At 56.8% G+C, this 122,500-nt stretch overlaps 1 protein-coding gene across 1 annotated transcript; it reads left to right on the top strand.

Annotated features, from left to right (window-relative positions):
- Positions 1 to 33,963: 33,963 nt before the first annotated feature.
- On the top strand, positions 33,964 to 84,369 carry CCDC50 (coiled-coil domain containing 50). Its single transcript, XM_048506978.1, has 12 exons — positions 33,964 to 34,300; positions 50,493 to 50,569; positions 52,206 to 52,324; positions 53,597 to 53,687; positions 55,989 to 56,118; positions 61,219 to 62,025; positions 73,240 to 73,355; positions 74,661 to 74,705; positions 77,247 to 77,351; positions 79,467 to 79,546; positions 82,628 to 82,701; positions 83,580 to 84,369. The coding sequence occupies exons 1-12, from the start codon at positions 33,964 to 33,966 to the stop codon at positions 83,597 to 83,599; spliced, it is 2,001 nt and encodes a 666-aa protein (XP_048362935.1). The 3' UTR covers positions 83,600 to 84,369.
- Positions 84,370 to 122,500: the final 38,131 nt, after the last annotated feature.

Below are 122,500 nucleotides of genomic sequence, written 5' to 3'. Positions count from 1 at the left end.
GAGCCACATTTTGCTGGAATTAACCGGTAATCTCCTTTTTCGAGATAAACAAAGTGCCAGGTGCTTCAGAATCTTCCAAAACTTCCTGCCGCAGGAGACAATCCCACAAAGCACTTAAATGGAGCTACCTGGAATTGAGTGAAGTTGATTTAATTCTTCCCAGGAAATCCAAAGGGTCGAAGACCTCTTGGGCAAATATTTTAGTCATGTTGGCTGAACGGGATCAACTCAGGTTTGCCTGGGGCTCTCCAGACTGCAGAGCTCAGCTGCCCTGCAAGTAATATCTGCTTTGCACTTACCAAACTCTGTCACCCCCAAAACCTCCAGGGACTTTTCAAACGCTTCCCCAAGCACTACCAACTGGACAACTCGAAGCTGTGCAAACCTGCACCTCCCCAGCCGTAGCTGTTTCAAGGGGCACGGTCTCTGTCCTGTTCCCCAAGCAAACGAAAATCAGGTGCCTTGCGCTCTGCCAGAACAGAGTGTAAGACAGAGGTGGGATCCAGCAGGTTCTCACAGGTTCCCGAGAGCAGGTTACTCATTATTTATGTGTGCCGAGAGGGGGTTACTAATGGGTGATTTTGCCCATTGATTTTTTGCGCCAGATTTCGCTGCCCTCCCCTCTCAGCAGTAGCCTTGGGAACTTGGAGCAATGATCTAGCAGAGGGAGGTGCACCGGCGTTGCGCCCAGCAGCCTTACTCGCCTGCGTACGTGCGTTTCCCGCCCAAGGACCGGCGCAGCGGCTGCGTCCTTGCCACAATACCCAGGAATGCCCCTCCCCGGAGTGCCCGGCCACGCCCCCATTGTGCCCCGCCCCGCCCCATTGGCGTTACGCCACAGTATGAATCCCACCACCATGGGAACCTGTTACTAAAAATTTTGGATCCCACCACTGGTGTAAGACCCACAGACGACTGAGTAACAGTTCAAAAACAGTTTAATAATATTGAAAGCCTAGGACTCTGACTCCTCCCATGAAGTCTAACTAATCAAGAATACTTGCGATGCTGGAAACGATTGGAGATTATATTTTATTTATTTATTTATTATTTAAATTTATAGACCGCCCCATCCCCGAGGGGCTCTGGGCGGTGCACAACAATATCCGTGTGCATACAGAGTGTAACAAGGGTCACAATAGTGACCATATTTACTAAAATCCATTAAAATCCATTAAAAATCATTTAAAACAGTGGTCAAAACAATAATAACAAAAGTCGCATGGCCCAATTCATTAAAATTACTGCCAGAAGGAGGAAGCGGCCGGACTCCTCCCTAAAAGCATATAAAATATATATACATGAATGGAATTATAAAAATAAAGAGGAGCAAAGGAGCAAGAATGCAAAGGAGAGGGGCGCACCTCATGACTGGAGCCTCCAAAGGCCGAAGTGGAACAACTCCCGATCTTGCAGGCCCTGCAGGAATGCACCAAGGTCCGCCCAGGGTCTCCGGACAGCGCTGGAGGGAGAGTGTTCCACCAGGCCGGGGCCAGGGCCATAAGGGTCCTGGCCCGAGAGGAGGCCAGCTGCATCATTGAGGGGCCAGGAACCACCAGCAAATTGGCCTCTGCCGAGCGCAGAGGCCGAGTAGGGAAATGTAGAACATCACGGTCTCTAAGGTACGAAGGTCCCAATTGCCATAAAAGGCCTTGAGAGTCAAAACCCACACCTTGAAGATGATTAGGAATTGCACTGGGAGCCAATGCAGCTGATGCAACACAATACGAAGAGCTTGCAGGCACCAGTTCTTCCTTAACTGCTTCTAAGAAGTGTGTTCTGCTTGCTTCCTCTTCTGAGTTCTCCACGGTGTCCTCCAACTGGACTCCCCCCCCCCTTTCAATCCTGTTGAAACTTGACCACTCTGAGTTCTATGGATCTCTAACACCTAATACCAGGCAAAGCAACCCGTTCCACTACAAGGGGCACGACAGTCTCTGAACGTAGACTCCGGCTTCTTTGACTTCTCCTGGCCAGTAACGATTGCCCACTGGTGGCCCCAAATGCTACACTTTAATTTTTTGTCTGCACTGGTCCTGACGCCCTCCCTTAGGAGCTAATGCCAAGTTTGGAGGTTAAGCAAGAAGGAGAAAAATCTCTCCTCATTTATGTTCTCCAGGCCAATCGTGATTTTTAAAAAACCACGGCCAGTTCACCATTATTCTAACTGACAGGTCCCCGTGCCTTCGGATGATTCCAGGAAAAGGTTCTCTGTGGAAACATCTGGCGGTCGTCTTTCACGATTAAGATCAATCCACAGAAAGTTGGCTGTAAAACGAGGTGATAGAGAGAGAGACGGAGGGAGATGCGCAACTCTTGACGTCACCTTCTCCTTCCAAGCGAACTGGCCCAAATAATTTGCGGGCATCGGTGATTCATCCCCGCCAACTCCTTTTCCCGGTAACGAGAAATAAGATTATCTAGAGGAGGGAGCGGAGAAGCACGTGAAGCATTTAGCAGATTGGGAGGGATTCATCTGGAGATAACCGGCCTGCCCTTCGAATGTTCCCCGGGCGTTCACTGACTGGTCTGGCTCTTGTTGGAACAATCAGCCCTCCCCGCTGGGTTGTGATGGAGCAAATGAGAGGAAGCCGGCAGGCTTGAAGGTCACATCTTCCCAGAGCAGGGGTCTGCAACCATGCTGGCAGGGGCTGATGGGATTTGTAGTCCATGAACATCTGGAGAGCTGCCGGATGCAGACCCCTTCTCAGAACACGCAGCAGCCCGTGCGTTTGTGGAAAGGGGCCAGAGTGGGCCGGAGCAGCAGTGGCGTAGGAGATTAAGAGCTCGTGTATCTAATCTGGAGGAACCGGGTTTGATTCCCCGCTCTGCCGCCTGAGCTGGGGAGGCTTATCTGGGGAATTCAGATTAGCCCGTGCACTCCCACACACGCCAGCTGGGTGACCTTGGGCTAGTCACAGCTTCTTGGAGCTCTCTCAGGCCCCCCTACCTCACAGGGTGTTTGTTGTGAGGGGGGAAGGGCAAGGAGATTGTCAGCCCCTTTGAGTCTCCTGCAGGAGAGAAAGGGGGATATAAATCCAAACTCTTCCTCCTCCTCCTCCTCCTCTTCTTCTTCTTCTTCTTCTTATTCGACCACCTTATTGTTCTTAATGATAACTTAATTTTGGAAGCCACGGCTATCAGGATGCCAACCTCCAGGTGGGGCCTGCGGATCCCCTGGAATTGCAGTTCATTTCCAAGCTACAGAGATCCTGGAGAACATGGATGCTTTGGTCTGGTGGGTGGAGTCTACGGCATCGTGCCCCACTGTTCCCCCTGTTCCCCCTCATGCTCCCCCCTCCCCAAATTTCCAGGAGTTTTCCAACCTGGTTCTGACAACCCTCTCCCCCCACCCCATCCCCTGATGGCAACCACGGGGGGGGGAGGGGGGGGGACCTGGCCACCTTAATTTTTCTTCCCTGACAAGGGGGGCTGAGGCTAACCTGATCTCATCAGATCTTGGAAACTGAGTAAGGCTGGTCCTGTTAGTATTTGGACGGGGGTGGGGGTGGGGGTCACCCAAGGAAGTCCAGGCAGGGAATGACCACTCCCCAGTGTCCATCTCTTGCTTTCAAAACCTTATCGGGGTCTCTATAAGTCAGCTGTACAAATACACACAGACACAATTTGGAAAATGCACCAATTAAAAAAAAACAAAATGTCCATCAGTTGTCACTGGACGACTGTCCAAAGAAGAAATGGGGCTGCTGGTTCTAGAGCAGTGGTGGCGAACCTATGGCACGTGTGCCAGAGGTGACACTCAGAGCCCCCTCTGTGGGCACGCACAAACAGAGTCACCCCCACCCCCGTCCCTACACATCTAGGCTGGCCTGGGCCCCTGGGCTCGATTATTAGCATTAAACCTAAGACCTAGTTTTGGGGAAGCAGTGTAGGTAACCCTGTTAAGCGCTGTTAAACCCCACTGATTTTCATGCAAAGAACTACAGCGCGATCCTTTACCTGGGAGTAAGTTGCTGGCAGTGGGAGGGCTTGCTTCCGCAAAGGTAAACTCTCCTAGGTTCATGATTCACCCGTTGGAAGAGTTGCACGGTTGCTTCAAAGCAAAGCCACCGACTACCACCGAGCTTACTCCCGCGTAACACAGGTATGGAGCCAACTGTTTTTTTTTCTAAACTAAAACCTCAGTATTTGGGTTAAATTGCCATGTTGGCACTTGGCGATAAATAAGCGGGTTTTGGGTTGCAATTTGGGCACTCGGTCTCGAAAAGGTTCACCAACACTGTTCCAGAGGGTCGTCAGAGCCAGGCTTCGATGGACAGCTAAAGGGGGGGGGGATCCTTAACCTTAACCTCCCTCTCCAGCTCCAATGGGCAAGTGTCCTTCTCCTCCACAGGTGTCCTGGGCCATGACTTTCTCCTGCTCTGCCCCTCCCTGGTTTGCACACCTGGAACTGGGCATGCTGCACCCAAAGGTTGCTCCTCTGGCCCAGGACTTCCTCCGATGGTGGGCAGCCAGCGGTCTCGATCCGTGCCAAACACGAGCTGAGTAGAGACAGCACACCGTTTTGGAAGGGCCAGAGTGGCCTTCCCACCTCCCCAAACTTTGCCTACTTCACAAGCATAAGCATAAGCATTTTATTGTCATTGTGCACGCACAACGAAATTTACAGCAGCATTCCTCGATGCACACCATTTCAGACTCATACCCCTTCCTCCACCCATCCCTACACAGCCCCAAACACATCAACACGAAGCCGCAGAGTTCAGCATCGCCACAGCTCTAGAGTAGAAGCTGTCTCCAAGCCTCTTTGTCCTAGTTTTGATAGAGCCTGCATCGTCTGCCGGATGGTCACAGTTCAAAAAGAGAGTGTGCTGGATGAGACAGGTCTCGGGGCAGATTTGGGGCTTTCTTTGGAAGCTTCGGGCGGTGCCGAGTTCTTCCAAGGAGGGGAGAGGGCAGCCGATCATCCTCTGTGCAGGAGTGATCACCCTTTGGAGCGCCTTCCTATCTGCCACTGTTCAACTGGAGAACCATGCACAGATGCAGTAGGGGAAGACACTATCCTAGAGCCACAGCAGTAAAAGGACTTGCAGGGAGTTTTCCATTCAGTTATTTATTTCCTTAACAGTCTCAGATAGTACAGTCTTTGCTGGAGGCCTCCCCTTAGCCACATGGCGGCAGTCTATGCGCCCCAGGTCAAGTCCTCTTTAATCATAATGCCTTAGAATTTCAAAAGACTGACCACCCAGCTCTACTTACGTCTCCATTTATAGTCAAGGGCTGAATCTCCCTCCGTCTCTCAGGGTCCACCCGCCACCCCCCCCCAAATCTCCAGGAACTTCTTAACCCAGAGTTGGCAACCCCAGTCCCATGGCTGAGTTCCAGGGGCCTGATTTAGGACAGCTTCACCTTCATGTTCTTTAAATGCTGATAACGAAGCTAATGGGAAACGGCAGAGAGCATCTCGCCACGTGTGAATCGTTTAATGGGGATGTGCCGAGGATCGTGATTGTTTTGAGGGGAACGTAAATCCAGCTGCCCCGAACTTTGCTCCCCTCGCTTCAAAGGACAACTTATCTGTGGGAGATTTTGCCCAGCCTCCTTCAAAGTTAAAAGTGGGTGCAAAATTCAGCTGGATCCATAATCCAAAACACACAACGGATCAAACCTGCAGAGACCCACCAGCTGTGGAAACTGAGAGCCAAAGGTTCAGGGGAGAACCTGCCACATGGGGGGCAGCAGGAGGGATGGGTCAGAGCCCTGGGGCCACTGCAGAAAAAGCTCTGCCCCGGTGGAGGCAGCTGACCCCACCCGCTGGTCTGATCCATGGAAAACTGCAGGCCAGCAGGCTCCTCCCCCTGGCAGAGGGCTCCTCCCCTGGCAGAGGGCTCCTCCCCCTGGCAGAGGGCTCCTCCCCCAGCGGGCTCCTCCCCCAGCGGGCTCCTCCCCTGGCAGAGGGCTCCTCCCCCCGCAGGAGGAGGAGGAGGAGGAAAAAGAAGAAGAAGGAGGAGGAGGAGGAGGAGGAGGAGGAGGAGGAGGAGGAGGAGAAGAAGAAGAAGAAGGAGGAGGAGGAGGAGGAGGAGGAGGAGGAGGAAAAAGAAGAAGAAGGAGGAGGAGGAGGAGGAGGAGGAGGAGGAGTTTGGATTTATATCCCCCCTTTCTCTCCTGCAGGAGACTCAAAGGGGCTGACAATCTCCTTGCCCTTCCCCCTCACAACAAACACCCTGTGAGGTGGGTGGGGCTGAGAGAGCTCCGAGAAGCTGTGACTAGCCCAAGGTCACCCAGCTGGCGTGCGTGGGAGTGCACAGGCCAATCTGAATTCCCCAGAGAAGCCTCCACAGCTCAGGCGGCAGAGCTGGGAATCAAACCCGGTTCCTCCAGATCAGAGTGCACCTGCTCTTAACCTCCTACGCCACTGCTGCAAATTCTGTCAGGGCCCCTCCCATGAGGCTGGCATCTAGGGGTTGCCACCTCTGGGCTGGGAAATGCCTGGAGATTTGGAGGTTGGGACCCCAAGAGGGCAGGGTTTGGGGAAGGGTTTAATTCTTCTCATGGTTTAGTTCTTCATGGAGGAAACTGATCTCTGTTGCCTGGAGATTCGTTTTAATTGCAGGAGATCTCCAGGCCCCGCCTGGAGGCTGGCGACCAAAGTTGAAGCCTTGGGCACAGAAGCATAGAACCACAGAGTTGGAAGGAACCCTAAAGGTCATCTAGTCCAACCTCCTGCTCAGTACAGGATCAGCCTCCATGGTCGTAGCTAAGATTTGTGAGGGCCGGCTAAGCCCCAAAGGGGCTCTGGAGGTCACACATAATTGTACAAATTGCAAAAATTGCCAGGCTTCCTAGATAAAGGCTGTGTAAGTATATACCCTACACTGTGTGTGTGTGTGTGTGTGTGCGTGCGTGCGTGCGCGCGCGCTGCCCTGCCCACCCCAGCAGGGACTCTCAAATTCTGGAGAGCGAAGCCAGGCTCATGCCCTGCAAACTGGCCCCTGCTTCTAATTTTGCCCGCGTCAAAACGACTTTTCTATCCCAGGTCCCATCCTGTTTATTTCCATTAGCATACCGGTATTATTTTTAGCTCCCTGGGATAAATGAACAGCGGCGCAGATGTTTCGCCCTGAAACCCGTGTGTGTTTAACCTGGCCGTTTATTTTCGCCTCCCACCCCCGTCCACTTCCACATCCGGATAGTCAGGATGTGGTTTGTTGTGTGGGAGAGGCGGCTGCGACTTCTCGCTCTGGCGAAAATCCCCGGACAGAAAGAGAGCCTTGGAGAAAAACAACCGGGGTTGGGGGTCAAGCCCTCCTCACGCTGCGCAAAGCAGCAGTTCAAAAATCCTGAGCACTGAAAACATTCAGCACACGCCTGGAGGGTTCTGCCCTGCAGGGGTGGCCTTCATAGCTGGCACAGGCAAAGAACCTTTCTCCTGTTGCCTCGAATGCTGAATCCCCGGGCATACCCAAGGGGGTGCCCCCTTCCCAACAGTTCCTGTGGGGCACTGGATATTAGAATACTGGGGGCCAGATCTTTGGGTGTTTCTTTGGGGTGGAGAAAGGAACTCTGTGGTCAAAACATGCGGCGGCTCGTCTGCTCACAAGGGGCGCCTTTCGAGAACACATTCAACCTGTGTGGCGCCGCTTGCATTGGTTACCGGTTGAATTCCGAATCATCTTCAAGGTGTGGGTATTGACCTTTAAGGCCTTACGCGGCCTGGGACCCTCGTACCTTCGGGACCGCATTACCCCATATGTCCCAGCTCGACCTCTGCATTCAGCAGAGGCCAATCTACTGGAGATCCCTGGCCCCTCAATGATGCGGCTGGCCTCCACTCGGGCCAGGGCCTTTATGGCTCTGGCGCCGGCCTGGTGGAACACTCTACCACCAGCTGTCCGGGCCCTGCGGGACCTTGGAGAGTTCTTCAGGGCCTGCAAAACCGAGTTGTTCCACCGGACCTTTGGAGAGACCAGCCGCTGATGGTGCCTCTGCCCCCCGCCTCTGCCCCCCCTCTGCTTATAGGGGTCCCTAACATCATCGGGACCCATTATTCCCTTCTGGGGAGGGTTGTATATGGGTTTGTGGGACATCGTTTTAAAACGTAATTGTTTTAACTTGTATATACGTTTTTTATATATCATATTTTATGTTGTTCACCACCCTGAGCCCTTCAGGGATAGGGCGGTATATCAAATCCAATAAATAAATAAAATAAATAAATAAATAAAACCTCTTGTAAGTATACGAAGTCTTGTTTTGCTTTTTAATTCTTCTCCCCACAGAAGGATTAATTTTTAATTATCCTGCCCCCACTACAACTCTACTGGGCAATCAGGCCAAAGGGAGGGGGTTTGGAAGGCCCGAGCCCTTGTGTCGCCCGAGCCCTTGCACAACGGGAAGCTGCAATTCCACCCCTGGCCTCGCACGGTGGTGGTGCTGCAGCCCAGCTGTGAACAAGTCAGCCTCTCCTTCCTCCAGTACTTGCCGCTAAAGTGCCTCGGCCCACCCACGGTGCTTTGCAGTATGATGGAGCTGAGGCCGACCAGCGGTTGTGGATTCTGCTTCTGGTGCAGGAAAGCAGGAGAGGAGTTCTGGTTCAGGCCACTCACTGAAAACTAGACTTGACCAGCCCAACTGAAGAAGAGTTTGGATTTATATCCCCCCTTTCTCTCCTGCAGGAGACTCAAAGGGGCTGACAATCTCCTTGCCCTTCCCCCCTCACAACAAACACCCTGTGAGGTAGGTGGGGCTGAGAGAGCCCCGAGAAGCTGTGACTAGCCCAAGGTCACCCAGCTGGCGTGTGTGGGAGTATACAGGCTAATCTGAATTCCCCAGATAAGCCTCCACAGCTCAGGCGGCAGAGCTGGGAATCAAACCCGGTTCCTCCAGATTAGATACACGAGCTCTTAACCTCCTATGCCACTGCTGAGTGAAACATGACTTGTTTGCTTTGCAGATGCTGCGAGTGGCTGCGTTCTTCATCCTGGCTTCAACCCTGCTCCAGCGGCAATCGGGCCCCTCTTTCCATGCCGACGCATTGCAACAAGTAAGTGCTCAGCTGGGAATGCAGTGTTGGCATTTCTCACCAGCAAAACTCGCTGTGTGAGACCTTTTCCCTATCATTCTCCCAGGACAAACTCCTTTCTAGGCTTGGAGATTCGGGTGCACCGAATCCTGGATTCAGCTCGAATCTCGGTGCATTCGGACATATTCGGCAAAAGTCGGCCCGAATATGTCCTGCCCGAATATGAATGAATCCGAATGCAAGGCACTTAGGCTTTTGGGGGTATTTTTGGTGTTTTTCATGTTTCGTCCTGCAGGGGGTGCATTTTATAACCTAGTAACACTGAAATTTCAGGGTATCATCCAGAGACTGTCCTGATTATGTCACCCAAGTTTTGTGAAGTTTGGTTTAGGGGTCCAAAGTTATGGACCCCCAAAGTGGGTGCCCCATCCTCCATTGTTTCCAATGGGAGCTAACAGGAGATGGGGCTTCCCCTTTGAGGGTCCATAACTTTGGACCCCCCTAGCCAAACTTCACCAAACTCAGGTGCTATTATCAGAACAGCCTCTGAATGAGACCCTGAAATTCTGGTGCTGCTAGCTTTAAAAATGCATCCCTGAAAGGCACCTCAAAAAATTTGCCCAGATTCTCTGCTCTGCAGGGCCTTGGCTTTATTGTAGCCAATGGGGAATTTCTGAGTGTGTAAGCAGACTGCACATTTTTGAAGACAGAGGCACCAGACTTTCAAGATGGCTCCAGGAGGCCCTCCTGGTAATAGCTTCCAGGCTTGGTGAACTTTGCTTCTGGGGGTTCAATTTTATGGTCCCCCAAAAGGCTTATTTTGTTTCCCTGCTCCTACACATGAAGCCTGCTGGCTGAGTTCTCTGAGAACTCTCTCAACCCGCCCCCACCCCATTTTCTCCTGATGTTTCACCTGCATCTGTGGCTGGCATCTTCACAGCCTTTGACAATACATTAAACAGAGTTAACTTCTGGCTACATGCTTATCAGTAGGTCAGCAAAGGTGGTCTCACTGGCCAATGTATTGTCAAATGGCTAATCAACAGAGCAGGTCATAAAACAGTGACCTCAGCAGCTTATTTACATACAGACAGTTAACCCTTTAGTAACTGAACTGTGATAGACACTTGCAAATACCAACAGAGGGGCTTGGCTCGGCCCCACCTACCAGCACCATCTGCCCGGAAGGGGGTGCCACTTATCTCCTGTGGCCACTGATGAGCGGGAACAAGCCCAGACCCTGCAGAGCACGGGTGCCTATCTTGCTGTGCTGCCCCCATCCCCAAGAAATCAGGGGGCTGATTTGGGCCAAAGATTGGCCAATAGTCTACTGACCACCACCTTTCCCCTAAAAAATCCCTGGACAGACTTCTACTTCCTGTTCTTATTGATTATTTGCGGCTCACTCAGAGGTGGGATCCAGCAGGTTCTCACCAGTTCCCGAGAGTGGGTTACTAATTATTTGTGTGTGCCGAGAGGGGGTTACTCATTGGGTCTGCTTTTCCGTTAGAAATCCCATTAGGTCCAAAAATCATCAAGTCCCGTTGTTTCCTATGTGGCTGGTTAGCGAAGGTAGAAAACGGGATCATTCTCCCTGTTGGGCTGTTTTAAAAACATGTTTTAGAAATAGGGTAAAGTTCCTTGTTTGAGGAAAGTCTCCTTCTTTTGATTTCTAGAAACAAAATTAAGTATTTGAAAGTATTAAGTATTTGACAGGCAGTCAATTAGAGGAGAAGTAGTTGTTTCTGTTGGCAGTGGTGGGGGGGGGGGGGGGTGGGGGGGGGGGGGGGTGGGGGGGGGGGGGGGTGGGGGGGGGGGGGGGTGGGGGGGGGGGGGGGTGGGGGGGGGGGGGGGTGGGGGGGGGGGGGGGTGGGGGGGGGGGGGGGTGGGGGGGGGGGGGGGTGGGGGGGGGGGGGGGTGGGGGGGGGGGGGGGTGGGGGGGGGGGGGGGTGGGGGGGGGGGGGGGTGGGGGGGGGGGGGGGTGGGGGGGGGGGGGGGTGGGGGGGGGGGGGGGTGGGGGGGGGGGGGGGTGGGGGGGGGGGGGGGTGGGGGGGGGGGGGGGTGGGGGGGGGGGGGGGTGGGGGGGGGGGGGGGTGGGGGGGGGGGGGGGTGGGGGGGGGGGGGGGTGGGGGGGGGGGGGGGTGGGGGGGGGGGGGGGTGGGGGGGGGGGGGGGTGGGGGGGGGGGGGGGTGGGGGGGGGGGGGGGTGGGGGGGGGGGGGGGTGGGGGGGGGGGGGGGTGGGGGGGGGGGGGGGTGGGGGGGGGGGGGGGTGGGGGGGGGGGGGGGTGGGGGGGGGGGGGGGTGGGGGGGGGGGGGGGTGGGGGGGGGGGGGGGTGGGGGGGGGGGGGGGTGGGGGGGGGGGGGGGTGGGGGGGGGGGGGGGTGGGGGGGGGGGGGGGTGGGGGGGGGGGGGGGTGGGGGGGGGGGGGGGTGGGGGGGGGGGGGGGTGGGGGGGGGGGGGGGTGGGGGGGGGGGGGGGTGGGGGGGGGGGGGGGTGGGGGGGGGGGGGGGTGGGGGGGGGGGGGGGTGGGGGGGGGGGGGGGTGGGGGGGGGGGGGGGTGGGGGGGGGGGGGGGTGGGGGGGGGGGGGGGTGGGGGGGGGGGGGGGTGGGGGGGGGGGGGGGTGGGGGGGGGGGGGGGTGGGGGGGGGGGGGGGTGGGGGGGGGGGGGGGTGGGGGGGGGGGGGGGTGGGGGGGGGGGGGGGTGGGGGGGGGGGGGGGTGGGGGGGGGGGGGGGTGGGGGGGGGGGGGGGTGGGGGGGGGGGGGGGTGGGGGGGGGGGGGGGTGGGGGGGGGGGGGGGTGGGGGGGGGGGGGGGTGGGGGGGGGGGGGGGTGGGGGGGGGGGGGGGTGGGGGGGGGGGGGGGTGGGGGGGGGGGGGGGTGGGGGGGGGGGGGGGTGGGGGGGGGGGGGGGTGGGGGGGGGGGGGGGTGGGGGGGGGGGGGGGTGGGGGGGGGGGGGGGTGGGGGGGGGGGGGGGTGGGGGGGGGGGGGGGTGGGGGGGGGGGGGGGTGGGGGGGGGGGGGGGTGGGGGGGGGGGGGGGTGGGGGGGGGGGGGGGTGGGGGGGGGGGGGGGTGGGGGGGGGGGGGGGTGGGGGGGGGGGGGGGTGGGGGGGGGGGGGGGTGGGGGGGGGGGGGGGTGGGGGGGGGGGGGGGTGGGGGGGGGGGGGGGTGGGGGGGGGGGGGGGTGGGGGGGGGGGGGGGTGGGGGGGGGGGGGGGTGGGGGGGGGGGGGGGTGGGGGGGGGGGGGGGTGGGGGGGGGGGGGGGTGGGGGGGGGGGGGGGTGGGGGGGGGGGGGGGTGGGGGGGGGGGGGGGTGGGGGGGGGGGGGGGTGGGGGGGGGGGGGGGTGGGGGGGGGGGGGGGTGGGGGGGGGGGGGGGTGGGGGGGGGGGGGGGTGGGGGGGGGGGGGGGTGGGGGGGGGGGGGGGTGGGGGGGGGGGGGGGTGGGGGGGGGGGGGGGTGGGGGGGGGGGGGGGTGGGGGGGGGGGGGGGTGGGGGGGGGGGGGGGTGGGGGGGGGGGGGGGTGGGGGGGGGGGGGGGTGGGGGGGGGGGGGGGTGGGGGGGGGGGGGGGTGGGGGGGGGGGGGGGTGGGGGGGGGGGGGGGTGGGGGGGGGGGGGGGTGGGGGGGGGGGGGGGTGGGGGGGGGGGGGGGTGGGGGGGGGGGGGGGTGGGGGGGGGGGGGGGTGGGGGGGGGGGGGGGTGGGGGGGGGGGGGGGTGGGGGGGGGGGGGGGTGGGGGGGGGGGGGGGTGGGGGGGGGGGGGGGTGGGGGGGGGGGGGGGTGGGGGGGGGGGGGGGTGGGGGGGGGGGGGGGTGGGGGGGGGGGGGGGTGGGGGGGGGGGGGGGTGGGGGGGGGGGGGGGTGGGGGGGGGGGGGGGTGGGGGGGGGGGGGGGTGGGGGGGGGGGGGGGTGGGGGGGGGGGGGGGTGGGGGGGGGGGGGGGTGGGGGGGGGGGGGGGTGGGGGGGGGGGGGGGTGGGGGGGGGGGGGGGTGGGGGGGGGGGGGGGTGGGGGGGGGGGGGGGTGGGGGGGGGGGGGGGTGGGGGGGGGGGGGGGTGGGGGGGGGGGGGGGTGGGGGGGGGGGGGGGTGGGGGGGGGGGGGGGTGGGGGGGGGGGGGGGTGGGGGGGGGGGGGGGTGGGGGGGGGGGGGGGTGGGGGGGGGGGGGGGTGGGGGGGGGGGGGGGTGGGGGGGGGGGGGGGTGGGGGGGGGGGGGGGTGGGGGGGGGGGGGGGTGGGGGGGGGGGGGGGTGGGGGGGGGGGGGGGTGGGGGGGGGGGGGGGTGGGGGGGGGGGGGGGTGGGGGGGGGGGGGGGTGGGGGGGGGGGGGGGTGGGGGGGGGGGGGGGTGGGGGGGGGGGGGGGTGGGGGGGGGGGGGGGTGGGGGGGGGGGGGGGTGGGGGGGGGGGGGGGTGGGGGGGGGGGGGGGTGGGGGGGGGGGGGGGTGGGGGGGGGGGGGGGTGGGGGGGGGGGGGGGTGGGGGGGGGGGGGGGTGGGGGGGGGGGGGGGTGGGGGGGGGGGGGGGTGGGGGGGGGGGGGGGTGGGGGGGGGGGGGGGTGGGGGGGGGGGGGGGTGGGGGGGGGGGGGGGTGGGGGGGGGGGGGGGTGGGGGGGGGGGGGGGTGGGGGGGGGGGGGGGTGGGGGGGGGGGGGGGTGGGGGGGGGGGGGGGTGGGGGGGGGGGGGGGTGGGGGGGGGGGGGGGTGGGGGGGGGGGGGGGTGGGGGGGGGGGGGGGTGGGGGGGGGGGGGGGTGGGGGGGGGGGGGGGTGGGGGGGGGGGGGGGTGGGGGGGGGGGGGGGTGGGGGGGGGGGGGGGTGGGGGGGGGGGGGGGTGGGGGGGGGGGGGGGTGGGGGGGGGGGGGGGTGGGGGGGGGGGGGGGTGGGGGGGGGGGGGGGTGGGGGGGGGGGGGGGTGGGGGGGGGGGGGGGTGGGGGGGGGGGGGGGTGGGGGGGGGGGGGGGTGGGGGGGGGGGGGGGTGGGGGGGGGGGGGGGTGGGGGGGGGGGGGGGTGGGGGGGGGGGGGGGTGGGGGGGGGGGGGGGTGGGGGGGGGGGGGGGTGGGGGGGGGGGGGGGTGGGGGGGGGGGGGGGTGGGGGGGGGGGGGGGTGGGGGGGGGGGGGGGTGGGGGGGGGGGGGGGTGGGGGGGGGGGGGGGTGGGGGGGGGGGGGGGTGGGGGGGGGGGGGGGTGGGGGGGGGGGGGGGTGGGGGGGGGGGGGGGTGGGGGGGGGGGGGGGTGGGGGGGGGGGGGGGTGGGGGGGGGGGGGGGTGGGGGGGGGGGGGGGTGGGGGGGGGGGGGGGTGGGGGGGGGGGGGGGTGGGGGGGGGGGGGGGTGGGGGGGGGGGGGGGTGGGGGGGGGGGGGGGTGGGGGGGGGGGGGGGTGGGGGGGGGGGGGGGTGGGGGGGGGGGGGGGTGGGGGGGGGGGGGGGTGGGGGGGGGGGGGGGTGGGGGGGGGGGGGGGTGGGGGGGGGGGGGGGTGGGGGGGGGGGGGGGTGGGGGGGGGGGGGGGTGGGGGGGGGGGGGGGTGGGGGGGGGGGGGGGTGGGGGGGGGGGGGGGTGGGGGGGGGGGGGGGTGGGGGGGGGGGGGGGTGGGGGGGGGGGGGGGTGGGGGGGGGGGGGGGTGGGGGGGGGGGGGGGTGGGGGGGGGGGGGGGTGGGGGGGGGGGGGGGTGGGGGGGGGGGGGGGTGGGGGGGGGGGGGGGTGGGGGGGGGGGGGGGTGGGGGGGGGGGGGGGTGGGGGGGGGGGGGGGTGGGGGGGGGGGGGGGTGGGGGGGGGGGGGGGTGGGGGGGGGGGGGGGTGGGGGGGGGGGGGGGTGGGGGGGGGGGGGGGTGGGGGGGGGGGGGGGTGGGGGGGGGGGGGGGTGGGGGGGGGGGGGGGTGGGGGGGGGGGGGGGTGGGGGGGGGGGGGGGTGGGGGGGGGGGGGGGTGGGGGGGGGGGGGGGTGGGGGGGGGGGGGGGTGGGGGGGGGGGGGGGTGGGGGGGGGGGGGGGTGGGGGGGGGGGGGGGTGGGGGGGGGGGGGGGTGGGGGGGGGGGGGGGTGGGGGGGGGGGGGGGTGGGGGGGGGGGGGGGTGGGGGGGGGGGGGGGTGGGGGGGGGGGGGGGTGGGGGGGGGGGGGGGTGGGGGGGGGGGGGGGTGGGGGGGGGGGGGGGTGGGGGGGGGGGGGGGTGGGGGGGGGGGGGGGTGGGGGGGGGGGGGGGTGGGGGGGGGGGGGGGTGGGGGGGGGGGGGGGTGGGGGGGGGGGGGGGTGGGGGGGGGGGGGGGTGGGGGGGGGGGGGGGTGGGGGGGGGGGGGGGTGGGGGGGGGGGGGGGTGGGGGGGGGGGGGGGTGGGGGGGGGGGGGGGTGGGGGGGGGGGGGGGTGGGGGGGGGGGGGGGTGGGGGGGGGGGGGGGTGGGGGGGGGGGGGGGTGGGGGGGGGGGGGGGTGGGGGGGGGGGGGGGTGGGGGGGGGGGGGGGTGGGGGGGGGGGGGGGTGGGGGGGGGGGGGGGTGGGGGGGGGGGGGGGTGGGGGGGGGGGGGGGTGGGGGGGGGGGGGGGTGGGGGGGGGGGGGGGTGGGGGGGGGGGGGGGTGGGGGGGGGGGGGGGTGGGGGGGGGGGGGGGTGGGGGGGGGGGGGGGTGGGGGGGGGGGGGGGTGGGGGGGGGGGGGGGTGGGGGGGTGGGGGGGTGGGGGGGGGGGGGGGGGGGGGGGGGGGTGGGGGGGGGGGGGGTGGGGGGGGGGGGGGGTGGGGGGGGTGGTGGGGTGGGGGGGGTGGGGGGGGGGGGGGGGGGGGGGTGGGGGCCGCCCCTTTGCAGCCTTCTTCAGGTCTGCCATTTCCTTGTGCTTCAATTCATGGTCCGCAGTCCTTCCGTAAAGAAGAAGAAGAAGAAGAGTTTGGATTTATATCCCCCCTTTCTCTCCTGCAGGAGACTCAAAGGGGCTGACAATCTCCTTGCCCTTCCCCCCTCCCAACAAACACCCTGTGAGGTGGGTGGGGCTGAGAGAGCTCCGAGAAGCTGTGACTAGCCCAAGGTCACCCAGCTGGCGTGTGTGGGAGTGCCCAGGCTAATCTGAATTCCCCAGAGAAGCCTCCACAGTTCAGGCGGCAGAGCTGGGAATCAAACCCGGTTCCTCCAGATCAGAGTGCACCTGCTCTTAGCCACTGCTCTTAGCCACTACGCCACTGCTGCTCCCAGGTTTTCGGTCAGAAGGCTGCTTGGACAACACTTCCCTTCAGCAGTGGGAGCTGCGCAGGAGGGCAGGGGCGAGGGGGGCTGCCAGGGTCTCAAGCCACTCATGCCAGGCGCGAGGGCAGAGCCTGCAAACGGGGCCAGCAAGTGGAATCAGAGGAGCGCGTCCCACAGATCACGCCTTGCCGGCAGTAGCATGGATCCTGCAGTGCGAGGAACGTCCTGCCACCAGATCCACAGGATCCAGGCCAGAGGGATCGGTCTTTCTGTGCTGGTGGTTTGGGGCCATTCCCACCTGCTCCTGCTCCTAATTCCATTCCGCCCCACTCCCTCAACTCTGCCGCCGGTTCTCTTTCCCCATCTCCGCCCACAAGCCCCTGCTCTCCTCCCGGAAACGCCTGAGCTGATTATTTGCACATTTAACCCTTCACTCGTTGCCATCTTTAAAAGTATGGAACTGCTCTGAGGATTTGGAGGCCAGGAGGAATAAATACACTGTCATGGGGGGGCGGGATGCACCCAGTGGTGGGATCCAAAAAATTTAGTGTAAGGTTCCCACTGTGGTGGGATTCAAACTGTGTCGTAGTGCCAATGGGGCTGGGTGGGGCACAACAGGGGCGTGGCCGGGCATTCCTGGGCGGGGCATTCCTGGGCGGGGCTGTGGCAAGGACGCAGCCACTGCGCTGGTCCTTGGGCGGGGAACGAATGCATGCAGGCGCGGGCTGCCACGCACGCCGGCACACCTCCTGCTAGACTGCTTCAAGTTCTGCGCACTACTGCTGAGAGGAGGGGCTGAGAGGAGGTTACCAATTAGTCACCCCCTCTCGGCACACACAAATAATCAGTAACCTATTCTCGGGAACCTGTGAGAACCTGCTGGATCCCACCTCTGGGTGCACCCATAGGGTGTGTGTAAAACTCAGGTTTTGCCCCGGGCTCCATTTTTCCTAGCTACGCCTCTGCTGAGTGGCCCCACCCTTTGCACCATGGGAATTCAAACACTCCTCTGCTGGCAAAACGCCATCGTCTTCCTCGCCTGGTCAAGTGTCCTCCAACATTCCCAATAATGGATAATACCGAATCAGTGGTTTCTTGAGGACGGCCAGAAACATGGATTGTCTTTTGATTGGTTGTGCTTACGTAACATCGTGTGCTGTTTTAAAATGTCACCAGCAGCAGCGCAGACATGGATGGCTGCTTTTGCCGGGGGGGGGGGGGTTTACATGTCCTTCACCATTAAAGATCAAGACACAAGTTGACGGTTGTGTGTGCAAGTCTTAATTTCTCCTGTGTAGAATGTGTGTCCCTCCAGCGCCAGCAGACACCGCAGCAGCAGCAGCAGAAGAAGAGTTTGGATTTATATCCCCCTTTTCTCTCCTGCAGGAGACTCAAAGGGGCTGACAATCTCCTTGCCCTTCCCCCTCACAACAAACACCCTGTGAGGTGGGTGGGGCTGAGAGAGCTCCGAGAAGCTGTGACTAGCCCAAGGTCGCCCAGCTGGCGTGTGTGGGAGTGCGCAGGCTAATCTGAATTCCCCAGAGAAGCCTCCACAGCTCAGGCGGCAGAGCTGTGGAATCAAACCCGGTTCCTCCAGATTGGATACTTGAGAAAGCTCTTAACCTCCTATGCCACTGCTGCTCCAAGAAGAAGAAGAAAAGAGAAGAAAGAAAGAAGAAAGAGAAAGAAGAAGAGGAGGAGGAGGAGGAGGAGGAGGAGGAGGAGGAGTTTGGATTTATATCCCCCCTTTCTCTCCTGCAGGAGACTCAAAGGGGCTGACAATCTCCTTGCCCTCCCCCCCCACAACAAACACCCTGTGAGGTAGGTGGGGCTGAGAGAGCTCAGAGAAGCTGTGACTAGCCCAAGGTCACCCAGCTGGCGTGTGTGGGAGTGTACGGGCTAATCTGAATTCCCCAGATAAGCCTCCACAGCTCAGGTGGCAGAGCGGGGAATCAAACCCGGTTCCTCCAGATTAGAATGCACCTGCTCTTAGCCACTACGCCACTGCTGCAGAGACAGGAGAAGACGAAGTCTTTGTATGGCCATTAACTGGATGCAGTTTTATAAGGAGAGCCAATCCTTGAAGGAGCTGGACTTCTTCATGCTGCTCCCTTCAGTTCTCCTGAAGGTTTGGAGGAAAGTCCTGCAGATAAATAATTCTACTCCAGTGGCTGGGATTTCTGTGACAGTCATGGAAGACTGGTATCAACGTTTGGAAGGTTGCAGGAGGGGGAATCCAGAGTGTGAATGGCTGTAGCTGCTGGGGTGCTGTGGGTTTTCCGGGTTGTATGTCCGTGTTCCAGTAGCATTTTCTCCCGACGTTTCACCTGCATCTGGATGGCATCTTCAGAGGATCTGATGGTAGTAAAGCAAGGGGAGTATGGGTGATTTCCCATGGTCAAAAAAATCCCGTGATACTCATGATAAAAATCCCGGTTTGGGCAAGGAATTTGGGAGCTGAGTGCCTAACTTCGGCTGGTCAGGTGTATGTAGCTTGCAGAGCAGTGGCTGAGAGCAGGGTGCACTCCTGATCTGGAGGAACCCGAGGGTTTGATTCCCAGCTCACCACTTGAGTTGTGGGAGGCTTATCTGGGGGAATTCCAGGTTTGGCCTGTGCACTCCCCACACATGTCAGCTGGGTGACAGGCTAAATCTGGTGCTTCAGAGCTCTCTCCAGCCCCACCTGGGGTGTTTGTTGTGAAGAACCAAGAAGATAGTCCCTTGCCCCGGAGTCTCCTATAGGAGAGAAAGGGGGGATATAAATCCAAACTCCTCCTCCTCCTCCTCCTCTTCTTCTTCTTCTTCCTCTCCTCCTTCTCCTCCTCGTCCTCCTCCATCCTGGCCCTGGTGTGCGTGGTCTCCCCCTCATCCCGCGTTTTTCACAAATCACCAGGAAGGTGCAACTTTTTGAAAAAGACGGGCCAAGGTCAGATCGGTGGGGAGACATGGGGAAAACAATCGTTTTATTTTTCCAGCCCAAGGGAGTGACATGAAACGTTCCAGCCAATCAGAGCACAGTGGGCTGGGCAGAAAGTGCACAAAGCCATTTGTGTGTGTGTGATTATTAATGACCTGTTATTATTACATGCGCGCGTGCGCTCACTAATTGGAAAATTGACTACGAAGACGAGCTCCTGCAAAGAGAGGGGGAGCAAGTGTGCATACGTGCGTAGCAACGATGGGGGTCGCCATGGCTGGCACGAGGTTAAAAAAGGCTACCTGTGCTTCTACGAAGCTGTGTGAAATTTAAATAAAGCGGAGGGGAGGGGTATTGTTCCTGCCCCAACACAACACAACAGCCAATCAGAACGAAGAACAAAAGAGCCGCAGAGCAGACCGTGGGTTCGTGGGATATAGTTGCATTGTTTGATACCAGGATTAACTTCGAGCTCCTCAATAGACACACGCTGCGGTGGGGAGGGAGAAACCGTGATAAAAATGTGCTGTATCTTATTGAACGGGGGGGGGGGGCAGGTTTATTTTTTCAGTGGGGATTCGCCCCCTGTATACCTGTGGAATGTCCAGGGTGGGAGGGTACTCTTTACACTTGTTAACAGGCAAATGATTCTTTCTCCCACCCTGGACATTCCACAGGTATATATACTCCACTTGCTTTATTACCATCAGATCCTCTTGCTTTACTACCATCAGGCCACTGCTTTCACCTCCTGCCTGTGAGCTCCCAAAGGCACCTGGTGGGCCACTGCGAGTAGCAGAGAGCTGGACTAGATGGACTCTGGTCTGATCCAGCAGGCTTGTTCTTGTGTTCTTGTGTTCTTGAAGATGCCAGCCACAGATGCAGGCGAAGCGTCAGGAGAAAATGCTACCGGAACACGGCCATACAGCCTGGAAACCCCACAACACCCCAGTGATCCTGGCCGTGAAAGCCTTCGACAATACATTGGAAACCCCTGCTGGCAAAATCATACTGGATATTATACATACAAAATCATATTAAATTAAACAAATAACAATAACAATAACGATGACAATGGTGATGGTGATGATGATGATGATGATGATGATGATGATGATGATACTAATACTAATACTAATACTAATACTAATACTAATACTAATACTAATACTAATACTACTACTACTACTACTACTACTACTACTACTACTACTACTACTACTAATAATAATAATAATAATAATAATAATAATAATAATAATAATAATAATAATAATAATAATACTGGAAGGAAAGAGCCAGGTGTTTCCATTCCTCAACACGGGAAGCTCAATATGAAAAGCAGAGGCCACTGAGGATTTCCTCAAAGAGGAACCGGGTGTCAGTGAGGGAGGGGCTCATGGTGGTGGGGGGACCGTCTCTCAGAGGCTGGCTCTGGATTCCACACCACGATTGAAAAGTGGAGGGCAGACCACTTGTCCCTGGGAGGCTTTTTGAAAGGACCACTCTGTAGAACACAAGACCACAGCGATCCCTCCCCACGCACACTCAGGAGAAGGGCCGTGGGAACGTGGTAGTTGGGTGGGAGTAGGAAGCGTAGAGTGGTCTGCTAATGGGATCGAGACAGCAACAAACCAGGAGAGAGATCAAAAATGGAGGAGAGCTCTACCAAGAGCCAGCGTAGTGTAGTGGTTAAGATTAGGAGCAGCAGTGGCGTAGGAGGTTAAGAGCTCGCGTATCTAATCTGGAGGGACCGGGTTTGATTCCCAGCTCTGCCGCCTGAGCTGTGGAGGCTTATCTGGGGAATTCAGATGAACTTGTGCACTCCCACACACGCCAGCTGGGTGACCTTGGGCTAGTCACAGCTTCTCGGAGCTCTCTCAGCCCCACCCACCTCACAGGGTGTTTGTTGGGAGGGGGGAAGGGCAAGGAGATTGTCAGCCCCTTTGAGTCTCCTGCAGGAGAGAAAAGGGGGATATAAATCCATTTTTTTTAAAAAAAAAAGAGCAGCAAACTTTAGAGAACTGGGTCAAATTCCCACATGAGTGGTGGACTCTAATCTAGATGACCAGGTTTATTCTCCCACTCCTACACATGAAGCCTGCTAGGTGAGCTTGAGCCAGTCACAGTTCTCTCAGAATTCTCTCAGCCCCATCTGCCTCCCAAGGAAGGAAAAAGGAGTTCGTAGGCCTACTTGAGACTCCTCACGATAGAGGAAAGTAGGGTACAAAAACCAACTCTTCTTCTTCTTGACTCTGGGGGCAAAAACAGAGAATGAGGCCAGTTCTAGGCAGGGGAAGGGGCAGGATTTGTTTGTTTGTTTGTTTGTTTGTTTGTTTGTTTGTTTGTTTGTTTGTTTGTTTGTTTGTTTGTTTGTTTGTTTGTTTGTGTGTGTGTGTGTGTGTGTGTGTGTGTGTGTGTGTATGTATGTATGTATGTATGTATGTATGTATGTATGTATGTATGTATGTATGTATGTATGTATTTATTTATCGAATTTCTTAATCGCCCCTCCCAGAACTGGCTTGGGGCAATTTACAAAGCGAACAATGATACAATAAAACTGTCTCGGCATGCATAGACCCGTAAAATTAAAAGCCGAGTAGCAGTCTAAAATTTATAACATAATTAGTTCAATTATAATTAAAACAGTCTAATTAAAAATAATTATTATTATTTAATAAATTTAATAATTACTACTAACTGAACCAACCTGCTATGGCTGGATCGGAAGGTAGACCAATAAATGATGGCAGCAATTATTATAGCTAGTGACAGCAGAAATTAATTCTGTAAAGTTCTGGTCACCCCATTCCAAAAGGGGTACTGTAGACCTATGGATAAGGGCAGTGGTGGGATCCAAAAATTTCAGTAACAGGTTCCCATGGTGGTGGGATTCAAACTGTGGCGTAGCGCCAATGGTGCTGGGCGGGGCACGACGGGGGCGTGGCCGGGCATTCCAGGGGCGGGGCATTCCTGGGCGGGGCTGTGGCAAGGACTTGCGGCTTCAGTCCTTGGAGTGGGAAGCCTTGCACGTAGGCGCCAGGTTGCCACGCTTGCCGGTGCACCTCCTGCTAGACTGCTTCCAGTTCTGCCCGCTGCTGCTGAGAGAAGGGGCATCACTAAGGCAAAAATCACGGGGCAAAATCACCCATTGGTAACCCCCTCTCGGCACACACAAACAATTAGTACCCTACTCTCGGGAACCTGTGAGAACCTGCTGGATCCCACCTCTGGATAAGGGCAACCAACAACAGTCTGCGCAGGTTGGGGACCCTTCTGTGCAAAGAAAGGCTATGGAGGGTGAGACTTTCTGGTCTGGAAGAAAGAAAATGAAGGGAGGACATGATGGAGTTTTATGAAATGATGCCGAAGCTGCAGAAAGTGAACAGGGAGAACTTTTTATCCCTTTCACAGAATACCAGAGCTTGGGCAGCAACCAGAGGAGTTGGCCAGCATCAGGGACTCAACAGGCAAAAGGAAACCTTTCGTTACAGAGTTCACTGCCTGTCAGGTCTCGAACCTTGAATCAATAAATGGACTCTGTATTGTTGAGCAGCAGTGTTTATTTATTGGAAGGCAACGAGGCACTTCTGGCGAACCTGGCTTTGCTATTCCTTTTATTCAGAAATAATCCCCCCTTCTGTTTTCCCAAAAAAACGTGAGAAAGAGTTGCTTCGGAGCTGAGGCACCCCAAGGCCTCCCGCCCCCTCAGGACAACGGACACATCCCATTTCCCATGGGAGTAGAAGGTCAGGGGTATGCCTAGTTATTTACTTAGCATGTGAAGCCATAAAGAAGAGATCAAGGAAAGAAAGTCCCATTAGAGCAGTGGGATATATACAGAGGTGGGATCCAGCAGGTTCTCACCAGTTCCCGAGAGTGGGTTACTAATTGTTTGTGTGTGCCGAGAGGTGGTTACTAATTGGGTCCGCTTTTCCATTAGAAATTCCATTAGGTCCAAAAATCATAAAGTCCTGTTGTTTCCTATGTGGCTGGTTAGCGAAGGTAGAAAACGGGATCATTCTCCCTGTTGGGCTATTTTAAAAACATGTTTTAGAAATAGGGTTAAGTTCCTTGTTTAAGGAAAGTCTCCTTCTTTTGATTTCTAGAAACAAAATTAAGTATTTGAAAGTATGAAGTATTTGACAGGCAGTCAATGAGAGGAGAAGTAGTTGTTTCTGTTGGCAGCAGATGATAGGACTTGCTATGATGAGTTTAAATTATGGACAGAAAGACACCAGCTGGAAATTAGGAACTTTTTTTTACAGTAAGAGTTTTTTACAGTAACAGAGAAATTATTAATGCCCCACCCCCGGAATGCCCGGCCACGCCCCCGCCGTGCCACGCCCAGCCCCATTGGCGCTACGCCACTGTTTGAATCCCACCACCATGGGAACCTGTTACTAAAATTTTTGGATCCCACCACTGGTCAGGGGTATGCCTAATTATTTACTTAGCATGTGAAGCCATAAAGAAGAGATCAAGGAAAGAAAGTCCCACTAGAGCAGTGGGATATATATCTTGTAGCAATTCCACTGAGTTAGGAATACATCTCAATCGACTACATACAATCACTGGCCGTCTATTCTGTAACAATCACATTGCTAGGAATGCATCTCAATCAATTGGGTGCAATCCCAGATACTGCCAAAGGACGGTGAGACATCCACAAGCCACAAGCTTGAGGGATCCAGTCGAAAGAGGCAGGGCCCATTCCCAAACAGCTGGTGATGCACATAGGGGCAAAAAATCCAAACTTCACATACACGCTACAGAGGTCAGTGCTATCAGTCACAGACCAGGAAAGGGATTTGGGCGTCTTAGTTGATAGTTCCATGGGAATGTCAACTCAATGCATGGCAGCTGTGAAAAAGGCAAACTCTATGCTGGGGATAATTAGGAAAGGAGTTAATAATAAACTGCAAGGATTGTCATGCCCTTATATAAAGCCGTGGTGCGACTGCACTTGGAGTACTGTGCTCAGTTCTGGTCGCCACATCTCAAAAAGGATATTGAAGAGATAGAACAAGTGCAGAGAAGGGCAACCTTGAGGATGATTGAGGGACTGGAGACACCTTCCTGATGAGGAGAGCCTGCAGCGTTTGGGACTCTTGTAGTTTGGAGAGGAGATGTCACAAGGGGGATATGATTGAAGTCTATAAAGTTATGCTACAGGAGGTAGAAAGAATGTTGACAAGGGAGGAATTTTTCTCTCTTTCTCTATAAAATACCTACCAGAACTCAGAGGGCATTCAGTAGAAATGCTAGAGGGAAGAATTAGGACTAATAAAAGGAAACACTTCTTCACGCAAGGTGTGATTGGTGTTTGGAATATGCTGCCACAGGAGGTGGTGATGGCCACTCACCTGGATAACTTTAAAAGGGGCTTGGACAGATTTATGGAGGAGAAGTCAATTTATGGCTACCTATCTTGATCCTCTTTGATCTCAGAATGCAAATGCCTTAACAGACCAGGTGATCGGGAGCAGCAGCAACAGCAGGCCATTGCTTTCACCTCCTGCCTGTGAGCTCCCAAAGGCACCTGGTGGGCCACTGCGAGTAGCAGAGAGCTGGACTAGATGGACTCTGGTCTGATCCAGCAGGCTAGTTCTTATGTTCTTATGGTGATGAACTGAGGCAGCGAGGGGGAAAGGGCACCTGCTTTCTGGTGAACCGGCTCCTCCCTGTGTTCAGGGAGTCCAGGTTCCACAATATGAAACTCCAAGGTGATTCAACAGCTGCAGCCGAAGTCTCCCTCTGTGTAATGGGGATCCACGTTTTAGACCAGATGGCATTTCCGAGGGTTCTTTCCAAATCCAGCTCCATGCTGAACGCATTATAATAGCACAGCCTAGAAAGCCGCCAAATCCCACACAACCAAATGGCAGCCAAGTCTGACTTCAGTAGGAGGGTTTGGAGACGGTGAAGGACACTGTTCGCAAGAGATGCTGTTTGGGCACCCGGGGTCAGAGCGACACAAGGGAGACACGGCAAACCGGGGTTTTAAGGGGCCAATAGCCCCATCGTGCTTTTTTCCAGGATTTTTTGGACTGGTTCCAGACTGCACTCGTGTTTCATTTTATTTTCCTTCACAAAGGAATATCTTGTAGGATGAGAAACAGATTATTCTAATCAGATCCATCCCTCCGGATGAAGGGAACCATCATCTGAACAGCATGTGTGAGAATGTAGGTCACCAATATCTCACTCAGCCTTTGGGCCAATTTAGCACCATTTCTAGGATACAACCAGTGTGTGTGGGGGGGTGTGTGTGTATGTGTGATAAGCCAGCCACTGAGCGAAATAGGAAATTAAACATTTATCCGCCCATGTATTCCTGCCCAGGCCCTGAGGTCAGAGGGGCAGGCCTGCCTGGCCGTCTTGCCCCCTGTGGAGGTGGGGGGGGGGCAGCCTGCAGGGCTTTCTCAACAGTAGCCCCTGCACTGTGGAATGCCCTTCCACCAGAGGCCTGCCAGAGGCCTGTTCCCTTGGGGCCCCTTCCACACATGCATTATAATGCACATCCAATCCACTTTCACAATTGTTTGACAGGGGATTTTGCAATTCCACACAGTTAAGTCATAAGAACATAAGAACAAGCCAGCTGGATCAGACCAGAGTCCATCCAGTCCAGCACTCTGCTACTTGCAGTGGTACATCAGAATTGCCTTTACAGGAGCTCTCCTGCAGGATGCTTAAGCAAGGAGCCTTCTCACGGCTGCACTGCACCCTTGCTGCCTGCTCCTGAGGCACCTGAGGTCCTGCTAAGGCATTTGCAATCTGAGATCAAGGAGGATCAAGATTGGGAGCCACAGATCGACTCCTCCTCCATAAATATGTCCAAGCCCCCTTTAAAGCTATCCAGGTGAGTGGCCATCACCACCTCCTGGGGCAGCATATTCCAAACACCAATCACACGTTGCGTGAAGAAGTGTTTCCTTTTATTAGTCCGGAAACCACACAGCACCCAAGTGTTTCCTTTTATTAGTCCTAATTCTTCCCCCCAGCATTTTTAATGAATGCCCCCTGGTTCTAGTATTGCGAGAAAAAGAGAAAAATGTGTGGAAGGGGCTTGGAGTTTTGGCGCCTGGCAAAGACCAAAGACTCTTCATCTGGGCATTTGGCTTATCCCCCCCCCCCCAATGGGATGGGGGGAACCTCAAGGTGTCCTGTACACTCCACCCACCTTTCTGGGAGGTTGGGTTCTGGGACTTTTAGAACTTGGAATGTTCTATGGTTTAAGGATTGGTTTTACAGCGGTATTTTTACTGCCATATTCTATACAATTTTATTATGGCTTTTATTGTTACTGCTGTAACGGACGAGGAATAAATCTAAACAATAAACAGATAAATAGCACCTGGGTGAGGCCTGCTGGGTGACCTTGGGCTAGTCATAGTTCATTCAGGAACTCTCTCAGCCCCACCTGCCCAACAGGGTGTCTGTTGTGGGGAGAGGAAGGGAAAGGAGCTTATAAGTTGCCTTGAGTCTCCTTACATGACTGCCTGCTCCAAACATAGACAGGAGTTCAAAACTATTTTGGAGAGGGGTTGGGGGGGTGGGTTTCCTGTTTTATTTCAGCATCATACAAGAGTCTGAGCCATGCTCTCTCACCATATGAATTGCATATAGTAGTGGTGGCGAACCTATGGCACGGGTGCCAGAGGTGGCACTCAGAGCCCTCTCTGTGGGCACATGCAAACAGAGTGCCCCCCCCCCCATCTAGGCTGGCCTGGGCTGCTGGGCTTGATTATTAGCATTAAACCTAAGACCTAGTTTTGGGGAAGCAGTATAGGTAACCCTGTTAAGCACTGTTAAACCCCACTGATTTTCACGCGAAGAACTAAAGTATGATCCTTTACCTGGGAGTAAGCTCAGTTGCTGGCAATGGGGCTTGCTTCTGAGTAAACCCTCCTACGGTCGTGATTCACCCGTTGGAAGAGTTGCATGGTTGCTTCAAAGCAAAGCCACCGACTACCACCAAGTTTACTCCCGAGTAACGCATGCCTTGGAGCCAGCCGTTTTTTCTAAACTAAAACCTCAGTATTCAGTTTAAATTGCCGTGTTGGCACTTTGCGATAAATAAGTGTGTTTTGGGTTGCAATTTGGGCACTCGGTCTCGATTCGCCACCACTGGCATATAGGGTCAATATATTTATAATACAAGGCTGCAAACAGCAAGAAAACAGAGAGGGGGGAGAGATCTTACAAAGAGAAGCCATTTCAAAGAGTAATTTACCTACTCACATGTATCAACAGATTGGCGAAGGAGGATTAATGTAATGTCTGGCCTAGGAAAGGGCAGGATCCAGTCAGAAAATTTAGAGCGGATTTAATCAACATCTATAACAGGAACAGCTCATCCACTAGGAAAACTCTCCTTCAATGGGGGGAGGAAGGTAGACCAGCCCTGGAACTTCTCAACAGGGGGGCCGCTTCCTTTGAGGACCACTGGCAGCCGGAAGCAGCAACTTCCAAATGAGCCCTGAGCGGCAGGTCTGAAGTGCAGCTCCCCTAAGAGGAGAGACTTCGGGAGCTGGGGAGGTTTAGTTTGGTGAGGAGAAGGTTAAGAGGTGACATGATATCCTTGTTCAGATATTTGAAGGGATGAGGGAGCAAGCTTGTTCTCTGCGGCTCCAGAGACCAGGACCAGGAGTGATGGGTTCGAGGTGAAGGAAAAGAGATTCCACCTAAATACCAGGGAAAACTTCTCGACAGTAAAGGTTGTTCGACAGTGGAATGCGCTGCCTCGGAGTGTGGTGGAGTCTCCTTCTTTGGAGGTTTTTAAAGAGAGGCTGGATGGCCATCTGTCAGGAGTGCTTTGATTGTGTGTTCCTGAATGGCTGCAGGGGGTTGGACTAGATGGCCCTGGTGTAGGCTGACCAGACGTCCCGCTTTTGGCGGGACAGTCCCACCTTCACACAATTTGTCCCAAGCGCCCCGCGAAGTTATTTCCCCATTAACCCGAGCTTTGGGAGGCCGCCTGGATTGCCTTCTCTAGCTAAGGCAGGTGCTGCAGATCTCACGCGCCCTGCCGCAAGAGGGAGCCGCACGGCCTTCTGGGCACTGCCAGCCTCGCCCTGTGACAGGGTGGAAACGGCAGTGCCCCAGAAGGCCGTGCGCTCCTGCGGCTGCGCGCACACAGCCGCCTACCCCTGTCCCGGTTCACAAAGGTGACCATCTGGTCACCTTACCCTGGTGGTCTCTTCCAACTCTATGATTCTATGATTCCTCAATGCACAGCAGTGTGTCTGTCACTTGGAACACATCTTGCTAAGTAAACAAGTCCCCGGAAGGAAGGAAGGAAGGAAGGAAGGAAGGAAGGAAGGAAGGAAGGAAGGAAGGAAGGAAGGAAGGAAGGAAGGAAGGAAGGAAGGAAGGAAGGAAGGAAGGAAGGAAGGAAGGAAGGAAGGAAGGAAGGAAGGAAAAGACTGGGGAGGTCTTATTGTAACAGAATTTTAATGCAAACTGCAGTAGAATAAGTGCATTTTGATAGAGCATTAAATTCCTTCCTCTGGAAATCCCAGGATATCCCTTTGCAAATGTAAGGATTTTCCTCTCCCTCAAATACTTCAGTCCTGCACAAAGCATGGAGCAAGGATCGGTGAAAATGGTGCCCCCCTAAGCTGGGAGAGCGGAGGACCTCAATCTGGGAGAAAGGCCTCAGCCGATTACTCACACCCCTTAAGCCATTAAACCCCAGTAGCTTTCTGAGCTTCCGCCAAGCCTCTTTCAAGCCACACTTCCCTTCTGGACTTTTTAATCCCTTCGCTTTCTAAAATGAAATTCCAGGGAGCAGCAGGGAAATGAGCAGCTGTTCCAGTGGGAAAATGCAGGATGGGCTCGGGCAGAGAGCGCTGCGCCCAGGTGGACAGAACGATCCAGCCTGCCTGAGCCCCACCCGAAGCAGAGGCAGCCCCAACCCCAAAATGGGGAGAAGCTGCACTCCTCAGATAGACACCTCCTGGAAATGGGAGAGGGTGGAGTCTTGGAAAGGCAGGTTTGGTGAGAAGTGGGAACTCAGTGGGACGTTGTCGAAAGCTTTCACGGCCGGATTCAACTGGTTCTGGAAGGTTTTCCGGACTGTGTGGTCGTGGTCTGGTGGATCTTGTTCCTAACGTTTCGCCTGCATCTGTGGCTGGCATCTTCAGAGGTGTGTCACAGAGAAAAGTCTGTTTCACTACCTTGGAGTGTGGTGGAGGTTTTTAAAGAGAGGCTGGATGGCCATGTGTCAGGAGTGCTTTGATTGCGTGTTCCTGCATGGCAGGGGTTGGACTGGATGGCCCTTGGGGTCCCTTCCAACTCTATGATTCTATGACTAACTTCTTTTGTCTGATAAGCTTTGGAAACCAGGCACTCAAGCAGTATCCCTCAATTTCACCTCACTGTGTGAAAAGGGTCAGGAAATTCCCAGAGATTTTTGGGGTGGGGGTGGGGTAGAGCCCTGCGGAAGGCAGTGTTTTAGAAGGGGGGACTTCTAAGAACATAGGAACGAGCCAGCTGGATCAGACCAGAGTCCATCTAGTCCAGCTCTCTGCTACTCGCAGTGGCCCACCAGGTGCCTTTGGGAGCTCACCTGCAGGAGGTGAAAGCAATGGCCTTCTGCTGCTGCTGCTCCTGAGCACCTGGTCTGCTAAGGTATTTGCATTCTGAGATCAAGGAGGATCAAGATTGGGAGCCAGAGATCGACTTCTCCTCCATAAATCTGTCCAAACCCTTTTTAAAGCTATCCAGGTGAGTGGCCATCACCACCTCCTGTGGCAGCCTATTCCAAACACCAATCGCACGTTGCGTGAAGAAGTGTTTCCTTTTGTTAGTCCTAATTCTTCCCCCCAGCATTTCCAACGGAGGCCCCCCCTGGTTCTAGCGTTGTGAGCTTCCCTGAGGAACGCCCTTGAAGACACAGGATGTTCAGCCAACAGTTTTTAACAGCTGGTGGCTACAAATATTTATTTCGATTGCAGCATCTGTGTGTCATCGCTGGTTTTGTCAGAGATGTGGTGGCCAAGAGCCACTGTGACTGGAGTCACGTCCTGCCTGCTTGGTTGGGGGCTGCAGAGAGGCTGGGGGGGGGGGCATCAGCATGACTTTTTGCAGCCATTTTATGGGCAACAATATGGCAGGTGTCTCCCCATACACCCCCACACCGCCTGCATCACTAGAAAGATTCTGCAGAAACAGCCCGAGGCTCCATCACGCCCTCCTCGCCAGGGAAGGGGAGAAGCCGTGAAAAACCTCTCCTCAATTCACGGTGGTTGCCAACTCCAGTTCAGGAAACTTCTGGAGATTTGGGAGGTGAAGCGTGAGGAACCTCAGCAGGCGATAATGCCCTCAATCGTGCCTTCCAAAGTAGGAATTTTTTCCAGAGGAACTGGCCTCTGCAATCTGGGGGTCGGTCGTAATTCCGGGAGACCTCCCGGCCCCATCTGGAGACGGTCAATCCTACAACCCACCTCTCCTTTGGGGCAAATGGGAAATATGAAAGAACACAACACCCCTTCAGGGGAGTACTGCCCAGGGAGACATATGGGATCAAACGTCCCTGGGCTGCGGCCATTTAGTCACGTGGGGGGTGGAAAATTGCCCCCATACCTCTCCTTCTCCCCAGGCCCACGCACTGACTTCAAGACTTGGTGCATAAAAAATTTGTTTAGCTGTGGTGGGGAAGGTGGTTGCCCAATTGGGTGTGTGTGTGTGTGTGTGTGTGTGGAAAACTCAGATTTTGCACTGGGCTACATTTTCCCTAGATATGCCTCTGCCCCCCTTTTCCCTCCTAAGAGAGGGAATGGGCCTTTGAAGAGCCCTCCCTCTAGCCCAGTGGTGGTGAACCTATGGGTGCCAGAGGTGGCACTCAGAGCCCTCTCTGTGGGCACGCGCGAACAGAGTCGCCCCCCCACCCCCACATATCTAGGCTGGCTTGGGACGCTGGGCTCGATTATTAGCTTTAAACCTAAGACCAAGTTTTGGGGAAGCAGTGTAGGTAACCCTGTTAAGCGCTGTTAAACCCCACTGATTTTCATGGGAAGAACTAAAGTGCGATCCTTTACCTGGGAGTAAGCTCGGTTGCTGGCAATGGGGCTTGTTTCTGAGTAAACCCTCCTAGGGTTGTGATTCACCCATTGGAAGAGTTGCACGGTTGCTTCAAAGCAAAACCACTGACTACCTCCAAGCTTACTCCTGATTAACGCGCGCCTCGGAGCCAACTGTTTTTTCTAAACTAAAACCTCAGTATTCAGGTTAAATTGCCATGTTGGCACTTTGCAATAAATAAGTGGGTTTTGGGTTGCAGTTTGGGCACTCCGTCTAGAAAAGGTTCGCCATCACTGCTCTAGCCAGAGGCAGGTGATGTATCTTCTTGGTGTGTTCCGGAGGCGCCTCTGGCTGGGTAGGGGCCAATTCCTGCCAACCCCCCACCCACCCCCTTTGGCTTTTGCTCCATCCCGTCCTAGTCCCGGCTGAGGGATTCAACTGCCAGCCGTGCCAGTCCCAGCGAAACCCCCAGAGAGCTAATCTGCCACCCCCAGATTGCTAAGTGCAGCCTGGTCCCCTGTCATTTTGCAAACCACATAATCGCCCCCTGCGCTTCGCTTATGGCGGGTGCGGAGGACAGCCGAGCCTCAGAGGGCACTCCTGGGCAGAGGGAGACCCGTCGGGGCTTGGAAGCGTAGCTCGCGCTCAGCTCAGTCAGACTGGAGCGCTCGTGCCAGGGATCCCCCCCCCACGGGCAAGTGTTTTGTGCCCCTGGGTGACCCCCACGACACCCCCTTGGAGAGAGCCAGAGTTTAAGGGTCTCTTTCTCCTGCCAGCTGACAAAAGAAGAAGAAGAAGAGTTTGGATTTTTATCCCCCGTTTCTCTCCTGCAGGAGACTCCAAGGGGCTGACAATCTCCTTGCCCTTCCCCCCTCACAACAAACACCCTGTGAGGTAGGTGGGGCTGATAGAGCTCAGAAGAGCTGTGACTAGCCCAAGGTCACCCAGCTGGCGTGTGTGGGAGTGCCCAGGCTAATCTGAATCCCCCAGAGAAGCCTCCACAGCTCAGGCGGCAGAGCTGGGAATCAAACCCGGTTCCTCCAGATTAAATACACGAGCTCTTAACCTCCTACGCCACTGCTCTTCAGGAATACAGAAGTCTTCCCGGAGGGGGGGGGTCAGTGTTGGGGGCTGATGACTTTGGGGGCCTATTTTAACTGTTTCGCTTTAAACAGTTTAATGTATTGCTGAAGGCTTTAATGGCTGGAATCAGCTGGTTGCTGTGGGCTTTCCAGGCCGCATGGCCCTGGCCTGGTAGTTTTTGCTCCGTGGCGTAGTGGTTAAGAGCAGGTGCACTCTAATCTGGAGGAACCGGGTTTGATTCCCTGCTCTGCCACTTTTGCTGTGGAGGCTTCTCTGGGGAACCAGATTAGCTTGTGCACTCCAACACATGCCAGCTGGGTGACCTTGGGCTAGTCACAGTTCTTCGGAGCTCTCTCAGCCCCACCCATCTCGCAGGGTGTTTGTTGTGGGGGGGAAGGGAAAGGAGATTGAGTCTCCTTACAGGAGAGAAAGGGGGGATATCAATCCACACGCCTCCTCCTCCTTCTAAAACTACCAGGCTACGGCCACACAGCCTGCAAAGCCCACAACAACCATTTGATCAGTTGCTTCTTCTTCCAAACAAGAAAGAAAGCACCTGCATGCCCCTCTGGTACACCCAGGAAAGGGGAAACAGGTGCGCAGTCGTGGGGCTGACCCCCAAGCTGGTGTGTGTGGATTGGATGATTTCAGGTTAGCATGAGCCATGTAGAGCTAGGCAAGAAGAGACCTACAAAGGTGGTTTTCCAGGCTTCCCTGGTGCCCCCCCCCCCCCAATTCAAATACTAGCCAGGGATCTAGCTCGGCTCCCTGTGGTAGGAGATCCCCTTCCCCATTTTCACCTGCGGGATGGGTCAGCCTCTGCTTCCCCAGGCCGGCATCGTGGCCAGAGGCCAGGTGAAGACGACCCTTGGCAAGAGAGTCAGACTTCAAATGAAGGCGGTGAATAAGTAAAGGAAAGGGGGACTCTGTTATGGATTATTACTTATTTTATGCCACTTACGCCCAGCCGACTTCCCCACTGCGGTCAGGCAAGAGGGGGCTTGCAAGCACTGAAAACAACGCACAGAAAAGTAACACTGCTGTAAAAACATAATGCTAATATTATTAATCTATTGATTGATTGTTTAGATTTGTAGACCACCCCATCCCCAAGGGGCTCTGGGCTGTGCACAACAACGTCAACGTATATACAGTTTATAACAAAAGATCACAGTAGTGACCACATAAACTATTACATTTACTAAAACCCATTAAAACAGCGGTCGATACAATAACAACAGGTGTCCCATATAAATAAAAATATTAATTAATAAAGTCAGTAAATTAATGAAACAGAAAAAGTTGAGCTTCACTGTTTCTTGAATTGCAGGGGAGACCCCCCCCCCCTTTCAGACCCCTTTTAAATGGACAGCACATCCCACCCCCTCCCCCTGTCCAGGGGGTGAGAACTGTGATTGACATGCAGCAAACAGGCAGGGCTAATTTCTGATGTCTTCGCTCCTTTAAAGTGTCGGACGAGCATCTGGGAGATCCAGGTTCGAATCCCCACTCTGCGATGGAAGCTCCCTGGGTGACTTCGAGCGAGCCCCGCTCTCGGCCTGGCCTACCTCCCAGGGTTGTTGTGGGGATGAAAGGGCGGAGAGGAAAATGCTCGCAGGCGCCTTCCTTGTGCCCCCACTAGGGAAGAAAGGCAGGAGGATGCAAATAAGTTAAGTGAGCGGAAGGAAAAACTTGCCCCCCCCCCCCCCCCGAGCGACGCGACGCGACCTGGTTCGCTGCAGGCACGACGGGGCGGGCGGGGGAGCTACTCCGGAGCAAGGAGGCGACGCCCAGACTACACTTCCCAGAATGCCGCGGAGAAGCGTGCGGGAGGCCCCTCCCCCGCTCACCTTGGTTGGGAGCGAAAGGGGCGGGGGGCGACGAGGGGGGGCGGCCCCGCCCCCGCGAGGGGAGGGGAGGGGAGGGGAGCGCCGGGCGGGGTCTGGCGGAGGAAGGGGGCCGGGGCGGGGCGCGCCCGGGGGCTTACTCGCGAGTAGACCAGCGGCGGGGCTCACTCCGGAGTCGCGCCCGCCCTCCCTCCCTCCCTCCCTCGCGTCCAGTTCCGGGCTGGAGCGCAGTTCGAGCCCCGGGGCCGCCATGGCCGAGCTGGGCATCGACCAGTCCAAGCTGCCGGGCGTCAAGGAGGGTAAGCCGGGGGGGCAGGGAGGGAGGGAGGGAGGGGGCCCGCGGGCGCTGCTGGTGGGGGGTGGGGGGCGCCGCCCCGGCCGTCGGGGGGTGGGCAGGTGGGCAGGTGCGTCTTGCACCCCTAACCCCGCTGCGGTCTCGCCCTCCCCCTCCCAAATCTCCAGGCATTCCCTCCCCCCCCCACCAGAGTTGGCAACTGGACCCCTGCTGCCCCCCCCCCCCCACTCCTCGGGGCGGGCGTCCTCCGTGGTTTGGGCGCGGGGCCTCTCCATGGCGGCCTCCGCCCCTGTGGCCCTTTGGGGGCTGCGAAGTCGCCTTTGTGTGTTCGACGCGTGAGTGCCGGGAGCAAAGGGCACGTGTGAGCGTGGCCCTGCGGGTCGAGAGGGTTGCGGACTGGAGTTTGGGGGGCGTGGGGGGGGGGGGGTTGTTCACCTGCAAAAGGGGCGATGCCTCCCCCCCTGCATTGCGAGGCCGGGAACTTGCCTCCCCCTTCGCAAAGCGTAACGTGTGAAGCGGCCCAGTGGACCTGCCCAGAGCTGCCCATCTCCTCTGTCCTTCTCGCCATCCCTGGAATCGAACAGGCCGCCGTGGAAGTTGGGACCTCTGCGGAGGGGGGGGAGGCTGCTCCTGCTGCCTTTTGTTGTGAAAAATGTCTATGTTGAAAATGTTTACAGGAGGAAATTCAGGCAGGAAGAGAGAGGGGGGCGCTGGGGGGTGGGTGCAGATGCCCAGGAGTGCCCAGTCTGTGATGCCCACAAGGAGGGGCCAAATCAGATCATTCCGGGAAAATATTGTTTTGGGGCAGTTGGCCGGCTTGGCTTCTGTGTCCTTTGGGTGGGCTTCCTTCCCTCTCACAGGGGACAGGGCTAGGGGAGGGGTCTCTGGGTTTGCCAACGGAGACCCCTTTGGAGTTACAACAGGACCCCCAGCACAACAAAGGGGTGGCCTCTTTCTCTTGGCAGGTGTGGTGGCCGGCACCTGACTTTTGACCCGCCCACCCTCAATCCAGAAGAGCGTCTCCTCCGGCAGAATTCGATCTCTGTCCGCGGCAGAACCTGGTTTTGTGCCGCTCAAGTCCAGACAGGCCTGGGTTGAGATGGAGAATGCAGCCTCCGGGGTTGGCGCCAGGTTTTGGGCACCTTTGGCTCCATGCCCTCTGCCGGGGCCTTCCCCTGGGCGTGCCGTGTCCTGCGTAGCCTTCTCTGCCTGCTCCTCCTTCTCCCAGGTGTGACAGGTGGGCTGCTGCTGTCCAGTTGGCAGTGGGCGAGAGCGGCTGGCCGTGCCTGTTACCACATCGGTGCCCAGTCCCGTCTGTGGGGTCCAGTTCTGCCATTCCAAGCTGGAGAGGCCTCGGTGGGGGTTGCTGGGCTAGAGGGGCCATGGGCTGGGAGCCACCAGTGGTGGCGAACCTTTGGCACTCCAGATGTTATGGACTACAATTCCCATCAGCCCCAATTGGCCATGCTGGCAGGGGCTGGTGGGAATTGTAGTCCATAACATCTGGAGTGCCAAAGGTTCGCCAATTGGCCATGCTGGCAGGGGCTGGTGGGAATTGTAGTCCATAACATCTGGAGTGCCAAAGGTTCGCCAATTGGCCATGCTGGCAGGGGCTGGTGGGAATTGTAGTCCATAACATCTGGAGTGCCAAAGGTTCGCTAATTGGCCATGCTGGCAGGGGCTGATGGGAATTGTAGTCCATAACATCTGGAGTGCCAAAGGTTCGCCAATTGGCCATGCTGGCAGGGGCTGGTGGGAATTGTAGTCCATAACATCTGGAGTGCCAAAGGTTCGCCACCACGGCACGCTGAAGGCTGAAAGCGGGGGGCCGGCAGAAGCTTTTGTGAGCGGGAGGCCGCTGGGAAGCCCCGGGGTTGGTCTGGGCTGTCTGCCCCTCGGCTTCCTTTTGATTCTGTCTGTTGGGCAAGAGGCACTGGGTGCGTTTTTAAAAAAGCAACAGCCTCGTTCTTCCGACCTCTCGATGCCCTGCATTTAGGGAGAGGGTCTGCACTGAAATCCAGTATTTTAGCTTGGGTGGGAATGGGGCTGCTTGGTTTGGCCCACGTGGGGGGCTGAGGAAAAACGTCCGCTGCAAGGGTGATGAGCTGAGGAAATGCGCCCGTCCCTGTGGACTTCCTGCCTGCTGCCCCCCCTGCGCCAGGCGAGGAAGAGGCCGCTTTCCTGAGAAGCGTGAAAGGCCTCCGTTTTGGATGAAGGCGTGGGGCTGCCCACAGTGACAGCGAGCACATGCCAGTCAACGGGGTTTGGGGGAGGGTGCCCGTGGGCAGGTGGGGGCTGGGCCCTGGTGGTGCTGCTCTCTCCGGGGTCCTGTGGAGGGGAGGGGGCTGCAAATCCCCTGGAAACGGGGCCACAAGGCTCGCAGGGGCTGCTCCTTGGTTTTGCCCTCACCTGCCCTTGCTCGGCTGCCTGTAAACGGACCCAGCGCTCGCCTGATCTCATCATCTCAGGCTGTTGCTGAGCTGGAGGGAAAGTCCTAATCTGGGGGGGCAGGGGGGGGGCAACCGGGAAACAGAAGAGATTTGCCCGAGGCATTCACCTTTCCTTTCCCAGATGGCCCCATGGTGGGGCAGCTCTGAATGCACAGTCCGTGCAAGGTGCTCCCACAGGACTTGAGAAGTTATGGGAGGTCCGGGGCAGATCTTGTGCTCAAGAGCTCCTAGAGTTCACCCTCCTGAGAGCAAAATCTGTGAGAGCAAAATCTGCAGGTTGGCTTGACCCCCCCACATGTTGGTCTGGGTCAGGTCAGTCATAGCCCCCTCCCACCCCCAAAGGGCTGCAGCGCTGGAACTCAGAAGGAGTTGACCCCGAGGGCCGATCTCCCGACTCGCCACTCCTGGGACGGCCCCAATCCCAGAGTAAAGTCGGGTGAAGCCCGTTCCTGCCAGCAGCTGATGGATCAGCACAAGAGTTGCTGCTAAATGCACGGCCGATCTCAGAGTGTGGTGGAGTCTCCTTCTTTGGAGGTTGTTAAAGAGAGGCTGGGTGGCCACCTGTCTGTCAGGAGTGCTTTGATGGTGTGTTCCTGCATTGCAGGGGGGTGGACTGGATGGCCCTTGGGAGTGCCCTGTTTTCCCAAATATAAGACATCCCCTGAAAATAAGACGTAGTAGAGGTTTTGCTGAAGTGCGAAATATAAGGCCCCCCCCCCCCCCCGAAAGTAAGACGTAGCAAAGTTTTTGTTTGGAAGCATGCCCCTTGAACAGAACACAGGAAAAATAAGACATCCCCTGAAAATAAGACATAGCGCATCTTTGGGAGCAAAAATTAATATAAGACACTGTCTTATATTTGGGGAAACACGGTATCTTCCAACTCTAGGGCTCATTCCGCACATGCAGAATAATGCACTTTCAAACTGCTTTCAGTGCTCTTTGAAGCTGTGCGGAATGGCAAAATCCACTTGCAAACAGTTGTGAAAGTGGTTTGAAAACGCATTATTTTGTGTGTGCGGAAGGGGCCTAGGATTCTAAAATTTTGAGGGAAGCCAAAAAGCTTTCGCTAAAACCGACAGGAAGTCTGAGGGGAGGCTTCACGTGAATTTTTAACTCAAAGTCAAACTAGGAAATCCCCCCCTCCCCCCGCCCCAGCCTCACGGGCCAGTGACTTTGGAGCCTGCGGAAGTGGAGGAAAGTGTCTTTAGCTCTTCCTGTCGATCTGCACGGCTCACCCTCTGAACGGGCTTTCTCTTGCAAAAGAGAGAGAGAGGAGAGCACGGTTTTTGTGGCTTTGAAGCCAGAAGCTGCATGAAAGCCGCAAGCCGCGCACATCTGCAGGCGGGGAGGCCGGCCCCACGGCTCAGCTGCCTCTCCGCTTGGCTAAGGTTGAGGCGCCTTCGCCAAACAAAGGGCCAAGGAGCAAACCGGTGTGGAGTGGTGTCCGTCACTAGGGCAACCCTCTGGCGCCAGCTGCTGCCGCCTCCCTCCCTCTTTCCCTCCTCCCTGTGGGGCAAAGGGCGCTTGAGTCATCCCCAGCAGCCGGGCAGGGAGGCCGTCCGGTCGGTTGGCGGCTGCTTCTGCCCATTCAGAGCCGGCCTATTCACTTGTCTGCCTGGGAGGAGGGGCGGGCTCCCTTTGTGCCGGCCTGGGGAGCTCTTTCTCAGTCAACCTGTCAGCGCTGCATTATTATTGTTGGGGCTCCGTCGCAGCTGTGCATGAACCTGCAGACGGTTGTGGGTTGCACTTCCAGCGTGTTGCAAAGCGCATAACGGATGACTGCTTGAGAGCCAATAGGAGGGCGCAGACAGGTGGATGGTGCAACGAGAGGGGGACCGGGGCGGAGCTTCAGAGCTCTCTCAGCCCCACCTACCTCGCAGGGTGTTTGTTGTGGGGTGGGGGGAAAGGGAAAGGAGATTGAAAGCCTCTTTGAGTCTCCTTGCAGGAGAGAAAGGGGGGGGGGTATGAATCCAAACTCTTCTTCTTCTTTTCTTTTAGACTGAAAATTTTTTGACTATTACCCCGTGAACAACAGGGAAAGGTGGGGCATAAATGGGAATCTGATAATGCAGTAGGATAATGCAGTAGGATGGGAATCTTATAATGCATGGAACAAACACGGCAAGTAAACCAAAGGAAACGGTCAGTGAACCGGGATAGCCTAATCCCGAACAAGAAACTTGCCGCAACTCAAGGAAGCGTATTCAATGATGACACTATATTAACTATAACAATTATATTAGTCAATTCAATGGACATAAATCAGTGCAATAATAACAGAAAAAGGTATAGTATAAAGTTCATTCATATTCATTTAAAGTTCATTGAGTGAAAGAAACTGCGGTGTGATCTCAGTCCACACACCGCAAAACCAATATATGAAAGTCAATAAAGCTGATACTTATACTTATAATGCAGTAGGACTTGGCCTGCAGAAATGGAATAGGACAGAATCCCAGATTTGGAAGGGGACAAAAAGGGCCATCTAGTCCAACCCCCTGCTCAAAGCGGGATCCAACCAAGAGCATCCCTGACCAACGTTTGTCCAGCTGCTGCTGAAAGACTCCAAAGTGAGGGGAGCTCCCGGGCAAGGTTTCCATTCCTAACTGTGGCATGTAAATCTGGAACCCAGTGAGCTGAAACGTGAAGTATATACATGTCAATCAAAGCAGACATTACATAGAGCCATGGTGGCGAACCTTTGGCCAATTGGCCATGCTGGCAGGGGCTGATGGGAATTGTAGTCCATAACATCTGAAGTGTCAAAGGTTCGCCACCACGGCGCTATGCAATGTCTGCTTTGATTGGCCATGCTGGCAGGGGCTGATGGGAATTGTAGTCCATAACATCTGGAGTGCCAAAGGTCCGCCACCACGGCGCTATGTAATGTCTGCTTTGATTGGCCATGCTGGCAGGGGCTGATGGGAATTGTAGTCCATAACATCTGGAGTGCCAAAGGTTCGCCACCACGGTGCTATGTAATGTCTGCTTTGATTGGCCATGCTGGCAGGGGCTGATGGGAATTGTAGTCCATAACATCTGGAGTGCCAAAGGTCCGCCACCACGGCGCTATGTAATGTCTGCTTTGATTAATATGCTGGTAGGGCTGTATGGACGAAATTCAGTCCATAACATCTGAGTGCTAAAGGTCCGCCACCACGGGCGCTTTGCTATGTAAAATGCCCTGCTGTTTGACGAAGTTGCCGGTAGGGGCTGGATGGGAACCAGTCCATAACATCTGAGTGTTAAAGGTCCGCCACCACGGCGCTGATGTAATGTTCTGCTTTGATTGGCCAGTGCTGGCCGGGCTGGATGGGGAATTGTAGTCCATAACATCTGGAGTGCCAAAGGTCTGCCACCACGGTGCTATGTAATGTCTGCTTTGATTGGCCATGCTGGCAGGGGCTGATGGGAATTGTAGTCCATAACATCTGGAGTGCCAAAGGTCTGCCACCACGGCGCTATGTAATGTCTGCTTTGATTGGCCATGCTGGCAGGGGCTGATGGGAGTCTCCTGCAGGAGAGAAAGGGGGGATATAAATCCAAACTCCTCTTCCTCCTCCTCCTCCTCCTCCTCCTCTTCTTCTTCTTCTTCTTCTTCTTCTTCTTCTTCTTCTTCTTCTTCTTCTTCTTCTTCTTCTTCTTCTTCTTCTTCTTCTTCTTCTTCTTCTTCAAAGAGTTGTACATGCTGTCTATGAGTAGTTTTACATTCTAAGATCAAACTTCATTTTAAAAAATATAACATAGATTAAAAAGTTTTTGACCATTCCATTGTACACGGAATTGTGAACAGATATAGTACAACTACACTTAAAAGGCAGGATTAAGATATTTCTAGCCATTCGTTATTCACAGCCTATTTACTAAAAAGATATAACGTTCCCCAGGATCTATAAATGCAGATGCAGGCAAAACGTCAGGAGAAAATGCTACTAGTACACGGTCATATAGGAAACCACACAAGACTCCAGTGATTCCGGCCGTGAAAGACTTCGACATTACAAGGTCGAACGAAGTCTGTAAATACTCGTATCAGAATCTGACTTTGCAGAGTTGGTTGTGAAGCAAGAGCGTGCAGCGTTCCTGGAGGCCCGTATCCTTGAACGTCTTTGCAAAACCCCACTCCCAGAAACCCCGGGTCTTCTAATACTCCACGACATCATATAACTTCGCTAAACACACTGCAAATAGGACTGAAGCGTACTAAATAGCCGTGAACAAACAAACGTCGCCAGCCCTGCCGCTTAAGAACACAAATACACAAACTTCGATACTTACAACTAATTTACTAAGTGAATTGAAAATAAGTTCACTATAGTCTTCCTCAGTAGCTGCACCTGATCGTGTCCTGTGTTCAATGCTTTAGGAACTGCGGAAGTTGCTGTGTTGATGTGGCATTCTGTATCTAACGGTCACAGCCGTCTACTGAGGAAGAGCTCACGAAAAGTCTCAATATCGTGAATGGCAATTTAGATTGCCTCATTCTAGACAATTTTGCACTCCTAAAGAAGGTATTATAACCACTAACCAAGTCCTTCAAGTATGCTGACAGTAAAGGACTATAACTATCTATGGCTGATTTCGCATGGGCCAAAAACAGCAATGTGAAAACAGTGTGAAAATGGTGTAAAAGGGTGTAAAAGGGTTTATACTGTTTTCACACCGCTGTTTTTGGCCCATGCGAAATCAGCCTATGTTTTATTACACATCAAAACATAAAGAACTCATAGATTGTAATTGTCCCTACGCATGCGGTTGTATTTTCTGTATATGTGTGTTGTTAGTGGTTTGCATTTTTGTATTTATAGTTGTTTTAGACAATAAACTATAGTGCACTTATTTTTACTTTTCAATTAACTTAGTAAATTAGTAGTGTCGAAGTTGTGTATTTGTGTTCTCAAGCAGCAGGACTGGCAACGTTCTTTTGTTCATTGTTCATTGCTATCATATAATTTAGCCCCTGTAACAAGAGGAAATGTAAAAAAATAACTTTCATTTGCACCATGCTCAGTGTTAAGAGTAATTTACTCTGATGTTCTCAGACTTGATTTTAAGATGTTTTGCATCTTGATTGGTCCTGGGTGCAGGAGATTTGGGGGAGCCCCCCACCCCTGGTATGTACCCTTATGTGCTAACTAGCATTGCCCTGTATTGATAGTAGCCCCATATTTATGGAACTCCCTGCAACTTGATAGCTGGCAGTTCTGGGAGCCTGTACTGTGCAGACAAGCAGTTGAAAGGATTCAGTTAGGCCAGTATTTGTCATTTTTTAATTATCTTAAGATACTCCAGGCTGTTTCTTATGTCTACAACAGCACAGCTGAAATATTTAGTTTAGCATATGTTTAGCATATTGCGACTTTGATATCCTAACTTTGCCTGATGAAAAGTCCAAGATGGGTTTACAGCGAATCAGAACCATTCACAGAAAGAATTGGAACCAGACTCCAAAACTCTGAGAGGAGAAGTATCAAAAAAGCTTCAGAGTCATGGAGTTGGAAGGGACCATAGAGGCCATCTAGTCCCACCCCCTGCTTCGTGCAGGATCCACCTTGGGAATCCCCGGCAAGTCTTCATCCCGCCGCTGCTTAATGACTGCCAGTGAGGCGGAGCCGATTTTCACTGCTGAGCTACTCTTACTGAAAGGCATTTCTACTAATATCCAGCCAATACCCCTCTGTCCGGAATTCATAGAATCATAGAGTTGGAAGAGACCCTAAGGGCCATCAAGTCCAACCCCCTGCCATGCAGGAAAACACAACCCCGCTGGGCCTTTGGAGTGTCCAGTCGCTGAGTGGCGCGCCCCCCCCCTCATGCTTCATGCATTCTTTTACCATCTGAATTTTGGTTATCTATGTTACCCTCCTAGAGAGGAGTCTGGCCTCTCCTTCTTCTTTTTGGGGAGATTTTAATGAATCGGGCTATAGGACGCCTGTCATTGTTATGTTAACCACTGTTTTAACAGATTTTAATGGATTTTAGTTATTATATTGATTGTTGTGTGGTCACTATTGTGAACCTCTATTTAATTGTGTATATATCGATGTTGTGCACCGCCCAGAGCCCCTTGGGGATGGGGCGGTTTATAAATCGATAAATAAATAAATAAATAAATAAATAAATAAATAAATAAATAAATAAATAAATAACCATTATTGTGCATCCTGCCCTTTGAGGCCAACAGGAACACACACACACACACACACCGCAGGGTGCACAACCAGTAGTGGGATCCAAAAATTTTAGCAACAGGTTCCCATGGTGGTGGGATTCAAACTGTGGCATAGCGCCAGCGGGGCTGGGCGGGGCACAATGGGGGCATGACCAGGCATTCTGGGGGCGGGGCATTCCTGGGCGGGGCTGTGGCAAGGACGCAGCCGCTGCGCCGGTCCTTGGGCGGGCAACGAATGCACGCAGGCGCAGGCTGCCACGCACGCCGGTGCACCTCCTGCTAGACTGCTCCACATTCTGCGCGCTACTGCTGAAAGGAGGGGCGTAACTAAGGCAAAAATCACGTGGCAAAATCACCAGTTAGTACCCCCCTCTCGGCACTCACCCTACTCTCGGGAATCTGTGAGAACCTGCTGGATCCCACCTTTGTGCACAACCCAAGGGAATGGTTTTGACTTGGAACCAGAGAGGTACAAGTGTTGTTCCTAGTAACAGCTGTTTTAGAGGAGGGTTTTCTTCCTTTTGAGGTGTTCGGAGGGATGGAACTCCTGGAGCAGGTCTTGGGCAGAGGACTTTGCAAAACAGGTGGTTTTAGGAAGGAGCAGGTGGTTTTCGGAGGCAGTCCTGAGGGTCACGTGGCAGGAACGTTGCACGGGCTCTATCGGATCCAGAGCTTTTATTGGCTTCTGGGTATTTTGTTTTGAGAACTAATTGTTTAAAAAGTGGATTGTGAGCTTTGGAATGAATCCATACGTAAGGCAAGGAAGTGCAGGCGTGGCGGGTGGCTTGCTCGTGATTCAAGACAGATGGATTCTGTTTCTAAATGAATGCCTTTCCCTGAATTGCTCATGTCTGCTGCTTGCTATAGGAACGTTGTTTTTGCTGGACCCTCTTTTGAGCTGACCGTGGTTTGCTTCCAATCTGAGAATTATCACATATCATCGTCCAGTTAGTATTTCTCAGATCTGCTTATGCTGACACCCACACCCGGAGTTTTTCAGTGGAGGAAGGGATTCCGGCCCCGAGGCAAAGGAAACTCCTCCGTTGCATTTTAGGGAGAGAAGTTGGCTGATTCCTGTAGAGATTCCAGCTTGGCAATCCAAGAAGGATATTGACAAGCTGAAATGGATCTAGAGCAGTGATGGCGAACCTTTTCGAGACCGAGTGCCCAAACTGCAACCCAAAACCCACTTATTTATCGCAAAGTGCCAACACGGCAATTTAACCTGAATACTGAGGTTTTAGTTTAGAAAAAACAGTTGGCTTCGAGGCGTGCGTTACTCAGGAGTAACCTTGGTGGTAGTCGGTGGCTTTGCTTTGAAGCAACCGTGCAACTCTTCCAATGGGTGAGTCACGACCCTAGGAGGGTTTACTCAGAAGCAAGCCCCATTGCCAGCAACTGAGCTTACTCCCAGGTAAAGGATCGCGATTTAGTTCTTTGCATGAAAATCAGCGGAGTTTAACAGCGCTTAACAGGGTTACCTACACTGGTTCCCCAAAAGTAGGTCTCCGGTTTAATGCTAATAATCGAGCCCAGCGGGCCAGGCCAGCCTAGATGTGGGGGGGCGGGGGTGCACTCTGTTTGCGCGTGCCCACAGAGAGGGCTCTGAGTGCCACCTCTGGCCCCCGTGCCATAGGTTCGCCACCACTGGTCTAGAAAAGAGCAACCAAAATGGTCAAAGGTCTGGAATCCATGCCCTACGAGGAGAGACTTGGGGATGTTTAGTTTGGTGAAGAGAAGGTGAAGAGGTGACATGATAGCCATGTTTAGATGTTTGAAGGGATGGGGTGCTGTGTGGTTTCCAGGCTGTATGGCCGTGTTCTAGCAGCATTCTCTCCTGACCTTTCGCCTGCATCTGTGGCTGGCATTTAAGATGCCAGCCACAGATGCAGGCGAAACGTCAGAAGAGAATGCTGCTAAAACACGGCCATACAGCCCGGAAACCACACAGCACCCCAGTGATTCCGGCCGTGAAAGCCTTTGACAATACGTTTGAAGGGATGTCATCTTGGTGAGGGAGCAAGCTTGTTTTCTGCTGCTTCAGAGACCAGGACCAGGAGTAATGAGTACAAGGTGAAAGTAAAGAGATTCCACTTAAATATTAAGAAGAACTTCCTGACCGTCAGGGCTGTTCAATAGTGGGATGCACTCCCTTGGAGTGTGGTGGAGTCTCCTCCTTTGGAGGTTTTTAAACAGAGGCTGGATCAGCCTATGTCAGGAGTGCTTTGATTGTGTGTTCCTGCATGGCAGGGGGTTGGACTGGATGGCCCTTGGGGGTCTCTTCCAACTCGATGATTCTATGTGATAAGCAGACCTTGGGTTGTGCCAGAGAGCACCGATCCCATGACGATTGATCTGTGGAGGGGAAAGGTCAGGGTGCCCTTCTGAAGATGCCGCGCTTGTGTCTAATTCTGGGCCAGTGTTTGTTGCCCAGAGAGCCAGATGCGAGAGACGGCAGAGGAAGCCCATCTGTCCTGGCAGGGAAGAAGACAAATTTATCGCCTCTCCTGGTGTCAGGCGTCTCTGGAGGCGGGGGCGGCAGGTCTGTGGAAAGCAGCAACGGCGGCGGCAGCGACGGAAGCCGGCCCAGAAGGCTGCCAGATCCCTCCTGCCAGAAATGTGGGCCGATGCATTTGCGTTTCCTGTTGGAAGCATCACCGTTCGTTCAAGCTGTTCTTTCTTCTCTCTCCCCCCCCCCCCAGCCCCCAAACCACAGGGCTGCAAAAGTTGGCCTTGGGTCTGTGCTTGTGCAGAGGAGCCAAAGGACGGCAGTTCAAGCCTGGCGCTGCCTTTTGCGCCCCTTCTCTGGCAGAGCTCAGACTGGGCTGTTTTTACCTGATTTTTTTTAAGCTACTGGATTGTGCCAAAAGAGAGTGTCTGTGTGGCCGTCTTGAAGCAGAAGGCAGAGAGGGTGGGTGAGAGAGGGGTCTGGGAGGGCAGCTGGAAACTAGGTGATCCAAGTCCGGGGGTGGACTGACCCTTGAATCTTTTGGGAAAGTTATTGGGGGGGAGGGACTGCGCGGGGGGTGGGGGGTGGCTCTGATCTCCAGGAGCACACCAGGTCTCAGCGTTTCACCAAGTACTCCGGAGGGATGCGGAGGTGTCTCTGAGAGCCAGTGTGGTGTAGCGGTTAAGAGCAGGTGCACTCTAATCTGGAGAACCGGGTTTGATTCCCCGCTCTGCCACTTGAGCTGAGGAGGCTTGTCTGGTGAACCATATTAGCTTGTGCACTCCAACAATCGCCAGCTGGGTGACCTTGGGCTAGTCACAGTTCTTTGGAGCTCTCTCAGTCCCACCCATCTCATAGGGCCGTGGTGGCGAACCTATGGCACTCCAGATGTTCATGGACTACTATTCCCATCAGCCCCTACCAGCATGGCCAATTGGCCATGCTGGCAGAAGCTGGATGCGAAATTGTAGTTCAAGAACATCTGGAGTGCCATAGGTTCGCCACCACTGTCATAGGGTGTTGTGTTGTGTGTGGGGGGAAGGGAAAGGAGATTTTAAGCAGGTACAATTAATAATTTAAACATTTATATTTAAGTATCTGCAGTTCAATACCTAACATTTTTTGGTATCTTGAGGTCCTTTTGTCTCCTCATCACTCCAATATGGGGTTAAAAAAAATACACCAATGGGAAAATGCACAGATTTCTGGGCTGTTTTCTACCTTGGATTCTTTTTTGGCAACAGAGAGTGGAATGTGAGCAGTAACTGGTTTTACTTTCAGGACACTGTTTACTATGCTACCGGAGGCCAGGTCCTGACAGGGCAAAGTCCTAGAGCCCCTTTTCTATGCATTTGATTCCCCACTCTGCCACTTGAGCTGTGGAGGCTTATCTGGTGAACCTGATTAGCCTGTGCACTCCAACAGACGCCAGCTGGGTGACCTTGGGCTAGTCACAGTTCTTTGAACTCTCTCAGCCCCACCCACCTCTCAGGGTGTTTGTTGTGGGTGGGGGGGAAGGGAAAGGAGTTTGTAAGCCCCTTTGAATCTCCTTACAGGAGAAAAGGGGGATATAAATCCAAACTCCTCCTCCTCCTCCTCCTCCTCCTCTTCTTCTTCTTCTTCTTCCTCTTCTTCTTCTTCTTCTTCTTCTTCTTCTTCTTCTTCTTCTTCTTCTTCTTCTTCTTCTTCTTCTTCTTCTTCTTCTTCTTCTTCTTCTTCTTCTTCAATGGCCTCTGCCTGGCTGTGGTTCCGTGAGCACCACGTTCTTCTATAAGGTAGTGGTTCAAAGCATTAAGTTTGCTGCCAGAGCATGTCGTGGTGGCCACAGGCAGAGATGGCTTTAAAAGGGCCCTAGCAAGATTCATGGGTTGTTTTTAAGGAAAGGGAACATCTACCTGGGAGGCCCACGCAGCCCCGACTCCCAGCCAGCCTGGAAGAGGAGTCAGGGAGGCTTCAACCTCTCTGCTCTGCTGGTGGCCCTCCAAAGGAACTGTTTGGCCACAGTGTGAGGCAAGATGGTGGACCAGATGGGCCTTCACTGGTCCAATCCAGCAGGCCTCTCCTGTGTCCTTATGAAGGGGCGGCCTGGGCATCTGTGCCCTGTTGTTGGCCCTCCAAAGGAACCGGCTGGCTGCTGTGTGAGGCAGGATGCTGGCCTAGATCCTGGGTCGGACGCAGCAGAGTTCTTCTGATGTTCTTCTGTGCCTTTGGCTAGGCCACCCAGTAAGCACTTGCTCTGTGCCCAAGTGCCCCTTTTCCTGAGTGCAGGAGCCCAGTAACGTCCCTCCAGTAGCTCCAGGGGCACCCACCCAGCCAGGGCTCTCCCAACACACGGAACAGGGGGAGCCCAAGCAGCGTATTGAACGAATCCGAGGCTGCCTCCTCTCCCTGCCCTCCAACGTGCCTGGCTCGGCTGAAAATATGAGTGCAGAGAAGGGCAACGAGGATGATTGAGGGACTGGAGCACCTTCCCTGTGAGGAGAGGCTGCAGCGTTTGGGGCTCTTTTAGTTTGGAGAGTGAGGCGGCTGAGGGGGGGGGATATGATTGAAGTCTATAAAATTATGCATGGGGTAGAAAATGTGGACAGAGAATTCTCTTTTTTTTCTTCTCTTTTCCTCAATCCATTACTAGGGAACCAGGGGGGGGCATCCATTGAAATATGATGGGGGGAAGAATTGGGGGGGGACTAATAAAGGAAAACACTTCTTCCGCGTAACGCTTGGCGTGATTGGTGTTTGGAAAATGCTGCCACAGGAGGTGGTGATGGCCACTCACCTGAATAGCTTTAAAAGGGGCTTGGACAGATTTATGGAGGCAAAGTCCATCTATGGCTCCCAATCTTGATCCTCCCTGATCTGAGACTGCAAATGCCTTAACAGTCCAGGTGCTCAAGAGCAGCAGCAGCCGCAGAAGGCCCTTGCTTTCACATCCTGCAGGTGAGCTCCCAAAGGCACCTGGTGGGCCACTGCGAGTAGCAGAGAGCTGGACTAGATGGACTCTGGTCTGATCCAGCTGGCTTGTTCTTATGTTCTTATGATGCTGAGCGGCCACCCGGCCTCCCTGGCTGTATGAAGTGATGGTGGTGATTCGGTTTGGGAATGGAGACTTCTGGCCAGCCCCTGTTTCTTTGTGGAGCCCTTAGACCAGAGCAGGATATTAAACTGGAACTAGAACTGGATGGTCCAATCTCATATCTTGGAATCTGAGCCAGGGGGCCCCTGGTCAGCGCTTGGATGGGCGGCTACCGGAGAAGTCCAGGGTTGCGACATTGAGGCAAGCAATGATGACCCATTTCCATCAAGTCTCAGATGCTAAGCAGGGTCAACCATGGTTAGTACTTGGACGGGTGACCAGCAGAGAAGTTCAAGGTTACTATGCAGAGGCAGGCTGGGGCAAACCACCACCACCGGATTTTAGAAGCTAATCAGGGTCAACTGTGGTTAGTACTTGCACGGGCAATCACTAGACTCGCCGGGGTCTGCAACCTGCAGCTCTCCAGATGTTCATGGACTACAATTCCCATCAGTCCCTGTCAGCATGGCCAATTGGCCATGCTGGCAGAGACTGATGGGAATTGTAGTCCATGAACATCTGGAGAGCTGCAGGTTGCAGACTTGCACTAGAGCATTCCAGGGTTACTATGCAGGGACAGGCTGTGGCAAACCACCTCTGAACGTCCCTTGCCTGGAAAGCTCTACAGAGTTTCCATAAGTCGGCTGTGACTTACTAGCACATAACTATTGCCCCTTAGAAATTCCTGAAGCATCAATGAAAACAAAATACCAGCAGAAGCAGAATTAAAAATGCAATTAAAAGCAGCAGAAGGACGGAGGGAGGGAGGGAGGGAAGGAAGGAAGGAGGGAGGAAGGAGGGAAGGAAGGGAGGCAGGGAGGGAGGGAGGAAGGAAGGAGGGAGGGAGTGAGGGAGAAAGGAAGGAGGGAAGGAGGGAGGGAGGGAGGGAGAAAGGAAGGAGGAAAGGAGAAAGGAAGGAGGGAGGAAGGAGGGAAGGAAGGGAGGCAGGGAGGGAGGGAGGAAGGAAGGAGGGAGGGAGGGAGGGAGAAAGGAAGGAAGGAGGGAGGGAGGAAGGAAGGAGGGAGGAGGGAGGGAGGGAGGGAGGAAGGCGGGAGAAAGGAAGGAAGGAAGGAGGGAGAAAGGAAGGGAGGAGGGAGGGAGGGAGAAAGGAAGGAGGGAGGGAGAAAGGAAGGGAGGGAGGGAGAAAGCAAGGAGGGAGGGAGAAAGGAAGGAGGGAAGGAAGGAGGGAGGGAGGGAAGGGAGGCAGGCAGGGAGGGAGGGAGAAAGCAAGGAGGGAGGGAGGGAGGGAGAAAGGAGGGAAGGAGGGAGGGAGAAAGGAAGGGAGGAGGAAGGAAGCTTACTTGCAGATAGTTATCAAAATAGCTGAGCCAGTAAAAATATTTTTCCCAGCACCTTGAGCTTCAAATGGCAGGTGGCAGGAGAGCCCCTGCCGGCAACGGGGTAGAGTGTAGTGGGTCAAGCCAGGACAGGAGTCAGCTGGGTTTGGACTCCTGCCGGGACACAGGGATTCACCCTCACATGACCTCGGGCTCCGCGCTGTCTCTTCGCTGAACCTGTATGGCAGTGTGGTTATTGTGCAGATTAAGTGGAGGGCAGGCACATGATGAGAAAAGCCACGTTGATCCCAACTATCAAGAATATGGGTTATTATAATTAATTATGTTTGTAAAAGCACTGATTGGGAGGCCGAGGGGGTGCGTTAGGGCATGCTGTGTGGGTGGGCCCCAGCTCCCCCGACTGGCCCCCGCTGCCAACGTTGACCTCTTGCTGGCCTGGAATGGCTCGCTGGCCTTCAAAAGGCACAAATAGGACATTCTTGCACGATTAAGTCGTGCCGTCAAACGGCTGCTTCCTTCTCTGCGTTCTGCGTGTTCCGCTCGAGGTCTGTAGGGAGGAAGTGGAGAAGACAAGCTCGATATAGAAGGGAGCTGCGTGTCCTCCGTTTCTGTGGCGTCTGCCGTGGCACAGGGCTGCTGCAGAGAAGGGGGTACTTGGAGACAACAGCTCCCCCTGCCTCTATCAGCTATCTGGCTAGTGTTTGTTTCCATATCCTGACCCTCCCTTTCTCTCTCTGTTTTTCTCCTGCAGTTTGCCGGGACTTTGCCATCCTAGAGGACCATTCGTTGGCTCACAACCTGCAAGAACAGGAAAGTAAGTCCTGTCAGGCAAGTGGAACTTGATTTGGCAAGTGATGTTTGTGATCCTAATTTGGGATAATAGCCTGTCAGGAGGAGAGGCACGGATGTAGGCACCAATCGCCCACCTATGTGCTGGGGAAAGTTGCTTCGGCCACTGTTGGATGTGTTGGCGGGCATTTCCCTCTTCCCTTCCTGCGTAGTTCCAGTCCAAAGGGTTGATCATCCAGAGGGGCTTCCCGGCCCCCAGAAGCATCCTCTCCGGGATGTGAGCGTAGCCACGGAGGCGGCTGGTGGCAGAAGGGGGAGCCACGAGTCTGTGATTGAGGCAACTTGGGAGTATGAGGGAGGGGGTGAGACCTTGGCTCTGTAACCCCACCCTTCGCCTTAAACAGGCAGGAATTCAACAGGGGCAGCTCAGTGCTGGCAAAGGATGCTTCCTTTTCAATTTGACAGAGGCCAAGACAGGAAGGAAAGGGGAGAGTCCTACTCTTCCATTGGTGGTCTAGACCACATGACCTCCCCCAGGTTGATCATTTTTTAAATTGTTTTAAATTGTATGTATGATTTTATATATGATGTTTTATACTGTACACTGCCCTGAGCCCTTCGGGGATAGGGCGGTATATTAAATCAAATTAATAATACTAATACTAATAATAATAATAATAATGATAATAATAATAATAATAATAATAATAATAATAATAATAATAATAATAATAATAATAAATTTTTAGATTTTCCGGTGGGTAGGCTTGTGATTGGCACACTGGGTGCAGTGCCTAAAGACCTTGGACTGCACTTAAAAACAATCGGCGCTGACAAAATCACCATATGTCAGCTGCAAAGAGCCTACTGGCTCTACTGCGCATTGATACGTCGATACATCACACAGTCTAGATGCTTGGGAAGTGTCCGGCGTGTGATGTAATACAAAATCCAGCATATTGATCTTGTTTGCTGTGTATAACTGTTTTTGTATCAATATAACAACAACTACTACTACTACTACTACTACTATCATTATTATTATTATTATTATTATTATTATTATTTAGATTTTCCGGTGGGTAGGCTTGTTAATCTGAATCAGCAGGGGGAAATAGTTGACCCCCAGTGGCGCCTTGAAGAAGTGTGCGTGCCCACAAAAACTTGTACCAAGAGTAAAATTGTGTTGGTCTTAAAGGTCCCACGGGACTCAAACATTGTTCATTAGATGTTTTGATGTTTCTCAGAAGCTGCGCTTTCTGCCCTGAGAATTCTGCGGCAGAGACGCTGCCCTGCCTCCAAGTCGACTCCGGAGAAAAGCAGGCCTGCGGGTCCAAATGGCACTAACACACGTGCACAACATGTGTGGATTTCCATAGAAAGAGTTGGGGGGCAGGGAACTAAATGCGACTGCGTGTTTCCTTTGGGATGCTTTTTTGGACCCCGAGTGTAATGACTGGGGCTTTGTGTTGTGTCTCCAGTTGCTCTGTCAAGCATGGTTCAAATTATGCCGTGCGGGAGCATTCAGGAGCGAGCGGCAGCCGAGAAACCGTGCTCTGCCTCTCCACCAGAATCGGGATCACTCTCCAAGAGACAGCAGGCCTCCCTTGGGCGGCCTCCGGAGGGCCCTCCCAGACCCGGGGCCTGATTGCGCACGCTCCCCTTCCCTTTGCAGTCGAGCACCACTTGGCAACCAACATTCAGCGCAACCGCCTGGTCCAGCATGACTTGCAGATGGCCAAGCAGCTGCAGGAAGTTCCTGAAGCTCAGCGTTTCAGGGCGCCACAAAAACATGTGAGTGGGGTTTCTGTGGCACAGGGACAGCCACCGAGAGTTGCCAGCCGCACCCGGCCTGTTTGGCCGGAGCGCCCCCTTGGCTGAATGTTTAAGGCAGCGATTCCCCAAGCCTCGTGAGTCCCCGGCCATCTGTGGAATTCTGTCGTGGGGTGGTGGGCTTGACCACAGAGTGGCTGCCACGAGAGGCTGAGCTGACCACAGCGTGTCACCTAATAGCCACTCTTCGCCCTTTCAGGGAGAACAGGGTTCCTTTTCAAACAAATGTTTTCATGCGTGCCCACAGGAGCAGCAGTGGCGTAGGAGGTTAAGAGCTCGTGTATCTAATCTGGAGGAACCGGTTTGATTCCCGCTCTGCCGCCTGAGCTGTAGGCTTCTGGGAATTCAGTTAGCCTGGGCACTCCCACACGCCAGCTGAAGTCAGCAGGAGCTAGTCACAGCTTCTGGGAGCTCTCTCGTACACCTCACAGGGTGTTTGTTGTGAGGAAGGGCAAAAGTGATTGTCAGCCCGTTGAGTCTCCTGCAGGAGAAAGGGGATATAAATCAAACTCTTCTTCTTCTTCTACCTTCGTACCGCGGTGCTCCTGAATTGCTCTGGCTGTTGCTGCTGGAACTGCTTTAAACCTCCCACAATCTGCTCTCCGGTGGCTCCTTAAAAGCCTTGCTGGTGGGGGGGGGGATCCCCACATGGTCCTGCCCCCACCTTGGCAAGGGGGGGGTTGGGGAGCCCCACATTGGGGGGGGGGTTGGGGAGCCCCTGGTGCAAGGAAACCATTCTGATTCTTTGTGGGCCTCTGGATGCCCTGTTATTGTATTGTCGAAGGCTTTCACGGCCAGAATCACTGGGGTGCTGTGTGGTTTCCGGGCTGTATGGCCGTGTTCCAGCAGCATTCTCTCCTGACGTTTCGCCTGCATCTGTGGCTGGCATCCTCTGAAGATCCTCTGAAGATGCCACCCACAGATTCAGGCGAAACGTCAGGAGAAAATGCTACTGGAACACAGCCATACAGCCTGGAAACCACACAACCCCCCCCAGCGATTCCGGCCGTGAAAGCCTTCGACAACACATTAAAATAAAATCATTTTCGTCTCTTAAGCTGCCCGTCGCCTGCTGTTGGTTTTTCCGGCCGCAGACTCTCACGGCTGCCCACTGGAAGGGAAGGCAGGCAGCTGTTTCCCACCTTGAGTTTGCTCCTTCCTGTCTCCCTGCTTGTGAGCTGCCCACAAGCGCCCTCCTGACCCCCTCTGCTTCCCCCCCCCCCCCATCCTCAGAGAGCGGCAGGACTGCGAGATCGCTCAGGAAATCCAAGTCAAGCTGGTCATTGAAGCAGAGCAGCGGCGGCGTCAGGAAGAGGATGACGAGGTATGCTGTGGCGGGGATTGATGAGGGTTTCTCCCAGGCCGAGCACATCCAGGCTCTGCTGGGACAGCTCTGCAGGGTGGCATCGTTGGGAAGCAGATGTCTCCAGAGCCTGTTGCAAAAAGTCAGAAGAGACTGTTTTGAGAACTGGGAAGAAGGGGGGGGGTTTAGCTGCACCCCACCTGGCAACGCTGGCAGGCTGCTCTTTGGGCTTGGGAAAGGATTTATGGAGGAGAAGTCGATCTCTGGCTACCAATCTTGATCCTCTTTGATCTGAGATTACCAAATGTATGGCAGTCAGGTGCTTTCGGGGGGGGCAGCAGCGGCAGAAAGAGCCATTGCTTTCACCTCCTGCAGGTGAGTAAAGGCACCTGGTGGGCCACTCGCGGTAGCAGAGAGCTGGACTAGATGGACTCTGGTCTGATCCAGCTGGCTTGTTCTTATGTTCTTCTGTTCTTAAGGATTGGGGGGGACTTGATAAGTGACTCCTTACGGATGTCCCTGTGGGGGAGAACCGGCCACTTGTGGCTCAGGGCAACCAGGCGTTGGGAGCTGCCCAGTTACAAGGGCCAGACGGTCTTTTGTCCCGCCAAAAAGGAGAACCCATTAATAGGATTATTTGCCTAACAGACAAATAAAGAGGGTCTGAAGCAATGTGTCCTTTTAACAGCGTGGTGTCGTGGTTAAGAGCAGGTGGATTCTAATCTGGAGAACCGGGTTTGATTCCCCACTCCTCCGCCTGAGTGGCAGAGGCTTATCTGGAGAACCAGATGTGTTTCCTCACTCCTGCATTCCTGCTGGGTGACCTTGGGCTAGTCACAGTTCTCTTAGGACTCTCTCAGCCCCACCTTCCTCACCAGGTGTCAGTTGTGGGGAGAGAAAGGGAAAGGAGCTTGTAAGAAGAAGAAGAGAAGAAGAGTTTGGATTTATATCCCCCCTTTCTCTCCTGTAAGGAAACTCAAAGGGGCTGACAATCTCCTTGCCCTTCCCCCCTCACAACAAACACCTGTATGGTGGAGTGGGGGCTGGCTCTGAAATGACGCCCAAGGTCACCAACTGGCATAATGAAGTGTCAGGCTATCTAATTCCCCCCAGAGAAGCCTCCCACAGCTCAGGCGGCAGGCTGGGAATCAAGCCAGTTCCTCCAGATTGAATGGAAGGCTCTTAACTTGCGCCCTGCTTCTCCTTGAGTCTCCTTACAAGCCACCTTGAGTCTCCTTGCAGGCGAGAAAGGTGGGAAAGTTGTTGTCTTTTTTCTTCTTTTAAAGAATTTACTGAACAATTAAACAGAATTTTTAAAAAGCCAGATAAGGAACAAGCATAAACAAGTATGTTTAAGTCAGAACAGTCTTTTTGGCATCATTTTGGGCTCTCCGTCTCCCTCTAAGCCAGACCTGGGCATTATAAACGGGACACATCTGGCCATGGGATGACCCTGACTGGCCCCTGCCCGATGCTGGGGAGCAAGGCGTCTTTGAAACCCGCAGAAGCCGATTGCCTTGGCTGCGGGCTTCTCGGGGCTCGCCTCGCCCTGCCTTTGGCCCTGACCCTCCACGTATTTTCTGTTTCTTATGCATTTACATGGAAAAAATAATTGCCCACCCCTGTTCTAAGCCAAACGGTCCTTTTTCAAAGCAAGAACAACAGTTGTTGGGGTCTTCTGAACTGGCAAAAACGATTTCAAGTAACAAGGGAGGTTCTCACCAAAGGCCACACTGACCCTACACAATAGAAGGAAATCCGTCCCTGAGAAATGCAGGCGGGATCAAGACGAAGGCCGGAGTGTGTCGCGATCAGAGGTCAATCTCGGGCCGCGAAACGCCACCGGTGACCGTTCCTTTCTGTAAGAACATAAGAACAAGCCAGCTGGATCAGACCAGAGTCCATCTAGTCCAGCTCTCTCTCTGCTACTCGCAGTGGCCCACCAGGTGCCTTTGGGAGCTCACAGGCAGGATGTGAAAGCAATGGCCTTCTGCGGCTGTTGCTCCCGAGCACCTGGACTGTTAAGGCATTTGCAATCTCAGATCAAGGAGGGATCCAAGCGATTTGGTAGTGCCATGTAGATGCGACTTCTCCTCTTCCTTAAATCGTTGTCCAAGCCCCCTTTGAAAGCTATCCAGGTGGAGTGGCCATCCACCACACTCCTGTGGTGCCAGCGTATTCCAAACACCCATCACACGTTCGCGTGAAGAGTGTTTCCTTTTATTAGTCACAGAAATTCTTCCCTCCGGCATTTTCAATGGATGCCCCCTGGTTCTAGTATGGTGAGAAAGAGAGAAAAATTTCTCTCTGTCCACATTGTAGGATATCGCTCGGATTCTGCAACAGAAGGAGCTGCAGGACGAGGAGAAGAAGAAGAGGAAGAAACCGCCCCTCCTGGCCGAGCCTTTGAGGCCCAGTCCTTATGAAGAAGGCCGCTACCCAGACGGCAGAGGTAACGCGCCTCCTCAGACGGAAAGTGGGCTCTGTGTGTGTGTGTGGGGAAGGGGTGTTGGTCCTCTTTGCTTCTGCAGTTTTGCTATGCTGATTTTCCCGGGCAGGTCACTTTCGCTGGCTTTTGTGTGTCTCTGGCTGTTGTGTGAGACATCTTGTGCGGCGGCTCACAGCAGTTCAGCAGGGGGAGAGGGAGGAGGAAGAATGCCCCCGGGGCGTGTGATCCTGCTGGTCGCCCTGTCAGAGTCCAGGAGCACCTTGAAGACTGGCCGTGTTCCTGGCAGGGCGTGAGCTTTCATGAGTCACAGGTCACTTCTTCAGATACGCCTCCAACCTGCACAATGAGCTGGGTGCAGCACCAGTGTGGGGCGGGGCTCCTGCTAAGCTGCCTCTCCTCCTACAGCAGGGGGTGGTGGTGAAGAGCAGCAGACTGCCACCTGGAGCGCTGCGTTTGATTGCCCACTCCTCCACATGAGAGCTGGACTCTTTATCTGGTGAACCAGATGTGTTTCCGCACGCCTGCATTCCTGCTGGGTGATGTTGGGCCAGTCACAGTTCTCTCAGAACTCTCTCAGCCCCTCTGCCCCGCCCCCGCTTCACAAGGTGTCTGTTGCACGGAGAGGAAGGCAAAGGAGCTTGTAAACTGCCTTGAGTCTCGTTATAGGAGGGGAAAGTGGGGTATCAATCCAAACCTCCCTCTTTCTTTCTTTCTTTCTTTCTTTCTTTCTTTCTTTCTTTCTTTCTTTCTTTCTTTCTTTCTTTCTTTCTTTCTTTCTTTCTTCCTTTCTTTCTTTCTGCCAGCATGATGTAGTGGCTCACAGCAGGTGGACTCTAATCTGGTGAACTGGATTTGTTTCCCTGCTCCTCCATGTGAAGCCTGCTAGGCAACCTTGGGCTAGTCACAGTTCTCTCAGAACTCTCTGTCCCACCTGCCTCCCAAGCTGTCTACAGTGGGGAGAAAGAGGAAAGAAGTTGTCAGCCTTTGGTCTCGCTTACAGGAGAGTGCTCATCAGCTACTCCTCCCTCCCTCCCTTCCTTCCTTCCTTCCTTCCTTCCTTCCTTCCTTCCTTCCTTCCTTCCTTCCTTCCTTCCTTCCTTCCTTCCCTCCCTCCCTCCCTTCCTCCCTCCCTCCCTCCCTCCCTCCTTCCTTCCTTCCTTCCTCCCTGCCTGCCTGCCTGCCTGCCTCCCTCCCTCCCTCCCTCCCTCCCTCCCTCCCTCCCTCCCTCCCTCCTTCCTCCCTGCCTGCCTCCCTCCCTGCCTCCCTCCCTCCCTTCCTCTCTCCCTTCCTCCCTCCCTCCCTTCCTCCCTCCTTCGCTCCCTGCCTCCCTCCCTCCTCCTTCCTTCCTCCCTCCCTCCCTTCCTCTCTCCCTTCCTCCCTCCCTCCCTCCCTTCCTCCCTCCCTCTGTCCCTTCCTCCCTCCCTCTCTCTCTCCTTCCTCCCTCCCTCCTCCCTCCCTCCCTCCTCCCTCCCTCCCTCCCTGCTCTCTCCCTCCCTCCCTCCCTGCTCCCTCCCTCCCTCCCTCCCCCCCTGCTCCCTCCCTCCCTCCCTCTCCCTTCCTTCCTCCTCCCTCCCTTCCTCCTCCACCCTGTCCCTTCCTCCCTTCCTCTCTCTCTCCTTCCTCCCTCCCTCCTCCCTCCCTCCTTCCTTCCTTTCTTCTCTTTTTTGAACGTGTAGTGGAAGCTGCATTTCTAGTGTGAGGCTTGCTGAGGAGCATATGGTGTGGTGGGAGAGCCGCATAGATTTAACCGTTTGCTCATTGGGGCTGAAAGAGGGGCGGGGGGCTATTTGGTGGGGGTGCACCAGGAAATGAACCGCCGCTCTCTGGAGGTTGTCTGGGGAGCAGCAGAGGAGCCCAGAAGCCCACCAGGGGCTGGCCGAGATGCTGGCCGAAATGCATTTCCAATCACCATCAGCTGTCCTCTTTGTCGAGATTGTCTTGTGAGTCTGCAAGTGGCCGGGGGCTGAGCTGCGGGTTGAATCTCCTTTTCTTCTTTGGGATCACTTTGGGGTCAAGCAAGCCCTGATCCCGAGGGCCTCTGCGACCAGGAAATCGGGAAACCTCTTTGCAGTTGCGACGGGTGGCGGTTGCTCCGGCCTGCTTCCTTGGCTCCGATTGCTTCCTCTTTCGCTTACGGGTGCTGGAAAAGTAGCTGGTGTCTCCCGAGGTCCTTTTCAGCCTCCTGATTCTCGACTCGGTCATCGTCCCCCCCAATAAAATGGAGCGGCCAGTTTTTCCAGAGCTGGATTAACAGCTAGCCGCGGTCCATGAGAGATTCTTGTGAACCAGCCGCATGGAAGCGAAGAGTGCTCTTGCAGAAGCCCCTGACCCGTAAACCCACGAGGCTGCGTGCCCTGAAATCCGATCCTGTTCAGCTTTATCATCTCCACTGGGCCAGCCCTGACCTGGATGCCCCGGGCTGTCCTGATCTTGTCAGAGCTCAGAAGCTAAGCAGGGTCCACACCGGTTAGTAGTTGGGATGGGAGACCGCCGGGGTGGCCGCACAGAGGCAGGCAATGGCAAACTACTTTTCAGTGCTTCTTGCCTTGAAACCCCTAAGCAGGGTCACCACAAGTCAACTGTGGCTTGGTGGCGTAAGGGGGGGCAACGTCTCTTTAAGACTGGACAGGAGCGGTTTGGGGCTCCATTCTGCTTGGCACGTGGCTGATGTGAACATAAGAACATAAGAACTAGCCTGCTGGATCAGACCAGAGTCCATCTAGTCCAGCTCTCTGCTACTCGCAGTGGCCCACCAGGTGCCTTTGGGAGCTCACCTGCAGGATGTGAAAGCAATGGCCTTCTGCGGCTGTTGCTCCCAAGCACCTGGTCTGCTACGGCATTTGCCATCTCAGATCAAGGAGGATCAAGATTGGTAGCCAGAGATCGACTTCTCCTCCATCAATCTGTCCAAGCCCCTTTTAAAGCTATCCAGGTTAGTGGCCATCACCACCTCCTGTGGCAGAATATTCCAAACACCAATCACCCGTTGCGTGAAGAAGTGTTTCCTTTTATTTGTCCTAATTCTTCCCCCCAGCATTTTCAATGTATGCCCCCTGGTTCTAGTATTGTGAGAAAGAGAGAAAAATTTCTCTCTGTCCACATTTTCTACCCCAGGCATAATTTTATAGACTTCAATCATATCCCCCCTCAGCCGTCTCCTCTCCAAACTAAAGAGTCCCAAACGCTGCAGCCTCTCCTCATAAGGAAGGTGCTCCAGTCCCTCAATCATCCTCGTTGCCCTTCTCTGCACTTTTTCTATCTCTTTGATATCCTTTTTGAGATGTGGCGAACAGAACTGAACACAGTGCTCCAAGTGCGGTCGCACCACGGCTTTATATAAGGGCATGACAATCCTTGCAGTTTTATTATCAACTCCTTTCCTAATTATCCCCAGCATAGAGTTTGTGGGCTGTCTTAGTGGCTTGGCAGAGCTTTCGTTGAGTTGATTCGTGGCCTCCTTTGCCCACCTGCCTAAGGAACCCATCACTGGAGGAGGACGCTTGACCAAACAGCCGGTGATTCATAAGAATATAAGCCGAGCTCTCTTGGGTCGGAGCAGCCCATCTGGTCCAGCGTCCTGCCTCCCGTGGCGGCCAAGCGATGTCTTGAAGTTGCGACCCCTGTCCCGCACCCTGGTGGGGGGTCTTGCTGCTTTTAAGTTCAAGAGCTCACTCTGAATTCTCTGTGTCTGGAGTCTCTGGTGGTTTCCAGTGGGGGAGTGGGGAGCCCTTGAAGGCTGCTGCTCCAAATTTGTCCCTGAGCTGCCTGCAAGAGTTGGAAGAGACCTCCAAGGGCCATCCAGTCTAACCCCTTGCCGTGCACAATCAAAGCACTCCTGACAGGTGGCCATCCAGCCTCTCTTTAAAAACCTCCAAAGAAGGAGATTCCACCACGCTCTGAGGCAGCGGATTCCAGCCCTGACCGCCAGGAAGTTCTTCTTAATGTTCAGGTGGAATCTCTTTTCCTGAACCTTGAACCCATGACTCCGTGGTCTTGTCCTTGGAGCAGCAGAAAACAAACTTGTTCCCTCCTCAACTGGGCTATCATGTCACCTCTTAACCTTCTCGTCACCAAACTAAACATCCCCAGCCCCCTAAGTCTCTTGTCGTAAACCTTTGGCCATTTTGGTTGCCCTCCTCTGGACTCATTCCACCTTCTCCATATCCTTCCTGAATTGTGGTGCCCTGGACCTGGACACAGTATTCCCAGTGAGGTCTGACCCGTGCAGAATAGACAGGGTACAATGACATCCCTCGATCTGGACACTGTGCTCCTATTGATAACAGCCCAGAATCGCATTGGCTTTCTCGGCTGCCGCATCACACTGCTGACTCACGTTCAGTCTGTGGTCTACTAAGACTCCCAGATCCCTTTCACACGTACTGTTGTCAAGCCGTCCTACGTTGGTGCATTTCGTTTTTTACTGCTTGTTGAAATTCATGTTTTAATATCAACAACAACAACAACAACAACCTTTATTTGGCATTTAAAAATAGGTTCCAGAGCCGTGGTGGCAAACCTTTGGCACTCCAGATGTTATGGACTACAATTCCCATCAGCCCCTGCCAGCATGGCCAATTGGCCATGCTGGCAGGAGCTGATGGGAATTGTAGTCCATAACATCTGGAGTGCCAAAGGTTCGCCACCACGGTTCTAGAGTATTGCCAGACATTTTTGAAATACAAATCAAGAGTACATTCAAAGCGCAGACAGGAAGACTATATAGCAGTATACATTACTTAGAAAGTTCTGTGCCAGAACATGCAAATTCATGTTGTTAGTTTTGGCCCAGGTTGTTTTGTATCTGGATCCTGCCCTCCTAATTTGGCGCCATCTGCAAATTGGATGATGTCGTGTCGGTCCAGAGGCCCGTGGGTCCCATTTGGGCCTTTCCGCAGCCTTGCTTCACGGGCTCTGCTCTTGCCCACCTGTGGATTGCTGTGTCCTTGCCTGCCTGGCCAGTCTATCGCTCCTCTTCCTTCTGCACTTTACTGCTCCGCCTTCGCCGTTCATTGCATGCCTTTTATGTCCCCTCCCTCTGCCCCCATGACGTGTGTCACTAACCTTTCCCCCCCTTCTTTATCTCATCCATTTGTTGCTCAGAGGAACTGAGGCGCAGCCCCCAGGGGTGGGCCACTGAGCCATCTAGGCCTCGGCAATCCCAGCAGCCCAGAGACCACCGGAGGGGGCCTCCTCTTGGGCTGGAGGGGCTCGACCTGGAAGTCCTGGGGAGCTCTTCTGAAGTGACCAAGGCCAGAGATGGCCAGAGGCGCAACAGGGAGAGGCGGGACAAGAAACCAGGCCACGGGGAGAAACCTTGGAGGCCCCCCCTGGACACGGAGGAAGATGAAGATGTCAGCCGGGGCCACAGTGGCAGCAGGGAATACAGGGAGAGGAAGGCAGGCGGCCAGGAGGGAACTCGCACCTCCGCCCCCCTTATTCTGGACGGGGAGGGAGACCACGCTGTCCGGGGCCACAGGGGGCGGAACGAGAGGCAGCCACGGAGCCGAGAGAGGCCCCCGAGATCGCCCCCTCGCCTCCTGGACTGGGAAGCCGAGGAGCGCGGCAGGAGGCGGCAGGAGCACCGGGAGGGCCGCTCGCCCGGCTGGGAGAAGTCTCTGAGGCCGCCTGGTCTGGCTGCCGACACAGAAGACCGGATTTTGGAACGGAGTGGCAGACAGAGCCATTCGCCAAGCTCAGCCTACCACGGGCTCTCCCGGGAGGGCCCGCTGTCCCCGAGGGCCCCCCGTAACCCCCAATTCCAGGACACAGAAGAGCCCCACCCTCGGCGAGACCACAGGAGGGATGTGGAAAGAGAAGGGGAGAGAGCGGATCGCAGGGCAAGGACGTCTCCCTCCTCGACTCATAGGGAGTGCTGGGAAATGGACCGAGGACACTATCAGATTCCAGGTAACCCAGAGAAGGCCGTAGGGTGGCTCAGGAGGGTCAGGTGTTGGCAGAGGTATCTGGGGCTGTGCTGAAAATTATTCCTGTGTAGGAATAATCCGGTGCTGTAGACCAGGGGTCCCCAACACGGTGCCCGGGGGGGGGGGGGCACCACGACACCCACCAGCAACTTCCAGATGCCCACCAACTGCTTTTTGAACGTGGGCAGGGTTAGGTGAGTCTTTTGTCTACAGCAGGGGTCTTCAAACTATGGCCCTCCAGATGCTCATAGACTACAATTCCCATGAGCCCTACCACTTGGCCCTGCTGGCAGGGGCTGATGGGAATTGTAGTCCATGAACATCTGGAGGGCCATAGTTTGAAAACCCCTGGTCTACAGTGCTGAAGAGTTATAAATAGCTTTGCTCCAAGGCATTTGGGGGGTCGGCTCCTCTCCCTGCGGCGGCCATTTCTCAAAATCCCACTGTTGCTCACAGGTTCAGAAAAGTCCGGGGAGGGGGGCGCTGCTGTCAGCTGTCTCTAAATAAGGGGGAGGGGTGTTTGGTTTCACCTGAGCAGGTAGGTAAGATACCTTACAGATTCCTTTGCAGTGTTATTGCATTTCCCTGTGTTTTCTCTATAGCAGCTTCTGCTTTTAGGTCAGCCAATACTGGTACGTATATTTTATGGGAAAGAAGCCTGCATGTCAGCTAAAAAAATTTCATCGTTTTGAAAATTTTGAAAGGCGGGGGTGGTAATTTCTTTTAGGTGTGTTTTTGGCCATTTTAAGGATTTTTAAAGGATTTTTTATTTATTTTCCAATCCAAAAACCTTTATGAGGCATAAGCCAGAAGTACCATGCATTCCAAATACAGGATCATTGTTATATATCATGTAGAACATGGATTAAAAATGTAGCAACTGCTTCAGAAATTTCTACATTAAGGCTGTTCAATAGCGTAGACATTTTTAGTTTGTCTGAGACCCCTTCCGCACACGCAAAATAATGTGTTTTCAAACCACTTTCACAACTGTATTGTCGAAGGCTTTCACGGCCGGAATCACTTGGGTGCTGTGTGGTTTCCGGGCTGTATGGCCGTGTTCTAGCAGCATCCTCTCCTGATGTTTCGCCTGCATCTGTGGCTGAATGCATCTTCAGAGGATCCTCTGAAGATGCCAGCCACAGATGCAGGCGAAACGTCAGGAGAGAATGCTGCTAGAACACGGCCATACAGCCCGGAAACCACACAGCACCCACTTTCACAACTGTTTGCAAGTGGATTTTGCTATTCCACACAGCTTCAAAGAGCACTGAAAGCAGTTTGAAAGTGCATTATTCTGCATGTGCGGAATGAACCTGAGAGAAACATAAATTCTAGGGGTAGTAAAGCTCCCAGATCGGTTCTAATATCATTATACATCGAACAGTAAAGCAGGATATGAGGGATTGAGTCCATCGCGTTGGGACAGTACCGACAGCGACGCTCACTTCGTGGGATGTTAAGGAAACGACCTTGAAGATAGACAGAGGGGAATGAGTTGCACCTTGCTCTGGTCATGACCCATCTGCACTTATAATTAACAAGCTGTTCCAAGTATACAGCAGGGCTAGATTTCGCGGGGGGGGGGGGGGATCCCAAAATATAGAGGGGAACAGGAGCTTTGTGCAGCACTCAGGAGAGATTGGTATTCCTGGTCGTACAGTCTAAGGATTTTTTAACTGGTTACAACGCTGTTTTATTGTGATGTTGAATCATTTTTGGATTGTTGTAACCTGCCCTGGGATGTATTGGATAGCAATTGACTAAATAAAATAAACAGGTTTTTGGAGTCTCACTCGCTATCTCCTGCCGGGCTCCCTCCCAGTTGGCATGGGGTTATGCGTGAGCTTGGAATGAAAGAAGTCAGTTTCAAAACTGACGAAGAGGTTCCAACGTGTCTTAGTTTTAAGCTAAAAGGGGGTGGGGTGGGGATAACAGTGGGCTTGGATGCAAAAATGCCAGCCATTGGGCCCCAAATGCTAACAGCTTTCAGCTCGAGAGGTTATATTAAGAAAATGCCGACTCCTGATATGTAAAATGGCACTTTAATTGCCGTGTTATTTTGAAAGCGACTCCGCTTTTGACTGCTTTCCAACAGATGCCTGAAATAGTTTGTTGCTTTCTTGACACCCTTTTGTGCCGCAGCTATAATTTATATAATCCTTAAATGCGCGCTGGGCGTTTTAATGATAAAGGAGCGGTCGCCAGCCAAAGGGGCTCGGGGTCTTTAAAAAGCCGAACCGTCGCACGCAGCAGGCTCTGTGCCTGTGTTGTACTGAAGCCTGCCTGACTTTGCCGGCCACCTGTGTGGTCTGCCAGGGCGGCCGGTAACGGGTAGGATCCGTCCAGTGTACCCCAGAATCCTCCGGCTGCTGTCTTGGGGCAGGCTCCTTGGATTGCCTCGTGTGGTTAGGCATGGGGAACTAACTTGGCCGTGGGGACGTGGTCCCATGAACTCACAAAGCTGCCCTGAACTGAGTCTGACCCTTCCGTCCATTAGGGTCTGTATTGCCTGCTCAGACTGGCAGCTGCTCCCCAGGGTTTCAGGCAGAGACATTTCATTTTTTAAAAATTAAATTTTATTGAGTAAGAAAAATTGACAATTTGAATTTCAATGTATTGTCGAAGGCTCTGAAGATCCTCTGAAGATGCCAGCCACAGATGCAGGCGAAACGTCAGGAGAGAATGCTGCTAGAACACGGCCATACAGCCCGGAAACCACACAGCACCCAATTTGAATTTCAGTTATTGCAGGATTAACAGAAATTGTTACATATAAGTTTTTACATAAAGTTATTACATGAAAAAAATCTATCCATTTAAAAACAACTCATTCTAACTTATGCATTACAGTTTTTAAACTAATATACTTCCAGCTAGGATACATATAATCTAATACATATAATTCAGTTCAATTTTGATCTATCTATTTAGTATATATACTTGTTGCTGTTTTATACAGAAAGAGATTTGTATATTAAATTCTAACTAGATGACCTGAGATACATATAAACTAGTCCATCATATCTATATACTTCGTCTTTGTTATTTAAATCTAATATTTCCTCCTTAATAATTTGAAGTTGAATAAGGTTTGTTACATCAATACATACATCCATACATATTATCTATAAATAAAAGAAACAACTAATACTTAGTATTCCGTAAAGTGCTGTCTATAGAGAGGAAAAGAGAAAAAAAAGATGATTTAACAATTTATTACATTTTGAAGGAATACGAATTTTTTTTTCCCACTCATCAAGTATTTTACTAACGGTTCCCATGTTGGTGAAAAATCAGTTAAATTGTGATGTTCTATAAGATTTGAAATTTTGTCCATTTTTATATACTCTATTAATTTGACAAAAAAATCTTCAATTGAGGGAACATTTCTTACTTTCCATGTTTTTGCATAATTAATTCTGGCAGCTGAAACCATGTATAAAATTAATTTGTCGTGTTTCCTGGTCTTTACAGAATCTAACATATTTAATAAAAAAAATTCTGGCAAGAATTTAAACTGGTATCCTAAAATTTTGGCAGAGACATTTCAGGTCACCTCCTGCTAGCTAGATCCTTTTTTAGCTGGAGATGCCGGGGACCAAACCTGCTGCCTTCTGTATGTGAAGCAGATGCTCCACCACTGAGCCACAGTCCCTTTCTGGATTGGCCATCAGCATGGAGGGAGGGACCACAGCTCTGTGGGGAGGCACCTGCTCTGTTTCCTGGGGGGCCCAGGAACAGTTCCCAACATCACCAGTCAAGAGATCTCAGTGGGGATTTTCCTCTGCCGGGGAGCCCAGAGAGATGCTGCCCGGGATCCAGCTGGGGAGCTCCCTGCCCCCCCCCCCCCAGGGGTACCATGCCTTGGTATACGGCAGCATTGTAACAACAGGATAAGGAATCGCTCAAAGTGTCACAGCAGCAGTGGTGTATCTGCCAGAGGGACATGTGACCACCCATGTGGGGGGATTCTCCCCACCCTCAACTAGGAACTCTCTCAGAGCTTTAGTCAAAGGCACCCCCTCCCCAAACGCAGCATCCCCCATCCCCCCCCCCCCAGCAAGAAATCGTCACGTTATTGAGTTCTGCAGTCAATGATGGGCAGCTAGACAGACTTCCGGCTGCTTCATCCTCCCCGTGTCCCGTGTCAGAACCAGGGACATGACAATTTATACCCCACCAAAACATTCCCTTCTCACTTAGACACAGTGAGAAACAGACTTCCCTCTGTGAGACACCTCTGGATATACCAGCCACAGATGCAGGCGAAATGTTAGGAACGAGATCCACCAGACCACGGCCACACAGCCCGGAAAACCCGCCACAACCAGAGGTGGGATCCAGCAGGTTCTCACCAGTTCCCGAGAGTGGGTTACTAATTATTTGTGTGTGCCGAGAGGGGGTTACTAATCGGGTCTGCTTTTCCGTTAGAAATTCCATTAGGTCCAAAAATCCTAAAGTCCTGTGGTTTCCTATGTGGCTGGTTAGCGAAGGGAGAAAACGGGATAATTCTCCCGGTTGGGCTGTTTTAAAAACATGTTTTAGAAATATGGGAAAGTTCCTTGTTTAAGGAAAGTCTCCTTCTTTTGATTTCTAGAAACAAAATTAAGTATTTGAAAGTATGAAGTATTTGACAGGCAGTCAATTAGAGGAGAAGTAGTTGTTTCTGTTGGCAGCAGACGATAGGACTTGCTATAATGAGTTTAAATTATGGACAGAAAGATACCAGCTGGAAATGAGGAACTTTTTTTACAGTAAGAGTTTTTTACAGTAACAGAGAAATTATTGATGCCCCGCCCCCGGAATGCCCGGCCACGCCCCCATTGTGCCCCGCCCAGCCCCATTGGCGCTACGCCACTATTTGAATCCCACCACCATGGGAACCTGTTGCTAAAATTTTTGGATCCCACCACTGGCCGCAACCAAACTGGACCTTGATTGACATAGGAATTGAGGTCTCAGTTTGGTCTCTCTTGCCTTTTTCTCATCCTCGCAGGAAGGCTTTCCACAAGCCATTTGCCAGTTGGTTGCGTTCATCACATTCATCCGAAATCTTCAGTCCTGGTCTCTTTCTCTCCCACCCACCCCTGCCCCCCATGGCCCGTTCCGTTCTGCTTGCCCCAAGGGTCAACTTGAAATAGCTCGAGGATCTTCAAGCAGACATCCTCTTCCTGTGGGAGCTAATGATAGCTCTTCTCACCAAGATGATGCTTGATGCGGGGCAGACACATTCTGCTTCCCACCAACGGGTCTGGCTGACCGTGTGCTCTTTTCAGCGCCGGATGAAGTTCTTTCCCCTGCCTCTGTGCCACGTGGGAGCATTGCAGCATCGTGCCCAGAGTTTGCAGCCCATCTCAGCTCCCCTGCAGCAGATGCAGGCTGCTCTTCTTGCAACCGGAGCAAGAACTGCGTCTTGAGTACAGAGGAGGAGAGGGCTGCTAAGAAGAGAGCGTTCCTCGCTGTATTCTGGTGCTGTCCAGAGATTTCTGTTGTAACTCTTGGCTGGCTGGGCAAAGATGTTGTGATTCTGCCCAGAGGAAGAAGTATAGTGTAGAAGTACAGGAGAACGGTGCCTAGCTCAAGGAACGTAATCGGACCACTCTGTTCTACGTTGGTCAGACCTCACCTGGGATCCTGTGTCCAGTTCTAGGCAGCACAATTCAAGAAGCATATTGACAAGCTGGAACGGGTCCAGAGGCGGACGACCAAAATGGTCAAAGGTCTGGAGTCCGTGCCCTACGAGGAGAGACTTAGGGATCTGGGGATGTTTAGTTCGGTAAGGAGAAGGTTAAGGGGGGAACATGATAGCCATGTTTAAATAGTTGAAGGCAGAGGTGGGATCCAGCAGGTTCTCACTGGTTCCCGAGAGTAGGTGACTAATTATTTGTGTGTGCCGAGAGTGGGTTACTAATGGGTGATTTTGCCACCTGATTTTTGCCTTAGTTGCGCCCCTCCTCTCAGCAGTAGTGCGCAGAACTTGAAGCAGTCTAGCAGGAGGTGCCCCGGCGTGCGTGGCAGCCTCTGCCTGCGTGCATTCATTTCCCGCCCAAGGACCGGCGCAGCGGCTGCGTCCTTGCCACAGCCCCGCCCTGGAATGCCTGACCACGCCCCCGTCATGCCCCGCCCAGCCCCATTGGCACTACGCCACAGTTTGAATCCCACCACCATGGGAACCTGTTACTCAAATTTTTGGATCCCACCACTGGTTGAAGGGATGTCATGTTGGTGAGGGAGCAAGCTTGTTTTCTGCCGCTCCAGAGACTAGGACCAGGAGTGATGGATTCACGGTGGAGGAAAAGTGATTCCACCTAAACATCAGGAAGAACTTCCTGACTGTCAGGACTGTGCGACAGTGGAATAATCTTCCTTGGAGTGTGGCGGAGTCTCCTTCTATGGAGGTTTTTAAACAGAGGCTGGATGGCCATTTGTCAAGAGTGCTTTGATTGTGTGTTCCTGCGTTGTAGGGGGTTGGACTGGATGGCCCTTGGGGTCCCTTCCCAACTCTATGATTCTCTCATTCTATGCCCAACCAAGCCAGATGGCAGCTTGGTGCCAGGCTGTGGTCTAAGAAGGGGCGCCCAGGAAGATGCCTGCTTCTGGAATCCAGTACGGGCGGAGGGGGGCATTCCCCCCTCCCTTGCTGAGAACATCACATGTGAGTCGTTCACGCCCTGTTGGAGCTGCCAACCTGGGAGGAAGGGATTATGCTCGCAGGCACGGACAGAGGGCAGCTCCACTCTGCCCCCACCCATCACAGCAGGCGGCAAGCCAGGTGTGCCCGTGTGTGCACACTCTCCCGATGGCAAGAGGTTTCCTGTCCTTGCAACTTTGTGGTTTGGTGTGTCGGGGAGAGCTGCTGTTGAGCCCTGCTGACTCACGGCGTGGCCCATCTGAAATGGGCGGATAATAGTGGTTGAGTGGAGTGCTGCGATTGAGTCACGTCGCTCGTGGGGAAGGGCTTTCTAAATGCCAAATAATTTGCAGCACTCGCCTTCCGACAGTGGGTTGTCGTCGTGCTCCTGGCGTGCACATTTGCCACGTGAGGTGGGTGTTCCGCAGCAGCAGGGCCAGGAGACGCGGGCCAGAGAATGCCCACACGGGGCGCAGGGGAGCTGGTCTGTGCCCAGGGCTGTTCCCTGGGGCTCTGAGCCAGGCGAGGGTCAGAAAGAGTGGCAGACGAAAGGTGCCGGTCTTTTCCAAGCTAGAATGAGTTGGGAGGGAAGCCACCCCCGGCTTGTGCTGCGGGGGGCTACCGGGGTCTTGTGGAAAGGCTGGTTAGCTTGCCTTGTGCTGGGAGGGGCGGGCCCAGTTTGGGGTCAGGCCAGAACCAAAACAGTGCTGCAGTTTTGCACGCACTTGACCTCCCAGAAGAAACCTCTCTAGCCCTGGTTTGCTTAAGGCAACATCACCAAAGACACACTCTCTCTCTTTCTCTCTCTCTCTCTCTCTCTCTCTCTCTCTCTCTCTCTCTCTCTCTCTCTCACACACACACACACACACACACACACACACACTCTCTCTCTCTGGATGATCCTATCCAAGGGCTGCAACCATTGTTCATGGCTGACGTCTCTTGTCCACAATGCAGAATTCCAGCTGGGACCCACTGCTGTTCCACCCTGTGCTTACCGGCAGCTGTGGGTGCCCCATTCCGATCTGCCCCATTTCCCTTTATTATCCTGGGTGTTTTCAGCTTCACCCAGGAAACACTTCTTCACACAACGTGGGATTGGTGTTTGGAATATGCTGACACAGGAGGTGGTGGCGGCCACTCACCTGGATAGCTTTAAAAGGGGCTTGGACAGATTTATGGAGGAGAAGTCGATCTCTGGCTACCCATCTTGATCCTCCTTGATCTGAGATTGCAAAGGCCTTAGCAGACCAGGTGCTCGGGAGCAGCAGCAGCCGCAGAAGGCCATTGCTTTCACCTCCTGCCTGTGAGCTCCCAAAGGCACCTGGTGGGCCACTGCGAGTAGCAGAGAGCTGGACTAGATGGACTCTGGTCTTATGTTCTTATAGGAGAGAAATGGCTTCAGTCCTGGCTTGGGGGGGCAGCAGACAGACTAGACAGAACAGCCCAGGACCAAGGGGGTGGCAAGGCGGAATCTCCCCTCGGCTGTCTTGACTCTGGAACCAAATCTGTAGAGGACAGGAACGCCCCTCAGAGCGAGCACATTTCTGGACTGGGGTCTCCTTCTCGGCATGCTAAGCTGGGCTTCGCTATCCCAGTGGTGTAGGAGGTTAAGGGCTCGTGTATTTAATCTGGAGGAACCGGGTTTGATTCCCAGCTCTGCCGCCTGAGCTGTGGAGGCTTCTCTGGGGAATTCATATTAGCCTGTACACTCCCACACACGCCAGCTGGGTGACCTTGGGCTAGTCACAGCTTCTCGGAGCTCTCTCAGCCCCACCTGCCTCACAGGATGTTTGTTGTGAGGGGGGAAGGGCAAGGAGATTGTCAGCCCCTTTGAGTCTCCTGCAGGAAAGAAACGGGGGATATAACTCCAAACTCTTCTCTTCTTCTTCATATTCAAAAAATGGTGGGGTGGGTGCACGGAGTGTATACCGCCAATCCGCTTTTACACCCTGAGAGCTAACATACACTCATCCTAAGACAGCAACGCATTTTATTTTATTTTTATTTATTTATTTATTGTTTAAACTTTTATACCACCCCATCCCCAAGGGGCTCTGGGCGGTGTACAACACAATATAAATATAAATAAATTATTAAAAAACCTTTAAAAACAGAGATAACAATGACAATGGTAATAATAGTAATAATAGAGGCGTCCGGTCAACCCCACTTTTAAAATTCTCCCCGGGAAAGAGGGGGAGGAGGGTGGCGAGTCACATTGGATAGTAGACCCAGATGAATGGGCCAGCTGGGGGCACCATGTCAGCGGCTGGTCCCTCCAAAGGCCCGGCGGAACAACTCCGTTTTACAGGCCCTGCGGAACTCATTAAGGTCCCGCAGGGCCCGGACAGCCGGAGGAAGGGTGTTCCACCAGGCCGGGGCCAGAGCCATAAAGGCCCTGGCCCGCGTGGAGGCCAGCCTCATCATTGAGGGGCCAGGGATTTTAAATCTTTATAATGAAAATTCTCGTGTTTACATGCATGCAAAAGTACTCCTCGGATCCCTAACCTCGATAACGCTTTCAGCTTACAAAATGCACCCTTGTATAACTACAACATGTGCAGTACAAATATAAACAGAATGCAAATAGTCACGTATCAAACTTCAGTCGTGTCTGGGTTTGGGCCTGGAACTTCGAGCCTCCAGCCTTGTTTTAAAGTGAAGTGGTTACAGAGTCCAGATCCTAATCAATCTGTTAACTCTTAGGTGTCAAACTTGCTGCCCTCCAAATGTTATGGACTACAATTCCCATCATCCCCTGCCAGCATCATGGGAACTGTAGTCCATAACATCTGGAGGGCTGCGAGTTTGACACCTGTGAGTTAAATAGCCACACTTGCACCCTGCTGTTTTCCCCAAGGGGGAACCTAATCCATCTTAAATCATTTCTGTCCATTTAATCCCAACAACCCTGCGAGGTAGGCTGGCTTGAGAGCCTGTGACCTTCCCCAAGGTCACCCAGGAAGCTCCTGAGGTGGAGTGTGGATTCGAACTTGGGTCCCCCGGGTCTCACACCCTAACCGCTACACCACAGGTGTCAAGCTCGCAGCCCTCCAGATGCTATGGACTACAGCTCCCATCACCCCCTGCCAGCATGATGCTGGCAGGGGATGATGGGAACTGTAGTCCATAACATCTGGAGGGCTGCGAGTTTGACACCTATGCGCTACACCATGGCTGGCTTTCAGGTGTGCAGTGCCTGGTGAAATCGTAGGGGCCAGTCGCTGGGAGCTAAGCCGGAGCTCAGAGATTCGGCAGCCAGCAAGCCAGAGGTTGGGTCTTTGGGCCCTGCAGGGCACCTGGTGCCAGTCGGCTGCTGGAGTAGTCACCTGGTGCAGTCCGCCCAGGCCAGGGGGCTCGGCTTGGCCTGTGCCGGCTTCCCACCTGCAGGGAGCGTGTCATAAGAACATAAGAACGAGCCTGCTGTATCAGGTCCAAATATCCCGGAATGGGCAAGTGAAATATCCCAGTTTGTTCAAGCTTTCCGCGTGGTTCCCACTGCTAAAGCGGGCCTGCCCCGGTGTTGCCCCATGATATTTAAGAACATAAGAACAAGCCAGCTGGATCAGACCAGAGTCCATCTAGTCCAGCCGTCTGCTCTTCGCAGTGGCCCACCAGGTGCCTTTGGGAGCTCACCTGCAGGAGGTGAAAGCAGTGGCCTTCTGCGGCTGCTGCTGCTGCTCCCGAGCACCTGGTCTGCTAAGGCATTTGCAATCTAAGATCAAAAAGGATCAAGATTGGTAGCCATAGATTGACTTCTCCATCAATCTGTCCAAGCCCCTTTTAAAGCGATCCAGGTGAGTGGCCATCACCCCCTCCTGTGGCAGCATATTCCAAACACCGATCACCCGTTGCGTGAAGAAGTGTTTCCTTTTATTAGTCCTAACTCTTCCCCCCAGCATTTTCATTGAATGCCCCCCCTCCACCACCCCCTGGCCCACCTCGGAGATAAATAGCTTGACTGTGATGTGAACTGTTGCGGAGAGGGGCTTGCAAAAAGTAGAGCCCCCGACAAGCCGGCAGCATCAAAAGAGCATCAGTCGCTCCTGGCAGGAGCAGCCACTGCAGATGGGGCTACTTTTTCGCCATGCTAATTTAATACCTCAAAAGAAAAAGCAACCCTCCTCTAGTGGAAAAGACAGCGGCCACCTTAAGACCCCAATCAATAATAATCGCATTACTTTTGAGCATTCAAAGCACTTCATGTACATTATGTCATTACTGTAATCCACACGATGATCTTGTAAGGTAGACCAGTTTTACAGTCCCCATATTGTGGTGGTGGTGGGGGGGGGGTGTTGCCTAAGGCCTCCTGGTAAGTTTGTGGAAGAGGGGCTTTTTGAGCCAGGGATTACCGCAATCAGTCTCTTAGCCGCGAAGCTATCCAGGTTAGTGGCTATCACCACCTCCTGTGGCAGGTGCTTGGCTCAGCTGAGCTCAGCTCACCTGCCAGAAGCCTGAGGTACCTGAGGCTTCACCGCGGCTTCCGCACGATGTCTTTGGGGCTGTGACGAGAACAGGAGAAAGCGGAATCTCACGCCCCCTCTGCTGGTCTTGCAGTGACAAAATCCAAGGGAACGAAAGAAACCGCGTACCACAAACCCCGCGTAGCCGCCCAGGACGTGGAGCTCTATGATGCCGAGATGGCCCGGAAGATGCAGGAGGAAGAGCTGTTGGTGAGCAGACCCCGGGGGGGGGGGAGGGGCTCCAGGGGGGGGCTCTGTGTTCTCCTCAGACAGAAGGACCATGTGCTGCACCTATTTCAACAGCACCCTGTCACAAACGTGGGCCCTGCAAGGTGTTTTCCTTGATGTTTGCCCTGGAAATGGGGCCGGCAGGCTGTTCATGTGGCCCCAGGCAGGGACATAACGAGGCAAGCTGGAGCCCTGGGCAAAACCTGAGTTGGGTGCCCCCCCGCCATGGGCGGCCACCCCACCACGACCAAAATCTTTTTTTGCACCAGGTCATTGGTGCCTGCAGGGGGTGCATTTTTAGACATATCGCCACCACAATTTCAGCGTATCATCAGGAGACTGTCCTTATGCTACCCCCCAAGTTTGGTGCAGTTTGGTTCAGGGGGGACAAAGTTATGGACCCTCAAAAGGGTAGCCCCATCTCCTTAGCTCCCATTGGAAACAATAGGGGATGAGGGCACCCCCTTTGGGAGTCCATAACTTTGGACTCCCTAAACCAAACTGCACCAAACCTGGGGTGTAGCCTAAGGACAGTCTCCTGATGATACACTGCTGCTAGCCTAAAAACTGCGCCCCCTGCAGGCCAAAAACGGAAAACCACTAAAAATACCCCAAAACAAACCCTGCATTTTTGGTGCCCCTCGCAAGGCGATGCCCTGGGCAGCTGCCCACCTTGCCCAATGGGCATTACGCCCTTGGCCCCAGGGCTGAGCTCTGTATTTATGCCAGCGCCAGATCTGAGCCCAGTAGCATCTGAAAGATGAACACGTTTCCAGGTAGTTTGAAGTGTCTGGGAATCTTGTTGGTTTCTTAAGGTGCTTCCAGACTCTTGAACCTCCTGCTGACCCGCGTGGCTGCCCACCCGGAACGAGATTTGTGCTGGAGTCCTGGGCCTGCCCGTTGTCCTTGCTCAGCTCCTACACGGGAAGGGGTTTGTTAATGGAAACCTGGAACTCCTCGAAGGTTGCCGGCAGCCCTGTTGGTCTGTGAAGACTGCCTGGAACAGGGCAGACTTGCGTGCAAGCTTTTGACTTCTCTGAGAGCTCCAGCGGTCCTGCGAGATTCTTGTCCATGTTGCTGAGTCTTGTTCTGCAAAGCCCAGGGGGGAACCACCCACCACCCCCCGCGCGCTGCTGGCTCTCCCAGAGATCTTGGGGGTCGTCAGGTTCCTGAAGCACAGAGCAGGGGGGTGGGCGTGAACTGGCATCCCACCCCCACCCACCCACCCGGCACTGCTCACAGTCCCTCTGGTGTTAACTTTGGATTTTCCCCTTTTGTTTGCTTTAGGCCAGCCATGTGGACAAGAGAGCAGCTCAGGTGGCCCAGGATGAGGTAGGCATTGGAGGGAGGGGCTTCCGCTTCCGCGTGGGTTCTTCCGTCTCCCCCTTTACCCCTCACTCAGCCTCACGGAGCTGGTGCGTTCTGCCTGCTTCAGCCATGCTCTGTTGGCTGCCCCCCTTCTGTGGCCACGTCCCCAGCTGGGGCCTCAGCTAGGGCAGCCCTGAGCAGCAGTGGCGTGGGAGGTTAAGAGCTCGTGTATCTAATCTGGAGGAACCGGGTTTGATTCCCAGCTCTGCCGCCTGAGCTGTGGAGGCTCATCTGGGGAATTCAGATTAGCCTGGGCACTCCCACACATGCCAGCTGGGTGACCTTGGGCTAGTCACAGCTTCTCGGAGCTCTCTCAGCCCCACCCACCTCACAGGGTGTTTGTTGTGAGGGGGGATGGGCAAGGAGATTGTCAGCCCCTTTGAGTCTCCTGCAGGAGAGAAAGAGGAGATATAAATCCAAACTCTTCTTCTTCTTCTTCTTCTTCTTCTTCTTCTTCTTCTTCTTCTTCTTCTTCTTCTTCTTCTTCTTCTTCTTCTTCTTCTTCTTCTTCTTCTTCTTCTTCTTCTTCTTTATCCCCACAGCAACTATAGGGTGAGCATTCAGAGCTGCAATGCAGGGTCTTCCCTGCTGTGGCCTCCCAGACTTCTCTCTTTCCCAGCTCCTGAACTTGGGTCCGGCCTCGAAGGCCGGGTGCTCCTTTCCTGCTGCTCCACAGCAGACTGGGCCTCCCAGTTCTGCTAATGGCCGTACTTTTCCCGGCCCGACGCGTGTTCCACTTCGCAGCTGGTTTCCTGACAAAACTGGCAGAGAATGCAGAGCTCACGAAACACACCCAGTTGTGCTTGAAGGGCGAGCAAAAAGTCTCTGTCTGGACGTGCCGAGAGCTGATCTCCATGAATGCCACTCGGCGTGTGTCTGTTTCACGTGTGCCTCCACGCACTTCCCCAGACGTCACGGAGTTGGCTGTAGCCGGTTCCTGGTCCTTGGGATTCTAGGGCAGGCTCACGGGCAACGTAGCTATTGGACGCATGCAGACTTCCCTCCTGCCCTGCAGGTAGAAGGCTGCAGGTGGATTGCCCTAACAGACTGTGCCCAAAATAAGGCTGGGGGGCTGGGGCGTGGGTCAAATAGGTGCCGAGACACCTTCTGAGCTGAATGCCTGAGGATGCCTGCGAAGGGCCACAGGTATATTTCTATATACCTGTTAGCAGAGTAACGAGCAGAATGTTGTTTTGTGCGCCACTTCATGGCCCCTTCCGCTCACGCAAAATAATGCGTTTTCAAACCACTTTCACAACTGTTTGCAAGTGGATTTTGCCATTCCGCACAGCTTCAAAGAGCACTGAAAGCAGTTTGAAAGTGCATTATTCTGCATGTGCGGAAGGAGCCCATGATAGGAATAATTATCTAGCTAAAGACCAGCCTTTTTACCTCAGAAATCGTTAAACAGAGAGAGAAACAGACTATATACACAAGCAAAGTATTACTCGTATGCAGATATATTCACAGTTCATCGTTTGGTTACAGTTTCAAGCATAGTCTACAATATTAAACATTTCAGTCAGAGCCTTTTTGGTTAAACAGAACACACCTTTCCTCAGCAATAGTCAGGTAGCAGCTGTTTTTCACCACTGCCTTTAGAAGAAGAAGAGGAGGAGGAGTTTGGATTTATACCTCGCTTTATTTCCTGTAAGGATATTCAAAGGCGCTTAAAATCTCCTCCCCCTCCCCCTCACAACAAACACCCTGTGAGGTAGGTGAGGCTGAGAGAACTCTGAAGAACTGTGACTTGCCCAAGGTCACCCAGCTGGCGTGTGTGGGAGCGCACAAGCTAATCTGAATTCCCCAGATAAGCCTCCACAGCTCAGGCGGCGGAGCTGGGAATCAAACCCGGTTCCTCCAGATTAAAATGCACCTGCTCTTAACCACTACGCCACTGCTGCTCTCTTTAGAATGTTTGTAGATGTCTCCCAGAATTCCCTGCTGCTGCATGCAAGCAAGGCTGTCAAATCCAACAGCCCGGTCTGCTCGGGTGGGAGGAGAGTCCTCCTAGCAGGGCTTCCACTATAGACCTGGGATGAGAGTGGCCAGATCCCTCTGGGGAAATTCTTGGTGATATGAGGATGGACCTTGGGAAAGGGGGTCCTTCCAGCAGGGTAAGGTTGCAGAGAGTTCCTCGTCCAAAGCAGCCATTTTCTTCGGGGTCTCTATTCTCTCTGTGTCCTAGAGAGGAGTCGGTGTTCTGGGAGGTCGCCGGATTCCCCCGCATGGAGCACTCTGTGCAGACAGGAAGCTCCCAAGAGAGTTTTCAGTGGATTGGAGCTCCGGGCTAGGGAGGGGGAAGCCACTGGGCCAGACCTGCTTTTGCTCCCAACCCGCCACGCCTTCCATGCCGTGACCCAGCTTCCTGGACCTGGCCTCGGTCCTTTCTTCTGGAACTAGTGGCCCCCAGAAGTCCAGCCGGAAGCTCAGCCCCTGGGACAGAAGGCCACGGCCTTGGCAAAGCACCCTTCCCTCTGACACAGTTTGTGCGTTCCTCCTTAGGAAATCGCTCGTCTCCTGATGGCGGAAGAGAAGGCGGCTTACAGGAAAGCCAAGGAGCGAGAGAAGTCCTCTTTGGAGAAAAGGAGGCCGGACCAAGACTGGAAGGTCGGTGGGTGAAGCTCCAAGTCGGCAAGGTGGGCAGGGGGCCACCCGTTTGCCACACGAGGAGGCCGTTAGCTCATACCTGGAACAGTTCCAAAGTAGACTCCGTTTTCCTGCCTCTGGAAGTCATTGGGGTGCTGGTATTTGCAGCAAAGGGTGTCATAAGAACATAAGAACGAGCCAGCTGGATCAGACCAGAGTCCATCTAGTCCAGCTCTCTGCTACTCGCAGTGGCCCACCAGGTACCTTTGGGAGCTCACATGCAGGAGGTGAAAGCAATGGCCTTCCGCTGCTGCTGCTGCTCCCGAGCACCTGGTCCCGAGCACATTTGCAATCTAAGATCTAGGAGGATCAAGATTGGTAGCCATAGATCGACTTCTCCTCCATCAATCTGTCCAAGCCCCTTTTAAAGCTATCCAGGTGAGTGGCCATCACCACCTCCTGTGGCAGCATATTCCAAACACCAATCACACGTTGCGTGAAGAAGTGTTTCCTTTTATTAGTCCTAATTCTTCCCCCCAGCATTTTCAATGGATGCCCCCTGGTTCTAGTATTGTGAGAGAATGGGCATATCTAGGGCGTATCTAGGGTGTTGTGGGTTTTCTGGGTTGTATGGCCGTGTCCCAGTATGGGCATTTCTGTTTATGCTGGAGACTTTGGTGGTCTCGTTATATGTGATATTAGTAACCCCTTGCTTGGCTTTTACTGGTTTTTGTCATCCTCTGTTTTTTTTCCCCCTTAGGGCTTGCTAATGATTAATTATTTTAAATGCACTGATTATGTTAAGAGATTTATGAACACTAAGTGAACAGAAAAGTGGCGCTTAAAGAAAAAGTTGCATGCGTACCAGCTGAAAGCAGAAACTGCAAAACTGTATGTTTTTGAAGGAAACTACCCTGTTTCCCCGAAAATAAGACAGTGCCTTATATTATTTATTTATTTATTTATTTATTATTCTACTTTTATACCGCCCTCCCCCGAAGGGCTCAGGGCGGTTTACAACAATGATAAGACAATAAATATTAAAACAATTTAAAAGCAGCATCCAATTTCTGTATCAATTAAAATAAAGATGGCGTCCCGCTATTAAAACTCCTACAAAGGGAACAGCGGGTTGTAGCTGTTTCCGGGCACCCTATCAGCGGCTGGGCTCTCCAAAAGCCCCGCGGAATAACTCAGTCTTACAGGCCCTGCGGAATTCATTAAGGTCCCGCAGGGCCCGGACAGATATTAATTTTTGCTCCCAAGGATATGCTATGTCTTATTTTCAGGGGATGTCTTATTTTTCTGTGTTCTGTTCGTCGGGCATGCTTCCAAACAAAAACTTTGCTACGTCTTATTTTCGGGGGATGCCTTAAATTTCGCACTTCAGCAAAACCTCTACTACGTCTTATTCTCAGGCGATGTCTTATTTTTGGGGAAACAGGATAGGGAGGGACGTTCCCCCACCCCCACCCCCCATGCAAGCCTTAATATTGCACCCTTGATATCTTAGACGAAAACCGGTTATATTTGGTCATTATGCTGAACTTCTGCTAAGAGCTTGCTGGATCCTACAGAAAGCCCATGAGGGGAGGTCCACAGATTTGACTGTGGTAGGAAGCCCACCAAACAGACCAATGAGGAGAAGTGTGCCCCCCCCCCCCCCGGCCTCAAATGCTTAAGAGGATTCCTTCTGGTGTATCTCTGGCTGTCAAGTTTGTCTTTGCAACAGGGAATGTTCTTAGAGGCAGTTTTAAAAGGGGGTGAGACGGGTCCAGGGGGGCGGGGGAGGAGGTCCCAAACGCTGCAGCCTCTCCTCATAAGGAAGGTGCTCCAGTCCCTCAATCATCCTCGTTGCCCTTCTCTGCACTTTTTCTATCTCTTCGATATCCTTTTTGAGATGTGGCGACCAGAACTGGACACAGGACTCCAAGTGCGGTCGCACCACGGCTTTATATAAGGGCATGCTTGGGTCCTGCGTGAGACAAGATGCTGGAATGGAGAGACCTCTGGGCTGATCCAGCGGGCTGATCCTCGGTGGGTGGCTCAGAATGCCAACAGGTGAGCCCAGGTGCCTGTGCGGCCTTTTTGCTGATCATTGTGAGTTAACTACCCTCCTTTCTTCTCTCCGTCCAGCACGATACGCATGAACTGGTGCGCCCGCGGTCCAGAGAAGGCCACGAAACACACCGACACAGGAATGACAAACCGACACGGTGAGACAGCGGTCCTCAAACTTTTTGAGCCCGCAGATGCCTTTGGAATGTTGGCCCGCCACGGTGGGCTCAGCTGCCACAGGGCTGCCACAGAATGCCCCCCACCCCACCCCGGGAGGGAAAACCAGTCACAAAATGGCTGCCACGGCCTACATTTGGTCACATAGTGAAAATCCTTGTGCTGGAGTGATGGAGCAACATTTTTAAAAAAAATCTGCCAGTCCTCTCTGTGATGGAAAGGTGTCACGTATGGACCTAAAGCAACTGCAGCTCTTGAACTGCAATTGGCAGTCAGCATCTGTACATAATTAGTGCAACTTCAGGTCTTATCCTATTCTATTGTTGTGGAGTAGAAGAAGAAGAAGAGGAGGAGGAGGAGTTTGGATTTCTATCCCCCCTTTCTCTCCTGCAGGAGACTCAAAAGGGGCTGACAATCTCCTTGCCCTTCCCCCCCTCACAACAAACACCCTGTGAGGAAGGTGGGGCTGAGAGAGCTCTGAGAAGCTGTGACTAGCCCAAGGTCACCCAGCTGGCGTGTGTGGGAGTGCACAGGCTAATCTGAATTCCCCAGATAAGCCTCCACAGCTCAGGCGGCAGAGCTGGGAATCAAACCCGGTTCCTCCAGATCAGAGTGCACCTGCTCTTAGCCGCTACGCCATCGCTGCTCCTGGCGTACTCATGGAGTATTCATGGAATAAACGGCTGTGTTTTAATCCCTGCAACTCGGACTTCTTGAAACATCTTAACAGGTCTTTGAGGATGCCCTGGCGTCCCCGACCACCACGTTGGGAGCTTCTGCAGTTAAAGGAGGAGGGGCTTCATGGTGCCCCCCCCCCGCCCCCGCCCAAGGCCACTTACTGGGACCCTGTAGCAGATGCCCATTTAACCTGTGCTCTGCCAGCCGCATTTGCTCCAAGTGGAGCACCAGATCAAGTTCAGGGTTTTGACACTTGCCTTTAAAGCCTGTCTGGGGTGGGGCTCCTGCAGGACCCACAAAGCGTGCTGTGACCAGTACTGTTTTAATTGTGTGTTTTATATATTGGATGCCGCCCTGAGCCCCCAGGAGAAAGGTGGCATATAAATCTCTCCCGTTCCGATCTGTCCACGGTGATCCATGCCACGGTCACCTCTAGATTAGACTGCTGTAACTCGCTGTACACGGGCTTACCTTTAGCCATGATTCGGAAATTGAAACTCGTACAAAATGCAGCAGCCAGGCTCCTCTCCGGGGCAACAGCTAGGGACCGGATTACGCCAGTCCTATACCAACTGCACTGGCTGCCATTCGAGTACCGAGTCATGTTTAAAGTTTTGGTATTGACCTTCAAAGCCATTCGCGGCCTTGGCCCTGCTTATCTGAGGGACCGTCTCTCCCTATACCGCCCTTCTAGGCCCCTCCGCTCGTCGGAGGCAGACCTACTGGTGATCCCTAAGAACATAAGAACAAGCCAGCTGGATCAGACCAAAGTCCATCTAGTCCAGCTCTCTGCTACTCGCAGGGGCCCACCAGGTGCCTTTGGGAGCTCACCTGCAGGAGGTGAACGCAATGGCTTTCTGCGGCTGTTGCTCCCGATCACCTGGTCTGTTAAGGCATTTGCAATCTCAGATCAAGGAGGATCAAGATTGGTAGCCATAAATCAACTTCTCCTCCATAAATCTGTCCAAGCCCCTTTTAAAGCTATCCAGGTTAGTGGCCATCACCACCTCCTGTGGCAGCATATTCCAAACACCAATCACACGTTGCGTGAAGGCGTGTTTCCTTTTATTAGTCCTCATTCTTCCCCCCAGCATTTTCAATGAATGCCCCCTGGTTCTAGTATGGTGAGAAAGAGAGAAAAATTTCTCTCTGTCCACATTTTCTACCCCATGCATAATTTTGTAGACTTCAATCATATCCCCCCTCAGCCGCCTCCTCTCCAAACTAAAGTGTCCCAAACGCTGCAGCCTCTCCTCATAGGGAAGGTGCTCCAGTCCCTCAATCATCCTTGTTGCCCTTCTCTGCACTTTTTCTATCTCCTCAATATCCTTTTTGAGATGCGGCGACCAGAACTGGACACAGTACTCCAAGTGCGGTTGCACCACTGCTTTATATAAGGGCATGACGATCTTTGCAGTTTTATTATCAATTCCTTTTCTAATGATCCCCAGCATAGAGTTTGCCTTTTTTACAGCTGCCATGCATTGAGATGACATTCCCATGGAACTATCCACTAAGACGCCTAAATCCCTTTCCTGGTCTGTGACTGATAGCACTGACCCCTGTAGCGTGTATGTGAAGTTTGGATTTTTTGCCCCTATGTGCATCACTTTACATTTTGCTACATTGAACTGCATTTCTGTCTTACTGGCCCCAAGGCGATCCGGCTGGCCTCTACAAGGGCCAGGGCTTTTACGGCTCTGGCCCCTACCTGGTGGAACAGGCTTCCAGGTGAGATCAGGGCCCTCCGGGACTTACAAAGTTTCCGCAAGGCCTGCAAAACGGACCTGTTCCGCCAGGCGTTTGGCCAGCCGGGATGATGTCAACTCCACCATAAGAACATCTGGCCTCCCGTGGGTACATAAAGGGGGAAGGAGGGGTTGAAGCCATCTGTAGTTTTAGTATTTTATGTATTATTTTATGTAAATTATGTATTATGATGTTTTAAATTGTTTTATCGTTGATGGACACCGCCCTGAGGCTTTGGGGAGGGCGATATATAAACATGATGGATGGATGGATGGATGGATGGATGGATGGATGGATGGATGGATGGATGGATGGATGGATGGATGGATGGATGGATGGATGGATGGATGGATGGATGGATGGATGGATGGATGGATGGATGGATGGATGGATGGATGGATGGATGGATGGATGGATGGATGGATGGATGGATGGATGGATGGATGGATGGATGGATAGAATAGAATAGAATAGAATAGAATAGATAGAATAAATAAATAAATAAATAAATAAATAAATAAATAGAATAAATAAATAGAATAAAATAAATAAATGAGAGCTGGAACGAGCCTGCAGCGGTGTGTCTGCTGCTTCCCCCTGACGGTTCTCCCCGTCTCTCTCTCTCTCTGTTCCAGGCCGCCGCCGCCTGCCTCGGAGGACCTGGGTCACCTGGCCAATCTAGGCTCCAAGCCGGAAGCTTCTCATAAAGGTGAGGGGCAGCCTCGTTCCCAGTGTGCCAAATGCGGGGCTTTCAAGGGCAGGACGTGGCAGAGGGGGGGCGGGGCTGGCGTTGGCTTCTGCCCTTGACTTGCAGCTCTGTGTTTTTGCCCACTTGCACGGCCAGCTGCTGAAAGGGTGGGAGTTTGTCAGGACGAAGGTGAAGCAGGCCAAGGTGGGCTGGGCTGGGCTGCTTCTGCAGATGGAGAGGGCAGGGCTGGTTCTCCGGGGATGCCACCCTAGAGGAGCTTATGGGGCCTGTAAGTCCCACTGGGGCTCGGATGGCTGATGGGAACTGTAGTCCATGAACATCTGGAGTGCCAAAGGTGCACCACCACTGCTCTATGAGATGGGATGTTGGGCTAGAGCAGTGATGGTGAACCTTTGGCACTCCAGATGTTCATGGACTACAGTTCCCATCAGCCAATTGGCCATGCTGGCAGGGGCTGATGGGAACTGTAGTCCATAACACCTGGAGTGCCAAAGGTTCGCCACCACGGGCATAGGTGGAATGACATGGCCTGAAAGCAGCTAGCAGAGGGCGGGGCCCAGGAGATGGGTTGTGGGCAACACACCTGAACTTAAAACTGTGTTTGCCCCGCCCTGACCCCTTCTGAGCAACCAGGTGCAAGAGGTTCCCGAATCCCAAAAGCCAAGCAGAATTCTTAGGATTTGCTGAGAACGGCGTTCTTGCGTATTTGTTGCCTTTCGCCATTTCTACCCCGCCGTTCTCCTCCGTCGAGACCCAGAGTGGCTCGCAGCATTCTCACCAAGCACCAGAGCAGGGATTCAAACCGGGGTAGTTCCCAGCGGGGTGCTCCAACCACCACAACGTGCCGGCTGACGCAAGCCTTCTCTGTCTTTCTACAGGTTACCACTACAAGCAGTAGGCCAACTGGACTTAGCAACAACTGATACTGACTGACTGTCTTCTGTAGCAGCTACGACTGGAATACGTGTGGGGGGGTCTCTGGGGGCCTTTTCTCCGGGGGTCCTGGCAGCCAGGCGGCCTCCGTGCGCGGACAGTGCCTCTGTTTCTTCCGCCTGTGGGTCTCTTCCTCTCCCTTGGGGCTTCTCTCTCGGGGCCGGGCAGTGAAATCTGGCTTCGATGCAGCCCCCCTGCCCCCCTCCTTCCTAGCCAAGCAGAATTTCTCGGGTTGCCTAATTGGCGCTTGGACCTTTGTGGCATCTTCCAGGGCCTCTCCTCTTTTGCTGGTCCCCAAAAGTTTCCTTTTGTTTCTGAACGTGTGTGTGTGTGAGAGAGAACAGGGCAGAGCAGGAACCGGCAGACGTTCCTTTGAGTGGAGTCGTGCGATGGGGTCAGGTTGTGGGGGAGAAACATGGGGTACCACCTCCCCTGAACGTGCTGATTGGTTGCCTCTGGGGCAGGGTGGCCCCCAGCCCCTTTGCAACCCTCTCTGGGTCAGCTGATGACCTCCGGGTTTTCATGATGGAACTGTTGTGGACATTTTCCATTTTGGGCTCAAGCACTGGGACTTCCCGTGTGTTTGCCAACATGTAAATTGTACCGGAGGAGCAGTGGAGGAATCTCAACACAGTGAAGAAGAGTTGGATTTATATCCCCCCTTTCTCTCCTGTAAGGAGACTCAAAGGGGCTTACAATCTCCTTCCCCCCCCCCCCACCCCAAAACAAACACCCTGGGACAGTGATGGCGAACCTTTTCGAGCCCAAGTGCCCAAATTGCAACTCAAAACCCACTTATTTATTGCAAAGTGCCAAAACGGCAATTTAATCTCAATACTGAGGTTTCAGTTAAGAAAAAATGGTTGGCTCCGAGGCATGCATTACTCGAGAGTAAGCTTGGTGATAGTCGGTGGCTTTACTTTGAAGCAACCATGCAACTCTTCCAATGGGTGAATCACGACCCTAGGAGGGTTTACTCAGAAGCAAGCCCCATTGCCAGCAACCAAGCTTACTCCTGGGTAAAGGATCGCGCTTTAGTTCTTTGCATGAAAATCAGTGGGGTTTAACAGAGCTTTACAGGGTTACCTACGCTGCTTCCCCAAAACTAGGTCTTAGGTTTAGTGCTAATAATCGAGCCCAGCGGCCCAGGCCAGCCTAGATGTGTGGGGAGGGGATATTGTGTTTGCGTGTGCCCACAGAGAGGGCTCTGAGTGCCACCTCTGGCACCCGTGCCATAGGTTCGCCACCACAGATCTATGGTGTGGGGCTGGAAAGTACCATCAGGTTGCAGCTGACTTACAGTGACCCTGTAGGTTTTTCAAGCAAGGCAAGAGATGTTCCAAGTGGTTTCCCGTTGCCTGCCTCTGTGTGTAGCGACCCGGGGGTTTCTTGGTGGCCTCCCACCCAAGTACTAGCCAGGGCTGACTTCACTGCTTCGCTTCTGAGATCTGATGAGAGAGGGCTGGCCGGGCCACTCTAGTATTTCCAGTTCTGGTATTTCCAGTTCAGGGGTCTCAGGAGTCAGGCAGGGCACAGAGGAGAGCACAGAGGGTCAGAGTCTGGAACTCTTGGGATTCCTGGCTTGACCTGTAATCAGGTGTCTCCACCTGTCCCTGGAACACTCGCCCTGCTTCCCATCTGATGTACATGCAATGAGACTCTGAGCTGCGCACCCGTGGCGTGTGTGAAAACGTCCCTTGGTGGTCCTGTAGCCTGCTTTGTCTGAGAGGGGGTGGGAGAAGAAGAAGAGGAGTTTGGATTTATATCTCCCCCTTTCTCTCCTGCAGGAGACTCAAAGGGGCTGACAATCTCCTTGCCCTTCCCCCCTCACAACAAACACCCTGTGAGGTGGGTGGGGCTGAGAGAGCTCCGAGAAGCTGTGACTAGCCCAAGGTCACCCAGCTGGCGTGTGTGGGAGGGCACAGGCTAATCTGAATTCCCCAGAGAAGCCTCCGCAGCTCAGGCGGCAGAGCCGGGAATCAAACCCGGTTCCTCCAGATTAGATACACGAGCTCTTCACCTCCTACGCCACTGCTTCTTCTTTGCACCTGCCCTTTTCTCAAACTCCAGCCCTAACCAAGCCCAGATTTCACTGCCCTTTTGGCCAGCCCGGCTACTTTCTCTGCTCCGTGTTTTAAAGAATTCGTGCTCTTCCTCTTTATTTTTTTGTCGAAATAGCCAATATGCGCAGCGTACATGTTCCTTCTCCCAGCCCCCCCTCCCCCCCTTTTCTTTCTCTTCTCTTCAAAACTCTCGCAGTGCCGTTAATAGAACAGTTGGGTTTTTTAATATGTTTATTTTTATACGACGCGGAATAGTCGAATGTTAATTATTTTTACTAACGAAGCTGCCATTTCTCCTCCTCGGTTGTTTGCGTCCCGTCGGAACTGTATTTATTCTCACTCGGTGTTTGGAGATGGGTTTGGGTGGTCGTGGGCAGGCCCACCGCCGGGGGTACCCCTCGGCCGATGTGTCCGGCCGCTGTCTTGCTGCCTCCCCAAGCAAAGCTGTCTGGGGGGATCCAGATGTTTTCTACGTGTTTTCCTTTGCACTGGGGAACAGACTGTGAGTCTGTTTAACGCTCAGGGAGAGGAGAGTTGGCGAGGGGAGGGAGAATCAGCAAAAATCTTGGGTGCCTCCCCCCCCCCCGGACAGGAGGGTCAAGTTAAGGGAGATGCGCCCTCCAGCGGCCAGCCTTGGGAATTTCGAAGCTGGGAAGTCTTCTCTTGCTCCCGTATGAATGAGCCGTGGGTGTTCGGGAAGTCGTTTTGGAAATCCCTCCAAATGTTATGAGGCCCATTGTGCAAAGGGGAACAACAGCAGAAGAAGAGATTGCGTTTATATCCCATCTTTCTGTCCTGTAAAGAGACACAAGGAGGCTTACAAACGCCTTTTCCCTTCCTCTTCCCACAACAGACCCCTTGCGAGGCAGGTGGGGCTGAGAGAGCGCCTAAGAACTGTGACCGGCTCGAGGTCGCCCAGCAGGAATGTAGGAGTGCGGAAACACAGCTGGTTCACCAGATAAGCCTCTGCCACTCAGGTGGAGGAATCAAACCCGGTTCCCCAGATTAGAGTCCACCTGCTCTTAACCACCACACCGCACTGGAGCAGTTGCTCCTCCGTAGAAAATACTGTGGGCTGCTGCCGGGAATAACTTTGCTCTCGTGGGATTTGGCCACGCTTTCTCTCTCTCTCCCTCTCTCTCTGGATCAGAGTGCTGTGTGGATCCTTGGGCCTGCACAGTCCGCCCTCTGGCCTTTCTGCTAAGAGGGGGGCCCAGGGCCTCAGCATTTTCTCAGCAGGCCCCTTCGGACCTCTTCAGACGAACTGATATTTCTGTCTTGTGCCAAGCTGGTCTGCTTTGGCCTCCTGACCACCGGGGGGGTGGGGGTGGGGGTGGTCTTCATAGGAAGGGCCGCAGAGACCAGCACCATTCAGGACGAGCCGCTCCTTCGTCCTCCATCCCACCATACGCTTCCAGCGACTTCTCCGCATCCAGATCTCGACGCCCTCTTCAACTGCCATTGCTGCCTGTCTCCCTGCCCCTACTTGGGGGGGCTTTGCCCCCATCTCACAAGCACAAAATTCTCCATCCCTCCAGCCGAGAGCAACCTGCCCCTGACGGGAGAAAGCGTCAGAGATGCCGTTTTCGTTCTGCAGTTGTGACCAAAGTATTTGCTGACCAGTTGAGAGCATCATGTGCAAGTCCACTGGAAGCGAATCCCCTGCGGGCAGAGGAGCCCTTCCCCGGGGAGGAAACTCCAGCCGGCCGCTGCCCCCGTGGAGATCTCGCTGGGCGTCTTTTCAGGGAAAGCTGTTCTGGAATGTAGCCCGTGGGGATTTGCCTTTCAAGCCCAAGGCTGGTGTTGAGCTCAGCCCCCCCCCCTTTGAGAGCTCTCTGCCACTTGGCCTCTTTGCTCTGGACATGAATTGCGGGCATTTGAAGCTGCCCATCTAGGCTTGGTGGCGTAGCACCAAGGGGATAGGGGGCAACGCACCAGGTGCATGGCCCTGCAGGGGCGTGGTCAGGGCGTTCCAGGGCGTGGCAGGGGCACACGCATGCCCCAGGTGCAACTCCCCCTCGCTCCTCCCCTGCCTGGCACCTGGCTTTTCTGACTGCTGCCCACCTTTGCTGCCCTTAAACTTTGCAAAGGGCACGATGCCATCTTGGCCTGCTGTCGGGTTGTCTGTTGTGTTGAATTCCGGCTGAAGGATTTATATGTTTAATCTTAACAGCAGGGTTTTGGAAGTCAAAGTGTGTGGGGTGTTTGTTTTTTTTAAATCAGAATGTCTCAGTGGGGTGGGGTATGAAATGTATTGTAAATGTATGGAGGAGTAGAGGGAAAGTTGTGAGAGGCAGTCTCTCGAAATGGAGACGGACGCCAAAAAAATTTCAAGCGGTCTTGTGATTTTCTGGAAACTCTTGGCCTTAGAGCTCCCCCCCCCCCCATTTAGATTGCTGATTTCAGTCAAGTTTTCCAAAGACTAAAGAGACCAGACATAGAGATATTGCTGTAAAAGGAAGTTATCACACTGCTTCAGCAGTGGTAAAGTTTTTTTCACACCAGGGGAAGGGGATATGTCCCAGCAGCTCTAAAGGTTTTCAACTCCAAGGTAGTTCAGCAACTTCTCTATGGAGTTCCCTTATGGATAACTGCATGGAACAAGTCCGTTGAAAGAATACAATCTGGCTTCCTCTATAAAATACTCTGATTACCACACTCTGTACCATATGCTGTACTATGCTTAGAAACTGGTCAGAACCTACTTGAAACAAGAGCATGGCTGAATACATTCAAGTATTGGACTAAAGAGACGCGATCCCTGCAACGGCCGGGTTGACTTTGCGTCACAGATTCCAGCATCTTTTGCAAATATCCGCAGCGATTCCCAGCTCACCAATGTTAATTCCGTGTGAGTAACTGTGCTAAGTCTGTTGCAGGACAATTAAACAGCCGTCCTGTGGCACTTTGAGGATTAATGGAATTTATTCCAGCGGACGCTTCTGTCCATCCAAGTTGCCGGCATCTGAAGACTTGAACCCCGAGTCACAAACGCCTCTCCCAGAATAAGAAGAGTTTGGATTTATATCCCCCCCCCCACTTTTCTCTCCTGCAGGAGACTCAAAGGGGCTGACAATCTCCTTGCCCTTCCCCCTTCACAACAAACACCTTGTGAGGTGGGTGGGGCTGAGAGAGCTTTGAGAAGCTGTGACTAGCCCAAGGTCACCCAGCTGGCGTGTGTGGGAGTGCACAAGCTAATCTTGTTCACCAGATAAGCCTCCACAGCTTGGGCGGCAGAGCTGGGAATCAAACCCGGTTCCTCCAGATTAGAGTACACGAGCTCTCAACCTCCTACGCCATAAGCTGCGTTAATCTTTCGGATAGGACACCATTTTGCCTTTAAGATTCTCCCAGCACAAGAGTGGTGCAGAAACTCATCCATGTCTTAAACCAGCTTGGTTATAGCTTCAGTTGGACATTAAAACATCCAGTCTACCATTTCTTCCTGGGTCATGACCCCAACCGTGTGGTTTTGAGATGTCGAAGCGTGCTGCGTGAGCCGAAGCAAGCGTGCACACTGAAGGGGTTGGAGGTTGCGTCGTTGTGCTTTCTCCTGTTTCTCCCTCTAGGACAGTGGTGGCGAACCTTTGGCACTCCAGATGTTATGGACTACAATTCCCATCAGCCCCTGCCAACAATTGGCCATGCTGGCAATTTAGCCATGCTGGCAGGGGATGATGGGAATTGTAGTCCATAACATCTAGAGTGCCAAAGGTTCACCACCATGGGTCTAGGATGTCTTCTCTGCTTTCACGTGGTCTGTCAGCAGCACAGGGGCTACTGACGTGCCGAAAAGCCAAGATGTGAATGCAGCAACGGGCTCAAACGAATGTCCAAGCTTGCTTATGTACCACCGGCTTCCAGGGTTACTTGGACTTCCAGGGTTGTCCAAACAAAATTGGCATTTTAGCTTCCAATGCAACGCGTTCACAAAGCCAAAACCATCTGAACTCTCAGCCCACCCCTTCCTCACGGCCTGGGTTTGGTCCTTGGGCCTGGCTTGTGCCCCTTCAGTATTCCTGTCTACTAGACCTAACCCAGTAGCCCTGTAGGTGTTAGTGGACTCTGCTGAGATATTAGGGAGAGGTTTGTGCTGTTGGGCGTGGGACAGGCTTTGAGGGGTATGTGTTTTTTTCTGAGACTGCAATGCTGGAACGGAAAATAAAATCTTGGCGTTTATTTACAAAAAGTGTGTGTCTTTTGTTACATGACGCAGTTGGGTGAATTTCTCCCTCTCTGGTTGTGCGTTTCTGGTTCATGGTGGAGGAGTAGGAAGTTAGGAAGCATTAAGAAGAGCAGAAGAAGAGTTAGGATTTATACTCCACTTTTCTCAACTGTAAGGAAACTGTCATGACCCCAACTGTGTGGTTTTGAGATGTCAAAGCGTGCTGCGTGAGCCAAAGCAAGTGTTCACACTGAAGGGGTTGGGGGTTGCGTTGTTGTGTGACAAACTCCATCCCCTTCCTCTCCCCACAACAGACACCCTGGGGGGGGGCGGGGGCGGGCTGATTCTTAAAAGAACTGGGACTAGCCCAAGGTCACCCAGCAGGAACGTCGGAGTGGGGAAACAAATCCGGTTCACCAGATTGGAGCCTGTTGCTCATGTGAAGGAGCGGGGAATCAAACCTGTTTCTCCACGTAAGAGTCCACAGCTCTTAACCACTACACCTCACTGGCTAACCATGCTGGAAACTTTTTGACACGGGGGCAGCTGGAGGCTCCTTGGGACGGGCCACGAAGCTGCGTCTCCCTTGAGTTGAAACCACAGACTTAGAAATTCAAACAGGACTTACAGAAGTTGCCCATCTTCTCTGCTCCTTTTACGCTCCAAAGCCTCCTTCCTCGCTTCAAATTCAGCAATGAGTGAAGATCAGAAACTAACCAGTGAACCGATGGATGGTCCAGATCTGTGCACGGAAAAAGGAACGTCCGCATTTGCCTTTTATCAGTGAAATTTTTTCCATCTTGTTTGCCGCAGCCATTCCTCCAATGCTCAAATAATCCTGAACGCTTTCTTAGAGCACTGAAATGGCAGTCGTTTAGCTAAGCCACTTATATCTTGCATGGGAATTGTCAGCCTAGTAGATTCCAAAAGGAATTTTCTTATACAGGAGAAGGAATCAAAATTAAGAACATAAGAACAAGCCAGCTGGATCAGACCAGAGTCCATCTAGTCCAGCTCTCTGCTACTCGTAGTGGCCCACCAGGTGCCTTTGGGAGCTCTCATGCAGGAGGTGAAAGCAATGGCCTGCTGCTGCTGCTGCTGCTGCTCCCGAGCACCTGGTCTGCTGAGGCATTTGCAATCTCAGATCAAGGAGGATCAAGATTGGGAGCCATAGATCGACTTCTCCATAAATCTATCCAAGCCCTTTTTAAAGCTATCCAGGTGAGTGGCCATCACCACCTCCTGTGGCAGCATATTCCAAACACCAATCACACATTGTGTGAAGAAGTGTTTCCTTTTATTAGTCCCAATTCTTCCCCCCAGCATTTTCAATGGATGTCCCCTGGTTCTAGTATTGTGAGAAAGAGAGAAACATTTCTCTCTGTCCACATTTTCTACCCCAGGCATAATTTTATAGACTTCAATCCTATCCCCCCTCAGACGCCTCCTTTCCAAACTAAAGAGTCCCAAACGCTGCAGCCTCTCCTAAGCCTCTTATATCTTTTGTGGGAATTGTCAGCCTGGTAGCTTCCAAAAGGAAATTTCTTATGAAAACCAGCAACAAAATGTTGTATACCTGATGAAGTTTAGTTTAGTTTATTAGATTTGTATACCGCCCTACCCCCGAAGGGCTCAGGGCGGCGAACCACAGCTGCAGGATAACATCAACAACAATCATAACATTCAATAATAACAAAGCATAACATCAATAAACAGGAAGTGAATAACATGGCACGAATAAATAAATAACATACTATTTTAACCCAACATTCTAGCTATAAAACATACAGCTTTCCGACATTGGATTTATAATAGTACAGCATCCACATAATACATCACTACATCCCATAACATCGCATATAACCAACAATAGTCGTAAAATAACATCACCAATTATAAACAATAATACTCATATAATGACATTCCTAGCAGCCTAAGAAGAAGAAGAGTTTGGATTTATATCCCCCCTTTCTCTCCTGCAGGAGACTCAAAGGGGCTGACAATCTCCTCGCCCTTCCCCCCTAACAACAAACACCCTGTGAGGTAGGTGGGGCTGAGAGAGCTCCGAGAAGCTGTGACTAGCCCAAGGTCACCCAGCTGGCGTGGGTGGGAGTGCCCAGGCTAATCTGAATTCCCCAGATAAGCCTCCACAGCTCAGGCGGCAGAGCGGGGAATCAAACCCGGTTCCTCCAGATTAGTTACACGAGCTCTTAACCTCCTACGCCACTGCTGCTCTTAAGACGGCGACTTACATTTCAACAGCATACTACCCTCCCATAGAATCATGTAAGACCCATTAGACAATATGGGGGCGGGGGGGGGGGGGGAATCTGCACACCCAACACAATTTTCTTTTGCAACACAAACAAGACCACAGCTGCCTCCCCAAACCACTGGATATGGCGCTACTGTTGAGCTACAGCAGTCATTTACCTGGATTGGCTGGCTGACCCAGGAAAACCGAGTTGCAAATGATGGCTGTATGTATTTCAGCTTCGCTGGAATTTGCACTATGGACAAGGTTTACCGCTGGTTGTTCCATGTCAGCCAGCAAACCCAAGTGAATTATTGCTGCAATGCGAAGACAATTCATTGTCTAGTGGTGGGGATGGAGCAGAGCATGCCAAGGCCGCTCAGAGCTTAGTTGGGAGGGGGCATTCCCTCTGCCTATGCACACCCCTATGGATGGCCCTCTTGGGGTCTGCAGCGTTTGGGACTCTAGTTTGGAGAGGAGACGACTGAGGGGGGATATGATTGAAGTCTATCAAATTATGCCTGGGGGAGACGGAGGAGGGGGGGCACCAGCGGCCGGACGCCCCAAAAGCGTAGAAATGGTGAACAGCCTGGAAATCCCGTACATGAGGAAATTCAGGATATACACTTGAAATAAAGTTAAACACCGCCAGGGCCTCCTGTTGACAAGCGAGGGCTGCTGACCTAGCTGGCAAAGTCAGCTTAGAGTGAAAATATCTGGGTTTATGTAATGAGAGTGCTACATGTCTCCACCAGGTGGCTTTCAAAGATTGACTAAGAATTGCCGGGAGGTGATGGGATTCGTGTTGCAGGCAGCACCAAATGCCTGAAAATAAAAGGAAAAGTTTTATTTGAAGATCTGAGAGGAGCATTTTGTGGCTCACCCAATACGCACAGCACAGCTGATTTAAAGCAGAGAGAGAGGAGTCTTTCTCCTGCTTGTGATGACTGAGGTCCAGATTCCAGGCCTCGAGAGAATGCCCCGTGGGGTTGTGAAATCTTCCAGGCTTGGCAGCACTGAGAATCACGGAATCATAGAGTTGGAAGAGACCCCCAGGGGCCATCCAGTCCAACCCCCTGCAATGCAGGAGACACAATCAAAGCACTCGTGTCAGATGGCCACCCAGCCTCTCTTAAAAAACCTCCAAAGAAGGAGACTCCACCACCCTCCGAGGCAATGAATTCCACTGTTAAACAGCCCTGGCGGTCACGAAGTTTTTCCTGAGATTAAGGTGGAATCTCTGTTTCTTCACCTTGAACCGATCACTCCTGATCCCAGTCTCTGGAGCAGCAGGAAACAAGCTTGCTCCCTCACCAACATGACATCCCTTCAAATATCTGAACATCGCTATCATGTCAACCTTATCTTCACCAAACTAAACATCCCCAGCTCCTGAAGTTTCTTCTTGTAGAGCATGGATTCCAGACCTTTGACCATTTTGATTGCCCTCCTCTGGACCTGTCCCAGCTTGTCAATATCCTTCTTGAATTGTGGTGCCCATATTCCAGGTGGGCAGAGGTGGGATCCAGCAGGTTCTCACAGGTTCCCGAGAGTAGGTTACTAACTATTTGTGTGTGCCGAGACGGGGTTACTAATGGGTGATTTTGCCACCTGATTTTTGCCTTAGCTACGCCCCTCCTCTCAGCAGTAGACCGCAGGACTTGAAGCAGTCTAGCAGGAGGTGCACCGGCATGCGTGGCAGCCTGCGCCTGGTGCACTCATTTCCCGCCCAAGGACCGGCGCAGTGGCTGCGTCCTTGCCACAGCCCCACCCAGGAATGCCCCGCCCCCGGAATGCCCGGCCATGCCCCCGTCGTGCCCCGCCCAGCCCCATTGGCGCTACGCCACAGTTTGAATCCCACCACCATGGGAACCTGTTACTAAAATTTTTGGATCCCACCACTGCAGGTGAGGTGTAATCAATGCAGAACAGAGACGTACAATTGCATCCCTCGATCTTTACCTGAGCCACCTCTGCCAGTCCCAGGTCACACAGCACAGCCCCATCTATGTGGAGACCCCAAATGTCTTCTTGGTATCAGACAGGGGTCTGTCAGGAGGTCTCTCTGCAGGGGAGGTGTAAATCCAAACTCTTCTTCGTCTTCTTCTTGGGGCGATGCCTGCCTTGGCCAAGGGGAGCTCTTGGTTGCCCGCCCGGGCGAGGCAGAGGGAATGCCCCCTCCCAACTAAGCTCTGAGCGGCCTTGGCATGCTCTGCTCTTAATCTATGCCCGCTGTCTTGGAGGGGAGAACTCCCTTAGACTTGAACTGAATGCCTTTGAGATACACTTTTACAACCTTGTTTGGTGCAAAATGAACAGAGAACTCAGTGGAGAAAAGAGCAAATGCACCCCCCCCCCATTGACCCAGGTGAATGGCATCTGGGTTATCTCCCCCCCTCCCCGGATGCCCCAGCATTATTACCTGTGTAATAACCACCGCTGCCACCAGGAAGGTTTGGGGCAGTGGTGGGATCCAAAAATTTTAGTAACAGGTTCCCATGGTGGTGGGATTCAAACAGTGGCGTAGTGCCAATGGGACTGGGAGGGACATAATGGGGGCGTGGCTGGGCATTCTGGGGGGTGGGGCATTCCTGGGCAGGGCTGTGGCAAGGACGCAGCCGCTGCGCCGGTCCTTGGGCGGGAAACGAATGCGCGCAGGCTGCCACGCACGCCGGTGCACCTCCTGCTAGACTGCTTCAAGTTCTGCGCGCTACTGCGGAGAGGAGGGGCGTAACTAAGGCAAAAATCAGGTGGCAAAATCACCCATTAGGAACCCCCTCTCGGCACACACCAATAATTAGGAACCTACTCTCGGGAACCTGTGAGAACCTGCGGGATCCCACCTCTGGTTGGGGGCTTCCTGTACTCCTCAGGGAGGCTGATCCACAAGGCAGGGGCCACAACAGAGACCCTGGACCTTTCCCCACTTCCCTTAAGCCCCACGCTACTCGAGGAGAGTAGCGCGGGGTCCCTCGGCACTCCCCACTGAGAGGGCGGTGGGACGAGATGCAGTCAGCCCCGAAGCTGCTAAGCAGTCAAGTGCCCTCAGCAGTTTCAGCGCATGGCATCCCAGGTGCTCTTCTTAACGGGCTTTTTTTTGCATGGCTCCCACTTGCAGAGCTGGGTCGTGGGGACAGTATCGGGCTGCTGCTTACAGGGATGCTGCGCGCTGAGAGCAGCGCGCGGCATAGAGGGAAATGATGGGAGTGGGGAAAGGCCCCCTGAGAACTTAAAACCAATATTGCTAAGGTCTGCTTTCTTCTCTCATAAGGTAAGTAATTTGTATGCAAATGGACAACACAGTTGTGGGTCATTGTAGTGTGTGTAAATTGTCTTTATACCCTGATCATGTTGAACATCCCGCAACTGAGAAAATACAGCAACTTAAGCAATTTGCAGCACGTCAGACAAAGAGATGGGTCTATGCAAACGTCAAAAAATATTATGCACTTAGGTCTGTGAGAGGCAGAACAGCGGAACGCAGATCAACAACACGAAAAATAAAGATTCAAAAGGTCCATTAACTCAGCTTCTTTTCTTTCTTTTTTGGAAAATAGACACAATGAGGATGATTTAAAATTCTCTGTGTTGTACGCATATAAACCGCACCGATTTAACAGAGGTGTTGTCAAATAAAGCTTTATTAGAGAGAGAGGCTGATTTGACATATGAATGGAAATTATATTCCCCATTTGGGCTGAACAATAATATCCACTATAGCTGTTCTCTGCCGTTGCTTTCTACAAGCTTGTGAGCACAGCTGTGGCGAATTAACATCAGGTGTTAAAAGGCAAGTCATCCATTCAGCTTTATAGCAGACGGCTCAGCCTGGCAGAGAGAATTCACTCCATGCAGCAGCCAGGAAGTCACTGTTGTAAAAGACATAAAGAGTAAAGGCGTCTCTTATTCAGGCGGGTAATAATAAATTGATGCTATGGGTGAGCATAATGAATGATACTGTATAGTAGGCATTATGGCAGCTGTGTTGTTTTAATTATAGCTCAAGGATTCGGAGTCGGCTGAGGAAGTCTTTTGACTAAATTAGTGCAAGAAGAAGAAGAAGAAGAGATTGGATTGATATCCCCCCTTTCTCTCCTGCAGGAGACTCCAAGGGGCTGACAATCTCCTTGCCCTTCCCCCCTCACAACAAACACCCTGGGAGGTAGGTGGGGCTCAGAGAGGTCCGAGAAGCTGTGACTAGCCCAAGGTCACCACCCAGCTGGCATGTGTGGGAGTGCACAGGCTAATCTGAATTCCCCAGATAAGCCTCCACAGCTTGTAGTCCATGAACATCTGGGGCGCCAGAGTTGGACACTGCGATTCCATTAAGAAGATTCATTCCATCCATAATTCCCCGTTCACACTCACTGTTCTGCTCAGCTCCCTTCTTGTGCGTCTGTTTTAGGTAAATCAGCTCTCTTTTGCTGGGCTGCTTCACGCGGTCTTGCTAAACATCAATCGAAGCCATATTTCAGAACCGGATGAAGATCGGCTGTACAAAGTAGGCGCACCGAATGCTATCCTAGTTGGGGGGTGGGGGGTGGGCAGGGTGCGATCACAGCGCAATCGTGAGGAGGTGCCCTGCAGAAGGTGAGACTGATGGATGATGTTTTTATTTAGGTCACGATAGTGCCCAAAGCAACCACGAAGCCTCTGGCTCCTCTGAGGGAAGCCCGTGGGTGGGACGTCTTGGAATGCTCACAAGTATTTCATCTTCTGGGGGATTTGTCAGTCACAGAATCTTCGTGTTGCTCCAGGTGTGTCAGCTGAAGTCAAAGCACAGCAGGCTTGGAGTGCGGAAACGCACCTGGTTCACCAAATAAGCCTCTGGCACTCAGGTGGGTGAGTGTGGAATCAAACCTGGTTCTCCAGATTAGAATCCACCTGCTCTTAACCACAGCACTACGCTGGCTCTCTAGGAGATGGAAGAGCAACCTGAAGGATAGAAACCATCTTTATCCTCAGCCATCGATCTAGCAGAGGCCCTGCAAGAGAGTCCCACCAGGCTGGGGCCAGGCCTGAGAGGGCCCCGGCTCTGGAAAATGACAGACTCCTGCCTTTGGGGGCCAGAGACCAACAGTAAACAGGAGCAGCAGTGGCGTAGGAGGTTAAGAGCTCGTGTATCTAATCTGGAGGAACCGGGTTTGATTCCCAGCTCTGCCGCCTGAGCTGTGGAGGCTTCTCTGGGGAATTCAGATTAGCCTGTGCACTCCCACACATGCCAGCTGGGTGACCTTGGGCTAGTCACAGCTTCTCGGAGCTCCCTCAGCCCCACCCACCTCACAGGGTGTTTGTTGTGAGGGGAGAAGGGCAAGGAGATTGTCAGCCCCTTTGAGTCTCCTGCAGGAAAGGGGGGATATAAATCCAAACTCCTCCTCCTCCTCCTCCTCCTCTTCTTCTTCTTCTTCTTCTTCTTCTTCTTCTTCTTCTTCTTCTTCTTCTTCTTCTTCTTCTTCTTCTTCTTCTTCTTCTTCTTCTAAATTGTCTCCTAATCTTTGGGGTGTATATCAAGAAAATCGAGGATTCTGCTCCCCACCTCCCTAGCCCTGATTTGTTTAAAATACACACAATTGTAGATTCTCACAAAACCCTGAGGTTTCCTCTTTGCTTTTCCCCCCAAGGAACCCCCTCTTCTAAAGGCTTCGTGGATATCCCAGTTTTTGCAGTAGAGCAAACGTCCGGTTTGGGGCAGCAAGACACGAGCATTTCTAGGCAGCTGCCGTGACAGGAGAGGCTCAAATGCCCAGCCCACAAAAAGGGAGACTGCCAGGATGGTTCTGACGCCGCCCTGGTAACTCTGCACTTTGGACTGAACAAGCAGGAAGGCTGGATTGAGGCCTCTCGCAGGCGTCCACACAACTTCCCAAGGACGGCTCCCTCCACACCAGCCTGGGAAGACACACAGCTCTTGCAGGCTGTAAATCAACCGCCGCCAGCTCTCTCCTCTCGCAATATTTCAGATTTATTCCTGGTGATTCATCGCTTTGTTGTAAAATATATTTCGGTGGACAAATTATTCCCTCCTCCGGGATGAAGATGCCGCCAGAGGTGCTTGGTGTTGTGTCTCTGGAAGCGGCGGGGGGGGGGGGAGCAGTTCCAGGCCTCTGGGCCCAGGAGAACCCCCTTCCCCTAGTTCAGTGATGGCAAACCTTTTTGAGACCAAGTGCCCAAATTGCAACCCAAACCCCACTAATTTATCGCAAAGTGCCAACCCGGCAATTTAACCTGAATGCTGCAGTTTTAGTTTAGAAAAAACCAGTTGGCTCCCTCTTCCTCCGCCCCACCCGCTCGAGCAGGGGCCAGCCTGCTCTAGCCTCCAGCAAGTCCTGCGTGCACCGCTCTGTGCCTCTCTAGCATCTCTGCTTCCTCTGTGCCCTCCCCCCCTCAGGCAGCAGCCACCCAGAGCACAGGCACTAGGCCGCCAGCTGGGTTTTCCCTGCTCACCACCGTGCACGCATGTTGTGCCCAGGCCAGCCTAGATGTGTGTGTGTGGGGGGGGAGGGTGATTTTCCACCCCCCACATGATGAACTCTGTGTGTGCATGCCCACAGAGAGGGCTCCGAGTGCCACCTCTGGCACCCGTGCCATAGGTTCACCATCACTGCCCTAGTTCCATCTCTAGGTTCAAAGTTCCCCCCTCCACACACACACACAGAGAGCTCTTTGTGCTCCAAATGAAATGTCAGTCTTCCAAGCAGAAATAGTATGAGTTCTGGGTTCCAGTCTCCATTCCAGGCTTGGACAACTAATGGGATTATAACTGGTCTTCAGATCAGTTCTTCTGGAGAAAATGGGTGTGTTGGAAGTTGGACCCTGTTGAGGCCCCTCCCCTCCCCAAATCTCCAAGAAGCACTTTAAATGCCCGGGGATTGAATGACTCTCCCTTCCAGCTCTGTTTCTGTTTCTCCTGAGAGGGGCATGGTGGAGTCGCAATCTTACAAAATAAAATATTTAATGGCAGGGAGACATGCGTTGGGATCCGTGCTCTGCCACAGATGTTTGCCAGGTGACTTTGGGCCCGACACACACTCTTGGCCCAATCCAGGGGCCTGCAACCTGCGGCTCTCCAGATGTTCATGGACTACAAATCCCATCAGCCCCTGCAAGGGGCTGGCAGGGGCTGGTGGGAATTGTAGTCCATGAACATCTGGAGAGCCGCAGGTTGCAGGCCCCTGGCCTAAACCTAGAAGAAGAAGAAGAAGAAGAAGAAGAAGAAGAAGAAGAAGAAGAAGAAGAGGAGGAGGAGGAGGAGGAGGAGGAGGAGGAGGAGGAGGAATTTGGATTTATATCCCCCCTTTCTCTCCTGCAGGAGACTCAAAGGGGCTGACAATCTCCTTGCCCTTCCCCCCTCACAACAAACACCCTGTGAGGTAGGTGGGGCTGAGAGAGCTCCGAGAAGCTGTGACTAGCCCAAGGTCACCCAGCTGGCGTGTGTGGGAGTGCACAGGCTAATCTGAATTCCCCAGAGAAGCCTCCACAGCTCAGGCGGCAGAGCGGGGAATCAAACCCGGTTCCTCCAGATTAGATACATGAGCTCTTAACCTCCTACGCCACACCTACCTCACAGGACTGTTGTTGTAAGGCTAGGATAGCAACGAGGAGAGCCATAAAGCTTGCTTTGGGGAGCAACTGGGTTGTAAATGAAGGAAACGTGGAACTAAACTCTCTGGACCTGGACCTGTAAGAAGCTCTGTTCGTTCCACGCAGCAGGAACCTCTCGCTGTTGAATCTCCATCCATGCGGGGTGGGGTGGGGGGGGGGTGAGGCTGGGTTGGGGGCTTAATAGGTCTGCGCAATGACAAACTCAGGAACTCTGTGGAGCGGCTATTTGTCAGGAGACTCGTCTGACAGCTCCTTCCACTTCAGAAATGACATGGTGAAAAATCTCCTTATTAGTTCAGACAGGAGCGATGCCGTCTCGCTAACAGTGACTGATTGGGATCTGTTTGGCAGTCGGTGGTGTGGGGACGGAAAGCCCCCCAGGCCATTAGCAGGACTGCTCTGACTGCTCCCCACACCAGTCCCCGAGTGGAGTCAAGGGCAGCCCAAGGGCAGGCGGGGGTGTCCTCTGCAAACCGTGCCGCCCCTCGAGGGCCTCCTCCATGCAATCACAGAAATGAGCCCCAGAATCTTTTGCAGAGCTGCTGAGGATGCTGGGTAACGTTGCCAACCTCCAGGCAGGGGCTGGAGACCTCCTGCTTTTACAATAAATCTCCAGGTGACAAGGAACAATTCCCTCATGCTGCTGTTTGGCTGTTTTTGACATTTGTTCATTCAATATTTGCTGCTGATGTTTGATATCTGATTGGTGTTTACTGTTATTTGCTTGTTGCTGACTGCCCTGGGCCTGACCCCTACGGAGGAGGGTGGGGTATAAATCATCAGTGGCGTAGCGTCAAGGGGACGGTGTGTGTTTGTGTGTGTGACACAGTGGGCATGTGCCGGTGGGGGGCGTGGCAGGGGCTCAGGGGTCACGCTTGCCCTGGGCGCCGTTCCCCCTCACTCCTGCCCTCTAAATCAAATGAAGGAAGGAAGGAAGGAAGGAAGGAAGGAAGGAAGGAAGGAAGGAAGGAAGGAAGGAAGGAAGGAATGGCTGCTTGCGAGGATGTGCTCTATGGCACTGTACATAAGAACATAAGAACATAAGGACTAGCCTGCTGGATCAGACCAGAGTCCACCTAGTCCAGCACTCTGCTACTCGCAGTGGGCCACCAGGTGCCTTTGGGAGCTCACCTGCAGGATGTGAAAGCAATGGCCTTCTGCTGCTGCTGCTGCTCCTGAGCACCTGGTCTGCTAAGGCATTTGCAACCTCAGATCAAGGAGGATCAAGATTGGTAGCCATAGATCAACTTCTCCTCCATAAATCTGTCCAAGCCCTTTTTAAAGCTATCCAGGTGAGTGGCCATCACCACCTCCTGTGGCAGCATATTCCAAACACCAGTCACGCGTTGCGTGAAGAAGTGTTTCCTTTTATTAGTCCTAATTCTTCCCCCCAGCATTTTCAATGGATGCCCCCTGGTTCTAGTATTGTGAGAAAGAGAGAAAAATTTCTCTCTGCCCACCTTTTCTACCCCATGCATAATTTTATAGACTTCAATCCTATCCCCCCTCAGCCGCCTCCTCTCCAAACTAAAGAGTCCCAAACGCTGCAGCCTCTCCTCATAAGGAAGGTGCTCCAGTCCCTCAACCATCCTCGTTGCCCTTCTCTGCACTTTTTCTATCTCTTCGGTAGCCAGCAGAGGCCATGCTCTCTCCTATCTCCAGCCCCTCCCCCCAAATCGCCAAGTGTTTCCCAACTCAGAGTTGGCAACACTCCTGATACCAGGGGACACATGAGTGGGTGCCACAGTATCCATGTATTTATTTGATTGATTGATTGATTGATTGACAGACTGCTGTTCCCTGTCAATGGGCTCATGAGAGCTCACGGGGCATCCCTGGTGATGGAAGAATGCTGAACATTCAGGCATCATCTTTGTCCAACCTCCAAACATTGGCAGGGGGGTGGGATGGGGTGGGGGGGCTGCCACCCTGAGGGAGCCCCTGTGCAGCCAGAGTCCTGAGGCCCCTTAAAGATTAACCATTTTCCTATGAGCATAAAGAACTGTGGATCGGAACTGGTGCTTGTCCCAAGAGCTGATGCTCGAATAAAACCTAATTAGTTTTTTAAGGTGCCTCAGGGCTCCTGTTTATTTTGCCACAGCTGATGAACTTTACAGCCCCTCCAAAATGGTTCCCCTCCGCACAGTGGTGGGATCCAAACATTTTAGTAACAGGTTCCCATGGGGGTGGGATTCAAACTGTGGCGTAGCACCAACGGGGCTGGGCGGGGCACGACTGGGGCGTGGCCGGGCATTCCGGGGCGGGGCATTTCTGGGAGGGGCTGTGGCAAGGACGCGGTCGCTGCGCCGGTCCTTGGGCGGGAAACGAATGCACGCAGGCGCAGGCTGCCACGCACGCCAGTGCACCTCCTGCTAGACTGCTTCAAGTTCTGCGCGCTACTGCGGAGAGGAGGGGCGCAACTAAGGCAAAAATCATATGGCAAAATCACCCATTAGCAACCCCCTCTCGGCACACACAAATAATTAGGAACCTTCTCTCGGGAACCTGTGAGAACCTGCTGGATCCCACCTCTGCCCTGCAGCCATAAATCGCCTCAGATCTCGGAAGCTCAGAAGGGTCAGCCCTGGTCAGGGGTTGCAATGGGAGGCCTCCAAGGAAGTCCAGGGGTGCCAGGCAGAGGCAGGTGTGGCAAACCACATCTCCAAGGTCTCTTGCCTTGAAAAAACCCCAGAGTTGCCATAAGCCCGTTTCCCCCCCTCCTGCCCTGACTTGGATGATCCAGACGAGCCGGATCTTGTCTTATCTTAGAAGCCAGGCAGGGCCAGCTCTCGCTAGTACTTGGGAGGAGACTCCTAAGGAAGTTCAGGGTTGCTATGCAGAGGCAGGCAATGGCAAACTATCTCTGAACATCTCTTGCCTTGAAAACCCTACAGGGGGCGCCATATACTCTATCAGTAGGAGTCTAGTATCCAGATCAAGGGATGTAATTGTTCCTCTCTATTCTGCATTGGTCAGACCTCAGGGTTTTTGTGCATGTAAATGGTGAGAGTTTTCTGGGAACCTTCATCATCTTGAATCCTGTTCACCAAGCCTCTGAAGTCTTCAAAAGCCAATCACCAGCAAAGAAGAATTGGACTTGGCAACATCAGTAGACTGTAAATATAAGGACTTGAAAATGCAAACTTAACAGGACTGTAAAGTGTAAATGTTAAATGTTTTAAAAGTGTTATTTGTTAAGAGAAGCAAACTGTTTTGTTTTAAAATTATTTCTTTGCAACTCCTTCCAAGTACTGCCCCACAGAACCCACAGAAAGAGGTTACACAAGCCCTTTTGGGTTCCCCATTGGGAAGAAATAAATGATTGAAATTAGCCGTTGTTTTAACCAGCCTGAATTTAACTCCTTAAAAGAGGGATTGACGCCTAGCATCTTTAGTCCCAGGAATTGAACAACAAACTTGCAAGGCAGGTCAGTGTCCCTCTTTTCATATTTTGCAGACAGGTTTTGAGTCTGGGGGCTCAGGCTTGGCTCAGGCTGCCCAAAGACCATGCAACTGAGGCTTGAAAAACCTCACCACTCCCATGTTCTGCCACCATATCACACTAGTCCTCGTGACGCCCCCTGACTCAGGCTGGGCCATCCGGGCATCAGCCCCCACCCCACCTCACTGGGCATCAGCCCCCACCTCACACAGGATACGGCCACAGCTGGAGGCATTTCCTTCCATGTTATGAAAATCAGAACGGCCATTCTGGACCGGGTCTTGGTAGCCGAGTACTCAGTCTGTCCCAGAGGTGGGATCCAGCCGGTTCTCACCAGTTCCCGAGAGGGGGTTCCTAATTATTTGTGTGTGCCGAGAGGGGGTTACTAATTGGGTCTGCTTTTCCGTTAGAATTTCCATTCGGTCCAAAAATCATAAAGTCCTGTTGTTTCCTATGTGGCTGGTTAGCAAAGGTAGAAACGGGATCATTCTCCCTGTTGGGCTGTTTTAAAAACATGTTTTAGCAATATGACAAAGTTCCTTGTTTGAGGAAAGTCTCCTTCTTTTGATTACTAGAAACAAAATCAAGTATTTGAAAGTATTAAGTATTTGACAGGCAGTCAATTAGAGGAGAAGTAGTTGTTTCTGTTGGCAGCAGACAATAGAACTTGCTATAATGAGTTTAAATTATGGACAGAAAGATACCAGCTGGAAATTAGGAACTTATTTTTACAGTAAGAGTTTTTTACAGTAACAGAGAAATTATTAATGCCCCGCCCCCGGAATGCCCGGCCACGCCCCCGTCGTGCCCCGCCTAGCCCCATTGGCGCTACGCCACTGTTTGAATCCCACCACCATGGGAACCTGTTACTAAAATTTTTGGATCCCACCTCTGGTCTGTCCCCAGTGGCAGCGAGTCAGGGGGGTCCGCTGACAGGATACAAAGGCCGGCCCATCCTGAAGCTGCGCCCTCAGAGCTCCAGGAATGTCCCAAGGCAAAGCTGGCAACCGCAGTTCTGTTATGTCAGTTGGTCAGAAGAATCTCACTGGGGCTGTATTTATTTCTTTGAAGCCCCATCAAGGACCGGTTCTGCCATCCAGCAAGGAGGGCATTTGCGTTGCAGGCAAAATACCCAGGACGGGCCGGACATGTGAAGAAAGGGAGCACGTTTCCTTTTAAGGGACTGGCAAGAGCAGCAACCGGAGTTCGCCACATTGAAAACTTTGCAGCAAATCAATATGTCATCAAGAAATACAGACTTGTTGAAAGATAGAAACTTAAAATGGGAACCATGGAAGATGTTTATAAGATTAAGATACAATCTGTAGAATTGTAATTCTCACTGACTCCAAATCAATATGTTTAATTCTTATAATTGTTAAGTTAATAATAAGTAATATGTGAAGATTTAAGTCAGACAAACATCATATTATTGCTTCCAAATCTATATCTTGATGACAAAGAATAGAACTTCGAAATTGTATTAAAAGTTCAGGATAAGTAATAATTACCAGCATACTAACTAGATAAGTTGATAATTCCAACAACACTTAGATAAGTGTTATAACGTTCAAGGAGAAGTCCAATTACTAGGGTGTTGGAGACGGGATCTACTTTATATAATTCTACCTTCTTTCATCTCTATAGCTCTTCAATTCTTCCTTTAACTAACATAGTAATGCGTCTTAGTAAAAATGCAGACAAAAATGTAATATAATTGTGAAGACTAAACACTTTTTCTTTCCTGCCTCTTTCCCTTTTCCGTTCTTTTCTTCTCCCCTCCCCTTATGTATATCATTCAAATTCTACTTTAGAGTCATAGCAGTAGACAATTATACGAACTAACATGTTAATATGGGAACAAATATCAAAGCTTCTAAGTCAAGAAGACACAACGTTAACAAAGAAGCAAAACTAACAAATGTCACTATTATAACTAATGGTATATCTTTCTTATATGTACCCAGAGACTGTCAATTTTGTATGTACTGCTATTTTTATTTTGCTTGCTATTTTATGTTGAAATCTAAATAAACTATTTATAAAAAAAAGAGAAAACTTTGCTGGGGAGGGGAGGGGCGGAGGTGGGTGGGGGGTGGGGTGCAATTTGCAAATTAGAGACCCATTGAAATATCCCTCCCAGCTGCATCTGTTGGCTGGAGTCCCCTTGAGGCTGGGAGCCGTTCTCCACAGCTGCTCAGGAAATGCAGAAGGAGAGTCTTTTCCAAGTGAATATTAGACAGCGGAATGTCTGAAATAATAATGGGGGGGGGGGGGGGATAGGAAAAGAAAAACGATTCGTGCGTTTTTGCAGCCAAGTGTGAATGCAGAATTGCCCGGCTGAGAAAATGCCTCCCCTCGAAAATGCAAAAACAGAACGGAACAGAACAAAAAAGGTTCCTCTTAAAAAAGACAAAACATTCAGCTGGAACAATTAGGAGTCATTTAATGTTTCACATGGAATCCTAAATAATTAATGCCCATTCACTGTCATCCCAGTGTTTTAAAAGATAACTGCAAGGCAAGATCTTCCAAGGAAAAGGAGGGGTGTCAAAATGGCCCTGTTCAAACGGCGAGGCTGGGCCCAAGCAGAGTCAGGGGTGGTTCCTTCGGCCTGGAAAAGGAATCTGCAGACTTCAAAACTACACAGTCCTCTTCATCAGCAGATCAGTGATAGGCTTGTAAACAGTGGTGGGATCCCAAAATTTTAGTAACAGGTTCCCATGTTGGTGGGATTCAAACTGTGGCGTAGCGCCAATGGGGCTGGGCGGGGCACGACGGGGGCGTGGCCGGACATTCCGGGGGCGGGGCATTACTGGGCGGGGCTGTGGCAAGGGCGCAGCCGCTGCGCCGGTCCTTGGGCGGGAAACGAATGCACGCAGGCGCAGGCTGCCACACACGCCGGTGCACCTCCTGCTAGACTGCTCCACGTTTTGCGCGCTACTGCTGAAAGGAGGGGCGTAACTAAGGCAAAAATCACGTGGCAAAATCACCCATTAGTAACCCCCTCTCGGCACACACAAATGATTAGTAACTGACTCTCGGGAACCTGTGAGAACCTGCTGGATCCCACCTCTGCTTGTAAATGCTGCACACTACCCATTGGGACGTTGTCCTCCTCTGCAGGCCCCAGTGAAATTAACGGGAGGTGGACTTGCAAAATGTAATGTTCTTGCCCATCTCCCATGCATTAGGATAATGGTGAGTCAAAGAAAACACCTTTGCCCTTTGCTGTCTCTGATAGCATCGCACCACCCCATCCTAGAACGTGCATTCAGTATAATAAAATCCCCTTTCCTGTATGAAGTTTCATACATGCATACATGTATTTTCCACATAGGTTAATAAAACAGTAAACTTCCAGATATGACAAGCACTAGTGTTGGAGAGTCTATGTGTGACTAGACAGTAATTACTTTTCAAATGGCACTTCTGTTTTTATGTGCTTTTTTGTTCCTAATTATTATCATAACAATGTTGGGGGATTCCAAAATCTCAGAGGCTCAAAAGGCAGCCGGGACCAAGAACAGACCAATAAGAATGTCTGTATAATGTAATTGTCAAAGGCTTTCACGGCTGGAATCACTGGGGTGGTGTGTGGTTTCCGGACTGTATGGCCATGTTCTAGCATTTTCTCCTGATATTTTGCCTGCATCTGTGGCTGGCATCTTCAGAGGATCCTCTGAAGATGCCAGCCACAGATGCAGGCAAAAAGTCAGGAGAAAATGCTACTAGAACACGGCCATACAACGCGGAAACCACACAGCACCCCAATGTCTGTATGCATTGACTGTAGTCTACTCTAGAGTACAAGAAGGAAAGCTCTTAGAAGATATCAGGCTGACTCTTGAAGACATATACAGGAACTTAAGAGGAATTACACCAACAGTATGCATTCAAAAAGACTTCATGTTTGTTTATTATTAATACAGTCAATTGACCAGCAGTTAATGGATACAGCAAATGGACTCGGATAAAATAATTCACATCAACAAAATGACAAATTTCACACCCATAAACCAAATATCTACTAAACAATTGCATGATCTACAGAATCTAGAGCAACAGGATATAAACCGTGGGAGATCTGTTGGCCTCCTCAGTACATAAGAAACTTTAACCTCCCAATCTGTTTATTAAAACCTTCCCCTGCTGAGAAGCAAAATTTTGTTACCACCTATGAGACGGTATTGACTCTCTCTCCCGGCAAGTACTTCATCAGAATTAAGTCAGCGTTCACTAGATAATTATCCAAGGGTTTCAATCAAGATAGTAAGGGGATTATTAAACAATGCCATCGTCAGAGTAGAGCTCACAATGCAAAAAATGTGAGTAACAGGTTCAACTGCATTAGCTGAGCATTCCAACAGCTTGAAAATTAATTTTCACTTATTTGTTCAAGAATATTGTGACTGAGGAGCTCTGTGGTTTCCGGGCTGTATGGCCGTGTTCTAGCAGCATTCTCTCCTGACGTTTCGCCTGCATCTGTGGCTGGCATCTTCAGAGGAACTTCAGAAGATGCCAGCCACAGATGCAGGCGAAACGTCAGGAGAGAATGCTGCTAGAACACGGCCATACAGCCCAGAAACTACACAGCACCTCAGTGATTCCAGCCGTGAAAGCCTTCGACAATATTGTGACTGTAGCTGCCGTAGACTGCCACGATCGCTTTACTTAAAGCGTGTTGTTTCACAATACTAGAACCAGGGGGCATTCATTGAAAATGCTGGGGGGAAGAATTAGGACTAATAAAAGGAAACACTTCTTCATGCAACGTGTGATTGGTGTTTGGAATATGCTGCCACAGGAGGTGGTGATGGCCACTCACCTGGATAGCTTTAAAAGGGGCTTGGACAGATTTATGGAGGAGAAGTCGATCTATGGCTCCCAATCTTGATGCTCCTTGATCTCAGATTGCAAATGCCTTAGCAGGCCAGGTGCTCGGGAGTAGCAGCAGCAGAAGGCCATTTCTTTCACCTCCTGCATGTGAGCTCCCAAAGGCACCTGGTGGGCCACTGTGAGTAGCAGAATGCTGGACTAGATGGACTCTGGTCTGATCCAGCAGGCTAGTTCTTAGGGGTGGACACTCAGGTAAAGCCAAGCAGAAACACACACACACCCCTCCCAAAAAAATACCTTGGGCTGTTTTGTCCTTAGTTATTACATAATAATGTTGAAGAATTCAAAAACACTTGAGGGTATTTTTAGAGTTTTTTCCTCCCTAAAGATGTGGAGAGCGGGGAATCAAACCTGGTTCTCCAGATTAGCACCTGCCACATTAACCACACTTAAGTTATCAATTATGGAACGGGTGAGCCTGAATGCTTGAAATTAATAGACAGGCAACACCATGCCATATCTTTATTCTTTATTCCTTGCCATAAAGAGTACAGAGTAGGGCTGAGCAAATAAAAGGTATTCCAGCATTTCCAATTTCCCAAAGTGGCTGACTTATGAAATGTATTTGCAGTGTTTCAGGCCAGGCCCCGTATCTAGCCCTGCACAGTTATATTCGTAAAGACTGGTAAGGAAAGAAAACCAAAGAATCAGGCTTTAGACAGAAATATATCTTTTTACTGTGCAGAATTAAATATTTCACACGCAGGATGAGCTCTCTCTAAGAGTCACGCCCAACCAGACAAAGACCGTCATCTTTTATAGGTACAAAGAACACATACGTTATATTTCATAATCATGCCTGCATACATAACCCATATAATCATATTTCTCCCATATATGCTTTCTTCCTTAAAATAAAATTGGCTTGTCTGACCACTGTTACACAAAAGCTGGAAAGTTCTGCCTTTCGCTGCCCGAGGCTACATGTCCTTTCCCACAGGCTAAAGGGAGCAATAAACTGAATTCTGTATTTCTGGTTTTCAAACAAGATAAACAGTCTCCAGCATTCCTAAGGGTGGGGTTATTCCCAGGGAATATTTCACATACAACTTATTCACTTTAAAAGGTTAAAAATCATTGTGACAATTATAATATGTGATTCTAGTAGAATACATGTTACATATATACTTTTCATACATTTCACTATCATTTCAGTGTTCTATAAAATGTAGAAAAACACATTTTCAATTATCTGATCACCTTCATCTCTCTTCTTAACCTTTGATATTTTCATTTCTGTGTTTATTCACGTAACCCATCTTATATAGCTAGCTATGCCTAGCAGGTCTGTAAGATAGACCTTGTGTCACTTTTTAAGCACTTAGTGACATGATCTTTCTCAGTGATATGATCTTTTCTTGGAGCAGCAGTGGCATAGGAGGTTAAGAGCTCGTGTATCTAATCTGGAGGAACCGAGCTTGATTCCCCGCTCTGCCGCCTGAGCTGTGGAGGCTTATCTGGGGAATTCAGATTAGCCTGGGCACTCCCGCACACGCCAGCTGGGTGACCTTGGGCTAGTCACAGCTTCTTGGAGCTCTCTCAGCCCCACCTACCTCACAGGGTATTTGTTGTGAGGGGGGGAGGGCAAGGAGATTGTAAGCCCCTTTAAGTCTCCTGCAGGAGAGAAAAGGGGGATATAAATCCAAACTCCTCCTCCTCCTCCTCCTCTTCTCCTTCTCCTTCTCCTTCTCCTTCTCCTTCTCCTTCTTCTTCTTCTTCTTCTTCTTCTTCTTCTTGCCTGCATGACCAGTTGGCCTAGAGAGGAAACCCTCTTGAATCTCTGGTTATATAAATCTCTTACTCTTTAACGTCAAATACAGTTTTAGGCCTGCTCTCCTGTACCCCATTACCGTCCCCGTGATGTGGGAAATTGGAAGGCTCAGGTACCATCAGGCACGTTGTTCTGGCCAACCTGCGCGGCTTGGCGGCCGTCCACTCACTGAGCATCCCCGCCCAAGGCTGCCCGGTTTTGCAAAGCAGAAGTTTTGGCTGCCAGGGGCTTTTTCTCCGCTGAGCCCCACCAGCTCTCCAACATGGTGCCAATCTCTTTGGAGAGACTCTGCTGCAGCTGCAGAAACAAATTGGAACGAGGTCCCGGCCAATCACACTGGAGCAATTGCTTTCTGGAAGACTGGATGGGTCCAAATTGCTGATGCAGGGACATCTCTCCTCTACACAGCCTCCCCCTCCCCCCTTTTCCTGGCTGCCAGTGGGCACAGCAGCGAATGTGATTTACTGTTTCGTGGAGACGAAGGCCAGGCCTCCAAGCCTGCAATTAGGAGAAGCGGGGCTGACACGAAGGCCGCCTGCACAGGAATCCTGCCGGAACTATTTTCCCCAAAGGGACCTCACCTGCTTCGACTGCTCTTTTTGCTAGATGCCTTTTTGCAAATTGGAGGCAGCAGCAGAGATGGCGAGGGAGCAGCAGATAGGGAGTTTTTTTACTTTTCTACCTTTTACTTTGTTTCAGATCTATACCCTGCCCTGTCCCAGCGGACCAAATGTAATCGCACAAACCTCTCTCTTTCTCACAATACTAGAACCAGGGGGCATCCATTGAAAATGCTGGGGGGAAGAATTAGGACTAATAAAAAGAAACACTTCTTCACGCAATGTGTGATTGGTGTTTGGAACATGCTGCCACAGGAGGTGGTGATGGCCACTCACCTGGATAGCTTTAAAAGGGGTTTGGACAGATTTATGAAGTCGATCTATGGCTACCAATCTTGATCCTCCTTGATCTGAGGTTGCAAAGGCCTTAGCAGACCAGGTGCTCGGGAGCAGCAGCAGCAGCAGCAGAAGGCCATTGCTTTCACATTCTGCACGTGAGCTCCCAAAGGCACCTGGTGGGCCACTGCGAGTAGCAGAGTGCTGGACTAGATGGACTCTGGTCTGATCCAGCAGGCTAGTTCTTGTGTTCTTATGTTCTTATGTTCTTACAAACAGACCCGCTGGAATTCATTTAGATATATCTGAGCCACTCACCAAACAATGGGATATACAGCAGTGGTGGGATCCAAAAATTTTAATAACAGGTTCCGATGGGGGTGGGATTCAAACAGAGGCGCCGCCACACACACGCACCTCCAGTCCCTGTTGGGCAGGGAGGTTGCTTTAGTAACCCCTTCTCGGCACTCAGAAAAAACTAGTAACCACTTCTAGAGAAGTGGTGAGAACTGGTTGGATCCCACCTCTGTGGGGGGGGGGGGGGGTGGGGGGGGGGGGGGGTGGGGGGGGGGGGGGGTGGGGGGGGGGGGGGGTGGGGGGGGGGGGGGGTGGGGGGGGGGGGGGGTGGGGGGGGGGGGGGGTGGGGGGGGGGGGGGGTGGGGGGGGGGGGGGGTGGGGGGGGGGGGGGGTGGGGGGGGGGGGGGGTGGGGGGGGGGGGGGGTGGGGGGGGGGGGGGGTGGGGGGGGGGGGGGGTGGGGGGGGGGGGGGGTGGGGGGGGGGGGGGGTGGGGGGGGGGGGGGGTGGGGGGGGGGGGGGGTGGGGGGGGGGGGGGGTGGGGGGGGGGGGGGGTGGGGGGGGGGGGGGGTGGGGGGGGGGGGGGGTGGGGGGGGGGGGGGGTGGGGGGGGGGGGGGGTGGGGGGGGGGGGGGGTGGGGGGGGGGGGGGGTGGGGGGGGGGGGGGGTGGGGGGGGGGGGGGGTGGGGGGGGGGGGGGGTGGGGGGGGGGGGGGGTGGGGGGGGGGGGGGGTGGGGGGGGGGGGGGGTGGGGGGGGGGGGGGGTGGGGGGGGGGGGGGGTGGGGGGGGGGGGGGGTGGGGGGGGGGGGGGGTGGGGGGGGGGGGGGGTGGGGGGGGGGGGGGGTGGGGGGGGGGGGGGGTGGGGGGGGGGGGGGGTGGGGGGGGGGGGGGGTGGGGGGGGGGGGGGGTGGGGGGGGGGGGGGGTGGGGGGGGGGGGGGGTGGGGGGGGGGGGGGGTGGGGGGGGGGGGGGGTGGGGGGGGGGGGGGGTGGGGGGGGGGGGGGGTGGGGGGGGGGGGGGGTGGGGGGGGGGGGGGGTGGGGGGGGGGGGGGGTGGGGGGGGGGGGGGGTGGGGGGGGGGGGGGGTGGGGGGGGGGGGGGGTGGGGGGGGGGGGGGGTGGGGGGGGGGGGGGGTGGGGGGGGGGGGGGGTGGGGGGGGGGGGGGGTGGGGGGGGGGGGGGGTGGGGGGGGGGGGGGGTGGGGGGGGGGGGGGGTGGGGGGGGGGGGGGGTGGGGGGGGGGGGGGGTGGGGGGGGGGGGGGGTGGGGGGGGGGGGGGGTGGGGGGGGGGGGGGGTGGGGGGGGGGGGGGGTGGGGGGGGGGGGGGGTGGGGGGGGGGGGGGGTGGGGGGGGGGGGGGGTGGGGGGGGGGGGGGGTGGGGGGGGGGGGGGGTGGGGGGGGGGGGGGGTGGGGGGGGGGGGGGGTGGGGGGGGGGGGGGGTGGGGGGGGGGGGGGGTGGGGGGGGGGGGGGGTGGGGGGGGGGGGGGGTGGGGGGGGGGGGGGGTGGGGGGGGGGGGGGGTGGGGGGGGGGGGGGGTGGGGGGGGGGGGGGGTGGGGGGGGGGGGGGGTGGGGGGGGGGGGGGGTGGGGGGGGGGGGGGGTGGGGGGGGGGGGGGGTGGGGGGGGGGGGGGGTGGGGGGGGGGGGGGGTGGGGGGGGGGGGGGGTGGGGGGGGGGGGGGGTGGGGGGGGGGGGGGGTGGGGGGGGGGGGGGGTGGGGGGGGGGGGGGGTGGGGGGGGGGGGGGGTGGGGGGGGGGGGGGGTGGGGGGGGGGGGGGGTGGGGGGGGGGGGGGGTGGGGGGGGGGGGGGGTGGGGGGGGGGGGGGGTGGGGGGGGGGGGGGGTGGGGGGGGGGGGGGGTGGGGGGGGGGGGGGGTGGGGGGGGGGGGGGGTGGGGGGGGGGGGGGGTGGGGGGGGGGGGGGGTGGGGGGGGGGGGGGGTGGGGGGGGGGGGGGGTGGGGGGGGGGGGGGGTGGGGGGGGGGGGGGGTGGGGGGGGGGGGGGGTGGGGGGGGGGGGGGGTGGGGGGGGGGGGGGGTGGGGGGGGGGGGGGGTGGGGGGGGGGGGGGGTGGGGGGGGGGGGGGGTGGGGGGGGGGGGGGGTGGGGGGGGGGGGGGGTGGGGGGGGGGGGGGGTGGGGGGGGGGGGGGGTGGGGGGGGGGGGGGGTGGGGGGGGGGGGGGGTGGGGGGGGGGGGGGGTGGGGGGGGGGGGGGGTGGGGGGGGGGGGGGGTGGGGGGGGGGGGGGGTGGGGGGGGGGGGGGGTGGGGGGGGGGGGGGGTGGGGGGGGGGGGGGGTGGGGGGGGGGGGGGGTGGGGGGGGGGGGGGGTGGGGGGGGGGGGGGGTGGGGGGGGGGGGGGGTGGGGGGGGGGGGGGGTGGGGGGGGGGGGGGGTGGGGGGGGGGGGGGGTGGGGGGGGGGGGGGGTGGGGGGGGGGGGGGGTGGGGGGGGGGGGGGGTGGGGGGGGGGGGGGGTGGGGGGGGGGGGGGGTGGGGGGGGGGGGGGGTGGGGGGGGGGGGGGGTGGGGGGGGGGGGGGGTGGGGGGGGGGGGGGGTGGGGGGGGGGGGGGGTGGGGGGGGGGGGGGGTGGGGGGGGGGGGGGGTGGGGGGGGGGGGGGGTGGGGGGGGGGGGGGGTGGGGGGGGGGGGGGGTGGGGGGGGGGGGGGGTGGGGGGGGGGGGGGGTGGGGGGGGGGGGGGGTGGGGGGGGGGGGGGGTGGGGGGGGGGGGGGGTGGGGGGGGGGGGGGGTGGGGGGGGGGGGGGGTGGGGGGGGGGGGGGGTGGGGGGGGGGGGGGGTGGGGGGGGGGGGGGGTGGGGGGGGGGGGGGGTGGGGGGGGGGGGGGGTGGGGGGGGGGGGGGGTGGGGGGGGGGGGGGGTGGGGGGGGGGGGGGGTGGGGGGGGGGGGGGGTGGGGGGGGGGGGGGGTGGGGGGGGGGGGGGGTGGGGGGGGGGGGGGGTGGGGGGGGGGGGGGGTGGGGGGGGGGGGGGGTGGGGGGGGGGGGGGGTGGGGGGGGGGGGGGGTGGGGGGGGGGGGGGGTGGGGGGGGGGGGGGGTGGGGGGGGGGGGGGGTGGGGGGGGGGGGGGGTGGGGGGGGGGGGGGGTGGGGGGGGGGGGGGGTGGGGGGGGGGGGGGGTGGGGGGGGGGGGGGGTGGGGGGGGGGGGGGGTGGGGGGGGGGGGGGGTGGGGGGGGGGGGGGGTGGGGGGGGGGGGGGGTGGGGGGGGGGGGGGGTGGGGGGGGGGGGGGGTGGGGGGGGGGGGGGGTGGGGGGGGGGGGGGGTGGGGGGGGGGGGGGGTGGGGGGGGGGGGGGGTGGGGGGGGGGGGGGGTGGGGGGGGGGGGGGGTGGGGGGGGGGGGGGGTGGGGGGGGGGGGGGGTGGGGGGGGGGGGGGGTGGGGGGGGGGGGGGGTGGGGGGGGGGGGGGGTGGGGGGGGGGGGGGGTGGGGGGGGGGGGGGGTGGGGGGGGGGGGGGGTGGGGGGGGGGGGGGGTGGGGGGGGGGGGGGGTGGGGGGGGGGGGGGGTGGGGGGGGGGGGGGGTGGGGGGGGGGGGGGGTGGGGGGGGGGGGGGGTGGGGGGGGGGGGGGGTGGGGGGGGGGGGGGGTGGGGGGGGGGGGGGGTGGGGGGGGGGGGGGGTGGGGGGGGGGGGGGGTGGGGGGGGGGGGGGGTGGGGGGGGGGGGGGGTGGGGGGGGGGGGGGGTGGGGGGGGGGGGGGGTGGGGGGGGGGGGGGGTGGGGGGGGGGGGGGGTGGGGGGGGGGGGGGGTGGGGGGGGGGGGGGGTGGGGGGGGGGGGGGGTGGGGGGGGGGGGGGGTGGGGGGGGGGGGGGGTGGGGGGGGGGGGGGGTGGGGGGGGGGGGGGGTGGGGGGGGGGGGGGGTGGGGGGGGGGGGGGGTGGGGGGGGGGGGGGGTGGGGGGGGGGGGGGGTGGGGGGGGGGGGGGGTGGGGGGGGGGGGGGGTGGGGGGGGGGGGGGGTGGGGGGGGGGGGGGGTGGGGGGGGGGGGGGGTGGGGGGGGGGGGGGGTGGGGGGGGGGGGGGGTGGGGGGGGGGGGGGGTGGGGGGGGGGGGGGGTGGGGGGGGGGGGGGGTGGGGGGGGGGGGGGGTGGGGGGGGGGGGGGGTGGGGGGGGGGGGGGGTGGGGGGGGGGGGGGGTGGGGGGGGGGGGGGGTGGGGGGGGGGGGGGGTGGGGGGGGGGGGGGGTGGGGGGGGGGGGGGGTGGGGGGGGGGGGGGGTGGGGGGGGGGGGGGGTGGGGGGGGGGGGGGGTGGGGGGGGGGGGGGGTGGGGGGGGGGGGGGGTGGGGGGGGGGGGGGGTGGGGGGGGGGGGGGGTGGGGGGGGGGGGGGGTGGGGGGGGGGGGGGGTGGGGGGGGGGGGGGGTGGGGGGGGGGGGGGGTGGGGGGGGGGGGGGGTGGGGGGGGGGGGGGGTGGGGGGGGGGGGGGGTGGGGGGGGGGGGGGGTGGGGGGGGGGGGGGGTGGGGGGGGGGGGGGGTGGGGGGGGGGGGGGGTGGGGGGGGGGGGGGGTGGGGGGGGGGGGGGGTGGGGGGGGGGGGGGGTGGGGGGGGGGGGGGGTGGGGGGGGGGGGGGGTGGGGGGGGGGGGGGGTGGGGGGGGGGGGGGGTGGGGGGGGGGGGGGGTGGGGGGGGGGGGGGGTGGGGGGGGGGGGGGGTGGGGGGGGGGGGGGGTGGGGGGGGGGGGGGGTGGGGGGGGGGGGGGGTGGGGGGGGGGGGGGGTGGGGGGGGGGGGGGGTGGGGGGGGGGGGGGGTGGGGGGGGGGGGGGGTGGGGGGGGGGGGGGGTGGGGGGGGGGGGGGGTGGGGGGGGGGGGGGGTGGGGGGGGGGGGGGGTGGGGGGGGGGGGGGGTGGGGGGGGGGGGGGGTGGGGGGGGGGGGGGGTGGGGGGGGGGGGGGGTGGGGGGGGGGGGGGGTGGGGGGGGGGGGGGGTGGGGGGGGGGGGGGGTGGGGGGGGGGGGGGGTGGGGGGGGGGGGGGGTGGGGGGGGGGGGGGGTGGGGGGGGGGGGGGGTGGGGGGGGGGGGGGGTGGGGGGGGGGGGGGGTGGGGGGGGGGGGGGGTGGGGGGGGGGGGGGGTGGGGGGGGGGGGGGGTGGGGGGGGGGGGGGGTGGGGGGGGGGGGGGGTGGGGGGGGGGGGGGGTGGGGGGGGGGGGGGGTGGGGGGGGGGGGGGGTGGGGGGGGGGGGGGGTGGGGGGGGGGGGGGGTGGGGGGGGGGGGGGGTGGGGGGGGGGGGGGGTGGGGGGGGGGGGGGGTGGGGGGGGGGGGGGGTGGGGGGGGGGGGGGGTGGGGGGGGGGGGGGGTGGGGGGGGGGGGGGGTGGGGGGGGGGGGGGGTGGGGGGGGGGGGGGGTGGGGGGGGGGGGGGGTGGGGGGGGGGGGGGGTGGGGGGGGGGGGGGGTGGGGGGGGGGGGGGGTGGGGGGGGGGGGGGGTGGGGGGGGGGGGGGGTGGGGGGGGGGGGGGGTGGGGGGGGGGGGGGGTGGGGGGGGGGGGGGGTGGGGGGGGGGGGGGGTGGGGGGGGGGGGGGGTGGGGGGGGGGGGGGGTGGGGGGGGGGGGGGGTGGGGGGGGGGGGGGGTGGGGGGGGGGGGGGGTGGGGGGGGGGGGGGGTGGGGGGGGGGGGGGGTGGGGGGGGGGGGGGGTGGGGGGGGGGGGGGGTGGGGGGGGGGGGGGGTGGGGGGGGGGGGGGGTGGGGGGGGGGGGGGGTGGGGGGGGGGGGGGGTGGGGGGGGGGGGGGGTGGGGGGGGGGGGGGGTGGGGGGGGGGGGGGGTGGGGGGGGGGGGGGGTGGGGGGGGGGGGGGGTGGGGGGGGGGGGGGGTGGGGGGGGGGGGGGGTGGGGGGGGGGGGGGGTGGGGGGGGGGGGGGGTGGGGGGGGGGGGGGGTGGGGGGGGGGGGGGGTGGGGGGGGGGGGGGGTGGGGGGGGGGGGGGGTGGGGGGGGGGGGGGGTGGGGGGGGGGGGGGGTGGGGGGGGGGGGGGGTGGGGGGGGGGGGGGGTGGGGGGGGGGGGGGGTGGGGGGGGGGGGGGGTGGGGGGGGGGGGGGGTGGGGGGGGGGGGGGGTGGGGGGGGGGGGGGGTGGGGGGGGGGGGGGGTGGGGGGGGGGGGGGGTGGGGGGGGGGGGGGGTGGGGGGGGGGGGGGGTGGGGGGGGGGGGGGGTGGGGGGGGGGGGGGGTGGGGGGGGGGGGGGGTGGGGGGGGGGGGGGGTGGGGGGGGGGGGGGGTGGGGGGGGGGGGGGGTGGGGGGGGGGGGGGGTGGGGGGGGGGGGGGGTGGGGGGGGGGGGGGGTGGGGGGGGGGGGGGGTGGGGGGGGGGGGGGGTGGGGGGGGGGGGGGGTGGGGGGGGGGGGGGGTGGGGGGGGGGGGGGGTGGGGGGGGGGGGGGGTGGGGGGGGGGGGGGGTGGGGGGGGGGGGGGGTGGGGGGGGGGGGGGGTGGGGGGGGGGGGGGGTGGGGGGGGGGGGGGGTGGGGGGGGGGGGGGGTGGGGGGGGGGGGGGGTGGGGGGGGGGGGGGGTGGGGGGGGGGGGGGGTGGGGGGGGGGGGGGGTGGGGGGGGGGGGGGGTGGGGGGGGGGGGGGGTGGGGGGGGGGGGGGGTGGGGGGGGGGGGGGGTGGGGGGGGGGGGGGGTGGGGGGGGGGGGGGGTGGGGGGGGGGGGGGGTGGGGGGGGGGGGGGGTGGGGGGGGGGGGGGGTGGGGGGGGGGGGGGGTGGGGGGGGGGGGGGGTGGGGGGGGGGGGGGGTGGGGGGGGGGGGGGGTGGGGGGGGGGGGGGGTGGGGGGGGGGGGGGGTGGGGGGGGGGGGGGGTGGGGGGGGGGGGGGGTGGGGGGGGGGGGGGGTGGGGGGGGGGGGGGGTGGGGGGGGGGGGGGGTGGGGGGGGGGGGGGGTGGGGGGGGGGGGGGGTGGGGGGGGGGGGGGGTGGGGGGGGGGGGGGGTGGGGGGGGGGGGGGGTGGGGGGGGGGGGGGGTGGGGGGGGGGGGGGGTGGGGGGGGGGGGGGGTGGGGGGGGGGGGGGGTGGGGGGGGGGGGGGGTGGGGGGGGGGGGGGGTGGGGGGGGGGGGGGGTGGGGGGGGGGGGGGGTGGGGGGGGGGGGGGGTGGGGGGGGGGGGGGGTGGGGGGGGGGGGGGGTGGGGGGGGGGGGGGGTGGGGGGGGGGGGGGGTGGGGGGGGGGGGGGGTGGGGGGGGGGGGGGGTGGGGGGGGGGGGGGGTGGGGGGGGGGGGGGGTGGGGGGGGGGGGGGGTGGGGGGGGGGGGGGGTGGGGGGGGGGGGGGGTGGGGGGGGGGGGGGGTGGGGGGGGGGGGGGGTGGGGGGGGGGGGGGGTGGGGGGGGGGGGGGGTGGGGGGGGGGGGGGGTGGGGGGGGGGGGGGGTGGGGGGGGGGGGGGGTGGGGGGGGGGGGGGGTGGGGGGGGGGGGGGGTGGGGGGGGGGGGGGGTGGGGGGGGGGGGGGGTGGGGGGGGGGGGGGGTGGGGGGGGGGGGGGGTGGGGGGGGGGGGGGGTGGGGGGGGGGGGGGGTGGGGGGGGGGGGGGGTGGGGGGGGGGGGGGGTGGGGGGGGGGGGGGGTGGGGGGGGGGGGGGGTGGGGGGGGGGGGGGGTGGGGGGGGGGGGGGGTGGGGGGGGGGGGGGGTGGGGGGGGGGGGGGGTGGGGGGGGGGGGGGGTGGGGGGGGGGGGGGGTGGGGGGGGGGGGGGGTGGGGGGGGGGGGGGGTGGGGGGGGGGGGGGGTGGGGGGGGGGGGGGGTGGGGGGGGGGGGGGGTGGGGGGGGGGGGGGGTGGGGGGGGGGGGGGGTGGGGGGGGGGGGGGGTGGGGGGGGGGGGGGGTGGGGGGGGGGGGGGGTGGGGGGGGGGGGGGGTGGGGGGGGGGGGGGGTGGGGGGGGGGGGGGGTGGGGGGGGGGGGGGGTGGGGGGGGGGGGGGGTGGGGGGGGGGGGGGGTGGGGGGGGGGGGGGGTGGGGGGGGGGGGGGGTGGGGGGGGGGGGGGGTGGGGGGGGGGGGGGGTGGGGGGGGGGGGGGGTGGGGGGGGGGGGGGGTGGGGGGGGGGGGGGGTGGGGGGGGGGGGGGGTGGGGGGGGGGGGGGGTGGGGGGGGGGGGGGGTGGGGGGGGGGGGGGGTGGGGGGGGGGGGGGGTGGGGGGGGGGGGGGGTGGGGGGGGGGGGGGGTGGGGGGGGGGGGGGGTGGGGGGGGGGGGGGGTGGGGGGGGGGGGGGGTGGGGGGGGGGGGGGGTGGGGGGGGGGGGGGGTGGGGGGGGGGGGGGGTGGGGGGGGGGGGGGGTGGGGGGGGGGGGGGGTGGGGGGGGGGGGGGGTGGGGGGGGGGGGGGGTGGGGGGGGGGGGGGGTGGGGGGGGGGGGGGGTGGGGGGGGGGGGGGGTGGGGGGGGGGGGGGGTGGGGGGGGGGGGGGGTGGGGGGGGGGGGGGGTGGGGGGGGGGGGGGGTGGGGGGGGGGGGGGGTGGGGGGGGGGGGGGGTGGGGGGGGGGGGGGGTGGGGGGGGGGGGGGGTGGGGGGGGGGGGGGGTGGGGGGGGGGGGGGGTGGGGGGGGGGGGGGGTGGGGGGGGGGGGGGGTGGGGGGGGGGGGGGGTGGGGGGGGGGGGGGGTGGGGGGGGGGGGGGGTGGGGGGGGGGGGGGGTGGGGGGGGGGGGGGGTGGGGGGGGGGGGGGGTGGGGGGGGGGGGGGGTGGGGGGGGGGGGGGGTGGGGGGGGGGGGGGGTGGGGGGGGGGGGGGGTGGGGGGGGGGGGGGGTGGGGGGGGGGGGGGGTGGGGGGGGGGGGGGGTGGGGGGGGGGGGGGGTGGGGGGGGGGGGGGGTGGGGGGGGGGGGGGGTGGGGGGGGGGGGGGGTGGGGGGGGGGGGGGGTGGGGGGGGGGGGGGGTGGGGGGGGGGGGGGGTGGGGGGGGGGGGGGGTGGGGGGGGGGGGGGGTGGGGGGGGGGGGGGGTGGGGGGGGGGGGGGGTGGGGGGGGGGGGGGGTGGGGGGGGGGGGGGGTGGGGGGGGGGGGGGGTGGGGGGGGGGGGGGGTGGGGGGGGGGGGGGGTGGGGGGGGGGGGGGGTGGGGGGGGGGGGGGGTGGGGGGGGGGGGGGGTGGGGGGGGGGGGGGGTGGGGGGGGGGGGGGGTGGGGGGGGGGGGGGGTGGGGGGGGGGGGGGGTGGGGGGGGGGGGGGGTGGGGGGGGGGGGGGGTGGGGGGGGGGGGGGGTGGGGGGGGGGGGGGGTGGGGGGGGGGGGGGGTGGGGGGGGGGGGGGGTGGGGGGGGGGGGGGGTGGGGGGGGGGGGGGGTGGGGGGGGGGGGGGGTGGGGGGGGGGGGGGGTGGGGGGGGGGGGGGGTGGGGGGGGGGGGGGGTGGGGGGGGGGGGGGGTGGGGGGGGGGGGGGGTGGGGGGGGGGGGGGGTGGGGGGGGGGGGGGGTGGGGGGGGGGGGGGGTGGGGGGGGGGGGGGGTGGGGGGGGGGGGGGGTGGGGGGGGGGGGGGGTGGGGGGGGGGGGGGGTGGGGGGGGGGGGGGGTGGGGGGGGGGGGGGGTGGGGGGGGGGGGGGGTGGGGGGGGGGGGGGGTGGGGGGGGGGGGGGGTGGGGGGGGGGGGGGGTGGGGGGGGGGGGGGGTGGGGGGGGGGGGGGGTGGGGGGGGGGGGGGGTGGGGGGGGGGGGGGGTGGGGGGGGGGGGGGGTGGGGGGGGGGGGGGGTGGGGGGGGGGGGGGGTGGGGGGGGGGGGGGGTGGGGGGGGGGGGGGGTGGGGGGGGGGGGGGGTGGGGGGGGGGGGGGGTGGGGGGGGGGGGGGGTGGGGGGGGGGGGGGGTGGGGGGGGGGGGGGGTGGGGGGGGGGGGGGGTGGGGGGGGGGGGGGGTGGGGGGGGGGGGGGGTGGGGGGGGGGGGGGGTGGGGGGGGGGGGGGGTGGGGGGGGGGGGGGGTGGGGGGGGGGGGGGGTGGGGGGGGGGGGGGGTGGGGGGGGGGGGGGGTGGGGGGGGGGGGGGGTGGGGGGGGGGGGGGGTGGGGGGGGGGGGGGGTGGGGGGGGGGGGGGGTGGGGGGGGGGGGGGGTGGGGGGGGGGGGGGGTGGGGGGGGGGGGGGGTGGGGGGGGGGGGGGGTGGGGGGGGGGGGGGGTGGGGGGGGGGGGGGGTGGGGGGGGGGGGGGGTGGGGGGGGGGGGGGGTGGGGGGGGGGGGGGGTGGGGGGGGGGGGGGGTGGGGGGGGGGGGGGGTGGGGGGGGGGGGGGGTGGGGGGGGGGGGGGGTGGGGGGGGGGGGGGGTGGGGGGGGGGGGGGGTGGGGGGGGGGGGGGGTGGGGGGGGGGGGGGGTGGGGGGGGGGGGGGGTGGGGGGGGGGGGGGGTGGGGGGGGGGGGGGGTGGGGGGGGGGGGGGGTGGGGGGGGGGGGGGGTGGGGGGGGGGGGGGGTGGGGGGGGGGGGGGGTGGGGGGGGGGGGGGGTGGGGGGGGGGGGGGGTGGGGGGGGGGGGGGGTGGGGGGGGGGGGGGGTGGGGGGGGGGGGGGGTGGGGGGGGGGGGGGGTGGGGGGGGGGGGGGGTGGGGGGGGGGGGGGGTGGGGGGGGGGGGGGGTGGGGGGGGGGGGGGGTGGGGGGGGGGGGGGGTGGGGGGGGGGGGGGGTGGGGGGGGGGGGGGGTGGGGGGGGGGGGGGGTGGGGGGGGGGGGGGGTGGGGGGGGGGGGGGGTGGGGGGGGGGGGGGGTGGGGGGGGGGGGGGGTGGGGGGGGGGGGGGGTGGGGGGGGGGGGGGGTGGGGGGGGGGGGGGGTGGGGGGGGGGGGGGGTGGGGGGGGGGGGGGGTGGGGGGGGGGGGGGGTGGGGGGGGGGGGGGGTGGGGGGGGGGGGGGGTGGGGGGGGGGGGGGGTGGGGGGGGGGGGGGGTGGGGGGGGGGGGGGGTGGGGGGGGGGGGGGGTGGGGGGGGGGGGGGGTGGGGGGGGGGGGGGGTGGGGGGGGGGGGGGGTGGGGGGGGGGGGGGGTGGGGGGGGGGGGGGGTGGGGGGGGGGGGGGGTGGGGGGGGGGGGGGGTGGGGGGGGGGGGGGGTGGGGGGGGGGGGGGGTGGGGGGGGGGGGGGGTGGGGGGGGGGGGGGGTGGGGGGGGGGGGGGGTGGGGGGGGGGGGGGGTGGGGGGGGGGGGGGGTGGGGGGGGGGGGGGGTGGGGGGGGGGGGGGGTGGGGGGGGGGGGGGGTGGGGGGGGGGGGGGGTGGGGGGGGGGGGGGGTGGGGGGGGGGGGGGGTGGGGGGGGGGGGGGGTGGGGGGGGGGGGGGGTGGGGGGGGGGGGGGGTGGGGGGGGGGGGGGGTGGGGGGGGGGGGGGGTGGGGGGGGGGGGGGGTGGGGGGGGGGGGGGGTGGGGGGGGGGGGGGGTGGGGGGGGGGGGGGGTGGGGGGGGGGGGGGGTGGGGGGGGGGGGGGGTGGGGGGGGGGGGGGGTGGGGGGGGGGGGGGGTGGGGGGGGGGGGGGGTGGGGGGGGGGGGGGGTGGGGGGGGGGGGGGGTGGGGGGGGGGGGGGGTGGGGGGGGGGGGGGGTGGGGGGGGGGGGGGGTGGGGGGGGGGGGGGGTGGGGGGGGGGGGGGGTGGGGGGGGGGGG

This window comes from Sphaerodactylus townsendi, linkage group LG08, assembly GCF_021028975.2.
Source record: "Sphaerodactylus townsendi isolate TG3544 linkage group LG08, MPM_Stown_v2.3, whole genome shotgun sequence".
Lineage (NCBI taxonomy): Eukaryota > Metazoa > Chordata > Lepidosauria > Squamata > Sphaerodactylidae > Sphaerodactylus > Sphaerodactylus townsendi.
This window is presented reverse-complemented; position numbering and strand designations above follow the sequence as displayed.

What these genes read in the sequence shown, in the direction of transcription:
- CCDC50 (XM_048506978.1), top strand. Translation starts at nt 33,964, where the DNA reads ATGCCGCGGAGAAGCGTGCGGGAGGCCCCTCCCCCGCTCACCTTGGTT. An exon ending in GCTGCCGGGCGTCAAGGAGG is followed by an intron (nt 34,301 to 50,492) that starts GTAAGCCGGGGG and finishes TTTCTCCTGCAG; the next exon opens with TTTGCCGGGACTTTGCCATC. An exon ending in TCAGGGCGCCACAAAAACAT is followed by an intron (nt 52,325 to 53,596) that starts GTGAGTGGGGTT and finishes CCCCATCCTCAG; the next exon opens with AGAGCGGCAGGACTGCGAGA.